Source organism: Dreissena polymorpha, chromosome 2 (assembly GCF_020536995.1).
Source record: "Dreissena polymorpha isolate Duluth1 chromosome 2, UMN_Dpol_1.0, whole genome shotgun sequence".
Classification (NCBI taxonomy): domain Eukaryota; kingdom Metazoa; phylum Mollusca; class Bivalvia; order Myida; family Dreissenidae; genus Dreissena; species Dreissena polymorpha.
In genome coordinates, this window is record NC_068356.1 from 72,544,309 (window position 1) to 72,679,347 (window position 135,039).

Consider the following 135,039-nt stretch of genomic DNA (forward strand, 5'->3'; position numbering starts at 1 on the left):
TTCACTAGCAGCGTTAACAATGTTATATAAGTTCATTTGGTATGATATCTGGCATACACATTTTCAACTTGGAGTTCGTTGATTTGAATCGTAATCCTAACATGTTATTTTACCTTGGTATACAATGTTGGTATGCATATTTACTTCTTTGATTTAATTGCAATACCACAGTTGTAAAAGTCGGTCGTGTGTCTTCGTGAACCGATACATTTCCGCATACAGTACACTTTGAACTTTAAAATAAGTATGCTACAAACTTGTAAAGAATTGCTCATGCCTAGGAATTTACAGGTGAACAAGTTAGCTGGCAAGGTCCCATGAGATTGAAACATAAAGCTATATATATATATATAAACCATTATGCTGCTTAGTTCTGATTGAAAAAAGTATACCGTTTTTTTTAAAGATTAATTTGCACTTTTGCCACTGACAAATGTATTGAAATTTAAACAACATGACCTTAGGTTCCGCGCCCGGGAGGATACATGTTTTAGAAATATATGTTTTTGATATTGTATCACTACCGGTACAGTTAGACTTAAAATGGATAGAAAATATTATGTTATAAAAACAACTTTCATTAAATTAAAAGTGAATAAAATATACTCGTTCCCATTAGAAAGTTCAAATGACCATGATTTGATTGCAATCATTATTTGAACTTAGCTTCTATAAGGTCTCCTTAAGTACTTTTTTACGAAAAGATATTAATTTAACAAAACACGTTCATGTCCGTAAATTCCCAAGCACAACGAACACAAAGACACACATTAACTTTACTGTGTAAACCATAAACCCACAGAGATTACGACAAATATGGATATAACACAAACATTGAATAATACGATTAATACGACGGAAATCTTAGGACAATACGTAAAAGTTGTGTATGGAAATTCTTCTTCATTTTTTACTAATCAGAATCTAAATTGTGATTAAGAAAACAGCCACGGGGCTACAAAAACTCGGCTATGTCAAGAACTGGGACATATAATGCAAAGCATTGTTTCCCCTCCCTTGAACAACCACAACATAATCAGCACAACGGAACTATCCAAAAATGTCAAATCAGTACCTATAAATAAATCAGTACATCGGCTCCGTTAAAACGACGGACATTAATAGTTTGAAAATCAATAGAAACCCATCGTATCCCAGACAGAAAAAATACTAACGAAATTAGAGCAAACAGTCAGAATGAAAATGCGATCACAAATGTTAAGTCCCTCCTAACTGACGTTAAAACGCTACGCGAAAAAATATTATATATGATCATTCAATTCAACAGTAAAGCGATATTTGTGAAGACATAACCGAAAACAACAACGACTTTGACAATCGCTTTTCTAACAAAGAATAATAAATTAACAGGTTGCATTGCGCACACGATGAAGTCACGACAAAACCTTAACATGCAGAAGAAAGTGTAACTGGCATGCGCGATAACCTCTTGTTCAGCGGAATCAAAGTCGCTTCTAACTACTCTACAGAAGGAGAAAAACTAGAAAAAGCTAACTAAAAGCTTCATCAACAAAGAATTGACAATTGAACATAAAAAATCAATCGATCGTGCCCGCATAATAAGAAGGTTCAGAAAAGACCGTATCTAATATCGACAAAATGTATTTAAATTTACCTACCGTAAGGAAAAAGAAAGATTAAGCAAACAGAACAGGAAGAACTCCATAATTCGGATTATTGGTCCAAAACTAATACCAATGGGCAATGGAGGATAAGCGACGTCCTCTAGTATAAGAAATCGCAGACGAATTAAGAAAAAAACACCCATGCCTTCGAAACTTGCTGGAGCAGGACATTCTGCCGCCGCCATAGCCAATAAACGCAAATAGCAAATACACACATTACAATACAATTCAAAATATGTACAATTCACTTAGCGTACCCGTTATCGGAAAGGCCTCATCACGCTTCTCGAAAAAGCGGTGGAAAAGAAGGCAACATCGCCACTTGATAGTGAGTTCCAATTAGAAAAATACTATTATGTCTAGAGTGATTGTGAAATTGGCAATCACTGTACAGAAAATAGTAATATAAAGCCATCACTAGAACCGATCTCCAGCAACATATACACAGAACCAATACAGCCCACAAACCAGACATCTGATCATACACCGGTACTTCTAAACCACAACGTAATTAAAGTCGATGAGACCAACAGTGATGCAAAACTTAAACTTCGTGACAATCAGAATAGTCTATAATAGGAAAACAAGGGAACACGGCAAAAATGATTGCATATAATATGCATAACAATAAGAAGCATATTCTACAAAATATTATAAGCTGGAATAATACGACTTTGCATGTTTTGTAATGGAATGTCAGTGAAATCATAACGTCTTTTTGAATTTGTATCATTTATTAATAACCAATATTTGACATAATTGGTCTTCAGGAGACAAAAACTGATATTTCCGAAAATATTTATGTACAAAGATTGAAAGAAAATAAATTCCATCGATAACACTTATCCAGATATAACTCAGGTGGAATAGCTAACCTTATCAAAGACCTTTTCGGGCCATTCATAAAATGTGATGACACAGGCGAATCTGACCTGATCAAATTATTCACAATCCCAGGTTAATTATACGGCAATCCCAAAAATACATGTGACCTAAAATGTGGTCTAGTCTACATTCACCATACATGTACAAGATTTTCTGTCGAAGACCCATACTTTTCCATTTAAAACGAAAGTGTTAGTTGCAATCTTGCAAAGTTGTTGTGATAGACTGCAGCGGTAGACTGAGTGTTTACTCTCTTACTTTTTTGAAACTGACTTATGTGAACTGGAACATATGGAAAATTCAAAACCTTTGATCTTTAAACCTTTGAATACTATCAAATACCTTCTAACAGAAAAAAAATGAAGACCTCAATACTAACAATTACGGCACTAAAATTATTAAATTCTGTGAAAATAGTAACTTTTTATAATAATTTGTAGAATTTGCTTTGATAGTAACACCCCAAGCGTAACCCGTATAAACTCCAGCACCGTTGATTATGCATCGCTCACAGTAAGTATATGAAAGGAAATAATTATTCTTTCAAAATCCTATACTTGTGTGCATATTACTCAGATGTTCACTAATAAGACTTGAAATTAAAATGAAAACTTACCATATGAGAAACTGCAATAGCACGTTAAATATGAACACAATACGAAAACAAAAACAAAATATGGGACAACCCCAAAGCAGATACATTTAGTGTAAACTTTGATACAGCTTTTAAAGAACAACCTCATAGAACAAAATAACATAAATAGTATCGTAATTGATATAAATCAACTATTCACTAAATGTTCACCCCAATAGTTCGAAACAATTGAACGTGAAAACAAAAATAACGAGACTTACAAGAAAATCACACTTTCAAACATTTAATTAACATCACATGTCTTCGTATAAGAAATGCCTACCACTTTGTCCAAAAATAACAAAACTAAACAAACTAAATTTATGTCGAAGGTCTTCAAATATACTTGAACATGTATCTACTTCTCTATGCGGACGATACGATAATATTAATTTAAATAAGACCCAAATAATGATAATTGGAAGAGGCAATTTAATGACAAATGTCAATGAAATGAATATAAATATCTAGTCATATACTTCACATACCCTGGTACATTTGTCAAAACAAAAACATATATATTTCCAAAAATGCCACCAAGACCATAGTTGCCCTGTTTCGAAAGATGAAAGCGCTATTATTGTATGACTAATGAAAAGATCTTTTAAAATTAAAAAAAAATCATAAAACAATTCTTCTTTTTGCAAGTGAAATTCGAGGAATGGGAAATATTGATGTCGCAAGAGTGCAGGTCCGCTTCTCCAAATATATATTTTACCTAAAAAGCTCAACAGTTCCACGCTGGAGAAACTGGTCTCAAACCTATTGCATTAAATATGCAAAAGATATCTAATGCATTCTGGACTCGCCTTTAAAACACATAATTGTCTGAAACATTAAAACGGCCCTTCAAGATGTATCACTTACTCGTTGACCTACACCCAAAAGCTTATTAACTTCTCATTGGATAGATAGTATCAAAAAAGTATGATGTAACCATGGTTATTCTGGAGTCTGGTAAAGCCAATCAGTAATTGCAAATGGCTTAACAAATCACGGGCCATGAAACTAACATAATATCCAGAACTTGAAGGCCGATTTAGACGCAATTTCAGACACAAATACCTTACAATTCTTAAAACGTAAATGCTAGGATTTAACAGCATATGAAACTCCTTTATTTCATTTTGTTATGGGATTTAAATAAATATGAGCATGTGTAAATAGACAATAACTCATCTTAACTTAAGGGAACTCTTCGTTTTAGGCTATTTCACTCGTCAACTAGATTTACAATGCGGACTGAAGGTTAGTTACAACGAAGTATGTGTTTTTTTTATAAATGTATAATGTAACCTCCAACAATATCCCTATAAAGTTACCTACGTCCAAGCAGTTGAATTTAATCCTTGAAATAACTATGATGGAGAGCCGTTGTTGCAGGTTTACTTAATTCATAACGTAGGAAAAATAGCCAATAGTATTGGCAGTCAATTTTTCCTCTGCACATAATACGCGCAATAAATCTAGTTTTTTACTAAAATGCTTTTAAAAAAAATCAAACCTCCACTGGCTCTTCATCTAATCACAGAATTTTGTGTGCGAAAAAAACGTTTCAACTTATTTTTGTCTATTTTTTTGCTTCCATGATGAGTTAAAAATCTGCACACGACACACAATATACATAACTTTGTTCATCGCCATCCGGTTGTTCACGCACTATCCAAATTTGTGCGCTGGTGCATGTAACTAGATAAAAACTCGCAGTCGGAAAAAACAAATTGTTACTATACTGTTTACTGCTTAAATTGTTTTTCCACGACACATATTACAAGACTCTGTACCTCGAGCATCATCTTAACGAGATTAATATCTGTTTAGTAATACAATGTTCAGGTTGTGTTTTCTGTTTCAGAAAAATTATATTAAAACAGACTGGTCCAAAGCCTGTACCTAATTCAACCCGTATTCAAATCGTTTGTCCAAATCATATAACATGCTTAGAACTAACATATTTAAACATTCAGTTGAATGAACAATTATGTTCTGAAAAAGTTATTTTATATGTATGTTAATTAAGATGAGCTTTACATGATTGCGTCAAAATAAACTATTCTGTTTTGTTCTGTTAGGTATACATTTGTATAATAAGTTCCTTAAGTCCTTCATGTTTGGTACATCGACGGTTCTAAATTCAGTCGTTACTTAAAATCGTATTCGTTACGTGACAGCATTTAATATATTGCTTACATTCGCAATAAAAAAAGCATTAGATTTATTTAAAAACTTCAAATAGTAAAGAAGGCGTTTTGAGCTGACTTGCGGAAATGGGCTCGGCAATGCATTGTGCCGCTATCATCATGTGAAATCCCAAAGGGACTTAGGCAATGCCGTAATGTTTAATCTTTAACTTAGCTCTTGAAAAAAATTGTGATGAATTTAACTTTTAAAAAGTGCAAAACAACTAATTAAGGACAAGATTTTAGTAACACAAAATGTAAAAGAAAACGGTCAAGTTATCTAGAATTTCTCAGAAAAGTAGCCGAATGCGAATAATTACATGTTTTTTATCAAGGTTTTTATGTAAATATACCGTTATCTCTGCAATTTTTATTATGATTAAACACATATGTATGTTGAAGCAATGTTCAAATGTTTCATAGTCATATGGCTTTTTTAATATATTGTATTATGTGTAGATATTAACTGACTGAAATAAAACTTGGTCAAACATTGATGTTGAACAGTAATGTTGGGTTGACACAAAAGTGCGGTGCAAGAAAGATGTTTGCGAAGTATTTATAAAGACATGATGGGTTTATTGCGATGTATATAGAACGTGCATGAATGGTATTCACACCAATATTTCAATAGCGCGTTACGTAATAAAATAAGTGTATCGTTTAACAAAAACACAATGTACATTATTGTATGAAGATTTTCGATAATTACAGATAATTAAACACATAATTCTATCCTTGATTGAGTTCCTAATGGAAATAATTGCTGTGCTGTTTTGTCATATATATATGTGTGTATATGTATATATGTATAAACTTCACTGGCTATCTGAGAAGACACTAAACGCGCATGCATAATTCCCAGAGCGGGAATCGATATCGCTATTGGATTCGAAAATGATCAAAACCATTCCACTACATTTTCATATATTCGCAATTTACCAATACATAAAAAATGTGTATAATCACAAGCTGTTTAAGCCTAAAATCTGTGTAATATACCTAATCATCAATTATAAAATTGATCCGTCAAAAACTTGATATTAATTAAGCTCCTAGTGCAATAAAATGCACAACCTTTGCATCGTTAGCGTGTATTTTCCAGTAGGTTCTATGCTATGATGCATATAACCTTTGTGTGTTTAAAATGCATGGATATGAGGAGAATAATTTCAATAAGATATTGCTAAGTCAGCTGATAGACAATAAATTTATGCAGAGAATTGCAATTAGCCATTAATAAGTTATGTGATAATCAATAGACACTACTTCAGATAATAATTGCAATCATACATTGCTTAGCTGTTAATCAATACATTGTATTTTATCAATACATCGCTGCGGGGAAAAATGCAATAAGCTATTTCTCAGTCAGTTAATTATAAATACACTAGTGTAGAGAATAAATCCAATTAGCCGTTGCTCGGTCAGTTGATAATCAGTACGCTACTGTAGAGAATATTAGCAATTAGCCATTTCTCCGTCAGTTGATAATCGATGCATTGCTTCGGAGAAAATGCAATTGGCGATTGCTTAGTCAGCTGGTTATCATTAGCTACTGTAGAGAATAGTATTTCCATAAGCCATAAATACACAGTTGTATAACATAATTGAAATTAGCCTTTACTCAATCTGCTGATAATAAATACATTTAATACTAAAGAGACTAATTTCAATAAGCAATTGCTTAGTCAGCTGTACATGTATATGATAAATTTCAATAATCCATGGATAAGTGAGTTCTGAATAAATATATATCCCGGGTGATAAATTGCATTTAGCCATTTAACAGTCAGCTGCGACTAACTTTGACAGAAATGAAAGATGAATTTATTATTGAAAAACTTGTGGAATACAATATAAGAGAAAAGTCACCGGCTTCGATACATTATGCATTAGGCTCGATTTAAGTTTAACTAAGTTTTAAATTTTAATCACCGTCAGCAAAAACACAATTTAGATTAGTTAACAATTATTAACAAATATATGCATATATTGATGACAAAAGGAAATGTTTGTCATACATTATTTTACGTCCAAACAAATGTCTAGATTAGAATAGTACATCTATTCCGTTAAAAATGGTTAGTGGGTACTGCTCACGTTAAGGTTAATTGACAAATATGAAAAAAAATGTTTCAGATTGGCAAATGTTCGTAGTATTTATGATATTTGCGAGGATACAGTAATACTGAACATTTACCATGCTCTACAATATCAATTATATGCATCTATTGACGATAAAAACACACTGAAAATTATAAAGCGTTACAAATGCGAAACGATTGTATAATTTGTAGAGATCTGTTGTTCTTGTAATATGTTGTGACATTACGAGGATTGATTATATAAAGTATGCAATATACAATACAATACTCCAAGTACTGTACCAAAAAGGATGGCCGAGTGGTTAAAGCGCTAGACTTTTACACCAAGGGTGATTTGAGCCCAGGTATGAAATACTTTTTTTTTCCTTTAATTTTATTCTTGTTTTATAGAGCTATTTACACTTATCAATTTAAAGTATTTAATGACAATCCTAAAAACTTGCCAAAATCTGTGAACAAGTCCCTGTTAATACTTAATATGTATTTAATTGTTGCAAAGCTCATTGTCCGCAACACTCCATTACGTCACATTGTTATGTGCTGGTGTTTGTGTTGTTGTTTACTAGTAAGAAGAATAACATTAAATTACGTAATTTCAGTATAATAGTTTATTTTCGTGGAATCATCCCGTTGTCTTTTATTTCAAATATATAGTGTTTTAATCAAAATAATAATCAGGTGACAATTTAACCTTATCGTTAGATTGTTGAAACGACAAAGCACTGTACTTAAGTTGAAGTTTGTTTCATCGTAGTTTGTTTGCATCACTTAACAGGTTTTCTTCTTTTGGCCTGGTAACTTCTCGCCGATCTCTGGAGACAGAGTTGTAAGATCTGCAAACATGTCGCTGGTCAGCGTGGTGGCATCATTTTCATTTGTTATTGTCATGTTATTTCACGATTTATGTGCGTCGGTTGACGTTTCATGAAACGTTGTGTTTTCATTTAAGTAGATATCAAGTACAGGTATAGAACTCTGCTCTTTAATATCTAGTTTGCCAGAAGCAGGAGTACCTAAATGATCGGTGGTATTAGCCTTTCTTAGACTGGTATCATCTTCATTACCGAAAGTCACGGATTTAGTGTTAATCAGCTGGTCGTGTTTGCTTGTAGATATAGGCTTGACTGTTGCAATTGATTCATTTGCATCACTGAATATCTGAGTTACTTGTGGTATTTGTAAAGCTGGGTCGTTAAATGCACGTGGTTTCGCAGCTGTAATATTCATTTCATTTGACTGGGAAGTGTTTACTAACGTTTGTAAATCTCTATTCGCAATATTTTCATATTTGGCTTCTGTGTCATGCGGCGAGACTGATTCATCCCTTGATGAGTTGTGTTTATTACCTACGCCTTGATTTTGAGATACATTGCTTTGAAACTTTGCATCGTCAATAGCATTTGTTGCTACTGGCGTATTTAATTTTGCAACCGATTCATTTCCGTTTCTGTTTATCAAAGGAATGGTGTTCATAATCGGTAAATTTGTGATCTCGACTTCGTGTTTGTTACTCGTATCTCCGTAGCTTGTAGACATATCGTGAGAAACAGTATTCGTAATTTGAACATCTGCACTCTCTTTATCACGCGTTATTGCTGTGCTACCACCATTTGTTTCACTTTGTCCATCACCAATTCCTTGGCCCTCCTCAAATTTTTTCGCAATGCCTAAATCCAAGCTCTCAAAACCACTTATGTTTACGGTTGTTTCACGAAACTCCACTCTTGGTATGCTTTGCTTATTGGTACTAACATGCGGGTAGACGGGTGACGAAGGTATCTGTTGTCGTGTAAGCAGTATTTCCGTTTTGACTGTGTGAGCAGGTAACTTGTATAATAAATATAATGTCACTAGTATAATTCCCGTGACCAATAACACACGCAACTGCTTCGCATATCTGAACATATTTCCTTCTGGTGCTATTTCCGAGAAATATTTTCAACAAACGTGTTCAGTTTGATTGAATAATAACTTTTATGTATTTTGCAGTATATAAATGTATCTAATAGCACATACTAAATTATGCACAAATGTTCCCTTGAATATATAGAGTTCATAAATAACTACCATATCACATGCTTTTTAGCTTGAAGCGGCAACGGGTTGTGAATTCATATGACACATGTTCCTTTAGGTTTTAAAATGTCGTGTTTGCAAACCAGGAAGCGTACAATAAAGCTGTCAATATCATTTTATAAATCGTTATTAATCGTTGTTACAGTTACACCGACTGTCAATGCTGAATATCCACTTAACAGTTGCATTTAATAATAAAATTATCTTACACAACACTTGTAGACAAGTAATTTTTTATTATTATTATTGTTAATTAATTTTAACTATACGAGAATAATAAATAAAACTTTGGTCATGATCGCGATGATACGTTAGATTGTGATGATAATTATAATGATAATTATGATGCTGATATGATTAAATTTATAATTAAAATTATAATTAAAATTATTTTTTTTTATTATTTTCATTATCATTGTTATTATAATTGTGTCATTATATTATTAGTTTTATTATTTTTATTATTTTTTTATTATTATTATTATTATTATTATTATTATTATTATTATTATTATTATTATTATTATTATTATTATTATTATTATAATCATTATCACTATTATTAGTATTATTATTATTATTAGTATTATAATTATTATTATTTTATTATAATTATTATTAGTAGTATTATTATTATTATTATCATTATTATTATTATTATTATTATTATTATTATTATTGTTATTATTATTATTATTATTATTATCATTATCATTATTAGCATTATCATTATTATTATTATTATTATTATTATTATTATTATTATTATTATTATTATTATTATTATTATAACATAATTGTTTTGTTTGGAAGATAATCAATGCCATTTTTTAAAGCTTTTCGTCTGATCAGAGTAGACAGAGTAGAACAAAGATGTGTCTAAAAATGTTATATATGTAACTTCTTACCTTTTAGGGAATGTGTTGTTGTTCAAACAAATAATAGAAAAACATGCACCATTTGTCCAATTTAAACTTATGTTCACTATACATGTAAGTATGTTAAACAAACGAGCCATATGTCAAATTGCATTGTTTAATTATAAATTTGTATCATTCTACTTGTTCTCAAAAGTAGACATTTAGGATAAATACATTTAATAAACATATTGTATCCTACAGCTAGATGATTTTAAAGAAGAAAACGCGAGGCTTTAAATCAACTTTAGGTTTTTTACAATAGCTTGTCTAAACACAACTATTTTATCGAGATATGGACTACTTTGTTGGCATTTTCTCCTCGTTTATGTTTTTTACATTTGGATTTACACATTTTTTGAATTTATAGCTTTCAAATCCATGTAACGAATATAAATAAAAGCCGTAAGTTAGCTAGCTTGCTAAGAAAACTTGAGCTCCAACGGGGATTGAACCAAGGTCTTCCGTGTTGTAACCAGAGACTCTAACCAGTGCGCTTTACACCTTTGACAATTGCCTTGCTGTTGAAAAAGATGTTATTTCATTACACTGTAAACGAAATCACTTGATTGCATTTTTTCAGGTGTGTTTTCAATTGATTATTATAATACAAAGTACATAACAATGTTGGAATATATTTCTTAAAAAAACCGGTCGAATGTACTCGAATAACGCGATGTGTTGTTGAACAATTGAAGGAATCAGAAGTGTCAGTGAATTGTTCTTTTTTTTGAGGAAAATCGACGTTGAATTAAAAGGGTAATTACTTTGATGAAAAAGTCGTTCGTGTGTCAGTCGATCAAAGAATGTCTATCCACAAAGAAATGCCCGCTTACATGTAGTGCTTTAAAATGGAAAAGATGGATGGCGATGCAGAAATGTATAGTCTATGTTTTGTGAAAATTTTTAACTCGTCAGCAAAGAAAACTTGACGAAAATAAACATGGTTAGTACACACTTTTGGTGAGTAGGACAGTAGATATTTGAAAACTTTTCTAAATTACCTTTTTGTGTTTGCCTATTTATTAGAGAAGAGCAAGTTGAAACTTCTATTTATATCATAATCGCAATAAAACACGAACATTATTAATAGACAGACGTGATGCGGAGAAAATATCAGTAAATACATGTCGAAAGTAACCTTCTAAACAGACTGTGATTCAAATGTCCATGTATGTAGCTTGGTGTTTATGTAAGCTCAATAACTAATTATGAGTAACTAAATAACTTTCTGTTAATGAATTAGCATATACAATACGTCAACCATTTATAATAAATAATTTCAGTATGAAAATACCGATTACATGTCTTTAGCTAAATTTTAACGGCCTACACACAAAACATTCACGTTATATTTTCCAAAGCTATGCAACAGTAAGTGGTATACATAATACCTTTTGGTAGGTTTAAATTCCATAATAGATATAAATGTGCGAATATAATTTCCCGCTGAATATAAATCTCGTATACATCTAGGTACAACGTCATCTTAGAAACGCAAAGGAGTCAGTAAATTGTACGAAGTTTCATGACAACAATCAATTGCACAAAAATGAAGTGTTTACGGAGGAATGTTCTAGTTTACTTTGCTATGTAAACGATAACCCCTAGATTTCATTACAGAAACGTATGTATCTTATCTCTGGAGAGTCACTGTGAACGCAAACACAGATATCGTTTTGATGTTTGACCTACTCTTAAAGAAGACACAAGACTGGTTTTTATTTAACGCAAACATAAAAGGTGACTGGTTAGGGTTATGTGGTCCTTAATTATGAATATCAATCGCTTTAAAGTTTTTGTGGAAATATTTATTTTCATAGGTAAGTTTTAAGGATACTTAATCTTCTAGTTGGGCTTTGTTTCTTGTAAAAATAAGTCCATATTATGAAATATTGTATTTGTGTCGGCGAAAGTTGGTTAAAGTGCATTTTTGTCTATCAGAGACAAAACCGTTGGCGAACCCTCAGACGATGGTATTTTGTCGAACACAAACAATGCCTTAAAAAGAATTGCCGTATTTGTGTTTTTAAAACCGAAAAACGGCTTCCTTTATGGAATTGCGTGTGATTTATATTCTAAGTATTATATTTGTTTAGTAGTAGTAGAGGTAGTAGCGGTATTAGTAGTAATGGTAGTAGTATAAGTAGTATTAACATTAAACTCGGAACTAAGTATATGTCGGTGGATATCAAAGCAGGTGAAGGGTTTAATTTTGATGTTTTAACAAATTGCCAATGCATCGTTGTTTATTATTCAAAGAACAACGATGTGCAGTGTGTTTCGGTTCTCATTAGAACACGAAAGTCCAGGTTGTTAATAAGAAAGTCTTTCCAACGAAATAGAAAACTTTTTTATGTAAATATACTCTGTATATTATTATTATTGACGGGAACGAACAGTTAATATCACAGTGCTGACACACATATAATATGTACTCTCTTAACCAAATCATTACATTCACATTTAAATTTAACAACAGAATGCGCAATTCTAAACATATATGTTATAGGCGAATATCAAAACTAGAATATCTGGTTCGTGCAGATAAGGATAAGGTTTATCCGGAGAGGATTATAAACTATAAATGGCATCTTACCGCCAAGCATTTATGACGGTCGATTTACTGCCTGTTTCGTAGATTAACTAAATCCTTGCTAAATTTTAGGTTTAAAGGTTTCACACTGTACACAAAAAGTCGAGGGCATACGTATGCTTGTTCATGAATGTGTTCAATATAATCAGACACATATTAAACATAGTTCGAGTCTGTTCACGCCATTTCCTTTAATGCGTCATTGCGCTGTAAATGAACAAATGCCAACACAAAGTAAACGAATGAGACATTTTATAAAATATTCCTCCAGCGTCCGATAAAACAACATCTCTCTACTGTTTTCGAAATGTTAATCCCACAAGAAGCCTTTTCAATTCGTGTTTCATGCAGAAAACTGTGGGCCTATACGTTTCTAAATAAGGCGTTACCAAAATGGCAACTGTTTTCGAAATCGCCAAAACTAGTCAGCACGTATGTTCAAACGCCGAACGTACTGTTTTTCAAACAAGTATCTGATCATGAAAATAGCTTTCCATAAATAATTAAGACAACTCCGCTTAAAATGGGATCGTAGTTTCTAAACAATAACGCATACGTGTACATTTTACAACGCAATGACAAACCAGTAATAAAAATGCAAATGTGCAAATGCGTCGCCAATGCTGAGTTTGTTTATTAAATTTCGAGGTTCAACATACATGACAAAACATCAAATTATAATAAAAACTTTGTAAACACTAAATTTAGCCACTATTCGGTGTTAACATTCGACCGAACACACGCCATTATAAATATGACACGTATAGTTGTAATCTTCATTTTGTTATTGAAAAGTATAGACATTTGATTCTCCCCATGATTAACGTACACCTTCGTTGGCTTTATCATTCAAACGTATGCAATACGTTGTATCACGGGTGCAGTATTTTCAATGAATGCAGCTACCATGACTGCTTGGAGAATTATTTATTTGTCAAATTATGTAACGTAGTTGTCCGGCGCGTAGGAATATACATTAAATGGATATCGCAAGTCACCTGATCAACACCCGGATATAAACAAGTTTATACGGTTACCGTTTCACTAAGTAAATGTTTACAATAACAGTTTTTTTACAATAATAGATGTTTGTATTACTTTACCAAAGAAAATATACAGGTTTCATATTATATGAATTTTAAGTGAAATGTTAAAATATGAGAACATTTATAAAACACATAATTCACCATTAAGTTCTTTGTTTCCTAGAGTTCTTCTTTAAACATTACAAAATATATTTACAATACGATCTTAAAAAATATTTTTTTACATAGAATAAAGGGGTTCGATACTCCGAAATGTATCTGACGTACACCAATAGGATATTCTAAGACAGTTGAAAACGCTAATTTAAAAAAAAATAAAAATAAGTTGTACCGGAAACATAAGTTGCAACCAAATACATTCATTATTTACACAACATTACACACGCAAAAGTCATATGAGTCCACACTGTACATGTTAGTTTTAATTTTTGCGAGCATTCACTAGTTTAATGATCACTTTGGTAAGACATCATTATGTTTTTGTTTAGTGACGGTTGCTTAGACTAATCATAAGCGTTGCTAATATAAAATCCTTAATTAAAAGCATAGTACATGAGCTTAACTTGGCGTTTGTGTTTCTTAGGTGTTCTGTTTGGAGAAGGCACTGCGTTCCTGCTTGGTTCCACGTGCGACTGTCCGACATCGTTCACCGGAAGCACACAAGGGTACAGTCAGACCTCCAATATCGGACCACTAAATTCCTGTAGTCCTATTTATTGTCAAAGTTAATTTTCCTTTAGTTTATCTCGAGCATGAATAGAAACATATTATTCTTGTCTTTTTACACGCGCTTACATTTTATTTATGAAGCTCTGGTATATTATATGGTAGCATTTTGGCAGCAATTAAACGCATTACCGAAACTGTTATCTAATAACCACCATCTTGTCATCATGGTTGTTCTCAAACGTCAGGCGCCGCGTTAAAATATGCTGCTATATTGTAAAAACAAAGTCAATAACTTACACCAAACAAGAACATTGCTTAAAACAATTTTGATATCACAGATAATTAACTTATCAACTTTAGAACCATTCATCACTAATAAACGATTCAAAGTTGTAACAAGGTTTACAAATTATGTATGTAGATATGACGTATCGTATATGGATTCACAATTAATTAGAAATAAACGAATTATAGATCAAACAAACAGTAAATACAACATTTTCTTAAATATCACCATGCTATCACCTTTCTGTTCATATATAATACTTAATTATGGCAGAATAATGGGCATGTATTTGCGTAGACAAACATCTCAACCATCAGTCTTTAGGGGCTGATTCCATACCAGAATCGGTATTCTACTGAATGGGATTTAGTTTAAAGACAAATATAAATTGAACAGATTAAACATAACATAACAACATCAAGAGACACTACAAGTTTAGAGAGCACATTTAAATCTAGTAATTTACTCAGCGTCGTATTTGTTGGCAGTTCATTTTCATATACAATTACATGAAGTATCAACTGTCATTTTTATTGATATTTATTACAAAAACACACTTATAAATATGACACTCTTTAAGTTACGTATGTTTTGGTCACATTCAAGACAGCTAAATATGGCGAAACGACTAATTTGATGGTTTAATACCATGTAGAGACAACCGCCTAAAATTCGCCGATATATTCTAGAATGAGCATCCGTCTGCAGTAAAGGAAATTTCTTGCAACGAGATAAACATTCCAAAGTGGGTTGATTATGCCTTTGTCATCTAGAACGCCGGTTACACATTGCCAATTTATGATTAAGTATTGAATATTTGAAAATCTAATGCAATGACGAATTTGTCTATGAAGTGAGTGTTTATTTTTGAGTCCTGCTTACCAAAAATAAAGTTCTTAACGGTGTGTTTACAGTCTGTCAAGCCCGTGTGTACATGTAAATCCCTGTGAGCCCCGTTGATCCTGCACCCTGAGATCGCATCAGTATAATTTTAACTATAAACTAGACCTGCGCGTGAGAAGGTAAAAATTGGATCCAAAATAGTAACGTTCATATTCATATGAACGTTATTCAACAAAACCTTGCTTGTTTTTTGTTCCATGATAGAACTACCGTTGTAGGTTCTACCTTTACATATATTATTTAAATCAAGGAACTAAACCAACTGATTTTCGAACCAATGCATCTTTAACTAAAAGTCGTTTCATCAAAAAAAAAGAAAATACGACTGGACAAATTATTTAACTGGTGCTTGTACGACAAATCAATAGGAAGCAAATACTACACGATATGTACAAATAAAACACAAGTCAATGGAATGGTTAAAGTTGCACAAGTGCAAATCTGCATATCAAAATGTTAACAAGAGAGTTTTAAAGCCTTATCGTTTCATATGTTTCATAGTCTGGGCTAAATGATCAGTTTATCGTTTCACTGGTATTCTCGTCCTGCCTACGATTATATAATTGCTATTCCTAGGACTGTTCCTGAACATGTTGTAATTTCTTACATATTACGTTTTTAATTCAGATTCGTAGAGAAAACTTCAAAACTTGGATCGAATGTGACCGTTGTGAATCCCGGCAGAGGTTTCTACAAACACGTTGAGACGCGAACCTCAAACTTTCATTCACTCACGGTATATTTTGTAACTTTTATAGCATCTTCTGATAATCATGATAAGTTTATTCATACAAGAATTATAATAATTATCGTCACCAGCAGCTACAGCAGCAGCATCATCATTATCATCATCATCATCATCATAATGAAGTCAATAATCATTTTGGATAACCGGTTATGTTGTGAATTATACAAGAAGTAACTTTAACAGAATGCTCAAAATAATGTTATGAGTCCAACACATTACATTTAGAAATGTTTGTGTTATTCTACTTGAGTGAGAGGAATATTTTGAGCCCACATAATTTATTTTTCCACATCGGGAATCAAAACCTCGATCGGCGGATGTAGATTTCAATGCTCAATCTTTATTCTTTTTATTTTTACAGTCTTGGTCAATGGGCCCACAAAACAATGTCGTATACAGGCAGTACTACCTTGACACCTACTTGAACTCTGACCTTCACGGACAAGGTCAAGGCCGATCTCAAGTTAATTCAAGGCCAAGGTTGGACGGTGATTCTCAGATTCGCCTATGACGACTGCTGTGTTCAACCGGTAAGCGTTTTAAGACACATTTCTGCTTAAAATTCACTTAATGCTTAGTTGCCAAATTTATGACAATACACATGTATGCGTCAACTTAGTGCTGCACGCATGGTTAGATTGAATATACATGTAAACATTGTATATCAAATGCTGAAGTATTCAATTGTATGTACAGGTATTGATTAAACAGTTTCAAGTTTATGAAATAACCGTGAAAATATAGAAAAGAGTAACATTTATTTTTTCAAGTGGATCAAATTGAAATCTAAGTAATTTTAAACCGGTAATGATACACGTGTTTAGGCTTTTTTTAAAGGGGCCTTTTCACATATTTTGAAGTTTGTCATTAAATGCTTTATACTGATAAATGTAAACATAGAATCTTAAAAGCTCCAGTAAAAAATTGAAAATAAAATTTAAAAAAGAAAAAAGTAGCAGGTACCGGGGCTCGAACCAGTGACCCCCGGAGTCCTGGAGCTAGTCTGAAGTAAAAACGCATAAGCCCTCTCGGCTATTCCGCCGGGTGTACACAGTTTGAGTATTTTATACATTATATAAGCAATCTTCGTAGTTTCGTTAATTTAAACGACAACAACGGAACTCTCCAAATTATTCAATCGTTTTGCGTTGCAACGCTTTATAATTTTTACTTGTTTAGGTTTTCAAATCGTCAAAAGATACATATAATGGCTATATTGGACTATGGTAAATGTTCAGTAATACTGTTTCCTCATAAATATCATAACTAAAACGAAAATTTGCGAATCTGAAACAACTTTTTTCAATTGTGTCAATTTACCAAACCGTGAAAAGATCCCTTTAATTGTACGATATGGTCTTATTCCAACATTATAGATCAGTTACATAAAGTTTTCTAGTTGTTCTCGCTACAGATTTTACGCATGCGTAAGGGTATACTCGTCTCAAGTTGGAACTGCTTTCGGTTATTATCTACCGATTAGGTATTAATCCATCGTCTCTCTGTCTTTTGGTATTAAGGTCTTTTTACAGTGGAATGAAAACAAATTACCAATTGTAGTATATATAAGCTTGCAATCCACGACATTATAATTATGATCATTTACAGGCTCTTAGTATGTTCATAGATTGTTTAAACAAATAGTTTTAATGAACTATTTTACATGTTTCATTATTCGTGTCTATCACTAATCGTTGCTCGTAAATTCGTAAATTAACATCAATACATTAAGACAATAGCAGCTTAAAGTAGGCCTGTATCGTCGCAATGTTTGATCTGCGTTATAGTAACATAACTATTCATAATCAACGAATATTTTGCAAAATATTTCGTAAAGTAAAGCTAACCTATACACAAAGCTGTATTCATTATAGCAAAAGCCAACATCTCAACGCTAGATGTGGTATGGTAACATAGTTTTAACGCGATAATCAATGCTCGTTGTTTATTCGACAAACTATAGTCCATGTTGATTTCCCGCCACGATATCAGAACATTTACGAATAAACGCGAGACTGGAATCGGGCAGCGTCGGAAGAGCGGCTTATTCATGAGAACTACGTCGTGCTCCCGAAGTTGCCCGAAGCCAATCTCGTTTAAAATATTCTTTGATTTCGAGTGTGTATTGGCTTTAAACACGGCCGTTAATCACGCGCGCCACCTCTTTTTTTAGATGCATTATTAAATGAGCCTATGCAACTTCCGAGATGGCGCTCAGGCCTGGATGTTTTGAAATTTCATGGATAATTTTACAAGGGGACTAGGTTTTATATGTTTTTCAACATATTTCGCATTGTATTTAAAATCGGGCGATGTGGTGCGCTTTCGCGAAGATTAGTTCATCAAAAAATGTACATAAACATACATTCTCAACCCATTTTAAAACATGAGAACCTTTATAAGTTGTGGCATGGCGGAGTTTAAAAAAGCATTTCGATGAGTTTTTCCTGTGTAACGAGAAAATTTCCACCAGAGTAAATCGCAAACTGCATCAAACGATTGCGAACAACATACATTAGATGCTGCATGCACAAAAATATTGGCTTCTTGCCGACGTAGTAGATAATTTTGCAATTTTCCAAAAGAGATGAGCCAATGCTTCGAAGATGGCATTGATAATTGATAGGAGGTGGTGCCAATGCAGGATGTATCAATTTTACAGTCGTATCGCAATGGCATTCTCAAATGAAGTAAATTTGATAGATATTGTTCTTTATTATATTTAATTTATTTTTCAACCTACATACGAAGGCCCAAATCTTTACAGAACATAAACACTTTCTATAATAAATAAGATTAAAATAAAAAAGTTAATATGTAAGTGATGAACTCGATTAAGAAGTTACCAACATAATAAAACATATTATACGATATATACCAAAAATTTGTAATGCTCAATGAAACCAACTTTTTGTTCAACATTATCAAAATGATTTATCGACAGAAATATTTGTAGACAGTATGATAATTCACGAAATAAATATAAGTTAATACTTCTTCTTGAAAAGATGATTTATGTCCCTTAATCCAATTGCTAAATTTACTTAAAGGCCAAGGCAAACGAATCTTTATTCGACTCATATATGTTGTTTTTCCCACTATCAACTCAAAAAAGATATAGCTCGGTCTTTTTCCTTTGATTTTTTTGTATAATACATGTCAAATGTTCATATCTTATAAAGACGAACGTTTAAATCCATCAAGACATTATTAGAAAATTACTTTTTCTAATAAAAAACGCACGCGACTCAAATGTGCTAGGTAGTCAACTTACAAAAAATAATGCAAGTCCTGTAAACCATAACATAAAATATTTCACTTTAAAATAGCTATAAATGTACATTAGCCCCACCTCCTAATCTGAGCGCCACCTCCCTGGCATTTGCTCCCTCTCTTTTTGAAAAATGCAAAATTTATCTATTAGATCGGCTAGAAGCCGATGTTTTTGTGCACGCATTAACTTGTACAAGCTCAAAGCAATCCTTTTGTGTAATGAGCGATTTAATTGGCAGGGAATTTGCTCGTCACACAGACAAAAAACATCGATTTGCTTTTACCAATTCTACCATGCCACAACTTATAAAGGTCCTCACGTTTCCAAATGGGTTGTGATTGTATGTTTCTGTACATCTTTGGATGAGTTTATAAACGCTGAAGCGCATTACATCGGCCGATTTTTAAACATAATGAAAATATGTTTAAAACATATAAAACCTAATTACTCTGTAAAATAACCGTTAAATTTTAAAACATACGGGCCATACCGCCACCTCGGAAGTGACTACAAGTAGCATTGGCTCATTTATTTATGCATCTCAACAAAGATGTGGCGCGCGAGAGTAAGGGCCGTGTTTAAGGTGTATCAACTGCGGTATGTTTGTCCGGTTGCATTCCGATTACTTTGTTACTTCAAAGCACAATATAAACCGGATCAAATTACACATGATCGACTTGTTTGAAACTGTACATGAAATATTTAATTTACGAGCATCTAACGAATTTATGACGTCATTCGAAGCCCTACCGCGACCCAAGCTACTCGCGCATGCTCTCTCACATCAAAAAGTTGGACCATGATAACGTGTTCCGGGAATATGAAGGAATCATTGTTGCGATCCAAGCGGGGTTTGTGGGCGTCTGGGGTAGGTAACGGGATCAGCTCACGTCTGGAGTAAGATGAGATGATTGTGAGCGCCTGTGGTAAGAACAGGAATGTGTATGCGTATGTTGTAATAGGTTGTATGTGAATAGAGATTTGTTAAATAATGGGGGTAACTGAGATCTAGGACCTGTCCCTATGTTTCATAATTGCTTAGTTTTGTTAAAATAATAATTGGCTTAATTGCATTATTTTCCCTTGATTGGTATTTGTTTTGTTATATAATTATGTTATACCAAATGTTTATGTCCATCAGTGCGACCAAAGTCCTTTAAAATTTACTTATGACGCAAAAACTTATTGCACAAAACAGAATATGATTGGACATGTCTGACACCCACAAGATGCTATCTACGATTTATTTGTAAACCTAAAGTAAATTCTTCTTACATTCGTATAGTTGGCAATATAGTGCAAACGCAGTAGCAGAATTCGAATTGTATTCACTCGGTTCTACTGGCGATTGAAATATTGTATTGGCTGTTGATTAAGATCAAAACAGGTAAAACTCTGGGCAAGACAGCTATGCAGTATGAACATGTTTAACACCAAGGCCATCAACTTCAGGACCAAAAAAAAAATTAACTTACTGCAAAATTACATGAGCTCACGAAAACGGTATGATTTTTTATATATTATTATATTAATAAAAATTTGATTTGACCAAATATATGCATTTTCTAAGGAGAGTGGCATTTCACGACCAGCGAATTTGGGATAACCGGAAGTTGTTCGAGTGCCAACCTCAGCTTCACCGACGCACAGTGGGCGCACAGGAAGGGAATCCTCCAGGCGCTCCTTGATGCGGCACCACCTTCAATGTAAGTCATGTGAACATGCCGTTCAACATGTGCACCGCATTTATTTACTGTAATATTGAAATCTTACTACATGAGCTTAACATGCACAATTGGTCACACTATTGACCGTACCAATATAATCAATGATCATAACATTCCGCAATGCGAAATGTTCCCAACAAAAAAGCAAACCTGGAAACCTTTTTGTATAAAAACACAAAATGTTTGTTTTTCTTTGTGTTACGTGTCGGTGATTATGGTTTAACGATTTGCAACATTAAATTTAAGTGCGTAATACATGCATGAACACTTCGTCGTCTTACCGAACTAAGATTGTTTGTAACAGGAATCGTATGCGTTTATTCTTTTTAGAGAGATATCGGTTCGAATCCCGGCATTCAAGTATCATGTATACGACAAAGTGCCGACAACTCTATCGGACGAGAAAACACGGACAGCCAAATCACGAATAGGTAGGCTACTAATTTATGGCTTAATGGTGTGTTGTTTTTTTTTGGTAACAACACGTCTTCAGTCACAAATATAGCTATGGGACGTATTTTGTAGGGAAAACTGAAGGACATTTCTTAAAGTTGTGCAACAATCATACAGTCCCTGCCTATTTCGTGCTAAGGTTATTCGTGTTAACATGTTTTAAACAAGTATATATCGCTTAAGTTAATCGTTTTTATCATTGTGCAAGCTAAGCAGTAAGCAATGCATTTCTAATCGAACTTTAGTTGAGATTTCCCAAAGTAGTTTTGTGAACACCAGCTCAGGAAGCCTTCCTCAGACATAATAAGATATACATTTCATTTTGATGAATATTTACATATTTTTCATTCAAAACTGAATTAATTCGATGTAGATATATATAAATCCTCCATGACAAGTGTTTACACATGAAGTAAGAACAACATATAGTCCGCAATAACTTGCGTACTCACTTTATATAGGTTTTTCATTACAAACACACAATTATTATTGATATAAAAACAAGTTGCACAAGACAAAGCATGCTGTTACTAGGTTTCTTTATCGACGCCTTTCTCTCGGACATGGACCAGAATATGGGCACGTTCAAATGTACCGGGGACCGGACGTACATGGCTGACGACAGCCGCTTCAACTACGTCACCGGTGAAACCAACGACGCCGACACACCAGCAGCGTAAGTAAATAAAGGACGGCAAGGTCAAGGTTAATGCCATAAAACTTTAAAGTCAACGTAAGTGATATCAAACGTAGACGTCAACTGAAATGGCATAGTACGTATAGCGAATAAGACGTTGACCACATTTTAATTGATATACTACGACTAATCGCAATGCAGTGGCCTACAACGTTGAGGTCAACGAAATAAATGCTGTCAATGAAAGAAGCATACTGATCGTGGCATCAAAAATGTAAGTAAATATGAGTGGTGTAAGGCGCAGCAGTAACTATAAGAGGAATACGTTGTCTAAGCCAGTGTAAGTCGCATATTTTTTGTTCGTTTATATAAATACTATGTATTTATTAATACCGTACAATATAGGATGCTTAACACACATGCTCATACATACTTGAACCAAGTTTATCTTGCCTACCTTTTCCATATTACAGATGGAGTTTTGCTAACGCTGTTAATGAACTTGCTAAATTCCACTACTCAAGTCTGAATACCGACTATTTGAAGGCGATAATAGATTCATGGAAACATCCTGGCTGCTATGGTGTCATATCTGCTCATCTTGGGTACAGGCTGTACTTGACAAAAGTAAGGAGAAATATGTCATGACTGTGTAATGCATTTATGCTTTATTTTTTATTTTAATTCAAATTTGTCAAAATGTATGCCTATGGACAATTCTTGTCATTATATAACCACCATTTTATGAAAAACTATGATGAGAAGAGAGATGCATTTAATAGTACCTGCATTGAAAATACTTACAGTCAAAAACAAATAAATCTGTCCATTTTACAAAAATTGCATGGATTCAGTCTCAAGATAAGAGAGTCTTGTCGTTGTAATGCTCGACGACATTGCTACCATCAGCAAAATGCTCCCCGATAGAATCGCAATATGAACAAAATACTTCTTCATTCCGTTCACCAAAACATGACATCATGTACCAGCAAGATAAAATACACGTCATCATACAGAAGGAAAAAGCAATGAACGTTCTTTAATACAATAAAAGTTGGCCTTGGTCTGTGAAAAGGGTGTTATATGCATGTGCGGAACGTGTTGTCCCAGATTAGCATGTGTAAGTCCAAATTCTAAAAATAAAGGGAGTACAAAACTATGTGCACGGTACGTGACATGTCCTAAAACCTTTCCTGTGCTTTTCTTTTAGGGATGTTGTAAATAAAACAGCCAACACGCGGACGATTTAAGACAATACATGAAATTGAAAGATGACTTGCGATCAACACCTTATTGAAGAAGTGTCTGCGCTTTTATTACAGAACTTATTTGAAATCGGCTTTGTTGCATCAAACACTCGTAAAGAGCCTTTAAGCCCGCTAATCCGATAAGAATAACATAACATAACATCATAATAATAATAATAATAATAATAATAATAATAATAATAATAATAATAATAATAATAATAATAATAATAATAATGTAGCACTTAATTGACATACAATACAAAAGGCGAGTAAATATCACTCCATATAAAAGACTTGTCAATTACTAATTAGTATGCGATAACAGACCCGATGCAAGTGATCCTGTGTCCTCACTGCGATTTAGAGCGGACAAATGGTTTTACAGCATGTCGTTCTAATTAAATGCATTATTTAGTGTCCTGCTATTGCATTTACTTACTTATTGGCTTTATTTTCTTAATCTAAAAAGCATACCGATTTTGGCTTTCCATAACAAGGTGTAAATGCAATGACTGGCGTGTGATGCTTGATCGATTGCATATAATAAAGCGTGTTCTTCCATTGATTTTACGTGTTATAGGAATTCTGTCTTCTTCTTGGGCCTGTGTGATACATGTTTAGTTAAAACATATAAGACTGTAGTGCGTTCAGTTACAGCGAACGTTCGCTATAGTTCGCGAACGGTCGCGAACGTTCGCTACTGAACGCTCGGTTCGCCGCGAACGTTCGCGAACCGAAGCGAACCCTCTTGGGAGGTAGTTCGCTATAGATCGCTAGCGAAACCAAGATGGCGGACAAATAAATATGTTGTATTTGTTCAGTGTAACTTCGATATTGTTTCCTTTTTTTTGTTGTAGTACAAAAATGAATTGAACAATAAACAAAGTGTATATGAGGTTATGGGGATTCCGATAATGACGTCGCGTTTGCGCATCCTCAAATTTTGGCCGTCAACACTGCGGCCATTCTGCTTTTGTTTGCGTTTGATGATCCGCATCGTGATAAGATTTCAATCATATTCGAAACCCTTTTAAGAACAACAAAATACTCAGAAATTGAAATTCTTTCAGATTAAATAGAATCCAATGAATGAACACAAATAAGGACGAAAACAAACAACAAATTGATTGATTTTATGTAATCAACATAAAGAAACTATTTGAACCTATATGTCCGTAAAAACTGAAGTTGTTGGAGATTAACTAAATCCTCTTGATACATGTAAATGTTTTTATTTAATTGTTCACACCAATTTTGACACTCCTTATTTCAGCATGTTTAACCACCCATTTAATAACTGCCCCTTCATCACAAACCGATTATCTCGATATGATCGGATACTGTCCAGACAATAACTAAGACAACAGGGTGTCATAAACCCAGGGACCTATATTTGTATGACTCAGTATGGGGTCTTTAACCACATGTGTCTGGTCATTAAACACAATTTATGATACCTCCGTGTCATCTCTTGGCATATTAAGCCAAACACTTAACAGTTGCTTTAATAAAACATTTGAACATATTTAAAAAATAGGCGTACATTTGTCCGAAATGGATTAACAGGAACAATTAAGTATGTATATTAACCAGTTTAAACATAACACTAAAGCGTTTTATAATGAAATACATTTAAAATATTGTAGAAATTTACTGCTACACAATTATCGTATTTAACGGGTACCTGCAAACGTAAACTCCGATGTTATAACGTGTAAAGATCGTGCGTTTTTGCAGTGTTCGAAACATCATCGTGAAAACAAGCAATCGCGTTTGATCATAATACGGATATAAAATACTTGGGTAAAATAAATGTATAGATTATGGTATAATAAAATGCCAGATTTGTATCCCTCATTATCACTACAATAAGTTTTCAATATAGATGTGCATTCAAAGACAGTTCAATTCGCAAAATATGCAGGTGTTTTTTTCCATTTGAATGCTAAAATTTATTAACATTTTCATTAAATGTAAACGAAACGAAAATTCATTCAATGTAAAAGAAAATAACAACTACATTTGAAGATTGTAATGTATTGCGCTATTTTAGGGCTTTGTTTTATAACTGATTCAATGTACCTCTTACACTAAATTTCGATCGCTAATGAAAAATAACACTATCGCATCCACACCACTTATAATTATAATCAAATTATTATAGGTTTTATTATTTTTGAAATATCTGTTAGATAAGTACTTTCCGTGTTATTAGCGATTTCCGCCATCAACACCGCAATCAATTTTCTGGGAGCCGCCATCTTGAAACGTTCGCGCCGAACTTATCGTTCAATAAGACCGAATCGCAAACGAACCATCATTGGCGAACGTTCGCTGTAACTGAACGCACTACTGGTATTTTCACACTCGAAAGGCACGCTCGTGCTTCATTGATTAAGCCAGGTCATGCGCCGATCGTGTATTATACCAAACAATAAACGGATTGTTACTCATTAAACGTCATATATTGTTTACTGCTGTAGGCTATTCTACCTTTGTCAGTCACAGCGGGCGGAGAGTTCTGTTACCACATCGAGATAAACAACGAAGGCTACGCTGCGCCGAATAAGGAAATGGAGGCGCATTTATTGCTTGAAAATACCGGAAACGGGTAACTGGCACATACAAAAGATAAATCCATACATATATATGATGTTTGTCAATGTAAACTTTATAAGTAGTCCGCTGACTTTGCTCATTCAAAGAAAAGTCCTCTGTCAACATTCACAATAAGTCATATGGTTCAAGTCAAATAGATGTCTTTGATTCTCCATTCTTAAAGTTGCCAGAATTCATATCGGAAAAGACGTTCATTCTAGGGCTAGTACAATAGTATCCATATTCCACGAGTTTCCTACAGGGAATATTTCAATTCAAAAAACATTTTATCATGTTCCAAATCTAAAGAATGACATGTCCACATTGATAAGAAAGCTCCAGTCCTAACTTAAACAGAACTTCTTTGTCCACATCCTTACAATATTCCGATTGTATATTGTAACAATAGCGGGTATCCCTTTTAAATGGTCTCTTGCTCTCCAACCCAAACAGTAGTTTACGTACAGGGAAAGCGCTAAATAACCAGACTCAATGAAAGGTTGCGAATTTTGACATTGATCTTGTAGGGTTTTATATTATTATTGTATCCGTTATGGATGATACTTATTGAATGCGTAAACTGGTCATTATATTTAAAATAATTTGTTTACAGCACCCTCTACTCAGTAATGGTACCCGGTGTGGAGGTGCGGAATTGGTTGCCTGGAAACACACAGACTCTGCATGGAACAGCGGGCGTCCCGGCCGCCTTGCCAATTGGGCAATATAAGGTTGATGTGAACATGTATTTTATCTGGGAACATGTATTTACGGGAAATATCCAATGTATTATTAAAATGTTTATGGAGTTCCACGCGTATTTGTTAAAGTAACATTAAACTAGGGTTTGCTCGACAACGAGACTGTTAAAGTAATCTTAAAATTGGGTTATTTACTGTTTCATGGCTTACAGTTCCAGAGTTCTGAATGCGAGCAAAGCTATATTGAAAGCACCGATGCAACTTTGGTCATTTTACAATACTTCAATTCATATAATTTAAGAAATCTTCAAATTAGACGGGATACGGAAAATTAAGCACTTTCAATTATTATATATGCATCAATTGTCTAAAAAATCATTGATTACTTGTTGAACCCATTTTTGTTCCAGGTACATTTAGTTATCCTAAACAAAGTGCTTGGAAAAACAACAAATATTTTGTTCTTATGGCAAATGCAAATGGCGTCCAAAACACAACAACGCGTATGAACAGCCTCTGTCACATTGTTGACTTCACATCCGGTCACTGCAACAGCCAATCAGCAACCATGTTACGTGCGTGGCAACACACTTGAAATGGCTCATCAAACGTTTGACTTAAACGATTTTGCATCTTTTGAAGTGTGTCATTATATGCTTGAAATAAAAAAATATAAACATCGAAATTAAAGAGATTCAGAATAAAACAAAAATAACATTAAAGAAAGAAAACGAAGTAATGCACACTTCGGCTCGAACCAATGACCCTCGGAGTAAAACATGCCGCCTGCTGAACGTTTTAAGTGTAACTGTTATTTTTTTTCAGATATACATATTTTCCGAAATACATCAAGAGCACTTACGTTTGTTGTGCATTCATAATATATTGAAATTATGGTAACTGCTCCTTTTTTAATTATTTATTGTTCCGAAAAGGCATCTTGGATTTTTTTTGTGTGTTTTTTTCTTTCAAATTGTATTATAATACTAATCAGAAAATTGGAATACTGGAAAATGTTTATCGTTTTATTGTTACAGGTTTTGCTTCTCCTTATCATTTTACAAAATGTCAGTTGTATACTTATTACAGTCCGAAAACGACATGTGTATGCTCTAGTTGAAGAATTTGGTAAAAAACATTACTTGAACCAATCAGGTTGTCTAATTATTTTACTATTGGATCTATGTAACCTAAATAAACACAGAAATGGAAATAACTAAACATGTATAAAAATGTAAGTTACTTGACTTATAACATTCTAAAGACGGTGTATTTTTTACTTTATTTAAGCAATGTTCGTTATGTCAACAGAACTTTCCAAATCATACGATCGTTTCGCGTTTGTAACGCTGTATAATGATTTAGGTTTTTAAATTTTCAAAAGATGCATAAACATGTAATGGGTATTTTAGAGCATGGAAAATGTTCAGTATTACTGTCCCCTTGCACAAAAACAGAACTGCAACGAACATTTGCAAATCTGAAACAATTTCTTTGAATTTTGTCGATTTATCGAATCGTGAAAAAGTCCCGTAAGTTGATAACACAAACGGAAATTGTTGAGAGGTGGTTATTCAAAAACTACAGCGACCATTGACGTTGCAAAAATTAGGAATTTCATCAAAAATGAAATAAAAATAGAATGAAATCAATAAAAGGACGATCATATACAGTAGTAGTAGTAATAGTAGTAGTTGGTGTTGTTGTTGCAGTCGTAAGTAGTAGTAGTAGAAGTAGTCGTAGTAGTAGTAGTAGTAGTAGTAGTAGTAGTAGTAGTAGCAGCAGCAGCAGTAGTAGTAGTAGTAGTAGTAGTAGTAGTAGTAGTAGTAGTAGCAGTAGCATAAGAATAAATATAGTTGTAATACTAGTAACAATCATATTAATAATTATAGTCAAAGCGGTTGTTGTCACATGTGCATTTTTCCCCCAAGTCAGACTTTCTTAGCATAATTCTCATACATTTTAAAAACAGATAATTTAATAATTAAGCACACTTCAAAGCTTTATCTTTTTTAGCAAGAACCAACCTTATAACAGCATGTGGTCGTATATTAATTACATGCTACAAATTGACACGCGGTGAGATGCAAAACAAATATATAAAACAAGTCAAACAAATACACAACAAACACACACAAGTAAATTAATCTTTACTCACCGCCACAAGTATTATTCAAATATCGTCTTTGATCCAAAGATGTACATACAGTACAGCTCACGCAGAAAAAGCAAATTCCGCGATCCTCGGAGTTTGGCGACATCGAGTGTACGCGGAGTCGACTCGGCATCAACCATCTTGCCGCCGAGTGGCCGCGTTTATTCGCGGAGTCACTCCGCATCTCGACTCCGCGAAACGCCTCGGCATGATGCCGAGGAAATTGGTGATATGACGCCGTAGAGTAACTACGTTCCGAAAAACATACACTACATAATACATTGAAAATGTTCGTTATTAAAATTTTCATCATATTTCCAAATTATCCGTATTCTTTACCGCATACATGCGACTTCTCACGTTTCTATCCATTACCCGATAACCCGTTTATGCGTCTTCCATTTGTAAAAGCAAATTCGGGTAAATAATGACGAAACTAATGCTTCATTTCATTTAAATTTCATTTACACAAATGCTCAACATTTGTCTAAAGTATCAAATGGATTTCGGCATAAGATTTTATTTAATGATTTGATGAAATAAATGCTCTATCAGGACAGGGGTATTCCAACTTGCGTAAGTCACCTGACGCGGTGTGCGCGCGTCGTGTACAGTTCATGTTCTATTACAAATTCTAGTCACAAATAAATATTGCACATCATTAAATGAATTATTTTGTCCGGATAAAAAGCGTGATAATTGGCGTATGTGTATTTATTTCTAAATAAAAACTTTGGAATGCAGACAGCAGTGGGATCTTTTAATTTCGATTCAGAGTTTCGTAGTGAATTTCAAATTACCGAAGCATCTCGCGAATTATTTGGCATTGACATTTACTCTAAATAAAATAAAATTCAAACACGCTGTTTCGTTAGCGTTACGCGCTTTTAGTTCCTTAATTATTGAAACAATTGTTGAAATGTACATGTATACTGATTGCACAAAAAAGCGTCGTCATATTCTTTTGAAACGACCAATTAACAACTTAATTTATCTTTAGATTGTATGCAACATCTACAAGTCATTTACTGGAAATCAGGAAAAAATGGAAGTAAATGTTTGAATGTAAATTGTCAAACTTATTTATATCTTGTGTCGTCTGTGTATATAGGTTTTGTTCTCATTTGTGTTTAGCAATTCTTATGAAAATTATTTTCAGTGTTTAAAGCAAGTCTTGTTTCCGATATAATATACATGTACGGGAATTAAGGTGTGCGGTAAAAATGCCAGAGGTAAAAATGCCATAGGTAAAAATGCAATAGGTAAAAATGCCAGCGGTAAAAATGCCAGAGGTAAAGTGGTAAAAATGCCATAGGTAAAAATGCCATAGGTAAAAATGCCAGACGTTATATAGTAAAACAGATTTTTGAGCAATATTTTTTAAGGATATTGAGTATTGTACGGAAACATTTTTTTTTTAATTGAACATGTTGTTAATGGTTGGGAATTTGTGTTTCTTTGATGAATCGGTCATTCAAGAAAACTTGTTAAATTCATTGTAAAAGGATATTGAGTATTGTACGGAAACATTTTTTTAATTAAACATGTTGTTTGAGAATAATGTGTCAGTAATACATGTATTCTAAAGATTCACATGCTTTTTTTTAAGAAATGAAAGATTCAAATGTGTCTTATTTATATTGTATCTGTGTCTTAAACGTGTCTTATTTATATGTGACTACGTGCTTATTTTTTGAAGAAATGAAAGATTCATATGTGTCATATTTGTATTTTATCCATGTCTTAAATGTGTCTTATTTAAGACTACATGCTATACCGCCAGTGCGATGCAATAGATCTTATTTCTTAATCTCCACTTTCACACTTAGCGCTGTCTTTAATAGGCTACCTCTATTTCAAGGACAGATTACTGAAAACTAAATAAAAAGTACAACGGTGATGTTGATCCATGTTGATGTTGATTCTAGCTCGATCATATTTAAGTAAATAATATTAGTTCGGAATTATACAATTGCGTATGATATGGTTAGAATATATAGACATTTATTAATATTTATTAACTGTACTGATATCCACATCAAATAATGATTTTACCTGTATTATTTGCCATTGAAAGCGTATTTAAATGGTATTTAATGGTAAATAAAACGGACGCTTGCAATAATTGTCATTAAATATTTCAAACGGTATAAATATAAGACAATGGTCGAGCGTTTACTTTTTATTGAAGTATTTAAGGTACACAACAATTTAGCAATAAATGAAATCAGTTATTTTGGCAGTAAATCCAATTTTTCCAGTACAGTAGCCGGGTGCCTGTGTATTGAGCTAATAAGAAAGCGGTTACTAGATTTACCGAAAGCGCGCGCTTTCGGTATCGGTAGATTATTTGTAGTATTTATCGAACTATTTTACAGTAACTGTTGCGCACTACGGTACGTTAAAACATGTTATTGGAAGCGTTTGAGATCGCAATACTTGTTAGCATCCGTAAAGGATTAATATGATGATACATTATTTGTTTTTCTTTTTTTCTCAAAAATATTTATTATTAATTTGCATGTGTATGTGTTTCAGGTGAAAGGAAATGAGCTTCCTGTTACCTATGCACTCCAACCACCCGACTTAAAAGCAGTACATCGAATAGCTAGTTTTTTTCAGTCTTTCAGTTAACGGATTAATTGAGTTGCGTTCTGAGAAAACTGGGCATATTGCATGTGCGTAAAGTGTCATACCAGATTAGCTTGTGCAGTCCGCACAGGCTAATCTGGGACGACACTTTCCGCACATGCAATATGCCCAGTTTTCTCAAAACGCGACTCAATTAATGGATGTCAAAAATTATTTAACCGGTTAATTGTTTACAAACATGTTGCATCCCTCACAGTAGTGATTGTTTAGTTATAAAAAGAGTATTTCTGCTATGAAATTAATAAAATAAATAAACGTGTGTTATTTTATTTGTCGTCACTCTTGTGCACAATAATACAAAGTCAACCATTCACTTGCATTGAATGAGATACTTAACACCTGAAAAAAAAAACCCAGCCCGAGCACACACTTTCTCAAGCACAAGAACATTTGACACATACAGTGTGTAATGCGCTAAAGAAATTATATTTCACATTCCACAAGTAATTAGCGCCGTCTTTAATAATCGAGACCTATATTTAAAAAGCAGATTACTGAGAACTTAATAAGAAAAAGCCGAATAATTAGAAGCATACGGTTATAGCACATATATATTGTTGTTTCCGAAAGCTCACAATTTGAAGCGGCAATGTGTTTCATTTTGATGTGACATTAAATCTCAAAGGAAACTCAAGATGACACATGTGTATAAGCAGGTTGCTAATACACTTTTTATCATATGGATTTCAATTGTCAAATACAAATTAATGGTATACGGTTTGAAAAGTAGCGCCGTTCACGATTTAACTGAATACGACACTGAAGTTATTTTATGGAAAAAAAACCCATCTCAAACACAGTGATCATTGATTTTCGACCATTTTATTCAACAAAAAATGTGTTTCCTTCACAGTTTATTTATGGAACGCTTGAAGGCGCTATTATTATTGCGGACGGTTAACAAATTCAGTTATCATGTAGTTATGAACGGCATAAGACACACATTTGTAATGAAGTACCTGAGGTTATACAAAATGCAATATACCGACTGTGGGTTATTTGCAATCGCATTTACAACTGCATTTTGCTTTCTTAAATGAGATATGTTTAGGACTCGTACTCAAAACGACGAAATTAAGCGTACACTTAATAAATTGTTTTGACACCGATGAACTGGTAGAATTTCCATGGACTAATAAAACAATCAACGGAAGACGGCAAAAACATTGTAGAAAGATTTTATTTATTGTATTTGAAATTAACTTGATTACATCGACAATATGGTTCAATGTGGCCAGAAATGATATTAAAGATAACTTAAAATATTGCATTGGTTTCGCTGTTATAGAAAATGTTAACTGCATAAAACTGTGAATGCAGTAGCATGATATAACACGATTTATAAATCAAAATAACTAGTTTGAATTTCAATAAACAAAAGTATATTTATCACAAACATATATATAAAAACATGTAAATACGTGACTGTAAACATTATTATAAACAAAATATAGCTAATGCAACTAATATTGTGTAGATAAAATATTTCAAGCGTCTCTTATGGACATGAATAATAATATTAACAGTTCAATTTTTAACACACACGCACATAAACACCATATGTCGACACGGAAAATTTCGCTAAATTTGAGCAACTTGCATATTCTCTGTTTATTCGACTGACAGATCCAAACAACTTCAATTGTGACATTCTCACATGTTAGTCGAATCACATAGATTGGGGTCCGTCATACTGACCCAACTGGTGTAAAATTTAAACGGGTAAGGCACCAGCCGTGTCAACAGTATTATTACCGTAAAGAAAACACCGGTCTCAAGCTGGAACTACACGTATATTAGAGAGTTCAACTTGACACGTCGATCCATTTATATAAGACCCGGAACTTTCTGTACTTGTATCGCGTTATGCGGTTCTTTGTATGTAGAGTAATCTATAATATTTCGAAACGGTTTGATTTAACGGTTCATATTGTTTCTAAACATGGTTCAATATCCTTGTAATGTGTGTTCAGAGCAGTGTTCGGATGGATCTATTCAGTGGCATTACTGTAAAAAAATGGTCGCATCGTCAGTGCTGTGACATGTCGACCACAGACCTAAAATCATGGTCTCCATCGTACCTTAAGTTTGTGTGTCAAAAGTGTGGATTTCGTAATGGAAAGTACGACGTCGAAGCTGCACTCAATAGGTATGTACACATCTATTAGACAAGTTTCTGATGTTGATCCATCTAAGCTAAAGCCAATTTGAATAAATTTTCTTTAGAACACCCTAAGTCCATAATATATTATACAATAAATAGTCGGCTATTCGGTAGTTGAGCAATATGAACTAATAAGATAGGGATCGCCCCAGCAGGTTGCTAATACACACTGTAGACTTCCCCTGTTTGATTATTGTATTTGTATAGTGTACTCATTCGGGTCTGCTGGCGTTATTATAAAGGCCATTTAATGCGAAAATAGGGTTTCTGACATAATTTCAATCGTTTTGTTGTATACACAATTTATGAAACAATGAATGTATTGGCGCGATGGAACAATCAAGCTGACAGAATAGTATCAGTTTTTAATTATGTTTAATTTAATTCGGATCTCTCGCTTCACTCAACGTTCAATGGCACTCACACTTAACACAATTATAAAACAATGTTTAATTCTATTTCTTTTTATAAATTATGTACAATTATACATGTTATACATTGTTGTTGTTTTTTACCCAACCAAAAAAATATTATTTGTTATATATAAAGCGCTTTACTTTTGCAAAATGCAACATTTAATAAAGAAATATCGTATTTTTTTGTTAAGTGGACGTGGTTGACATATTTATAAAAGAGCAGTTTTGTGTAATACGATCGGCCGCTGATTGGGTATTGTAATATATACTATTATGATAAGAAACAGTAGCAGGCTGATGTATTTATTGAACGTGAATAAAATCATCAACTAAAATGTTTTGAAATTATAAATTTGCCCAGAATAACTGCATAACATTATTCATCTAGCGGCCAAGTGCATGAATCTGCGCTCGACCGCTGTTGGGATAGCTTAAATACGATAGTTTAAATCGCATTTATTTAATCAAGTACACACATTTTATTTCGGAGCAATTGTGTAGTTGTTCTCCCCATTGAGACCGGGAGGTCGCGGGTTCAATTTTTGAGGAGCGTTTGTAAGATATTTGGTGTGGTGGTAGTGCTACATCAAACTGTATGTGAGTAAGAAACGTTTTTCTTGTAAATAAAATCAATTTAAACGGACTTGTTCACGGATTGTCGTATTTTGGAAACAATCTCACTAAATATAATAGCAACATAAGTTGAGTTGAATACACAACATTGTTGTTCACCGGATTCTAACCCGGCTCCTTTAGAAGCAAAATCTACCTCGCTTCCAAGCAGCCTTTCCAGATTATGTGGAAAGCATAACCGCTCTACTAACACGACGAATTTGCAACTTAGCATTATAAACGGATTATTATTCTACCGATTTCGAATGATGATTATCCGTTAATGAACCAATATTTTTAACCTTTTTTTTCTGAATTTCGCTTGTTTCAATATAATGCATACATTCTTTTTTGCATATATGATTATTATTTTGAAAATCGTCATTTTACCAAACAGTTTACACGTGTCCGGTTTTTGTTTTTTTTCGTAAATCGTTTCGTAAATTTCAATAACAAAACGTTATGTTCCAAGAATAGTAATGAAATGTAAAATGTGCAACTTTAATAAATCAAATCAGTGACAGTGAGAAACAGATACGCCCGACTACCGCACATCATTTGTCAGGCTTCCTACCACAAAACGAAACCATGAATGATTACTTAGACAATGTCGTAATCTTGTGCAGGCTTCTAACCTCAAAGCAAAACAACGAATGATAAATTAGGCAATGTCGTGCAGGATGCACGTTTTTGTTCAGCAGTTCGTTCTTCCCTGGTGCACTTGAAAATAGCTACGAAATTAAACATTTGTCCATAACAACCTGTTAAAAATAAAATTTGATTAATATGTTTTTGTGGTCTGTCTGTTTACATCTAAACGTTATTACAAAATATTTACCGCGAACCATGTTTTGCAAAGGGTGATGTTGATGCAAAGCGAATTTCTGCATTGTACATCAAGAAAAAAATATATATTGCAATTGAAGCGTGAAGCTTTCTTAGAAGCATGTTACGCGCTCTGTCAATATTGTAAACATCACGTTTATAGTTAGCGACGTAAATGCACTGGGACAAATAAGTAAATGATTGATGCAAAATTACTAAAACTTTAAGTGTGAATTTAAACATTTGTCATTATTTCGAAAGAGCGTTTTATTTTTAATTTGAAGTTTGGTAAACAAGGAGGACGTGGCTTTTCTTAGAAGACTTGACGCGATGCTAGTGTATTTTTGATACTTGCTTTGCAACTGAATATCATTGTTGGGTTATCAAGTGAAAAAAGGATGCAACTCTCGTTTGGTGATTGGATATCGGTTCTCGTCGTCACGATTCTGCGATGTCTAAAACGGAACGTCAATCAAATGGTACATCATAACGAAGAAGCGACAGATACACAGGTATGCTCTTTTATATTGAAATGAAACATTTAATTCGTCTTGTTCAAAATTAAGATCATCCCTATAATCTTAAATAAACTATGTTCTTATTAGAATTTTTGGTTTGTAGTAACTATTTGTGTATATCGACACAATCAGCTAATTTAGTTTGTTTATTCAAATTTAACAGTAGACTAATCAACACGAATGAAAGGCAGTCTTGTCATTAAATGTTTTCCATTTAACAATATAATTTTTATTCATTTTTATTAATTATTTATACATACAAGAATCAGTCAGGTTTCTTACCAGGTCATTCTACTGTTTACCAACTAATTGACATGTATAACCAAATATGTAAATCGTTTGATGAAAAACAATCTACCTGTATCGTTTATTGCGACATAAGTAAAGCTTTCGACAAGGTTCGGCACAAAGGTCTTATACATAAACTGAAAGAACTTGGGTTTCAGGAAATATTATTGCGTGGATATCCAGCTACATGTCCAAAAGATCTCAGAAAATTTCTATCGGCTCGTCGTTTTCTCGATCTTTTAATATCAATGCAGGCGTTCCACAAGGCTCTGTATTAGGGCCTCTTCTTTTTTAATTTATGTAAATGATATCTCTGAATCACTTCTTAGCATAATTCGCCTTTTTGCTGACGACTCTTCACTATCTGTTTCCTCAAATAACACCGCTATTATTAAGAGTGTTTTCAATCATGACCTTGACTGTATAAACCAATGGGCAAAGAAATGGCTCGTCGAGTTTAATCCCTTGAAAACGGAAGTAATGTTTTTCAGTCACAACAGACAAATTCCTTTCTTCTAACGTAATCGTGGCGGCTATGCAACAATTGCCCGCAGACTTGCGATTTACTCAAATTCAACTATTCCCACGTCTCTTAAATTATGGAACGACCTTGACATCGGAACAAGGTCTCTACCAACGCTTTCTAGTTTTAAAAGTGCAGTAAAGCGGAAGTGCAATCCTCCTACAGTTCCTTCGTTTTTCCTAGTTGGCGAACGAAAGCAACACATTCTACATGCTCGGCTAAGAAACCACTGTAGCGACTTAAATTCCGATTCACATTTAAACCACTTACGTGACAATCCAAAATGCGCTTGTAATAGTCATGTCGAGGACGTAGATCACTTCTTCTTCAAATGTCCTCTTTTCTCCGAGCAACGTATCGTGCTTTTTACCAAAATTCGTCCATACCACATTCTTAATGCAAACAAACTATTATATGGTATCCCAGAACTAACTGATAACCAAAACGATGTGTTATTTCTGGAAGTTCGAAATTATATTAAAGACAACTAAAAAATATTCAAAGCGTTTTCATTAAATACATAATTTCAACTGAAGTAAATAATAACATGATGGAACAAGATTTATAAATCAAATAACGTGTATGCATTTCAATAAATTTCAAATAAATAAACATTTAAATATGTGGCAAGAAACATTTTATATTAACAGTTTGTTCCTAATTCTCCTACTATTGTATAGGTAACGCATATATCCAATGCGCTTTCGGTAATGCCATTGCGCTTTCGGTATCCCGATACCGAAAGCGCGCGCTTTCGGTAAATTTAGTAACCCTATTTTATATTAACAGTTTGTTCCTAATTCTCCTACTATTGTATACGTAACGCATATATCCAATGCGCTTTCGGTAATGCCATTTCGCTTTCGGTATCCCGATACCGAAAGCGCGCGCTTTCGGTAAATCTAGTAACCCTAAGAAAGTGATCAACACAGCAGGTTGCTAATACACAGTGTAGACTTCCCCTGACTTTGATTCGAGCACAATAAATTCCAATATTACTAGACTTGCGACACCTTAAGGGTTTCGCGGGATGGAATGAGTGGGGAGATCATATTTTACAATTTTCAGCTTCCGGACGCAAGGACCCTCTGGACGTGAAACACCAGAACACATATGATTCCAGTTCCAAAGCACATATTGCTTAGTTTCAGGGATGAACATAAAACGGCTAGTCAAAATCTCTGAAAAAAAGGCTACAATTTTTTAGTCATTTTACAAATTTAATTGATTGATTCTAACTGATGATTGCATATTTAATTAAATCTGTGTTCTATGCATTTATTGTTGGATTACTTAAAAACTAAATGGATGCCCATTCTTAGTTTTGCTGTCTTAGCACGCTAAAATTATACATTTTTTAATTATGCATATTGAATTACACCAAACTGCCTCTTGTTAAATGCTGTCAATAATTGTTGTAAGTTAGAAACTTAAAGCAATATAAGATCATTTTTCTTAAAATAATACTTTTCAATGAATAACGGTTCCTACGCCGATTCTTCAAGGAAGGACGCAATCCCAAGGGCAAGTAAGAGGAATGCAATAAGACTAAAACCAATAAATATTTCAGTACTAAGATGTTTAGAGACTTGAACAAGTTCAAATAAAAAAATTGGTTCCGTACAATACTCATTATCCTTAAAAACATTGCTCAAAAATTTGTTTTACTATATAACGTCTGGCATTTTTACCTATGGCATTTTTACCACTTTACATCTGGCATTTTTACCTATGGCATTTTACCTATGGCATTTTTACCTCTGGCATTTTTACCTACATTCGGGAATTAACTGTGTGAGCTACTTCGATCTTTTACTGACCTCTATAATCATTGTTTTTGTAAGACGACACGTGCATATCTAAAGTTTGGGTTTCGTAATAAACAGGAGAACTTTTGTACTGACCACCATAATAATTAAGTGTACATGCTTATCTAACATTTAGCGCTCAAAAAGAGGGTCGTACCCACTTTGGCTTGTTTAAGCCATAAAAAACAATCCCGATGGTTATTTTCAGTAGCACATGTGATCGGAATCTAACAAGTTCGAGTAATAAGGCAAAGAGATAATGATCTGAAAACTGCAAGGAGTCTGAAATTAAACAAAATGCTGATGTAATGTAATTATATCGATGCTTTAACTGTCCATCGCCCATGAAGTCTGCGCATGTTCGTTCTAGTTTGTAACATTTTCCACCAATGCGTGGTTACATTACATTATGCTATAATAGCTTAAGACGACACCAAACTGGCTAAATATTATGTGAAACAATAAAAAAAATAAAAAAACTGGTTTGATATTCACTTCTTTGTTTGTAGAACAATTCGGGATTGCCAATATAAAATGAATGCTCCTTTTCCAAATGTCAACATGTATTTTACACCCATGCACAATGACAGGTTTTACCACTGGCTTTTAAGATGCCGAGGATAAAAGAAATCATGTTCGCACCCACAGGGTTCTTTAAAAAAAAAGCATGCTATATAACAGTATACTTTGTATATTTGTAATATGTAGAGAATTTTTATTAAATATCCCTGATTTTATTATGCTATTATCAGTTTGAAGCCACGACGAACCCATTATCGAGATATAACCTATCTAACACCATCGAAATTATAATCTGCATAAATATGCATGATCACATTTATGAAATGATTTTATTGAACAATTTAAGGGAAGAAATTTTAGGGACCAAAAGGATTGTCAATTATTTTATTATTAAATTGCATTCGTGGTGACGAGTTGACGAGTCACGTCACTCGCACCTGCAAAATAATGTGAATATTTAAGCGCGAGTAGAAACTGTACAACATTGTAGTTTAAACTCACAATAATCCCCATCATTAAATATTTTTTATCGATGTCTGAATAAGACATTTTTAATATTTAAAATGTATTTGAAACGTTAATGATGTTGTAACAAAGTGTTCAAGATTATGATGCGCTCGGTGTTTACACTTTTCAATATTTCGAGAGATCTTTCCAAAATATGTGCTACCATTTGTTGTACTTAGGGAAACGATTCGAAACGAACTTCGTTTAGAAATAGTGTTTAGTGCTCAAATAAGGATTAAATAAGGATTGAAATAAACATACATATATCGAACCCATGCACTCATCATACATGTATAAATTAAAGCTCGATTGGTCATTGTCGGCTCGGGTACTATTTACATGTACACCGGGAACTCTTAAGTATACTTACATGTACCCCGGGTACGGTAAATATACTAAAACGTACCCGGGAAATTTAAAGCTTAATCGTCGTTGTCGGCTATTTTTTTTAATTAAAATATTCACAGTTATGTCAATTTTCTGTAAAATGGCCTCTATATTATCGTTTTTTATTTGCCGACGGCATTAGATTGTGAAATTGTTTCTTTCTAATTTTTCTAAATGAAGATACAACTGTTTCAAAATCGAGACACCAATTTGAACATTACATGTACACTCTGGTGTTTAAATTACCCCTTTGTGAGCGTATACCATGTATCAAGTTATTCAGATGCAGTAAAGACATTTACATGTACCCGTACAGTGTACTAACTAACAAATGGTGTCATATATCACGGGTGGTAACATGTTTGTTCTGGACGTGGCAATATGCAGACAATTTATTAATAATGCATTGCCAAAAATACTAAATTAATTATACAGGTAAAAATCAAAGCCAAAACAGTATCATCATAAACTACATGTTGCATAAAGCCACAATGGCTTCAAAATTGTGAATTTCAGACTGATGAGAGTTATTTTCATCTATTGTTAGACGCATTTGAAACGTTTAAACCTTAAAATATTCCTTGATGCAGTAATTTATATTCATTCACCAATATATGTAGAAATGTATCCAAGAAAATGAGTATTCTTTGATTTATAGCGTGACATAAATATGTTACGACTCTGGTTGACTTTCGATACAGAGTTGCTTCAGAGTACAGGTATGTCAATACCATATAAATTGTATGCTGAAGTTTCTTTAGCTAATATTTTTCTAATGTTGACAGACCATTGACATTGCTGGGGTTTGTTGATTTAAAGACTTATTATCATCACGGGCAGAAAAACATTATAGACATTAACAGCGCGTCATTAAGAAGACAACAGCTGCACAACTGTATGGTAAAAGGTAAATATGTATCTTAATAATTATGTTGACAACTAGCTTACGTAGCAACGTCCGAAAATATGAAATATCCGACATGTATTTCAATATTTAAAATTCAAGATATAATGACGACTGAACTGTTTTACTTTAAGGAAAAAACGGTAAAACTATGTTGAAAATGAAACACAACAAACTAAATACTTATCTGTTACGGCTAAACGACTAATTATCCCAATATAACACTGTCATTGAATTGCACATTTCAATTATAATTATTCCCCTTGAAAGTTAATGCATATTGATATAACGAATTCATCAAACGTTATCAAACATTAGTAATTTGAATTGCATCGGATTCGCACAATATTATGTGGATGTAAATCCGATCCGGTTGTTTTTTATGTGTTAAGCTCATTTTGTCAGTGACTGAGTGAGATATAATAAATTTCTTCCGTAGTAAAATCTACTGTAAAGTACACAATGATACTTACGTAATTCTGTCGTATCCGTCTGAATAAACATCCGCTGCACAAAATATAGACATTTGTATTAATGATAATTAAACACAATCATATTTTCTGTCTTTATTGAATTAATAACACTGAGTTTCTTTGTCGCGTTACAAGATGGCGGATGTCTAACGCTGTTTGTGAAGTGACGTCACAATGTTTATCTGTGCGCGTGCCCTTTCCCATAAAAGTATTTAAACACAAAATACTCGAAAACTTGATTTTTCCCAGGTATAACGCCTACGCCAACAGGTAGATCGCATTCTTGTCCATATACATGTCAAATTTCAGCAAACGTGTTCGGCCAGTTTTCAAGGCGCCCAAATCGCGACTATATGCACCAACTTAACGAAACTTAGCCCCCTTTATCATTCGTTCGAATGAACGTCATCAATGATGACGTCCAATACATCACTCATTCCATATAAAATTAACAGAACAGAACAGCGAGTTTATTTGCGACATAAGCATATATAGCTAAACATCAAACAACCATAATAATAAATACACAATACACATGCATCAAAATAACACCAATAATATGTTTATGCATTTGCATATTACTTGTGAGAATGTATGATGTAAGAGAAAGCTCTTTCTGTTTTAACAAAGTTAAGTGAATTTTTAAAATCCGCAATTGATAAAGAAAAAAATACAGTTAGATGTTATGTACAAAATTTTAGTTGTGGGGGGAAAATTTACTCTCTAAAAATCTTTATATTATCGGCTCTAAGTTTAAATGCTGTAATTAGCAAGACGTATCAATACATGCCTCATTTAATAATCAATGTAAACATAATCACCATCAAAACCCTGCTTGTTTATTGCTTTAATAGTTTAATAATTTATTATCTTTAAAAATCTAAAGATTCCATTATATCAATAAAAATCCAATAGCTTTTACAATGAATTTAACAAGTTTCCTTTAATGACCGATTCATCAAAGAAACAAAAAATCCCAACCAATAAACAGAATGAATAAAGCACAAAACAACAAAATTACAGTCTAAATGTATTAGTAAGACACTTGAACAAGTTCAAATAAAAAATTGGTTCCGTACAATACTCATTATCCTTAAAAAACATTGCTCAAAAATTTGTTTTACTATATAACGTCTGGCATTTTACCTATGGCATTTTTACCACTTTACATCTGGCATTTTTACCTATGGCATTTTTACCTATGGCATTTTTACCTCTGGCATTTTTACCTACATTCGGGAATTAACTGTGTGAGCTACTTCGATCTGTTTACTGACCTCTATAAAATCATTGTTTTTGTAAGACGACACGTGCATATCTAAAGTTTGGGTTTCGTAATACACAGGAGAACTTTTGTACTGACCACCATAATAATTAAGTGTACATGCTTATCTAACATTTAGCGCTAAAAAAGACGGGTCGTACCCACTTTGTGCTTGTTTAAGCCATAAAACACAATCCCGATGGTTATTTTCAGTAGCACATGTGATCGGAATCTAACAAGTTCGAGTAATAAGGCACAGAGATAATGATCTGAAAACTGCAAGGAGTCTGAAATTAAACAAAATGCTGATGTAATGTAATTATATCGATGCTTTAACTGTCCATCGCCCATGAAGTCTGCGCATGTTCGTTCTAGTTTGTAACATTTTCCACTTATGCGTGGTGTACATGTACATTTCTATAATATTTTAAGACGACAGAAAAACACTAAATATTATGTGTAACAATAAAAAAAATAAAAAAAATGGTTTGATATTCACTTCTTTGTTTGTAGAACAATTCGGGATTGCCAATATAAAATGAATGTCTCCTTTTCCAAATGTCAACATGTATTTTACACCCATGCACATGACAGGTTTTACTCTGTCTTTTAAGACGCCGAGGATAAAAGAAATCATGTTCGCACCCACAGGGTTCTTTAAGAAAAAAAACATGCTATATAACAGTATACTTTGTATATTTGTAATATGTAGAGAATTTTTATTAAATATCCCTGTGTTATTAATGCTATTATCAGTTTGAAGCCACGACGAACCCATTATCGAGATATAACCTATCTAACACCATCGAAATTATAATCTGCATAAATATGCATGATCACATTTATGAAATGATTTTATTGAACAATTTAAGGGAAGAAATTTTAGGGACCAAAAGGATTGTCAATTATTTTATTATTAAATTGCATTCGTGGTGACGAGTTGACGAGTCACGTCACTCGCACCTGCAAAATAATGTGAATATTTAAGCGCGAGTAGAAACTGTACAACATTGTAGTTTAAACTCACAATAATCCCCATCATTAAATATTTTTTATCGATGTCTGAATAAGACATTTTTAATATTTAAAATGTATTTGAAACGTTAATGATGTTGTAACAAAGTGTTCAAGATTATGATGCGCTCGGTGTTTACACTTTTCAATATTTCGAGAGATCTTTCTAAAATATGTGCTACCATTTGTTGTACTTAGGGAAACGATTCGAAACGAACTTCGTTTAGAAATAGTGTTTAGTGCTCAAATAAGGATTAAATAAGGATTGAAATAAACAATACATATATCGAACCCATGCACTCATCATACATGTATTAAATTAAAGCTCGATTGGTCATTGTCGGCTCGGGTACTATTTACATGTACACCGGGAACTCTTAAGTATACTTACATGTACCCCGGGTACGGTAAATATACTAAAACGTACCCGGGAAATTTAAAGCTTAATCGGTCGTTGTCGGCTATTTTTTTTAATTAAATATATTCACATTTATGTCAATTTTCTGTAAAATGGCCTCTATATTATCGTCTTTTTTATTTGCCGACGGCATTAGATTGTGAAATTGTTTCTTTCTAATTTCTCTAAATGAAGATACAACTGTTTCAAGAATCGAGACACCATCATTTGAACATATACATGTACACTCCGGTGTTTAATTACCCCCTTTGTTGAGCGCAAACCGATTATCCCGTTATGATCAGATGCTGTAAAGACATTTACATGTACCCGGTACACCGTGTACTAACTAACAACATGGTGTCATATATCACGGGTGGTAGACATGTTTTGTTCTGGACGTGGCAATATGCAGACAATTTATTAAGTAATGCATTGCCAAAAATACTAAATTAATTAATACAGGTAAAAATCAAAAGCCAAAACAGATTATCATAAACTACATGTTGCATAGATTTTAGCCAGTTCAATCACACGTGTTTAATGTCTATATAAAAAGTGTGTATTATGTATTAAGCGGGTAAATTGAAACTCCATCGTTACATATTGAACATAAGTTGTCGTTTTTAATTGTTGATTTATTCCTTGTACAAGAAATAGTACGACTAATTTATATCTTTGCTTTGTTTGTTAAAAAAGGGAATTTGTTTTTTGTTACTTTTACCCTGATGCTAATTACACCATTTTTAGGAATAAAATAAAATTTATTTAGAAAATAGCGCCACTTGACATGGTATCTACAGAACATTATTTATGGGTTTTCATGTTTATTTCGGAGTCTCCCAACAATTTATTAACTAGCGCTCGGTTGGTCATTGTCGGCTCGGGTACTTCTTTAAAGTACCCTGAGTACACTTAAGTACATGAATACTTCAATGTACCCCGGGTACAGAAAATATAGTAAAAGATACTCGGGAATATTAACGCTAAATTGGTCGATGTCGGCTCATTTTTTCAGAATAATTGTGTAAATAATTTTCTATAAAATGGCCATTAATTATCGAAATTCATACTCAAAAACCATATTGAGACAGGTTTCAGGTTTTGTTAAAAAACGATTTTGTTTCGTAATTCGGATGTGCGTTTTTCGATTGTGATTGAATAAAACTCGGGTATAGTCGTATTTCCCGGACCAGAGGTATTGAGTATACCGGGGTACTTAAAGTAGTACCTGAGCCAATACGACCAATCGAGCTTAATTAGCCCGTATGCATAGTTTTACAATATTGACGTAAGGCGAATGTCCGGGTTGTCAAAATAACGAAGGGAAGATTGTCCCGATAACGAAAATTAGGCTTGCAAGAAAACTATGGAGTTAAGCGTTACAATTGGGAATTCATGATTGAGAACTTGAAATATATATAGACACAACACATTGTTAACATTTCAACATTACAAAGTAAAAATTGTAACCGGTATTGAATATCGTCTTAACTCCACATTTTAAATAGGCGGGCTCGCGAAATTCTGTTGATACATGTAGTTATAGCATGTATGTTAACTCTTGATTATTATTGATTATTGCGTTTTTTTTCCAAGTGCAACGAAATTAACAAAAAAATAACGATATCCATTTTATCCACGCTACATTGTTTTTATATTGCAATGTACATGTAAATGCTCACGCTTTACATGCGGACAACGTGATAACACTTTATAACTATCTTTATTTTCGCGCGATTTCTAGCAGAACCAAAGATTTACATGACACGCGAACTTTGTCAAAATAATAATAATTTGTGCGTCATTTGAACTATGTTATTTTGACTACCATATCCATGTCACTTTTAACGTCTTTATCTATTATCGATAATTCCGTTTATCACGACCTCCACGGCGGTATTCCCACTGAGCATGTGTATATCACCTGAAGTCTTTTTCAGAAAATCAGGACGAAGTGAAAGTAATTTATTTTGAAGTGATATTATGGGAATTGAGCTGAAAAAATTAACAGGTCAAAAGAGTAAGTTACATGTGATTTCTGACCAATTATCGGCAACTCATCTTGCTACAAGTTGTTTATAAAAATATATTCTATATTCGATAGTTTACGTGACTCACCCAGTCCTGTAAGCCGAAATGATCCGTAAAACAAAATTGTGTCTTTGTGTCGTATGAACGTATCTGCACTAGAACTAAAGTTAGGTTCACATTTTACATGCGTGATCAGTTGTCAAACGAAAGTACGGTTGATATTCAAATGCATTATTTTTCGCTTTCCAGGATACTGTTTTAGTATGTTGTTGCTGAATTAACAAATATAAGTGTATATGAAGTGAAAACACCAAAAATAAACAACGGTTGCGATAGACACCTATAAACTGTTAGATGCCCATACTATCATTTTAAATAAACCATCATTTTCATCAAATAGTCAACATTATTTAAATTTTGTGTCGTCTGTGTATGCTGGTTTGGTTCTCATATGCATTATAGCAAATCTTATGAAAATAAATAACGTTTCGACGTTTAAAGCTAGTATCGTTTCCGAAATCATCTACGGGATTTAACTGTGTTAACTTAAAGGGATCTTTTCACGCTTTGGTAAATTGACAAAATTGAAAAAAGTTGTTTCAGATTCGCAAATTTTCGTTTTAGTTATGATATTTGTGAGGAAACAGTAATACTGAACATTTACCATGGTCTAACATAGCCATTATATGCACCTTTTGACGATTTTAAAACCTAAAAATTATAAAGCGTTGCAACGCGAAACGATTGAATAATTTGGAGAGTTCTGTTTTTGTCGTTAAATTTTGTGAAACTACGAAGATTGCTTATATAAGGTATAAAATACGTCAATTAGTGTAATCGGCGGAATAGCTCAGTAGGCTAAAGCGTTTTTACTTCAGGACTCTGGCAGGACTCCAGGGGTCACTGGTTCGAAACCTGCTGCGGGCAATGTTCTTTTCCTTTTTTTAATTTTATTCTTGATTTTTTACTGAAGCCTTTACGATCCAATGTTTACATTTATCAATATAAAGCATTTAATGAATGAATTAAAAAATGCCAAAATCTGTGAAAAGGCCCCTTTAAACCTGATATAGATCCAGTTACTGACATCATTGTTTTGACAGATAACATCCGATGGCAATTTAATTAAATGTATGCAGATATTGAGAAATGTTAACAATCGCACAGAAGTAAACATACCAGCGTATTTTCGGCATGATGCCGAGGCACTCGCATGTACGCGGCGTGACTCCGCGAATTGATGCCGAGGCAGAAACAGACGCGGCGTCACTCCGCGAAATTTCGCCGAGTACCTCGGCATCATGCCGAGTTAATACGCGGCGAAAATACGTTAACAGAAGAATCTGTCAGCGGCGTAGACGCGGAATTTGTTGGTTTTGCGTGAGCTGTACTGTACATAGCCGCATAAAGACAAATATCAGACCATCGTCTTGCAATATTAGTATAGCCATACAAAGTGGTATCTAACCCCAATAATGATTATAATGAAGTTTCTGCTGCTGTGGCTACCACATTTGCTGCTGTCGCTGATAAGGACAATGACGATAATATACTTATTTATTAGGTTTACATTACATACATGTTTATATCACTTGATCGGTATGCCGCGCGATGTATACATCACTTGATCGGTATGCCGCGCGGTGTTTACATCACTTGATCGGTATGCCGCGTGGTGTTTACATCACTTGATCAGTATGCCGCGCGGTGTCCATCTCGTTTTTAAAATGACCATGTATCAGTGGAAATGGTAGATATCAGAAATGTCAATGTAGAAAGGTGCTACCTTTTCCGAATAAACATGTGTCATTTAAAAAAAATGTACCGGTTAATACTAAATCGAGTACATTGACATGTAAAAGGAGACATTTTACCCAATAAAAATAAATGTTTTTTATTATTTAAGTGATATTTTAGATCAAATTTAATATATTTTTCAAGGATGCACTCATTAACTATAACCCTTTTAACGTCATAGCTTTAAAGTCAGTACATTAAAATAAAACACTTTAAAATTAGTCAATATTAATTAACATCCCATACAAAAAATCTCCTGAAATTAAAGCCCCATTTATATTAACAATGTTTTAAATTTGATTGTTAAATACACCAGCAAGGCAAATGACTGATTTTTTGTAGGAATTCCTCGTTTGGTTTATTTCTCATCGTCATGGTTTATTTCTAATCGTCAGCTTAAATTAATTCCCGTACTTTGGATGTCATTTGAAAAAAGGAAATCGTATGCAAGTTTGATCAGAATTCACTGTTTTAACTGTTCACAACAATCACCATTCTACAGGACATGCAAATGCCATAAACTGATGAAATAGTAACTGTTATCACAATAAATTCAGTTAAGGTTTATAATAGTGCCTTATTTTGTATATTTGCGTGAGAACGAACGGTCTGCGAGTATATTCGTAAAACTAGGATATTTAGATTGAAATTAAAACAAGATAACAATTCCACTACTCAACGTTCATTATTGGTGTAGAAGTAATAAAAATTCTTTTGCATCGATAGGTACCTGATTCAATTACTAGGACAGCTAGGTGTTTCAATTAACTTGTTATTGTTTTGCTGTAATAAATAGGTAATGCTAGGCAAAATATTTAAGTGCTGATGATTAATACATTAACTGATATTTTCAACAGTCACATGTTTCACGTGTTTTTTTTTATAATATAGAAAACGTATCTTTAATTTCCAAGTTAGAGTAATGTCTTCCTGACTTGTGTAGGTACAATATTTACATAGTGTTCGTTACGAAATGAGTCGATTATGAACCACCCATCATTTCCACATAGTTAAACACACGTATACACACTTTAACTTCCTTTCATGGAAAGTAATTTATTTTGAATATCAATACACATGTGAGAAATGTAAACTGATCAATATTAATTTGTCCGGTCTAAATTGCCCTCGTTTACAAATGATGTTATTGTTACATGTAATTGATACTTGGATACTTGGCCGTTGCAGTTTGTGATATTTGTAGAGATATGCTTCATAGTTTTTCAACATTTTAAATTCTCACTCAAATCATGGCCATGATATGTTCATGTGTGCAAACGTTGCTATCTTTGCAAGTGAAGCTGATTTTTTACAATCGGTGCAGAGAAACTTGAATATTTATTAATTCTACCGAACATACATATATATAAAATTGATATGCTAAATATTTGTATTTTCCTTCTGTCGTTATTTTTAACAAATGTTTTAAATTGAATTGTGACTAGAGATTAGTATTTTGTATTGTTTTTTTTAAAGGAGATGCGATCTCTTTTCTGCTTATTTTCCTTATATTCCAGTATACCATCTCATTAACCACCATAAATGCAATTACCTGAAAAGAAATATCTCAAGAAATCTATGTCAAACGCCACCTAAGGTACGCCGATAAAAAGTTTTGTTTAAAGAAGTTTTATAACAAAGATCGCGGGGAGTATTCGCTAAACAATTTTTAGACTAACAACTTAGAATAAAGAGTATTCATTAAACGTATTTATTAAATAATTTTTGTAAGGTGAATCAATTTTATCATTTACCACATTAAATAACGTGTTTCTGTACTTATTACGTTTTCTTGCCGCAATAAGAAATATTGGTGAATTGTAATTTATAAAATCAGAAATATATTTTCTTGGGCCTTAGTCTATTCTCTATTCTTAAGTCTAAGCATGGTTTGATGAATATTGGCCTTGTGCAAAAACAATTGACTGCTTAAGGAGGAATGTTCCAGATAGCGTTGCTGGGTAAACGATGACCTTTAAATCTGCAAGTGCGGAAATACGTCAATCGCATTGACGTATGCTTCTTATCTCCAGACAGTCATTTTGAGCCATAACAAAAACTTCGTGTTGCTCTTAGACACTTATGTAAGTTGTGAGATTGTAAAGTTGCTTTTCTAGGACATAGGCCTGTATTAAAGAAAATAAAATGTTCCCTTCGATCGAACTAGATTTAGGTACCAGCCAGGCGAGTGAGGTCTATGACTTTTGTGGACATAGAGCATGGATACCTATCGAATGAAATATATTGTGGGGATCCTTAGTTGGACAGGTACATTTTGGGCAAGACAATATTTTACCCAGTGCATGTTTTTTGCTGGTAAAACTTAATTACATTATAATATATATATATATGTATGTGTGTGTGTGTGTGTGTGTGTGTGTGTGTGTGCGTGCGTGTGTGTGTGTGTGTGTGTGTGTGGTGTGTGTGTGTGTGTGTGTGTGTGTGTGTGTGTGTGTGTGTGTGTGTGTGTGTGTGTGTGTGTGTGTGTGTGTGTGTGTGTGTGTGTGTGTGTGTGTGTGTGTGTGTGTGTGTGTGTGTGTGTGTGTGTGTGTGTGTGTGTGTGTGTGTGTGTGTGTGTGTGTGTGTGTGTGTGTGTGTGTGTGTGTGTGTGTGTGTGTGTGTGTGTGTGTGTGTGTGTGTGTGTGTGTGTGTGTGTGTGTGTGTGTGTGTGTGTGTGTGTGTGTGTGGATTTGTTTGGGTAATACTCAATTATTTCGACCCGAACAAATAATGTTTGCGAAGCCGCGGACAACAGTTTTTGCGTCGATGTTTAACAAATTGATTAAATCCTCGACAAATAGTTGCAGAATCTTTTGTATTGTACCGAAACAACAGTATTCTTAATAGAAATGACATTTTCTAATGGGAAACCAATTTACGCTAAGTAAAGAACAAATTTCTGTCACCAAATAGCATTCGAATGAATTTGTCCTGGCTATCATATCATACACAACGATAGAAATTCTATGTTGACAGGTATTTTATTTAAAGTTTACGTAATGGCCGGTTGTAAAATATTCGATTAAAAAAAAAAAATAAAAAAAAAATGACCCATTAAATTGTTTTAAGCGTTAATAGAGCACAATGAGCTTTTTAAAGTTCAAATTGAAAAAGTACGTTAAATATATATAATTAACCATGTTGTTCTTGTATTTGGGAATTTCCACTATTGGCGATTGAACTGTACTAATATAATAGCTATGCAAAACATTTATTTTAAATGTCACAAACGATTTCGCATAATAAGGTTAAAAAAACAACACCATTTACTATTACTATCCATCAAGCCATAATTTGAACAAGTTTATATTGCATCGAAGGATTGTTGTCGCGATTTCAATTAGCTAAATGTATATAACACAGGGTCTAAGAAAGTGTAACTAAATTGGAAACAGGTAAAAGAGTTTAACTCAACTGGAGATACATGTATATATAATATACCAAATATATTTGACACAGATGAAACAGTTTATCTTAATTGCAAACATCGGAATAAAACGCATGATGCGGCGTCTCATCAGGGTCTGCGCTGTTTGCTTAAAGGAATTTCTGTAAGAAATATTCTAAATATAGAAATAAATATACTAGACATCCCTAATTTTGGAAATAAATTGGTCCAATGTAGAAGGATGGGAGAGTCCACTAGGCATAAATGGGTTAATGTCAAAGGCGATTAAAGATGGGTCTAGTATGATAATCAGACTATAAACACATGCATTCACCATTTGCGCTTTACTGTTTTATTTGGAAAGCATTCGCATTATTATTGCTATTCATTTAGATAAATAAACGTTATAGTTTCGAGATACTTTAAAGTGTTTTAAGGATACTAACCCGATGAAAAACAGTGTGACGTTAAAAATTGCATTTTCATATGTGCAGGTGTTCTGATGGGAGGAGCCACTGCGTTCCTGTTTACCGGCAGTTCCGATTGCGCCTGCCCGGCACATTTTGACGGAAGCACACGCGGGTTTTACTTAAAATTTATTTAATATATTTGTTATTTATTGTATAGTTGTGTTGTCTCACTTAATGATAACCAGACATGTACAATTCCACTGCATTTGCAAAGGACCTGTTTAACACGTGTTACATAATAATTAAAATAAACGTGAAATATAAAATTTATATTACATAATTGATTGTTTCTATACATAATGAAATTATTTCGAACAAATTAATTTTTAATTGTCAGGTTTGCTGAGAAAACGTATTCCCGACTTAGGCCTGATGAGAATGTTGTGAACCCAGGCCGAGGGTTCTACAAATCGGTTGAGGCTCACAGCTCCAGATTTGATCCAATCACGGTAGATTTTCTTACAATATATCGCCATACTAATATTTTGTTAATAATGTTGTAGTCATCAACACAAGTGTCATTATCTTGTTCATCACCAGCAGCTGCATAATCATCAGCAGCAGGAATAACAGAATAAACATAAGCATGTAAGTCAGCAAAATGAAGAGCCAATATAAATTATGATAATTATTTTTATCACTTTAATAATCTTCGTTAACCACCATGATCATCATTATCATGCTTAACATGATCATCGTGGTCATCGTGATGATGGTCATCATCATCATCGTCATCATCTTCATCGTCATCATCGCCGTCACAATCATTACCATCATCATCATCATCATCATCGCCGTCACAATCACCATCATCGTCATCATCATCATCATCATCATCATCATCATCATCATCATCATCATCATCATCATCATCATCATCATCATCATCATCATCATCATCATCATCATCATCATCATCATCATCATCATCATCATCGCCGTCACAATCATCATCATTGTCATCATCATCATCATCATCACCATCATCATCATCATCATCATCATCATCATCATCATCATCATCATCATCATCATCATCATCATCATCATCAGCAGCAGCAGCATCGTCATCGTCATCGCCATCGTCATCGTTCTCGTCATCATCATCATCATCATCATCATCATCATCATCATCATCATCATCATCATCATCATCATCATCATCATCATCATCATCATCATCATCATCATCATCATCATCATCATCATCGCCGTTACAATCAATTATTCTTCGTCCTTATCTTCCTATTATTTTACTTCAAGAACACACGCAATACCAACCACATTAGAAGCTTCATTGCAATAATTATCCTATCCAATTGAGTCATCATGTCCAATGATCTTTTTTGTTTGAAATAAAAGCAATTACTGTTACTGAAAATTCAGAAGTTAAATGTTATGGATCCGGACCAGGGTACACAACCGCTATCCGCGGACTTGTATTAAAGCGCTTACTTCATTTATTCTCGGACAGAGTTCGTCATTGGGCACACACAATAACGTAGTATTCCGGCACTACTACCTTAACACCTACTTGGACCAAGACCTCCCCACTACCTTCACGGAAAAGATCAAGGCCGATCTTAAGGTCATTCAAGGTAAAGGGTGGACGGTACTTCTCAGATTCTCCTATTCGGAATGCTGTGAACATCCAGTAAGTGTTAAAGACCTTTTTTTCTCTTGAGCTTTTTAAGATTATGATACTATGTAGTACAAGTATTGTTAAGGATTAATTACATGTAAACAGGTTTTACCATAATTATGTTTAGATATTCTTGTCAATGCTCACGTCATTATGTCACATAATAGAGTAGGAAGTTACATTTAAAGAATAGTAAAGAGGAACATTAATGTTATGATTTTTGTTACAAATATCGATAATTTGACGTGTTTCACTGTGAAAATAGCAACATTATTATTAGTCATTAAGTTTTATTGCAGCGAATTTGCCCCGGTTTTGGCCATTTAAATGGAAACAAACAGTCAAACAGAACAAAATACAAAAATGTTGATTTTTGTAGATAATTTATTTGTTTAAATTATCTTGAAAATAGAAAATAATATTTGTATCACTCGCGTCTTCAAAACCGAAAATCCACCAACATCAACAAATAACAAAAATAATTATTCTAAACCAGGGGTAAAATACTTTTATCAAAATAGTTTTCTTGTGTTTGGAAAAGTTTAAGATTAATGTCTGTTTAATTAAACGGTGAAGGTTCACAATACATTCATGTGTAAATCCCGGAAACGATATAGATGATACATATCCATTATGAAATGTTTTTAGTAATTATTTTAATGGAGACGGCAGTTCCAACATACATAGATATCTAACTTTTAGAATAAAACTTGTTTCTATCTGTTCACACATGTTTCTCTTATAATATTGATTTATTGGTGAAATCGTGAAGATGCATGTTAAAAGTGTTTATATAATCATTTCCATTATCGTATTACTACGGATTTCCCACTTACGCATAAGTTTCTCCGGGAAAACCTTTTTAGCTCGACTATTATATATGAAATATATATAGTGGAGCTATCCTACTCACCCCGGCGTCGGCGTTCCCGTTAGCCTTAGCGTTAGCGTTAGCGTGCAAATGTTAAAGTTTGCGTACTACCCCAAATTTTTCCTATGTCCTTTGACATATTGCTTTTATATTTTGCATAATTCTTTACCAACATGACCCCAATCCATAAACAAGAGCAGACAACTGTATCAAGCATTTTGACAAAATTATGGCCCATTTTATATTAAGATAATGAAACATTTGGTTAAGTTGTGTGTTTTGGTCCATTTTACTCCTGAAGTATCATAGCTATTGCTTTCAGACTTGGAAAACTCGCTAACTATCGTAAGGGGACTCAACAGTGCAAGTTGCATAACTCTGGTTGGCTTTTTAACGGAATTATGGCCTTTTTTTATCTTAGTAACTTGAAATAGTTTGTTAAATTTTGTGTTTACACCCACTTTACTTCTAAAGTATCAAGGCTATTGCTTTCAAACTTCAAATACTTTCTTACTATCATGATGGTAATGTACCTTGCAAGTTTAATTTGACCTTGACCTTTGAATGACCTTGACTCTCAATGTCAAATTAAAAAAAAATGTTTACATTGCAATAACTCCTTTATTTATGATCACATTTGATTCATACCTTGACTAAACAACACTTACCTGACATACCACAATGCACTCCTCTCCATGATGGCTTACGTTATACTGTCAATCACTCGAATAGTCGAGCGCACTGTCCTCTGACAGCTCTTGTTAAAGTATAAAATGCCTTATATTAATTGCATAAACACGCCACTTTTTCGCTGAGAAACCATTGCATAAATGAAAAGGATCTTTCTTCCGAAAATAGTATACTGTATAAGCAGTCGATATTCTCTTATTATTCAAACATAAGCAAACAAACGAACATCTTTTAAGAAGTCCCTTTCATAAAGATATAAATTTTGAAGGCTATTACTCTTAAACCAATCGAAATTCCATATCCATAAAATGTCTGCGCATCGTTATATACACTGATGTTTTATTTTGGGAATGTGTGACAACGGTCGATAACATGCTTATTCGCCAAACAATTAACTTTTAAAAGAGTTATGTGCCTACAAATCATTAAGACAAAACAGAAGATTTACTAACTTGAATAGCACACCTTTTTTCTAAAACTAGACCTTGAATTAAAACTAAAGCATATATGTCGTATTTGTGATGTAATTTGCAGCCCTACCCCGGCCCTAGCTACTCGCGCATGCTCTCTCACATCAAGAAGTTGGACAATGAACACGTGTTCCGGGACTATGAAGGAATCATTGTGGCGATCCAAGCGGGGTTCATAGGCGCCTGGGGTAAGACTCGGGGTGTGTGGGCGTCTGGGGTTAGACACGGGGTTTGTGAATGTCTGTGGTAAAACGCATGATTTGTGGATGTCTGGGGTAAAATGGATGATTTGTGGATGTGGTAAGAAGCGGAGTTTGTGAACATCTGTGGAAAGAAGCGGGGTTTGTAAACACCTTGCGTACGAAGTGGGATCTGTATTCGCTAGTTTAATTTTCGCGAGTAAAACAAAACAATAGCACCAATAACCAAAACGTACCCCCTGTTTGTAAACACAAAGGTACTGATTTATTGCTTCACTTCTTTGTTTTTTGACACGTGTTTTACCATTGATGTTGCGGCATGTCTTTTTAACTGGTCACCAGCGCAAGTTTGCAGTATGTCGCACGCAAAACGCAAAAATGGCACGAATTTTACCATGAAACAAAAACTAGTTTAAACAATCAAGTTAACCTTTTCCCGAAAATGTAACCGATTAACTGGTCGTTTCGGTAGGTTAACCGGTTAACCTCTTGCATCCCTAATATGTTAACATCTGGGTGAGCGTCTAAAGTAAGAAGTGGGATTTGCATGTTTCTTTGAAAAGAAATGGACTTTTTTGGCTTATTGCATTAGTACGATCAACGAAATGTTACATTATTGCTAAAGTCTATTTTATAAATTAATATTATTTGCTTAAGTCGCTTATTTTCTTGATTCGTGTAAATCTTTTAAAATCGATGGTGTTGTACATACTAGTATTTTAATTCGCGAGTCATCAGTTTGCCGTAGTTTATTTATGTCATTACAACAACCAGCATAAAACCGAATATGATTTGAAATGCCTGAAAACTACAAGATAAAAGACGATTTACCAAGAAATTCAAAGAAAAATACTCATCAAATGGAGTCATTAAGTATGACTTTCGGACTCCAGTAATACCGAAGTAAAGATTGCATATGCAAAACGCATGAAACGGTAGTGAACAGCACAATGATTCAACTACTATGTAAAAGGAAACCGTATGTAAGTTGAGAATTGGTTGCGTTTTTGTTTTCATATTATATTTTAAAAAATTAATCGCAGAATTTGATATTTAACAGGATTCATCAAACAGCAAAACTTATAGTTAAAAAAACCCACTTGTCTCGATGACAACTTTAATCCGAGGCTAAAAATAATAAAATAACAACGATGTTCTATTCGCTTTTCTGCTAATGCATCCGTTTATCTAGATCTAAATTGATTTTGCATCACACTTTTTAAACAATGTATCGCATGCTTACCGCTGTCAGAAAAACAAACACACGATTTGCGACATCCGATGACTTGTCGGAGCGATATCAATATTTTGTTTTCTTATCGAAGCTTCAAATTATGCATGACAAACACACCATCCGATATACGTTTTGGATTCCTTCGATGCTTAGAAAATATTTTACTGTTAAAAATAAAAGCCATCCGCGTCCGAATTATTGTCTTTTAAATCCAGACAGTTAACCTAATATTGCAGTGTTTCGTCACAGCACAGATATTACGTCCCTTGAGATACGTTATCAAGTGCATAATCATTGAATGACAATAAAAGTACGGAAAGCTGGTTACGAAATAAATTTGAGTGAAGGAACAAAATAGCATGACATGTCATAACAACGATAACATACGGCAGAGCTTTGCTGGACGTTTATAATCGGCCCTAGCCAAATATGTCGGCAGCGGACTGAGTAAAGAAGTCCCAAGCTCACTCTGGATCAGCAGACGATTTATTTCATAAATCAATCTCTGGGTTAATGGTCGCCATCTTTCGAACTACTTTAAAAAGTACAACAACAACAATAACAGTAGGAGACAAGTTTAATTGCGAAAAGTTGAAAAATTGAGTACATGTGTCACGGTTGTTGAGTGAAATAGTGTTATTTTCAACTGTGTATGAAGCATGTGAACTGGTAGTGGAATAACCGATTTGTTGGTGGAAATGGAATTTAGAAATATATCTAATAATTCATCATCGTGTAGAATTATCATCAGCATCATTTCTGTGGAACATTGCACTAATCAAAATACAAGTGTTTCATAGCTATGGTGCTTTTGACATAGTTCACTAACCATCAAGACTGAAATGATTCATGCACACAGGTAAAGTAAATAATTGAATGTGTGCAGAATGTTTATTTTTTACAAATTATTATTTAATTTGACCAATTTATTTTAGATTGATTGCACTGAAACTCAAAGTCTAAAGCTTAGTAAGACACTTAAGCCAGTTTTCTGAGAAGAAACAATACTTGTTCAGAGTATAGCAGGCACATGCGGCCTCTGGTTTATTTATTTGGCCTCGGCCTTTAACCTGGGACGCTTTGATTTCAGGTGTTTAGCCCCCATATCAACACGGCTCTTGACCCTATATGTAGTTATTCATATTGTTTAAAGATTTTGAGAACCCTCACTCGGTGCCAGTGGGGATAAAACAGGGACCTTCTTATAGCTAAATGAATGCATCAAATATGCCAGCAACACTTTATAATCAATAACTTTATAATTGATGATTCTGTTCTTTTAACTACATTACTAATTTACCAAAACAATGTGAAACACATTTTTATGCCCCCAAAGGAGGGCATATAGTGATCGCACTGTCCGTCTGTCTATCCGTCACACTTTGCATTTAGGTTTCGAAAAAATGCTCATAACTTCTATGTCGCTTCAGATGTAACATTCATATTTGGTATGCATGTGTATATGGACAAGGCCTTCCCATACACACACAAATTTTGACCCCTTTGACCTTGAACTAAGGGTCGGCTTTTAGGTTTTGAAAAATGCTCATAACTTTTATTAAAGCGTTTATCGGGGGCATATGTCATCCTACGAAGACAGCTCTTGTTTTTGCTACTGTCCTCTGCACAAACCATGATATATCTGCATATATGCATCCAACCAAACCAGTAAAACTATTTGTCACTTAATTACAGTAAACTTATTGCATGTTAACTTTTCAACAATATATATATATACATGTATATATAATTATACATAACAGATCTTGAAAAAAACACACATCAAACTTCAAATTGTTTTAGTAAATTATAGGCTTTAATTGGTATTGTGACATTGACACCACTCATGCATGCGACTAAACAATTATACAACTATGGAACACATTATTTATGAGAAATTCCAATACATCAACATATCGTCTCAGATTTAAGGCAGATAATCTAGTGCTTTTTTGCTGCCATTTTTACTATTACACATATTTTCATTTTATGTTATGATGCATTGATCTTGTTTCTAAATTAACCAAGCAATCATGTTAAACTTTTGAAGAAAGATGTTGTCTGATAAATATAGAAAATATAATCACTACAAAGTGAACAAAATTCAGTTGAATACTGTGACCAACAAAGATTTGCCAAAGAGCAATTCAGATCATGATTTAAATTAAATACAAGTAAGATGAAAGTCTGCCTATTGGATCCCAGTTAAGACTTATTTGTCAAATCTGCACATTAATTTTCCCTTAGCCATGTAGAATTGGGGACTAAATACCATCAAGTCATGTAAAAAGGAGCAGGGTATAGCACGCTGCTATTGATCTCTTGAGCTTTCACATGAATTTTACGGGCAATTTTCATACAACAAATGATATTATATAGTGTAATGATAAAGCATTATGAGCACAAATTATACCTCTTACTAGTGGTGCAAAAATCATTTAAGTGTCACATTTCAAAAGAAAATTTATATAAAAAGGTATTATTAATTGTTAAAACGTTATAAAAGGTTATTTCAATTCACTAAAGCATTTAATTACAAGAACAAGTGCATTTTATGTCCATTACAATACATGTAACAGTATTGGCATTGTATTTATCTGCATTTGATGTGCATTTAATACACTTAAAAATGCAGACAAGACACACTTCTAACAGAAACAAATGTATTTTTTTCTGCATTTTTCCAGCATTAATACTCTTCAAGTGTATCTTTTATCATCCCAAATACACTTTACCAGGAAAAAGGTATGTTAAAATGCATTTTTTGTTTGTTTTAAGTATATTTTCAAATGCATTAAGACACTCTTTTCTTTTGCAAAAAATGTTGAACAAAAACTTGAAAATATTTAATATACTAAAGTGTAGTAATAATTAAAGTTTTGTATGAGCATCAAAAACAGTGTCAAATTCATACCAGTGCCTATTTAGTAGCAGTAGGCCTTATATGGTCTACTTGTGGTAGAAATAATGCATTTTGTATAATACAACATACATAAATTAAAAAATATAGCTGCCCATACAGTTCAATACAATGTTCAATTAACTACACTATGCAAAGTTGAAATATGACATCAAGCTTGGAATAATCTTTTCAATAATGAATAATATGCTGTTTTAATTTATAAGTGAAATAGACACTTGCATATAAAAACTGATTTTACATCAAAACTAAATGTTTAATTTGATTTTTAGCTCCACTGGCCAAAGGTCCTGTGTCCATCGTGCATCCATGCATAAACTTTTCCTTTAAACATCTTCTCCTAAACTACTGGTCCAATTCTGATGAAATTTCTTAGGAATGTTCCTGGGGTGAACCTCTTTCAAATTTGTTCAAATTATGCCCCTGGGGTCAAATTTGACTCTGCCCTGGGGGTCACAAAATTGAAAATTTGCTTAAATAAGGCCTATTTTGTGAAAACTTTCAAAATCTCCCGTCCATAACCATTGGGCCTAGGGCTTTCAAATTTGGTATGTAGAGACATCTAATAGTCCTCTACCAAATTTGTTCAAATTATACCCTTGGGGTCAAATTTGACCCTGCCCCGGGGGTCACAAAATTGGGGTATATTTTGTGAAAACTTTACAAATCTTCTCGTCCATAACCATTGGGCCTAGGGCTACCAAATTTGGTATGTAGTGGCATCTTATAGTCCTCTACCAAGTTTGTTCAAATTATGCCCCTGGGGTCAAGTTTGACCCTGCCCCGAGGGTCACAAAATTGAACATATGCTTATATAAGGCCTTTTTTGTGAAAACTTCAAAAAAATTCTTGTCCATAACAATCCGGCCTAGGGCTATCAAATTTGGTATATAGTGACATCTAATAGTCCTCTACCAAATTTGTTCAAATTTAATCCCTTGGGTCAAATTTGACCCTGCCCCGGGGGTCACAAAATTGAACATATGCTTATATAATGCCTATTTTGTGATAACTTAAAAAAAAATCTTGTCCATAACCATTAGGCCTAGGTCTACACAATTTGGTATGTAGTGACATTGTATAGTCCTCTACTTAGTTTGTTCAAATTATGCCCCAGGGGTCAAATTTGACCCTGCCCCGGGGGCCACAAAATCAATTATATGCTTATATAGTGCCTATTTTGTGAAAATTTTAAAACTCTTCTTGTCCTTAACCATAAGGCATAGGGCTACCAAATTTGGTATGTAGTGACATCTAATAATAGTTCTCTACCAAGTTTGTTCAAATTATGCCCCTTGGGTCAAATTTGACCCTGCCCGGGGTCACAAAACTGAACATACACTTATATGGGGCCTATTTTGTGAAAACTTTAAAAATCTTGTTGTCCATAACCATTGGGCCTAGGGCTACCAAATTTGGTATGTAGTGACATCTAATAAACCTCTACCAAATTTGTTCAAATAATGCCTCTGGGGTCAACTTTGACCCTGCCCCGGGGGTCACACAATTGAATAAACGCTTTTAAAGCGCCTATTTTGTGAAATTTTTAAAAATCTTCTTGTCGAAAACCATTTGGACTATGGCTATCAAATTTGGTATGCAGTAACATCTTATAGTCCTCTACCAAGTTTGTTCAAATTATGCCCTTTGGGTCAAATTTGATCCTGACCCGCATGTCACAAAATTGAACATTATATACGCTTATATCTTGCTTATTTTGTGAAAACTTTAAAAATATTCTTGTCCTTAACTCTAGGACCTAGGGCTACCACATTTTGTATGTAGTGAGATAAAGTAGTCCTCTACAAAATTTGCTCAAATTATGCCCCTGGGGTTAAATTTAACCCAGCCCAGAAGGTCACAAAAGTGTACATGTGCTTAAATAGGGCCTATATTTAAGTATTTGCACATGCAGAGAAATTTGTTTCAGCCTTTTTCAGCAGTGGAGCGATACAGGGCCATCATGGCCCTCTTGTTTAAATACTCAAAAAATGAAACCGGTTTCATGCTTGCATGAACACAGTTTATAAATGCTGTCAGAATTATAAAATATGCAATTACTATAAATACAAATGCCAGGGAAAAGTGCTTTTTGTACTAAAAAATTCGAATGAATATTACAATAATACATTTTGAATACTTTAGTATGTAATTAACAGTTTTGTCTGAGAAAATCACTAAATTTTATATATTTATTCAAATTCACATAAATCATATTTCAAAAACACATAATTACTTCAAATCCTTTCACACAATACTGAAAAAAATGCACAGTTTCTGATTGTTATTGATTCTTTATTAATTTATACATGTACCATTTTTTAATCTTGATGCATCCTCAATTGTATAATGCACATCTTAATCTGTTTTAACAATTATAATATAAAGATTAAGGCTGACTCAGTAAAATAATAATCCATGATTTCTGCAGTACTTGCAGACAAACTAGGAATACTGCTGTGATATTATCTATCTATCTAATGGGATATAAATTTGGCTTCAATAGAAAAAAATCAAAGCATACACATGTATAAAATGTGTATGTATATATTAGTTAAACTTAAATTGATTGACCATCGATAAAAAGATATTATAATATATGTATATATATATAAATATATCCTTGTAAAACTAAAAATTAAATATGTATGTTTCTATTACATCATTTAGGACTTTTATTTTCAGACAAAGTAGAGTGAAGCTTAAAACAGTATCCAATTGTAACAGTCAATTTTGAGAAAATCAACCTTATAATTATTTTCTGTGTTGGTCAATGTCATAATTGGTATAAAATGTATATTGAACTGGAAGTTTTCTTTATTTTAAATGATAACATTTGCTTGGTCAGCCATAATTGTCACAATCAAGTGGGGTTTTTACACTGTAGTTTTCTCACTGACTATGGGTTTGTTCCGAGAATGAGCCACACAAAGTATCGTTGGGGAGATGAGTTGTCAATTGTATGTTTATCAGTCTTTCATAATCCAGTATACCTGTAAAAAGGGAATTTGTAACTAATAATCACACAATATACACAATTAAAATTGTATGCATTTAGATTTATTTAGTACTGCACATTAATCATTTTCCAAAAATATGTAGCAACATTACATTATATAATGCTGCAATACTAAAGTAATTTACTAATTAAAGGTCGCTGATGTGTAATGGATGTGGTGTCCACCTAATGATCTGGAGGTCACTGGTTTGATCCCCAGTGTGGGAGCATTCTTAAGAAATCTCCAAGAGACACCCAAGTACCGGTTCTAGGCCCAGGAAACGAACTCAAGAGCATTTCACATACATGTACGTAGTTAGTACTTTAAATTTAATCGAACTAAAAATGGGTTAAAACTAACAACTGAAACCCTTATTAATACATTTTATTTTGAATCAAGCAAATGTGCAAATTCATTAAAAACAATGAGTAAAATTTAAAAATTCTACTTTAAAGTAATCATGATAATTTAGATCATTTTCAGAATATTTAATGATGATAATGATACAATTATATATTCCCTAAATGATAAAAATAAAACACGTTAATTTATGAAAAAACGTTTTAATTTTATCAATATCATGTTAATTACAACTAGATACAGGCAATTAGATCAGAAACGTGCATTAATTATATTAACAACGTAGTGATTTATGGTCACTATTTGATTAACGTTCTATACATGACCTGTCATAAAAGGTATTTTTTAGCCAGTACTACAATCGGCAATGATAGTCTGTATTGCATACATATTCCAACGTCTATTATTGATTCGCTTCCTCAAACTGAACAAATATTTAATGTTGACATCGCGAAACGTAATGCATCCAGTTTCACTTTCGGTTTGGTTGGTTTTGTAAACACCGTAATTTCATCTTAAAAATTGGATGATAGGGTGATTAAATAATAATGGAAAAGTAAATCACTTGGATAATAGGTCAAAATGCAACACAAATGAACGTTAATAGTGCTATTTATATCAAAGTTTCGGTAAAAAGTTTGGCGCTAGTTCAACGCGCATCGTATACAGCCTCATAACAATAGACTGACAACCTTTTGGGTAGTAAAGTAGTAATACAAGGCAATATGGCGACCGTTAGCCACGAGGCCTATCTTACGGAGGAATCCGAGATAGCCGATGTATCACGATTGGTCCCAAGCTCTGCCGTGTTTTATTGTCTAAATATAATATGAATTTACGTAAGTTAATTTAGGAAGGAAACAACACGGAATAACAATAATAACATATTATAAAATCTATCAGTGCAAATAGTTCAATATAAAATTATTTGCTAATCGTTGAAAAACGCAATGCCACATTCGTATTATTTCATTTGACCATATTAGATTCAGTAGAAGAATTTTATTAGCTCGAGTCTACAGCCGGGGCATGTCTTTAACATTTTAATTGGATGTTGATTAAGGTCAATACACGTAAAATTCTCAAAAAGACAGCTACACAGAAAAAATACTTCCGACAAAAACGCCATCCAGATCAGAAAAATAAATAATATTTGAGCCTTGTTCTGTGAAAACTGGGCTTTATGCATGTGCGTAAAGTGTCATCTCAGATTAGCCTGTGCAATCCGCACAGGCTATTCAGGGACGACAATTTCCGCCTAAACTTGATTTTCGGTAGGGAGGGACTTTCTTGAAACTAAAATACCATAAAAGCGGAAAGTGTCGTCCCTGATTAGCTTGCGCGGACTGCTAGATACTTTACGCACATGCATTAAGCCCAGTTTTTCAGGACGCCACTCAATTGATGAGATCCTTTAAAAAAAACCTTAAGTAATCAATATGTTTACGAAAACTTTTAACCATATGATTTCAACACCATATGCTTATTTTCTAAGGCGAGTGGCACTACACGACCAACGAGTTCGGGATTCCAGGAAGTTGTACCAGTACCAGTGCCAAACTCGGCCTCAATGACAACCAGTGGGCGAACCGGCAGGGAATTATTCAAGCGCTCCTCGATGCGGCGCCACCTTCAATGTGAGTCACGTTTGGGTACAAAACAAATTTGGGTACGAAAATTTGTGTACGAAACAATTATGACCAAAAAAATTGGGTACGAAAAAAAAATTCGGTACGAAAACAAAATTGGGTAAGAAAAGAATTTGTTACGAAAAGTTTTGGGTACGAAAGAAAATCGGTGGTACTGGGAAGTTGTACCCGTGGGGAACTTGATATTTTCAGCGAAACTGGGAGGCGGGTTACATTCTCGATCAAATCTAAAAATAACTACATTTGGTGTTTCCCCAGCGTTACAGCGTTTGACATGCCACCTGGCAGTTTCGTGTCTGGTTCCTGTCCCGATCCTCTCGATGAATTTGAAAGAGGACTGGAACCAATCTGCATTTACCTTTATCAATGACAATCAGCGAGGTCTACCGATTGAGGAAAATTAGATAACTCAATCGGACTGGCTCGGTCTTTTACATAGGTCGCCATTGTGAAGAATTGTTTCATGGTATGATAACTTAAAATAAGCAAGCTGCGTCGCTGAAGTAGCATCCTCAAAAAGTGTTAAACCTGTTGCCAAAGTATTACTTTGTTGTTCTGTGTGTTACTTGTCGGGTATAGATAGTTTAACCCTCTTTAAAGGGCGGAACTGCTCGTGTCCGCAACATTCAATTGTGTTTTACTTTAAGTCTACCTACACATCTGATCTAATCGCGCATTACATGTATGAACATTCAAAGTTGACGTCTGCGAAATTAAAATGTTTTTTAATATAACCGCAATATCACGTTGTTTTTTATTGCAGAGAGATTTTGATTCGAATTCCGGCCTTCAAGTTCCATTACTACGGCAGGGGCGTTACAACTTTCTCAGATGAGCAAAATCATACCAACAAATCACGAATAGGTATGGTACACGTAATAAATGCATTTCTCGATGTTTCGTGATCGTAACAGCATGTCTGCACTATATAAAACAGGGAAACACGCAAGAAATATCATTAAAATCATTCAACAAGCATAATGTAAGTTAATATGTCTAAACATATTCATACTTTATTCGTTTGTATGCAATAAACATTACATATTGTATGAGTCGTGTTCTGAGCTGAACATAATTCATGTGCGTTAAGTGTCGTCACAGATAAGCCTGTGCAGTCCACACAGGCTAATCAGGGACGACACTTTCCGCCTAAATTGGATTTTTGCTGAGAAGAGACTTCTTTTAAACGCAAATTGTCATACAAGCGGAAAGTGTGTCCCTGATTAGCCTGTGCGGACTGCACAGGCTAATCTGGGACGACTTTTTACGCACATTCATCATGCCCAGTTTTCTCAGAACGCGGCTCATATAGATCTTTTGTAAAGATTTTCATTCGGATCTTCGTCGACACCGGGAGAGAAGCCTTCTCCCTTATGAGCCATTTCATTTTCATGAACATTTGAGCCGCGTTCTGAGAAAACTGGGCTTAATTTATGTGCGTTAAGTGTCGTCCCAGATTAATCTGGGACGACACTTTCCGCCTAAACTTGATTTTCGGTAAGGAGCGACTTCCATGAAACGTAAAAAAACCATAAAAGCGGAAATTGTCGTCCCTGATTAGCCTGTGCGGACTGCACAGGTGAATCTCGGACGACACTTTACGCACATTCATTAAGCCCAGTTTTCATAGAAAGCGGCTCATTTAAAAACATAATTAAAAATCTTGAGCTGGTTAATAATTGGAGACTCAAGAAAAACAAGTTTACATATGATTTTAGCGCAACTAAAATTCCATAAACAATATGTTAGCACTTAATAAAAACAATTCATTGCATGCAAAACAAATAACTGGAAATATGCGTTGCCCTAAAATTATCAAGGTGTTCACAGGATTTCATAACGATGCCTTTCTCTCGGACTTGGGCGAGAATCAAGGCACGTTCATATGTCCCGACGATCGGTCGTACATGGTCAACGAGAGCCTTTATAATTACGTCACTGGCGAAACTAACACCAACCAGACACCCACAGCGTAAGCAAATAAATTGTTTTAAAGTCAACGTTAGCGGTTTAAGACTTCCACGTTTACTTATTGTGACGTAAAACGTTATTTAAAGTCAATATAAATGACATAAAACGTTGAAGGCAAAATCAAAGAAATAGAACGTTGACGTTATTTATGTTGGCATACTACGTTTTAGATATGTTTAATTCCTCTTCATAAGTCATTGCATTCTATGAAGGTGGCATACGGAAATTCAAGTCAACGTGCATGGCATACGAAAAGTTATTGCACATTAGCGGCGTAAAAAAGTTGCAATTAAATTGAGTTGCGTGTACAAGTGTTTATCAATGTATGGGGCAAACGAATTTAAATGCAAGCTAATGAGTTATGACGTTTTCATGCCATACTGCGTTATTATAAGCACAATTGCACAAGACAAAGCAATATAGTAAGTGGTATCAGAGGTTCAAGATGATAGAAGTGGCATCAGACTGTTAGGTCAACGTAAGCATTAGTGACATTAAGTCGTTTATGTCAACGTTAGTGTAATCATAGGTTTAAGTCATTCTCAGTAGCATAAAACGTCTAGTAAGTCAACGTAAGTGATACAAATTAAAGGCAACGTGGGGCATCAAACGGAGCAGTCGATGTAAGATGAATACGCCGTTTAGGTCAACATCAGTGGCATACCACGTTGATACACTACGGTAATGGCAGTGCAATGAAAACGTAAAAGACAAACGTTTTAGTGTTATTCAACGTAGCAAGGTGTGTTAGACGTTTCGTCGAAATAATGAAACACTATGTTAAGTCAATGTAAGTGCCAGAAGACTAAGAAGTCAAGTGGTTGTCGACCGTATCTGGCAAACAACAAAGCACATAACATGAATAAAAAGCGACGTTGAAGCGAAGCGTATTTAGGAAGCTGACGTCAGTATCCATTTCATATTGTCGTTTAAGATAAGTCTGTTAAACCCCTCAATGAAAGTTGTTGCAAATATTGAATGCAAATATTGTATGAAAACACAAAGTAACTGGGAACTACTTGAAGAAATAATATCTTGCCCCCATTCTTCCTATCTTAGATGGACTTGCACAAATGCGAAAAAGGAGCTTTCTCTATTCCACTACTCGAGTCTGAATACGGACTATCTGCCGCAGATAATTGCTTCGTGGAAAGATAATGGCTGCTATGACGTCATATCCGCTCACCTTGGATACAGACTGTACTTGACGAAGGTAAGGAGAAACGTTCAAACATTTGTACTGTATTTCGAGTATTAGAATCCGAGTAAGTCACAAGCTATGCCTCAATCAAGTCAGTAAAGCACATGTTTTTTGAACAACAAAATCAAACAAAAATAACATTTGATTGAAAAACAGGATGTAGCTGTTTATGTTATCTGCACCAGAAGTCATTTAAAATGGCAAATTAAATATGTATGTTTTGTATTCCTCATTTCGATTATTTAATTCTCAACATAAGGGATATTGGTCGGCGTTGCACAACGTTCTCAAACATTCAATCTTCAACGGTATTGATACCAACAGCAAACGAGCTCGGTCATCATTGATTGTACCTGTAGTTCTGACACATACAATCACCCATGAGCTTCTATGTATAGTATTTCATCGCTTTTACCAAACTCATGACGTCATATTGCAGGTAGCACTTTTATAATAATAAGGGCACGCGAGGTCTCATATTACGGTGCGGGCCGGTTTTTGATTACTGTTTATATAGCAAATGTTTTTATTGAATCAAAGAGCTTAAAGCGCTGTAGGCACTGCAATCACTCGCTCTTTGAATGTACATTTTATTACAGTCATAGGAAATGCAGTTTGACTTGTTAACGTAGGCCAATATAACGACCATTATAAATACAAACAGATAACGTTAATTGTTTATAGTGGTGAGACATTGCTTCTACAAGGGTGAGATTTTCCAAAATCATCATGGAGGGAAATTAATTTGATTTACAATCTCTCAGGATTCACACAAGCCCCACGTGTGATTAAAAAGATGAAGCTGAGTTTTTTTAAAAATTAGTACAGCCATATGCAACGATAGGCCACTGTATAATTGCAACTGAAAGGTAGTGAATCTTAAAAGACAGGAAATAACACAGCTGTGTATAATAAGCTGGGTCAATCATGTAATCATGTAATGTTATGGTAATAAAGAAAGTAACACACTAGAAAACTATCTATTACACTTTATCTATTAATTGTTAAAGCATTCATGAAGGATCGAGCATTTATCAACAAAGACATAGGTCTAAATTGTGGATGGTTAAAACAAATTAACTTACAAAAACGCAAAAAAATGTATCTGACAAGAAAAATGTGATATCAACATACCCTTTTTGGTAACGATAATTGAAATGGCGCATTTGTATGACAGTACTGCTATTATTTCATTTCATTCTGAACGTTTACTTCTTATACCACTGCTTGCCTTACTGCCAATGAAATTTGATATATAGCATATGTTTTGCACATCAGATGTGTTACCTAATTTTTAATTTGTTCCACGTGGCTCAAAAGGTGGGCGCTAGCCCGAGTCCTGCCAGTAACATATCACAGGCCACACAGCCAAAAAGACGAATACAGGAGAAGTTGGTGTACATGATTGACCAACGTTTTCCTTCATTGTCCGCATGCTCTACGTGATCAATTTATGTGGGCTATTGTACCCTACCAGTTAAACCGGAGGGCACTAATGATTTGCCCTCTGTGTGTCCGTGAGTCTGTCAGTCAGTCAGTCAGTAAGTCAGTCAGTCAGTCAGTCTGTCACACTTTTCTGGATCTTGCGATAATTTTAAAAGTTCTACATATTTTTTAATGAAACTCGGAACATGGATAGATGGCAATATGGAGATTATGCACGTCTTTTCATTTTATTCCTACGTCAAGAATAATGGTTGCTATGGCAACAAATAAAAAAAAATACTGACAATGGTGGAGTTTCACCGGTAGGGGACCATATTGCTTTGCAATCTCTTGTTCTGAGATAATTTGTGATGCTAAACAAATCCCAGGTAAATTAACTCATTTAGGGCTTGTAAAGTATCCATTTGTTATCAATTTAATTTCGGACTTGCCCTCATTACAAGACGAGGTCAAAATGTAAATTGTAATGGTCCGAATTTGAAAAATGACTCCTGGTGTGACAAATGTTTATATCTTTTTAAATGACTGTACTTTTTATTGTTTTCTTTTTCATTTTATTGATAATTGCTTTAGTTTACTAGTAGTAATTTTCGTTCTGATTTTTGTCTTGGTTTTCCATCACTTAGTATTTATGTAACGATAAGCACAAGATGTTTTTATAAGAAGTTTCCATATCCCTTTATTAAGGAGTATCGGATCTCACTTTTGATTGAATAAGCCTTACACGTGTTATGAGAGAGATACTAGCTTCTTAATTAATCTGTATGGTGAAATGGATTTTAGGATATTAATACTTAATTTTTAAATAGACCTCCCGCGTATAAGATACTCGTTTTAATTGGTTGCTGCTCGCGTATTATGTCATACCACCAATAATAGTTCCTGATTGTTTCCTGCGATAGGCTATTATACCCTCGTCAGTGGCAGCGGGTGGGGAGTTCTGTTACCATATCGAGATAAACAACGAAGGCTACGCCGCGCCGAATAAGGAAATGGAGGCGCATATAGTTCTGGAGAACACCGGAAATCAGTAAGATTTACTTGATGAAGAAAATTGCATACATATTTTAAATTGTTCTCGATGTTAACAAAGTTGTCCCCTACTCTTGCGAATTCTAAAAAAATGGTTCCCTGTACACATTCTTAAAGTAGTCGCTTGTCCAAATAAGAAAAAGTATTCAGTTCACATTCAAATAAAGTATTATGTTTCAATTCAGACCGTTCTCTTGCTTTGAACTTTTAAAAAGTGGTGCGAATCCATATTGGAAAGTAAGTCCGTTGCCCAAATAGCAAAAGTAGTATAGATCCTAGATTTAACAGTAGTATTATTTTCGCATTCGAAAAATTCCTGTTCTACGTCGACTGAAGTGATATGTCCGCATTTACAAATACGTTCCAGGCCAAATGTTAACAGCATTTATTTGTCTTAAAGTATCCCCTTGTCGTATATGAATAATATCGGGTATCCTATCCTTATTTGAAAAGTCCCTTGCTCACACCCAAAAAATATTCATCCTAAAATGAAATTAAACGAATAATGAAAACGATAAATAATAATGAGATTATATGCAAAATCGCCACTGTATATATCTTAATAGACAGGTTGTTGGATGAACATTGTACGAGTTTATATTATTTGCTTATGATCCAGGAATAATGAAATTGAATGCGTAAGAACGGGCTATTTAATTAAAAATAATTTGTTGACAGCGCCCTCATCTCTGTGATGGTACCAGGAGTGGATGTGCGGAAATGGTTACCTAACAAAACGCAAACTCTACATGGAACCGCGGTCGTGCCGCCAATTGGGCATTACAAGGTTGATGTCAAAATTTAGTTACTTTGCGAAGTGCTCACATAAATGCACTATCATGCGCCGAAGGACTATATGATGGAAGAAAATATAGGCATTTATGTATTAATACCCACCGAATAAGTATTGTTGATGCAACTATGGTCGTGATAAAACCGCATTCTAGCATATATAAAATCAAACAATTTAAAACAATCCTCCCCTTCGATAGGATAATGCATAATGCGCATTTTCAATAAGTAAATATCCGTCAAGATCTAAGAAAATAGGGTTTACTTGTATAAACCATTTTTATTCCAGGTACATTTTGTTCTCCTTAACAAAGTGCTTGGAAAGAACTCCAAGTATTTTGTTCTTATGGCAAATGGAAATGGCGTCCAAAACAATGCAACGCGTATGAACAGCCTCGGGCTTAACGTTGACGTCATATCCGGTCAATGCAACAGCCAAACAGCAGCACCCGCGTTTCAGCCATGGCAACAAACTGGACATGGTAGATAATTTTGTTTTATTTTAAGTTTAATTGAGAACCAAAACGGATATGATATTGGAGCGAGTTGGCTTTTCAAAAAGGCAAGCCTGATCATCGACCATCGACGTTGAAAAAGATCAGCAATTTTATCCATGACAGATTATCGCGAGATGTCTAAAAGGTGCATGATATACACAGAAAAGAAACATTTGTTCCACACGATCACGAGAGAAGTCTTTCCCAAATTAAGCCATTGATTTGAATACTTCTGAAAAATGTGAGTTGTTTAAAAAATCATCATCATCATCATCATTCCCTTGACAGTTCTGCCGTTTTTTGCGAAATTAGGGACGACGACACTATTCCAAAGTCAGTCATATCTGGTTTGGGCTCCTCAGAGTAGCTCATCCATGTGAAAGGGCGTCCAGCCTTTCTGATAGTTTATCCAGCATTTCTTCATGTTGTCATGATCCCGAAAAAATAGTATGTTTAGTGCTCCATATGGGGGACGCGGAGCAGTATTTGGAGACACTTGTGTTTAAAGCCCTATATCATGCTTTCTGTGTCCGCGTGAAGCATAAAGGTCTCGCGGCAATATAGTTACCTACGGGCTTCAAATCCATCGAATGTATATGTAAATATATATAAGCATTGTAAATGCATTGTCAGGGCTTAGTATTTTGGTTATTTATTTAATATTTTCAAGTAAATATTTTACTTATTAAACATATAACAAGAAGATACACTATTTGCATACTGGATAGATTTATGTAAGGGCTCTGAGTCTGACTAGTTTAAACTTTTCACAGTTACCAATTACCAAGGTCCTATTCATATTTGTTCTAAGAAAGAAACATGATGTTTAGTCCTGGTTAGATATTTAAATGGATGCCCCAAAATAGTTGTTCTCTATTATTATTGCACTGCGCCTCTTTTTAATTTTGTTTAATTGTAATTTTGACAGGACATTACATACCCTTTCAGCGCATATATTGTATAATTGTCTATTTTAGTCAATAAGGAAATTGAAACATTCATTTCGTGTAGTACACATTTAAAGAAAATTTTAGTTTGTTTGTAACCGCGTTTCTAACTCAACGCAGTACATTTAGCCTCTTGTATTATTCTGACTATTTAAAACAATAAAGTATTTAATAATATGAATTTCTAACACCTCTCAGAGGTGCAAAGGTGGGTCACATTTTCTTTTAAATTTTAACTCGAAAACAGGTTAGTTTCGATGCAGTGGGCTATTATTTATTTAGGCTTGATTTGTCATTATCGGCTCAGGTACTTCTTTAAAGTGCACCGGGTACTCTTAAGTATACTATAAAGTACCTCATAGTATGGCCAAATGCCTTCAAGCCTTTTACCGTACCCGGGGTACATAATAGTATTCTTAAGAGTAGCCGGAGTACTTTTTAAGCAGTACCTTAGCCGACAACAACCAATTGAGCCTCATTTAGTCAAATTCACAATAACGTTTCCGTTTTGGTTACATTGCTGTTAGTGTACGAGTTAAATTTCGCAGAGATACTAATTCTCAAACCATTATTAGCATTTTTTAAAGAGAATCGAAGCATCAGATGGTGATTCACATCACCGCAAACATTGTTTGTTCTAATAATTAGCGTATTCCCCGTTTCCAATTACGATAATTTTATTGATGGGTTGTTAATGTAGAACAGCTAGGACATACAGACGACGAGTAAATGTATTATATCATGGACAATAATAAGAGGCATTCGAAATTGTATTGTTGTTTGTTAAAAAAAGTGCATTACCAGTACTAAGTTGTTTTTTAAAGACGGACACGACAACAAGATATTTCGATTAATCTTTGACTATTTACTTTAAAACCGTTCGAAATATTAATGAAAAACAGTGAAGGAAAGTTATGTCAGTTTTAAACATTATGTATCACATATAGACTCTAATATTTTAAAATATACTCACGATAAACCAAACCTCAACAGGTTGCGCGTACAAGATTGCAGACGGTTCGTTTGAAGGCCACGGCTGGTCCCCGTACAAAACTGGATATGTGACGAAAAACGATGGCGCCCAGAACGGGAACCATTACATCTCGGTAACCAACGGCGGGGCTTATCAGGACATAGTGTTCAACGGGTGAGCGGTGCGAGCTTGGTTACACAGGGATCCTTCGGGGGTTGTTCGGGTTCTATCTCAATTGAGCGAGATGTCTAATACATGTTGGTTGTTTCCACTCACATTTTAAACATGAAAAAGAGTGATAAGGTATGCAAAACATTATGTTAATTAAATAAGAGGCTTTCTTTTTTATAAAAGAGTTATTTTCAACTCCAATAAGGATATCCAATAACGGAATTCTTTCAAATCTCTATACAAACATCTTTCATTAAATGTAAATGATAATTTAGCGTTGATGATCGAGAGCAGTTAATATGATTGAAACTCAACCTGTACTAACCGGATATGATAACATTCCATTTATGCCCTTATGTTTCGTTGCCTCGCATGGTAAACTGCGTGTAAACGGATAGGATAAAATTCCATTTATGCCCTTTTTGTTTCTTAGCCTCACACGAAAAGCTGCGTGTGTTTCCAAATATCACCTTGTATCCTCAAAATACTTGCATCTGCTTTGTCTTTTATTGAAAACAAAAATAGTCTTACATCATTGTTGTGGACTCTGAACAGCATACAGGTGGATGTATAGTGAATGATGTAAAGTTGAACACAACGATGCATGAATCAAAGTGGAACATTTATTTTACTTCGTATATTTAAATATGATTTTAAACCAAGTGCGTTGAAATAAAAGTTATTAGAAACGTAATATGTCTGCGTAATTTTCTTAAAAGCTACATTCAAAAAGAATATTTTTTATTCAATTATACCGGTAATATAATATATTTTACGCTGTATGGTAAGCACTTAAAAAGTATATTGATAATTCATATGCTTATCATTCTAGTCTAACAAAAATGTCAATAAAATAATAGAATAGCAAATATGTATTTATTATCCAAATATTGACGAAGAGAGTATGTTACAGTCATGAAAATCAAACATCCACTTCAGATCTTCCGTGACCTCGTTCGAGCTGAGCGGATGGAGTCGCGCGCATTCAGCCTCGGTTTCGAATCCCGCCGACTACTCGATTTACTGTGACTTGACATACGCAGACGGCACGGCGGGGTACGGAAATACCGCGAATTATGACGTCAAACATACCACGTGGTACAAAGTTGTGCTCAGTGTTCACACAAAACAGGTTGTGTTTTAATTTGTTTTTAGGTTATGTGTTTCTTTGTAAAACGCATTAAATATTTTTTACCTTTGATTATGTTGTGCGTGTGGTTTTTGTTCAATGTTTATTTGTCATACATTTAAAAAAAGGTAATTGATAGGAAAGCGTCGGAATATGACGTCTCAAAACACAGCGTCGATCTTTAAATACAATTTATGTAACAGTGTTATTTGCACTTGGTATTTGATTTGTTTACTTGATTGACGTCACTAGTGCCTTCCGTGAGACATGTTGTGATCTCACCAGCAATTGTATTTCATTATGCGTTAGTTATCAAGTCCCTTATAAATTCGTGGTCTCAAACAATTTGATAAATTAGCATTGTTAATTATTATGTTCAATATATGTTATATATGTTTTATATGTTACTTTGATTTTTTCTTGCCAATGATTGCGTGTCGAAAAGGAAATATGTACAATCTACATTTTGTGTAGGTATGATAATATTTGAGTTTAATACTATACGTGTATGATTGCAGGCGATTCATAGCGCCAGATGTTACGCCATGTTTCGTTACGGCCACGGGACAGCCGATTTCGATAATTTCCGGTTGGAAACCTGTGCATAATGAACGATGGACCAGTCATGCGGTCGAATTTGATATGTCGAAATCAATTTAATGCTTTCTTTGTATAGAAATTTTGATAATTATTTGACAAGAATATGAGCCTTCAATGTTTTGACAATAATAAGATAGATCTATGTGTTGATGACCCAATGAATACTAGTAAAATTTGACCGTACGAAAGACCGAGTTTGTTGATATTTTAAAGTGTGTTAGCCTACAGAAGAGGTCAATCAATAATACATACCTTACTATATATAATAACAAATGTGTACCGTTTTTCATGCCATTATAACCATTGCGGGGTCATTATAATCCTTATCGTTATCATCATCAGCATGGACATTAGTGTCACCGTTAGCGTCTATCATCTTCATCATTGTAATGGCCGTAAAAAACATCATCGTCGTCGTAATCATCAATATAATTATCCTTACGGAACTAATTATTTTCATCAATATCATGAATGCCATCATAATCATTATCATAATTTTATTTCATCATAATAATCACCATCATCATAATCAATTACAACAACATCATCATCAACAACAACAACGTCATTGTCATTGTCTTACCCTCCTTCTCCTCCTACTCATCATCATAAGAATATCCATACTGCGTCATCGGAGCCAACCACTGCGAAATTGTTAGAATGCATTTCTCCAAGCGATTTAAAACGCAAAGGATATCAACTAGATGGGAATTAAATCAGTGAGCGATAGTAGTATTTCCCCTTATTTCCAACGGTGAGGCCGAATCACGGATACAGTCCAACTCTGATCTGTCATATGGCGACATCGAGAAGTCTCTCAGACAATTAAAATTCGTCTAGGACAAGCATGACAATGCGTTTTTCAAACCACTTATGAAAAAGCTGCATGATTTTAATCAATCGATACTATATGTCCTATATAGTCTGAGCCCGAATTTAATTTAGTATTCTGGAAATAATTATGATTTAATTATATATTACAAAATATGTTTAACTAATATATTGCTAATTTGTGAAAATTGGTTGGTCTGTAAAAGCTAACTCCTGAGCGTTAACAGAACAGAACAGAACAGAATAGTTTATTTTTGACTTAAGCATTTGAAGCTCATCGTCATTAACATACATATAAATAACAGCATGCGTTGAAGTACACACAAACACACACATCATTTTAAAGAATAAATAATCTAAATAAACACGAAATAAACATATTTCGAGAACATATTTCGTGAGAATGGTACATGGATGGGTTTAATACACAGTGGTCACACACTGATATGCATATAGATTTACAAATATAGGTATAATTACATATGTCTGACCTTACTTTTTTGTAAAAATGTTAACAGTTGACAGCAATATTTGACATTCTATTAGCTCGCGTTGTTTAGGTTTTTAGTCCTTCAAATTCTATTTTAACAGAACATGGGTTCAGTGTAGCGATTCAGGAATGTGGAAAATGTATGGTTTCACATTGGTAGACATTCCATCACGATTAATTTCGGTGTCCTTTTAGCAAAACATAAAACAAGTAATTATACCGACGGAAAGTGTATATTTAGAGAACTAGAAACACGTTACTTGTATATACGACATTATGTTCTCATGCATTAGCAGTCGATAGTAAACTCAGTCAGTGTATTTACCAGGATCCGTGTTTACAAAGCTTCTTAGGTTAATCTTAAGAACCGTGCATTCAAACAATTCCTTAAATATATGGCTCCTTCGTGTGTATATCCTTTAACATAATTTCAACATGAAATTATTAAGTGATTAAACAAGTATTATTATGTAAGCTGAGAAAATTCAATTTTTCGATAGAAAAACTGAACTGAAATATGCCTTTAAATACAACATAAATTAAGGTTTCCCTAAATAATATAAGGCCCGGAGACCGTTTCAACAATCGTAGGTTATTTAAAGCTTGTAAACACGTAGCAATACATTTTGTATTCACTGTAAGATGATAACTTATGCGAATCGCAACTAGTTCACGAGCCTTAAGTTACCTCAGCAGGATTATTAAAGCACACCATTCCATGACAGCCAATGCGTTTTAGGTCACACAATAAAATAGCTACTGAACAATACTTTGTAATTACATGTTTTGATAACGAACGGCATCGATATATAGAAATCATTATATAAAGGACTATGCCATTTTACGAAATAATGACGCCGTCATCAAAAGCAGAAATGAAACAACTTTCGTAATTCACAAACATCATAATGTAGAAATGTACAATGCATTAAGAAATGCTACAAAGGTCAAACCCTTTGCTTTAATACTTCTCAAAACAATAATATTTAATATTAGCATTGGCAATCCGCCATTCTGCATTTTGCCCAAAACATTATACAAACGAGAGATGACCAAGACAGAGAATAATACACATTACAACATAATATATTTACATTTAAATAAAAATGACAATATAAAATACGTTTCCATAATAGCAAATAACATGTAAGACTATGCAGTACATTTATTGTGTAAACATGCAATTACACAGCAGCTAAAAATTTTTTTCTTAGATCTAAGTTTTAAAAGATTCTACCAAATAATGTGAAATATAGTTAAGCTTTAGAAAATTTGTGCAAGACATCATTGATATGTTTTTACCTATTGTTAGCCAGGATGTCCTGATATTATATTGTATACGCAATTCGTTTCATACTCGAAAACAAAGTAAAACGTGAAATTCTGATTCACAAACATTTTGATTACAAAGTTTACACTTCCGGTCCTTTCTGGATACCCTGTTATATCTGCCAACTCCAATTTTATTACGATTGGAACTTAATCGAAATGTGTTCATATGGATTCTATAATTTTCATTGGATATACAGTCAACGTATGTTTCGTATTCGAAACATTTTTAAATATTTAAAAGAAGTCATGTTTTGGTCCGTGAAGCTGAAGTATCATTCCATTCTTGTACATATTGATCTTTCAGTCTTTGAGTCACCATGTATTCAATGTTGTCTGTTAATTCAGGAGTAGTAAGCATAAAGCCAAGGTTGTCTTAAATTATTTTTGAAGCCTGGCACCATAGATTTTTGTTCGTACAGTTTACATTGGTTAAAATATTAATCTAGTCCATAAACACTTGATATACTATTAAATTTTAATACTTAAATTTTTATCCAATAACGTCTTGCTTTTTGTTTGTATATAACGGCTTACGAGAATCTACATAATTCACTTAGCACATAATATTTAGAAGTAGATTGTTTAACACAGAAAATAGTTTTTCAAAATTTGTACTGCAATTTATGAACATAAGAGCTGTCATAAATGCCCCAAATGACAGAGCCATACGGTAAGATTGTTGCTACTAATGAATCAATCAGCGATGGTTTAGTTTTGACATCTACTTAGCAACACGCGCCAACGCCTCCTAACTTACTTACGTTGTTTATTCACAATGAAAGTGTATCGAACACTTATAACTTTAAAGAATGTACTCTGTAATATTACTTACTGTCCGATTGTTAAATGCCCAACCGCAATCTGCTGAATAGTATTAAACTAATTTTGCATAAGCACACGCGTCTTTCTAAACGAGGCAATGTATACTTGTTACTGTGCCCGGTCTCAAACGAGGTCGCAAGACCAATAAGTTAATAAGCACACTGGCGTAGCCATCTGTCGTTTGAATTATGTATCAAGTTATTTATTATGTGATGTTTTCCGACTGATTTACAATCTATGGCATATATATTAAGTTGTGTTCCAAAAGCTTTGCAAAAGATTGCACTTTGAAACACAGTACACGTTCTGCACTATTTGCTATCGCGTTTGTGAAAAATCACATGATTGTGTTGAGTTCAACCTACTCTAATTGTTGTAATATTTGCCTGATTTATGATCGCGAAAACAATTCCCTATGTCTGTGATGCTCAAGATTACTATAAATTACTATGAACATGTTTATGATGCATAAGAATACGGATATGACTATTATGATTTTGATAACGATCATAATGAGGATTGTGTATGTGATTCTGATGTGTATGAGTTATGCTTATCATTATATCTCGTATTCCAACAGCCATTTGATATTTAAATTTGGTTGTGACAACATGTGTTGATAAGGAAGTGATGATAATTTGCTAACTTTGCATGTCTAATCCAAAAAGAGATCATTGTTTGTTTAAATATAAATCTTTTAAGGTTAGCGGCCTAAATTCACCATAAATAAAGTTGATGCAGGTACAGTGGGGTTAGGGATTTTGTTCCGCAAATAAGGGGTTGCATAGGGATGAATATTTTTGGGGATAAATCTCTAACAATCCGTTTTTTTTAAGGATTAATCCCTAACAATCCCTACAAGGGTTTTTTAAGGGATTTTTTGGGATTATTAAGGATGCTAGCACTCTGCGCATGCGTACGGGTGAAAAGGTGGGGTTAAGAATGTAAGCTTTTGATAGTATTGCGCATGCTTAGGGCTGAAAAGGCGGAGTTATTATCGCTAGCATAGGTCGCGATAATGACTCCGCCTTTTCAGCCGTACGCATGCGCAGTACTATCAAAAGCTACAGTAAACGCGGCTATCTTAACCAGCCTGCCTAATAAGCTGCAAATTAAAGCAAACTGAAACCGATTTTGTTTTTGAAAATGCATGACACGCTCATAGGCGCTCGATGGCAATGTTTTTATTTATTTATTTATTTATTTTAATATTGTTTTAGTTACCCGTTTTTTATTATAATGCATACACATACTAAATCAATAAATATCTTCCGACAAAACGTCTTCTAAAAGAAAAGATAGTTCGACTATGAACATAGATATTGCTCAAAATGCATACTGTTTCCGTCAAATGTATATGTTTATACGGTAGACAATTGTGTGCTACCTTATATATAGGCATCCATTTTGCCTATTGAATTAAATTGATTATTTGTAAATTTACGTATTTTTTCGCTATTTCAATGGGTCAATACTATCTTTTTGTGTGCATTAATTCCGATGTAATTTTCTTTCATAAGTACTACATGTACTTAGTTGCACGTCTATATTTAGTTACGACACATGATCTGTATTAACACGCACGCTTTTTCTGCGTGGACTCGACTATGTTTCGCGCTCTTATTAAAACATGACTTTTACATGGCATTTATGTAAAGTGATTGGTGCAGATGCGTACAAAGGGACATAAAAAATATTAACACGTGGATGTAGAAAATTTATGTTATTCAGTTCGATAAATGGAAATATACTTGTACTGAAATTAAATTGTTACCGGATAAAATGTGTACGGGTATAACGTAAAATTACCCGTATGTATTGTTTTCACTACGTACTCGCCATAAGTAATTTATTGCTCACCATTTGCATTGAACTTCACAATAGAAACCATTGTTGTTTGAGTAGCTGTTTGCGGTAAAAAGGTGTGATGATGATGCCCGACGTTTCATGCTAATCGAAGTTGACACAGGGGGGCACTTATCCGCCCCTTGATTTATTGTGAGGGGGCAGATCTCCGCCTACTTAATTCTGACAGGGGGGCAGTTCTCCGCCCCTACAGATTTGATGGGAGGGCAGTTCTCAGGCGGGAGGGGGGCGCCTCTCCGGATACCGAAAACTCTCCCCAAACGTTTTCTTCTAAAATGCCTTACAGAACTCTGAGGTTTTTACTATCAAAAATAAAGAAGTTGTTTTCTGATGGATACAATTCAGTGGTGATTGCGAAGAGATTGAGATTGGAACATTCGTATTCAATTACGGACAGAGGAATAAGAAAAATAATCGCGAGACTGCGTTCGGAACAACAGCGCCCCACCCACCGAACAATTAAGGTGAAAAAGGAATATTATGAGTTTGAGAATTTTTTGTACACAAAAAATAACGAACTAACTGCCTCTGAGGTGAAAGACAAAATCTTCTACGTTTTCGGTGTAAGTTTGTCCATTGCAACGGTTAAAATAATACGGAAAAAACTTGGGTGGACCTACAAGCAAGCGTCTTATTGCCAACTGATAAGCGCCAAAAATTGTTCTGTGAGGAGGCATTTTGCATTAGAAATGTTGCGGACAAGAGAATAATTCCTAGATGTAATTTTTACAGGTATGTTTGTAATGATGACAATTTAAAACAATTTCTAGTGTGTATAGAAATTATTATACTAGGTCCCTTTGACATAATGTCATGATAGGGATAATATATTCCCACAACATCAATTGGTCTGGTTAAAATCTGGAAAAAGTATCTAAAAATTTACATCCGAAATCATGAAAAATTATGTTATAATATATACCTTAGGCATTATATACCTTAGGCATTAAATGTTCCCTTAGGCAATTTTTTTTAAACGGAACATACGATTTCACTCAATTGATTATATCGTTTGCTATGTTTTTGTTGTTTTGTGTGCATTTTTATCAGACATTGTTTTCATCGGTGTCAACTATTATCAATCTGTGTTAGTCGTTACTGATGTTTTTAATCGTTGTCGACGCAATAATAGCTTACAAACATGCACGGAATCAAACAAATGTCTGTATATCTGTAAACAACCATCGAAATTGGGCGTCACACATAAAAAACACTCTTGACGAGCTTGGGTTAAGCAATATATGGGCGGATCAAACAACTATCATAAATCAAACCGATCAAACATTCATCTACAATACAATTAAACAACGTTTATTAGATAATTACAAACAAATCTGGTATAGTGAAATAAATAATTCCCCTAGACTCATGAGCTATTGTAGATTTAAAAACACTTTTGAGTTAGAACCATATCGTGATTTTATAACAAATAAGAAATACAAAACATCACTTACACGATTTCGATTATCCTCACATAGATTAGAAATCGAAAGAGGTCGTTATAATAACATACTACGCGAAAATAGAAAATGTAAGTTTTGCAACGGACACGCTATAGAAAACGAGTATCACTTTCTACTTGTTTGTCCTTTATATAGAGAAAAATCATATTTTCAAAGGTGGCCAACGTTCAATAAATTTGACTTTCTAATGCAGTCGGCAAATAAAAGAGACATAATAAGCCTTGCTAAATATATTTTCAATGCTAATGAAATGCGTAATAATATAGACAATCAGTTATAATTGTTAACTTCTACAAGACATAGCCAGGTTATTTTTAATTTTATTTTTTTCATTGAATATGTTTGTATAATTAAAATAATTCTACATTTTCCTCGTATTACAGTTGATGATATAATTATATTGATTACTGCTGTATGTACTACTGTTTTTTTGTAAACTTCTCTTATTGAATATTGAATCAATGTATGTTTAACACACACACACTACGTAACTTTCTGTTTTGTGGCAAAAAAGCATTGAATTATGCTTATATGCTAATAAAGGTTGTTGTTGTTGTTGTTGTTGTATATCAAAGACCAATTATAAACCAGTGCGCGCAGTCACCTTAGCAGACAAAACAAAGAAACTGCTATAACATTGATAACACAATGGCACAGATAATCGATCTATATGTACATCATAGGCCTCAAGTCTCTTAAATTGTTATGCGATGTTTTCACTAACAGTTTGCAAAATTTTCGACCACCCTCATTAATTTCGGACGCGTCTTTAATCCGCAGTTAACAAGTGTTTGATTTTTGTGTGACGTGCAATAAACCGGTGCTGACTGCTTATGAGACTGCAGCGATTGGTTTATCACGCCTAATCAAGATAAGAATTAATTAGGGTATGTTAACATGTGCACTGTGTATTTAATTCGCAATCGTCCGATTTCATGACATGGGAATTTAAGCAACAGTCTCGGACCGACTGGTTGGGATTTTCAATCGGTCTTTCGTCATCCAGATCGGTCTAAGACCGACAAAACAGAAAAAAATGTGATCCCTGGTCATTAGTAGTACTTGGACTAAGTCAGTGCTAACTGGGCCTGAAAACAAACTGTTTGATCCTGATCAACCCAGTTACACAATCGGTCTAGTTAAATTACTTTGATATCATAAAGCATGTGGTCATTATTCGCAGAAAGTGATTAAAATAACTTGTTACTTTCATTGTAAATAATACTTACAAATGGACGCAGAAAAATAAGTTTAAAGTCTAATTGGAAACTTGTCATTCTCAATAAGCTGTTCAAGTCATTACTGTAATTTACGGTGAATAATTTATCTCCAGAATTGTGCCATTGACATGCGGTACATGACGATATATATATAACTATATTTAATTTAGTATTTAACAAGGTTGGGAAACTGCCCTTGTTATTCTACACTCTTCACACCAAACTCTTGCGGTTATCTCCCTAAAATGTTATTTTGATTTGATTATTCAGTATTGTTAAGGATCATATGGTACAGATAAAAATCAAACTGTCATTAATCTTCTAGATCAATGAATGCTGTTTTATAAATATTTACCAGCAGTATGTAAATGTAACTTAAAGTAATAATTAGTATTACCTGCAGGGATGGAAACTAACTTTTTACTGTTGGTTGTGACAGGAAACCATTTTGAGTACTGTATTTTGGCTGCCCACCTTAAAAAGTTGAGCCCAGAAATATGTATATGTCATGTCATATGTATCTAATATATTCTTCAAATAAAATAATAGAAAATTAAATAAAATACTGACATGACACACCTTGCCTGAACAATGAATATATTTTAACTCATTATTGATCCACGGTTGCCAATTTTTATTAAATTTTTATTGCAATGAATTGAAAAAAAAACAAGTTGCCCGGCTTGACAACCAACTTTTGAAATTGAGTTGCTCAGGCCAAAATCTACTTGCCCTGGGCTCACGGGCAAACACGATTTCCCATCCCTGACCTTTAAATGTTTGTACTAGCATTGAAGTTTTATCAAGATGAACTTGGTAACTTAAAAGAAGTAATGGCCCTGAATTGATTTAAATTATAAGGAATGTTATCTCTCCTGGGGATGCTGTTTTTTGTAACTATTGTAAGAAATTTCATTAAATTTAAGATATATGTGTATTATTTAACTGTAAAAGTGCTCTTAAGTTGTGTTGGGATTAAGTCTAGTAGCTCTAATTGACTTAAAATTTTGGGATTTTGTCTTTCTGAATCTGCTGTATAGAATCCTATTGTGTAGCTTAACTTTATGGACGTCACATTTGCATTATTGTAGTGGTTCTCTAACACGTTTCTTTGGGATGATTTGGTTTGTTTATATTTATACTTTTTTAAATGCCAGCAACTGGATGATTGAAGGAGTATTATATAAATTGAATTCTTTGCATACACATCATATAAATGTCAATTTGCTGACCTAATGGTACATGTATCATAAATATAGGTTTTATTATGTATCTCTGAAATTGAATATTTATTACAGATGAGACATCAATAGAAATGTCAGCAAGCGGCTCTTTCCAGTTCTATAAGAGAAGTTCGTCATTGGCCAGTCTTCCAAGGAAGTGTCCAAAGCCAAAGCATGACTTGAAGGTTTGTGATATTTTTTTACCTGCTGTTTTATTAAATGGTCTTTTAGGTCTTTGAGAGGGTGATTAATTCAATTTTGAAACCTGTGTACTACAATACATGTGAAAGTTTTGGTGCAGGACTGACAAAAGACCAAAGCATGTCACTTTTTTGTCATTCTGATTGACTGACAAGAAATTCAGTTGCTAATGTATTAGATGTTAAAGAAATAGAGAATACTAGGTTAGCGTTGAATACAGAGAAGTTTATGTTGCGAGGTTTAGAACGCCGGAAGCGCGAGCCTTGGCGAGCGCTTTCGGTGTTCGAGCCGAGCAACATAAACTTCTCTGTATTCAACGCTAATCCAAGTATTCTATTTATCCCATTTGATTTTTCAACGTGACATTTAACATAAATAGATCTAATAACCTTAACAATAATTTTAATTCAGTCATAAAAGCTCTAAAATCTAACAAATGTAACCATGCGTAGTGATATACATGTATTTGTTCTGGTACGCAAAATAGTCTTTAAAAATTCACACACAAACTGTAAAACAAGTAAAAATATCACCCTATGCCTACATTCAATTTAACGCAGTATGCGAATTTTAACACATTACGACCGCGAAAAGAAGATTTTACTTTACTATAATTCATTTCATTTTCGAAAGAAAATGATCAAAATCCAATATGGCGGCGATTGCTCCTGACAAAATGCTGTCGTTGTCAACATACATGTACACCATCGACGACCTAGTTCTGGCTACCATAACTTTAAATGTCGCTTTTTGATTTTTGACTGGCGCGACTTTGTACGGGTCTGTCAATACTAAATAAACTGTACGCTGAAGTTTCTTTAGCTATCGAAGACCTTGACAATTTTGACGAGTAAACAGACAATTGCAGCGACTGACACTTTATTTTACAAAATATACAGGGCAATACGTTTTCCGACTTCGGACGACGAATTAAAGGACGCGCAGAACGTGTTTTTTATATAATGTTATGGGTATGCCGTGTGTGATCCGATGCATCAATGGCGCCCATGTTAAAATCATTTCCCCGAGAACAGGGAACGACAAAAGTACAAACAAAAATCAAAACACGTAAGAACTAGTATCTTACCTTTAATTATCCTTTAAAAATCCATTTAACTCAATAATTGACGATTTTGCATCTAGGGTCTTTAATAATTATTTTAGCATAGTTAAATAAAGGCCCTTATGCCATTCTATCACTTTATTCAAATGAGTTTATGAACGCGATAAACTTTCTTCTTCGTCACACGCTACGTCATGTACTCTACATTACTGCTGTTCAAATGAACCGGAGCAGTTTATCTAATAATAGCCGTTGGTAAACTCGGATGCATTTGCAGATTTCTGCATACAAACATAATTATGTTTAAACTTGCACAATGTTTTATTTATCTATGGTAAATGCCCTTATTGTACGACAAAATTATTTAATATAAAAATACACAAAGAATGTAAAACATTCCAGTACACAACAGATAAATGAGTAGAAAATACCCGTGTACAAAATGGGACGTTCCCAATTCCTGTGTGGTGCTATTTTTACCATCTTATACTTTAGCTTTATGCCTAACGTGAATTAAATAGGAAAGCAAACATAGCAGATTATTCATGAACTGTGCGATATGTGTATGGCTTGTTGTACATTCTTAATATTTAAGTTAAATGTCAAAAGTATATGCTTTGGTTATAAACAATGCACATTACACGAAATAAGGAAAATGTGATCAATTGACAATTCAGATATGTCGACATACAGTACATGTAGAAAAAATGTGAAATAAGTCGCGTTTATAATAAATCGTCATAAAAATGGGGAAAATGACGCAATAAGTATGTCATTTTATGACGCCATCAATCAGCTGATTCATTATACGGATGGCGAAAAATTATGTCATATGACTAGATTTAAAGGTTGAAGGTCGTATAATTTTGAAGCTTAAGTTTTGTCGACTTTGTTATAAATAAAAATAACAAAACAAAAATCGTGTAATTTCATATTTTATTTCAACATTTCTTTTGGTGAATGTGTCATAAATATGTTTTCCTGCAAAATATGCACGTTTTCTTCTAATGGGTGACCTTAAAATTCGATCAATGAACCAAACAATATCGACCTAATTTTAGCGCATATCGCATGACGTCATTTAAAAAGTAGTCCGTGCACGCGACAGGTATATTCTACAGTGTTGAATACACGCAAGTATATTCCACAACGTGTTATACCGTCAATGTCGCGGTGAAAATGGGATAAAATAGAACATAGTCTTCATGCTAAGATGCATAAAACACATAATACATTATGCAATATAATTAAAAATAATAACTAAAACAATTCCTTCTTACTAAAGTATCGAACATTTATTTGCTTTAACAGACTGACAGGAATTTGTTCGGACCGACACATTATTAAATTTAAAGTCTGTCAGATTGAATGATTGATATGTACATGTATTTACATGTACATATGTCCTTTGCAGGCACTTTTTGCTTATCAATAATAAATACACAACTTAATTAGGTATACATGTGACATTCTGAAAATATGTTTGGTTTGTTGTATCATGATACATACACTAACACTGCACCATTCTTTTATTGAACACCTCAAATGTTCCATGTCAGTTGTGGTCGCATATGTTTTCTGAAAATGGTTAAGTACTTATTGTTGCAAAAACATATCTTCAATAAAAACAAAATTCCTTGTTTTTATGAGATTTTCGGTATTTTGATGTATAAAAATCATCTATAATTCTTTTGATTAGCTATTTCTTTATTTGCAAACTGTTTTTGTCGAGCTCGCTTGAGGTGAACTCAACAGAATTCAATTTATGGTCACAATTGTATTTTGGTATATGTGCGTCCGTCCTATGGTTTGTCTTCCATCCAGATTATGTTTATCTGGAGTGTTACTCTGTCATTAATTTGAAATGGGTTCGTTCGCAATCATGAGATGGCATGTCATGCGAAAGAATTGATTGGCTATGTCGAATGTCATAGATTGTGATTTCAAAAATTGGGTATTATTTTCTTGTCCAGCTTGTAACTTTGTCATTCATTGGTTAATTTTGAAATAACTTGACACACATGATATTCACCAAAATGAGGCAATGTGTCATGAGCAAGATGATATACTGTCTTTAATCTCAAGGTTTAACACTTGTCGGTTGAAAAAAGGGTATTATTTTCTTGTCCAGCTTATTAATCTGTCGTTAGCAAGCTGAATGTCAATTAACTTACCATAAATGTTCACAATCATAAAACAATGTGTCATGCCCAAGAGGTGAGTGGTTATAACAAAGGTCAATGTCACACTGAGGTCGAAGGAAACAATAGTATATTATCTTATGGTGATGCTCGTAACTTTGTCATGACACAGCGACTTGATATAAGTTCACTTCTTTCTCTTTACCTTTTGCACAATAAATCATAGTTTTTAAAGCCAACATGCTCATGGTCCCATGCTGAATTTCAGGTTCACATTTGGGGAGGCATCAGTTTTCAGGGACCAATAGCTGCGCTGATTATTGAAAAAATCGTTCACTTAGTGATGCAAGCATGAAACTTGGCATACATTACCTTTAGGTACCCCTTTCTTCAAAAAGCACATTAGCCACTTGAAAAATCAAAATGGCGGCATTTTTTCAAGATGGCCGCCAATACTCTGTTTTTAGCAAGAAGTACTAGTACGGTCAATATATGAAATAATACCTTCATCCACCAAAAAATTGCTACAAAGGGTATTTTAACTGATCCTGGTAGAGTAGAAGGTCTTTTTAACACATATCAAAAGTTTACTACAATCAGACCTCCGGAAAGTTATTTTTTTCAAGATGGCCGCCAATTACCTATAAATGATAATAACTATGTAACTATACAATCAAATTTGATGAATGTGTTGTCTATACCTAAGTTTCAAGGGGCAAAGAACACATAAAGATCATCAGACATTGTTTAAGTTTACAATAGTACACACAAATCAAACATGGCGTCCAACATGGCCGCCAAGATGGCCACCAAAACCTTAAAATGATCATGACTATGTAAATATCCACTCAAATTTGATTATTTTGGTGGCTATACATAGGTTTAAAGGGGCAAAAACACATTAAGATCATCATACATTGTTTAAGTTTATTATATTACACACAAATCCAACATGGCGTCCAAAATGGCCGCCAAGATGGCCACCAAAACATATTAATGATCATAACTATCTAACTATCCACCCAAATTTGATGAATTTGGTGTCTATAACTAGGTTTTAAGGGCAAAGAACACATAAAGATTATCAGACATTGTTTAAGTTTACAACAGTACACACAAATCCAAAATGGCGTCTAAAATGGCCGCCAAGATGGCCGCAAAACCCTATTAATGATCATAACTATGTAAATATCCACTCAAATTTGATTATTTTGGTGGCGTTACATAGGTTTCAAGGGGCAAAGAACACATTAGAGATCATCAGACATAGTTTAAGTTTATTATATTAAACACAAATCCAACATGGCGTCCAAAATGGCCTCCAATATGGCCACCTGAATCTATTTATGATCATACCTTTGTAACTTTCACAATTGATGATTTAGGTGTCTATACCGAAGTTTCGAGGGGCAAAGAACACATTACGATTGTCAGACATAGTTTAAGTGTATTTTGTTACACTGAAATCTCACATGGCGTCAAACGACACAATACGAAGGACCACAAGTCCATTACTTTTGACGTGATGCTTGTTATGTGAAACGCCATAGTTTGGACCTGCCGTGATTTTTGGATTTTGACAAGAGGATCGATATTTTTCAGCTTCTGGCAACACTGAATTTGCAGGGAATGATGCGTATCTTGCATCAGAAAATACAGTACTCAGGGCTGCAATTGTCATTCAAATTCTTGCCTATGATTAATATGTGCAATTGGGACAAAGCGTGCATTCTGTCAACATAAGCCTTAGTTTGCAACCTTGCCACAACCTTCACAACATTGTTGTAACGTTTGACCAACCCTTGTATTGGAAGGCTGCCGAATTGTCACTGATGCGCCACAAAGTAGTTTAAAGTGTTGATTAAAATTTGGGATGTTTCATAAACGTATGAACTTGCGGGGGGGGGGGTCAAAGGATCCCTCATGGCAGAAACCGCTCTCAAAAACATACTGGTGGCAGTCTATAGAGAAAATGCGCAAATTGTGCACATTGTGACAGGAAAAATTGTCCAAACCATCTTCTTGTTGAAAGGGCATACACAGCCAGCTTACAGCCGAAATGACCCAGGAAGCATAAAAGCATATCGTACTGAGTGTTGGCTGATGCATAAGCAGGCAGTGCCGGATTTGCTATCCATCCTTGCTGCAAATAAGCGACCTAGAGGAAACACACCCAGACGTTTATCAAAAGTTCGGTATTGGTTTTCACATTGTTCGTAGGAGCCATTAATGCTATGCTGGGCTAGGACGTGATCTTGTCATTGAGCACACATTGATGATGTGTTTATAGAGCACATGTGGTCTAACTCGCGGCAGTGAAATTGCCGAGGAAATGAAACACCCTTGGACCCTATCTTCATCATCCGAGCACAACAGTGGGATGCAGGATTTCACAGATCTGACAAATACTTCAATTCCACAACACAAAGATTCAAATGAGGCGTGCATCAAAGGGGATTCTTTTGATCTAGAGAAAATGCAGACACAGATTACAACCTGCTCTCCATACAGAGCTAATCCTACTCTGAGAAACATGGTCAATAAGATAGTGGCTGGGTCAGATGTGAATGTTCATGCAGTTGAGACGTTTGGGAAAACGATCATAAGAGATATCATAGGAAACTCGGTATTAGCTTATACATTCACGAGAAAATACAGAGCCAAAGCTCTTGGGAATAGCTTGGCTGTTAAGATCGCTTCTTACCGTGCTTTTTATCCTGCTTTTCTGTTCCAGCGTTTTCTGGTGGTGTAAAAATCTCGAGATCCTTCCCTTGCAGTCGTATCGTCTTTTGAACTGAGCTCCCTTCCTGCTGCCTTCTTTGAAACCAAGAACATACTGTGTACAGCAGATAAGCCTAAGATCGCTCAGGCAAGTTGAGAGTATGCTATAGACAAATAATGTGAGGCTGAGATGAACTGTATTCATGAAACAGATGCATGATTGTGGCACTTTGCTGAATCCTTGACCATGGAGAAGGGCGACTTATATAACGCAATAGCCGAGTCTTATGTAGATTTATAGAAAATGCATTACGTACAAGCGACTGTTCGATGGCTACGAAGACGGTCATTATAACAAAGACAACACGCACCGGAGACATTGAAACAATTGTGAATTAAGGCAAAGAAACATAATGCTCATGAACAAAAGGAAGACTTTTTGTCTCGTGACAGAAACACGGCCGGCATGATTGCTCTGATCAGCACAACTCTGCCTTAAATGGGATGCTATTTTGTTCTGTCTTCAGCGGATGCAGACGTTGAAATTGTTAAAGAAACAGTATAACGATCCCGTCGTAGCACCACACAGTTGGTGGGCGAGGATACAGATTTGCTCATCTAGATCCTGCATTACTCCGAAAGGGACAATAAGACCATCTACTTCTGCTTTGATGTAAATAAATTGTCAAAGGAACACAAAGTGTATAATGTTAATCTTTTGGAAGAACTCATGCTTATTCAGGCTGTAATTAATATTCAATGATTGTCAGCAATGGTAAGAATGAAGTCTACAGAAGTAAAACCTGATCCTATTTTGAAGTCATGTGCTAGTTCATTCTCTCTTCCAAATGTCAGAAATTGGAGTTTATGATTATTCAACTGCTTAATGATAACCTCATATCGATTAAAGTGGTCCTTGTCTCTTTAACTATGGCGTTTTACATAACAACCATAACTTTTATGTAACAAGTTATGGACCTGTAGTCCTTCGTATTGTGTTAATGGCCATTTTGGTCGCCGTGTTGGATGTTTGTGTAACATAATTAGCTTACATTTTGTATGATGATATAAATGTGATATTTATGTGTTCTTTTCTCCATGAAACCTGGGTATAGACACCAAATAAATCAAATTTGACAGTTACATAGTCGTATTTTATTATCATAAATAGGTTTTTGACCACCGTCTTGGTGGCCATTTCGGATTTGAGTGATATATAATAAACTTATAAAAAATGTCTGATGACGTTAATGTGTTCTTTGCCCACTGAAACCTATCTATAGACACCAAAATGTAGATCTAAAATTGAGTGGAAAGTAACATAGTTATGATCATTAATATGTTTTGGCGGCCATCTTGGCAGCCATTTTTGACACCATGTTGGATTTCTGTGTGGCATTATTAACTTACACTTTGTCTGACGAAATAAATGTTTTCTTTGCCCCCTGAAACCTGGGTATAGGCACCGAATTCATCAAATTTGAATGGATAGTTACATAGCTATGATCATAAATAGGTTTTTGCGGCCATCTTAGCGGCCATTTTTGAAGCCATGTTGGATTTGTGTGTACTATATTAAACTTAAACAATGTCTGAATTTAAATTCAAACTAGTCAAATTGTTGTGTACGAAATCAAAATCAAGTAATATTCACAGCAGTAAAACGTTTCAGAGAATTTGTTTCTTTTTTTTCATTTTTCAATCCTGACGGCGGCCATCTTGAAAACGGACGCCATTTTGAAATTGTGTAGTGGCTAACGTGTTTTATCAAATCTATAGTGACTGAAGAGTATATGTGCCAAATTTGGTGCTTGCATCACAAACTGAACGATTTCTTGATATATAGACTTAATCTGCTGAGCTACAACACGCTGTTGTGTTTTCACTGGCATAATGGACTCCGTTTCATACCAGCAAATCTTGAAATCAAGTCTCGTGCCATTTGCCAACAGAAAATATCCAAATGGATTTCGACTTTATCAGGTATATAGTTTTCCCATCAATAATCAATTAATAATGTAACAGAATTGCATTGTTATATTATATGGATTATATGTATGTACTGTAAAAATATTTTAGATATATAATAATTGATGTATCGTCACATGATTTTTATACTGTTTTGGAGGGATAAAATATCTGACCATTTCCTTAAGCCAACTGTGACTTGTTTTCAATTTTTAATAAGTTTGAAATCATATTAACAACATATTGAAATTGAGTAATAATACACCCATTATCATTGGTAATGGGGACTATATAAGAGTGACTTTGTTGGTTGGTCGGTGTGTCCAGGAAACGTCATCTGATCTTCACCAAACTTGGTCATAAGTTGTATCTAGATGATGTCTAGGTCAGATTTGAATATGGGTCATGCCAGGTCAAAAACTAGGGCACAGGGTCACTTAGTGCGTTTTAAACCAAAAATTTGTCCGGACCATTACTATGTCATTTATTTTTAGTTTTTAAAATGACTTAAACATTTGTTTACCATCATTGGCAGTTATCATGCGAAAGGAGTGCATCGATATCTCCAAGTCACAGTCACACTTTGAGTTAAAAGGTCAAAAATGGCCATAAATAAGCTTGTCCGGGCCATAACTATGTCATACAGTGTGATTTTAAAATACTCGGTACATTTTTTCACAATATTGGACAGTGTGTCATGCAAAAGATTAACATCGATATCATCAAGGTCACACTTTGAGTTCAAAGGTCAAAAACGGTCATAAATGATCTTGTCTGGGCCATAACTATGTCATTCATTGTGAGATTTGAAAATGACTCAGTACATTAATTTTGGTTACAGTCATTGGATGGTGTGTCATGCAAAAGAATTCATGAGCTCAATGGTCAAAATGGCCATAAATGATTATGGCATAATAATTCTTAAACATAACTTAGCTTCTTTTGTTTCGTGAAGACAGAGCATTCAAAATAGTATGTTTCAGTGCAGCGTGTGGGAGTTTATGTCTCGTCTGTGACAAAGCTCCAGTATTTTCTGCCATGAGCTGTTTCTGTATAACTATTGTATGAAATGTAATAAAATTTAATAATATTTTTAGTATCATTTTGTGTTGATACACTTGAAAGTTTTGTTGATTCAGCTCTAGTTTTATGACCATTAAATTGATTGAAATTGAGAATGTTGTTTGTCTGCGCTGTTTAATGGAATTTAATGTGATTACAATTAAATGTGTATCATCATTCTTCAGTGGTTCTTGCATAAGTTTCGTAAGGATGATTTGGTTTGTTCAGAGTTGTACCCTTTAATTGATTGCAACTAAAGGATTTATTTTCATTTGGTGGGGAAAATTCTTCAAATTTGCTGGTGTTTGTGGAGTTCCATTTTTTGCCCCATTAACCTAAAATATATGAATACATGGGACAATAAGTTTGTTATAAATAATATTTAATGTTTTTGAGTCAAATGTGTATCTAATGATTTTATTTAACCCGATATCCAAAGCAATTAGTCCTAGGGATACAGTAGAACATTTCTTCCGTGTATAACTGAGTATTGTTAGGCTAACATTCCTGTCCATGTGCGGTATAAGTCATGTATGCAAATGGTATGGTTGACTTCATAAAATAGATATAATGTTTATTTTTTAGGATAATGACGCCAAACACACCAGTCGATCAACTTTGCAGTGGTTGAATGATAACAGAGTGAAGACCATGCCTGCACCGGCATCGAGTCCGGACCTGAATCCAATAGAGAATGTTTGGGCAACATTGAAGGATTATTTAAAGCGACAAGTGAAGCCCAGAACAAAGGCTAAACTTGTCCATGGAATTACAGAGTTTTGGACAAACCTAACAACGGAAGACTGTGCAAAATACATAGACCATATTCATAGAGTCTTACCACATGTTGTTCTAAATGACGGTGGGCCATCAGGATTTTAGTGAGGTGGATCATTCAAAAATCAAGGACTCCAACAAAATGCATATACAGTGTATCTATGACCAATGTTGTAGTGAATAGTTTACTGACATTTAGGTTAGCTTTAATATATCCTTGTAAATATTGAAACTTGTTATTTATACCAGAGTTTGTCTGTCAGGGAAGACTGTTTTGAGAATGATGAAACTTAAAGAATGATTAAACTATTTACTGAGATTTGATCTACATTTTGTTGGAATGAACGAACGCCAGACATAAACTAGCGTGTAAAAGATTAAAAAATTAACAAATATTCAGGTATTTTTTTGCTTTTGCAAAATACATGTAACACATTTATTTTTTCCAATTTTATGAATAAAAATAAACAAATAATTGATTAACAAATAATAATGCATGAAACACATGGCATATACTGTTCAAATGGCTTTGTGTCTAAACGATTATAGTAAATGTGTTACAAATTTGAATAAAAACATTTATAATTGAAAGCAAATATTTCTAATGCCTTTGTTTTCATTCAAATCAGATAACAAAGGGAGTTAATTGAGAATGGTAAATTAAAGCTGTTGCTAAAGCCCTTCTGAAAAAGTGTTCCGCTGTTGGAAATGCCCCCAGAACATGCCCTTGACCTAGTGACCTAAAAATCAGTAGGGGTCATAGGCCAGCCATGATCAATGTACCTATGAAGTTTCATGATCCTGGGCCTAAGCGTTCTTGAGTTATCATCCTGAAACCATTTGGTGGACGGACCGACCGACCAACATGTGCAACATTCAACATTCAGGGCTCAATATTTACCTAAAATTCGTTGTCTTTCTGTGCTGCAAGTTATTTCTTATTACATTGCTGAATGACAAACATAGAGACTTGACACACCTTTCATTGCACAATCAATTAAAGCCACACACCTTGAAATGCAATACTTGGAATAGTAAATTAAAGTATAAATAAGAAACATATTTTATCTATGCCAATTAGAATATATTTGGTGTTTACAAGATAGAAATCTGTCTCTTTTATGCTTTAAAACTTAAAAATAATCGCGTTTGTGGAAATGGACGTATACATCTAGAAATCTTTCTTTCGGTTTTAAATGCGTTACCGTTTAAAAAATAATACATTACTTGCTTACTAGGCTATAAATTAATTTTATCAATCTAAATTAGAATATGTGGTGGTAGAAATCCGTCTTTTTTGCGCTTAAACTTAAAAATAATCGCCTTTGTCGAAATGTATGCATATATAAAGAAATCCTACTTTCGGTTTAAAAAAACAACAAAACTTGCTAACTAGGCTAAAGATTTAATGACAATTTTGCAAACTTTCAAATTGCATCTTTATGTTTTGATTAATGTGTACTTCATTTCAAAGTGAGTGGCTTTAACATCTTAGTGTGAACTATCTGTCATTGTCAGTGGACAATTTAAACAAATGCTGCATTTAGTTCATAGTTTAGAATGCCTTTTCGAAAACCCCCAATGAAATATCTTTTTAGTAGAAGATAATTATGCCTCACAAGATACAGAAAAGTACAATTTCCAAAACATGTCGATTAACGTGATCGTTTCTTTTTACTATATATCATAAAAGACAAGTTATCTAAGCGTATTGCATATTTATTTCTCTGGTTTCGAATCTATCAATAACAAACAAATGAAGCATAATATCGCATGCACAACATAGACATAAGAGAACAAATGGAAAAAGGTTCATATGCATATGTATGTTATTTAGCATTGCACTAACATGCCACAAAGGTTTCAGTGTAATTTGACTAAACTTTGGTCTTGATCTAACTTTGGTCTAGATCTATAATAAATTAATAAAACAAACATAAAACCAGGATACAAGACAGACCATTATTTGATTGAAATAATCAATTACTATAATACAACACAAAGGACCTGGTTATTTTAAACTTAACAATCTTTTAAATGAAGAGTATCAAAATCAAATTAAAGCCCCATAAATACTCATCAATCAACAATTTCATAAAATAAAGTTAACCCATTATTAATCAGAGTTCCTAATAGCACTATCAAAAATTTCAACTCTACATGTTGTCTGGTAACATAAATGTTTGTAGATACAAAATGCTAGTTTTTTTTTAATTTCCCGCAAATGCATCTATTTACGACACACGAACACTAACATGGTACCATGTAAGTGTACCATATATATATATATATATATATTATAAAAAGTATAGATGAGAAAATAAATGACATGTTAGTAAGAGCAAGAGCTATACCCATTGAACATAATGGGAAAAATACCGAATACTTTGCAAATCTTGAAAAAAACACAATACCAAAGTAAAACCAACAGTTATCAATACATAACATAGAAGTAACATACATAAAGCCTATAATAAACATACAAAGACACTTTTACTTAAACCTTTATAGCAAGAAAATAGATAATGACCAAATACTCTAAAAAATTCACATTTCTTTAACTTAAATATAAAAAGACTCATAGAAAATGAAAAAACAAACGTGACGGATTGCTTCCAGAATACGAGTGTTTAAACACATTGAAAGAGTTAACAATAAAAATCCCGGTTCAAACAGTTTGTTTGCAGAATTTTACAAAATATTTTGGTGTGTTAGACTTATATGGAATGATGGAATGCTTATTTCGTTCACAGAACTGATAAACAAAACTATTGCACTGGTACAAATAACTTAACACATATTGTTTAAGAATAGTTAGATTCTCATTGAATCGCTCTTTTCATTATATTAACTGGTAATGAGTTCCCATAGTTTCTTCTTTACTTCTTTTTCTGATAGTTTCTTTTATTTTTTAATCCACTGTTGATAGCTGCGGCAATATACCTGACGCATTTTCCAACTCCAGGAAACGCCTGTTGTGCTCCATTTAGTATCAGCAATTTTCTCCTTGGCGACAATGCTTTTCGTGTACTTTTTCTATTAAATGAGCTATCAATCATTTCTTTATTTGAATCTTGAAACATTCCCGTCATGTTCTACCTACAACTCCACCTCCTGCAGACAAACCATCTCTACCTACAACTCCACCTCCTGCAGACAAACCATTTCTACCTACAACTCCACCTCCTGCAGAAAAACCATCTCTACCTACAACTCCACCTCCTGCAGACAAACCTTTTCTACCTTTTCTACCTACAACTCCCCTTCCTGTAGACAAATCATCTCTACCTACAACTCCACCTCCTGCAGAAAAACCATCTCTACCTACAACTCCCCTTCCTGTAGACAAACCATCTCTACCTACAACTCCACCTCTTGGAGAAAAACCATCTCTACCTACAACTCCACCTCCTGCAGACAAACCATCTCTACCTACAACTCCACCTCCTGCAGACAAACCATTTCTACCTACAACTCCACCTCCTGCAGACAAACCATTTCTACCTACAACTCAACCTCCTTCAGACAAACCATCTCTACCTACAACTCCACCTCCTGCAGACAAACTAATTCTACCTACAACTCCACCTCCTGCAGACAAAATATCTCTACCTACAACTCCACTTCCTGCACACAAACCAATTCTACCTACAACTCCACCTCCTGCAGACAAAATATCTCTACCTACAACTCCACCTCCTGCAGACAAACCAATTCTACCTACAACTCCACCTCCTGCAGACAAAATATCTCTACCTACAACTCCACTTTCTGCAGACAAACCATGTCTACCTACAACTGCACTTCCTGTAGACAAACCATTTCTACCTACAACTGCACCTTCTGCAGACAAAACATTTCTACCTACAACTGCACCTCTGCAGACAAACCATTTCTACCTACAACACCACATCCTACAGAAAAAACACCTGTACCTACAACAACACCTTCTATGGACATACCATCGCGACCTACAACACCACCTCCTACAGAAAAAACACCTGTACCTACAACACGTCCTTCTATGGACATACCATCTCGAACTACAACACCACCTTCTATGGACAAACCATCTCGACCTTCAACCGCACCTTCTACAGAAAATCTATCACGACCAGCTTACCCACCTTCTACAGACAAACTATAAAGATCTACAACCCCACCTGCTATGGACAAACCATCACGACTTGCAACCCCACCCGCTACAGACATACTATCACTACCTGCAAACCCACCTGCTAGAAGAGACAAACTATCACATCATGCAACCCAACCTTCTACAGAAAAACTACTATGACCTTCAACCCACCTGCCTCAGACACGCTTTCATAACCTACAATACTGCAAGCAATAGATGCATCTTGATTTGCTCTACAACTAGTTTCACACCCAGCTACAGTGAGTATTTCATTACTAACATCATTGCCACCAGACAAAGAAATACTGTAATGCCCAATAGACACATCATGACCAACAGCATCACTCACAGACACAACAGCAATATCATGTACGTCACATTAAGACACAGAACTGACAGATCCATTATTGACATCAAACACATCAGGACCAGTTACATCAACAATAGGAACAGCGTTAGAAAACTAACCTCACGGGACACCAATATATGTAACTGTGTCTCAACACTGCGTATTACACTCTCAAATGAGTCAAGTTTCTTTTTAAAAACATCCAGTTTTTTTACTCACACGATTGATGCAAACAAATCCTGCAATCTCTTCTGCTGTAAGAAAAGTCATTGCTGGCTCAGTCATCGTTGCTTTGTGGTCATGTTGGATATAAATATGACTTGCCAAAAGATCTTGTTGGTCCTGGCTCAAGTCAGCCACATGGACAGGAGCTCTTTTTGGTTTAGCTCCTGGGCCATTGTAGACGTCTGTTTGACACAGGACGTTCAACTGCCTCCAATTGGAGCCCTGAAATCAAACATGTATATCTTAAGCTTTGATTTACACTGTTTAACAACTTGCATTTTAATTAGTTAAAAAGATGCCCCTGACGGTCCTTGGCCAATAACCTTTATTTTAATTAAAATCTAACACTACTAGTATATTTTTTCATGATAATATGAACAGCAAAACCATAAGGAAGTGTGCCCTTATTATCCTTGCCAAAATATTTATTCTCCAGGCCTTGTACTTGAAATGTATATATAAAAGAAAAAACAAGTGGGCAGGGCTAATTTTGACAACAAAGACATAACATGTACAATCTTGGTTACAGTTCACCAGACAATGTTTCATGCACAATATTTATTCTCTAGCCCTTGTGGTTTATGACAATTTTTTACAGTCTGGTTGAGACCAACTTTAACAACATTGTGCATATTAATCTTGGAGTCCATATTCTTAGGAACATTCAACCTCGAACAAACAATATAAGACAAAACAAGGATAAATTATTGGTCAATAAGTAATGGTATGCAACATTTTGAGATTGATTTCTTTTTCCGAACAATTAGTATAAAACTAGACATACTGATAACAATAACTGTGTGCTCATGTTCACCAAAAGGTAAACATAAAGGTGAATATTAATCTTTAATATCTTATATATGATGCCACCCCCCCCCCCCCACACACACACACACTTTACCATATGCTTGCACTTACCAATAATATTGTCGCCTCTTTTAGAGTTGAGGCATCTTGTGGATGTGATGCCCTTTTTAGAGTTGACTTTGGAGTCGATGCACCTTTTGGTTTAGGGGTCACTTTCTTGGTTCTTGTGTTCGGGATTTTTTTATTCTATAAGAAACATTTAAACATATAAAATGAAAATGATTTATATCAAATTCCTTGAATATGATAATACACATTTAATTTGTAATTTTTTAAATTCAATTCAACAGCGCAGACAGAAAAATTTCAATGAATAAAACTGATCCCAACAAACAGTTAACCAACACAAAATGATATTAATCATTTATGTTAAATTGTATACAATACTTATTTTTAATTTCATGGCAGAAAATTACTCAATTTCAAACGATTAAGGGGGTATAACCCTTGAAATACCAAGTTGATCCTTACATAATTGTGCGTGCACAACATAGTATGATGATACATATTTATTTCTTGTTTCATGAAATTCCATGCAATAGAAACAGCTATGAACAGACAAATTTCATTGCATTTCAATAAAGGAGGCATAACTCTAAAGCAACCAAAGCTGACCAAACATAATTGGAGTGTGCACCACACATGAATCATACTTATTATATGTGTCATGCACTTCCAGGAGACGCAGCAAAAAATGTCAATACAAAAAGGACATAACTCTGGAGTAACCAAGGCTATTGAACAGAATTTACACTTGCATCTTCGCAGTTTAATAAATTAAACATTTCTTATAAGTTCCATGCAATAGTTAATTAGAAACAGCTCAAGACATAGAAAAAATAAAAAAAATAATTACTTTTAATCAATATACATAACTGGAGTTACCAGCTCGAACCCAATAATTGTACGCGTGCATCTCCGCAATATAGTTACTGAGAACAGACAGATGGCTGTTAAATGGATAATGGCAAAACAATATCCCTCCACATTTGGCGATAGGAAAAAAGGCCAGATATTTAGAGAAACAAACATGTACATACCTTTAGTTTTCTGTTTTGTTGTTTTGGAGATGACTTCTTGCATTTTCCAGAGTTTTTGGGAACAGCTGAGTCGGTAACAGTTACTGGGTCAAACAGAACAAATGGTTGAAGACTCTGAACAACCGAACATAATGTATAACGAAAGGCCATCATAGACAAGTTATGTCTCCCAGAATGAGCGGTTCACATATTTGACACACAAAAGTACATGTAGCATGACAATATTAAACTGACACTGACCAATATTCATGAAGAAATTTAAAATTTAATTTTACACACTATTTGATATGCACAGTTATAACTACACGGCTTTTCGATTAACCATTGTTTTGGCCCCAAAGCGACGTTAATTTGTTAGAATTGTTTGGTAAAAACCAATTATGTGGATGTCAAGATGATAACAAGCAAATGCAATGAATTGAAATCCACTGCCGAATGAAAATATCCTTCAGGTTGTATCAAGGGTACAACTCTAAACTGACCAAGACATCCATATTAATCTAATGTAAAAAACTGCAAATACGCATTTGCTTTGAACTTCCACTCAATGATATCTTTCAGCTTATGACGTTTCAGTAAATAAGTTGTGGTCATTCGAAAGTTTGGACAAGGACGCAGGAAACACATATGACAGGGGTATTTCTTATTGCTCCATCACCATTTTTGGTTAATGGTGATGCATAAAACATACACATAAATATCATTTTTCTGACCAAAAGCTGCATTGTAATACAAATGATAACATAATGTACCTGCTGGTCAAGAAATCCACTTGTTTCACCCCTGTCCCTCTTTTGGTCGATCATCTTGCTTCTTGATGTTGTTGACCACACTCGCTCCCATTGGTCTAGTTCATCCTTTGTGTCTGAAATAAAATGATTATTGTTTACGCCATGCTTTGAATGATGATTGGTGATTAATGTGATAATGTTAACAGTAATGAACATGAAAAACATGGATAAATTATCATTTATCTTCACATTTATGGTTTTATGAATCTATCAGCAAGGCTTAAGTTTGTTTATTGAAAATAGCCAACCCTTTCAGTTAATATTTTATACTTAGTTGATTTTTTTTCCCAATTCTTAAAGAAACCAATAATTTGTTTCCAAGACTTAATTCAAATTCTGTGAAAAACCACACAAAACAAACTAATACATTGTTAAAACTGAGTCCCACTCGCCTGTTTTTTTAATTTGCAAGTTTTGCAAATTTGCAAAATACATTTCCGCTAAACAGAACGATAACTACCATCAATTATAGAACATATTGAAGCATCAGAATAAATGCCTTAATGGAAGTATGCATCGCTATGTATAAATTGTGCAACTTCACTCCTGAATAAATGACAATTAAGCAGGGACTAAGGACCTACCTGCAAGATGTAAGATTTCACAAAGGTGGTTCCCAGCTGCTTTCAGATGAAATTGCTGCCCCACAGTCGCATCTTCTTTTAGTTGACGCCTTGGAATAACGGCCGTTGTTCCATCACAGTCAAAGAGGACTAAACCGTATGACATCCTGGAAGGAAAATAAGACTTATTCACAGTTTGTTTTTAAAGTTTATTTGTCGATTTAAACTGCAAAATGAATGCCCATTATCGAGGGGAATGACGGTCGTTTTAATACAATAATTTCCCAATTGTCTACATGTAAGTACTGTTGATTATTGTCAGTGAGCATCTAATAATGGGATACTCTTGCACATTTCATTCATAAATATTTCTACTGCTACTAAGTTTTTCTCACGCCAGCAAGTCAACTTTTTGTAATTATTACAACATTTTTTGCAGAATATTTTAAACAACAAGCTGTGTGTATTACGAACTCAAGTTCTTTTCTTGTATAAACAATTTCATATAATAAAATAGCACACTAGCCATTGATATGCTCCTTAAACCTGTTTTGAAGTTAATTCTATCTCTTAAAAATCAGATTCAGCAGATGGTTTCAAACGTGTATCCTCTATGGTCTTTAAATTACATTAAAGTATGTTTCTTTAATAATAGCTAGATAATGATAATTTGTTGATTGCATAGATTTGATAGATATTATTAGACATCACGCTTTTGTAATTGATGTGTACCTTTCACATATAAAAAAAGTTATATGCAAAATGTTTCATCAGTTTGGACCAATATAATAGTCAATGAGAATCTTTGTGACAACTTTATTACCACCTGCCATCCAATGTGGAAATTAACTGCAGGAAATTAAATATGAAACATGATTCTCTTTGTAATTGCAATTTCAACCTTAAACTAATATAAGAAATATTAAATATAAAGTGAGTAAAAATAAATCACTGGCCTTTAATAAGTTTTTTACCATATTCATGCAATATGGATGTCAAAATTAATTCTGTGTGAAATGTACCACTGTATTATCTCGATGTAATTTGAAGATTAATTTTACGTTTACAATATTGGTTTCAAAGAAGTTAGCCCATTTTACTCTGTGAATGTCAAATGAAAATAATAGTTGATGGAGGGTCAGTCTATAGACCAATATTAATATGTGTTATAATAAAGTCAAATATCATGTTTTACAGGAGTGCAAAAACTGAAAACTGTTCTTTATACAAACAAATAAGCCCTTAGTTTTAAATGAATCGAAAATAACATAAACACAAATACAAACTTGGAATTTCAAAAGGCGTAAGCCTTAATATCTTAGATATTTGCTATTAATAAGACAATTAAATGTTGTATGCAATTTTGCACCAGTTTTAAGTATTTTAAATCTATTGCAATAACTTAAATAATATCATAATACTTTTAAACATAGCTTTTCCGTAATATGTCAAATATCTAATGTCATTGATATCATCTTCATGAGCAAAACTTTCGTTCAATTTAACCGACGGACGGATCGACGTGTGCAAAACAAAATACCCCCTCTTCTTTGAAGCAGGGCATACATATAAATTTGATTTAATGATGTATTGCTTAAAATTTACAAGGAAGAAAAATGATTATGAACATTACTGGTTTTGCTACAATATAAGTTTTATTTCATACACATGTACATATTTTTTTTATTTAATACCAGCATAATCTTCAATCAATGACAAACAGGAACATTTTTTGTTTTATACACTTAACATGTCTTATTATAAATGCAGCCTTTTGAATTCCACCACCCATTTCAGCCTCTATTTCAGAAATTAATTCAGCAGTTATTATGCTTTTCAGTTTTAACATAAATAGCATGTTTAGTTTTAAATATAATAATTAAACTCAGTTTAATACATCAATAACTCAACATTAACACTTATGTGTGTGTGTGTGTTTGTAGCTGATAATGTTGTCCCCCAAAGTGTGAAATGAGAGTTGTTTCCGAGTAATGATAATTGGCATGGTGTGGTGAGGGTGAGGAGTTGATGGAACCCTGAACAGAATCCACTTCTCCTTTAAGTTGCCACAAAATACATGTACATCTAAGATCTATCAAGCAAATGAACATTTTCTCTTATGTTCTATTGGCATGGTGTAGAGGTACTCAAAATTTAGAAACCAAAATAAACTGTACAACCATTTTATGGAACAATTATAAGTAGCATATCTTAACATGTTTGAACATTATTGCTGCTAAATGATTTCATTTTGTTTTGTGAACTAATCCATATATTGTATAAATTGTATGTCCTCAAAAAGAGGGCAAACTTCTATATTCTTGCAGGACCCAACATAAAAAAACTTATGTTAACATCAATGTTTAACAAACAAATGGCAAGTATTCAGAATAAATAATATTTAATGATTTAAAATACCGACAGATATTTCAAAGGTTCAAAATGATGGTCAAATTAAAAAGCATTACAAATATCATGAAATCCATGTACATAATTTAATTTCATGCACAACATAGAGTAAAGATACTTCAATAAGAAACTTTTTAAATAGTGAAGAAACTCTATTGTTAAGAAAAGAACAGTTTGTGCTCTAGTTTGTATTGTGCTGGACATGCATAAAAGATTTCTATCCTGACCAAGAATATTTTTTCTGAAGCTCCTGTTGGACTAAATATCAACCCATTCCCAAATCAAAATATGATTTCCAATTAACTAAAATTTTCCCAATCTTCGAAATACAGTTGAAATTCAATGTAGTGTCAACAGCAATTATCTTCTTAAATACATTCTCTTTCTAACCCAGGGAGCTTCAAAACACAGATAACGCCTGATATTCATTTAAATTTTAATGGATTAAGTAAAATTAAAATATATAGAATAACCTAGATGAGTCTGCAATGATATACACCCACCGGTATACTAAAGCCCGAAAGAGGTATTTGGTTGTAAAATTTGTTCTGTGAAGACTGATGGAAGAAACTGTTTTATTTACTTTCAGAACTTCAAGCACACAAACCTAAGACATGCAGACGATGATGGTTTATTTAATCTGGTGCTTTTTAAATAATAAAAAAGCTTAAACACTATTATCATTCTAAATGTGCACATAATTCACAAAATACCATTTTTGCTTAATCGTTTTCCCAAATTGATGGATCTCATGACTTAATTTTGTTTAATTATTATTGGGTCAGGTACCTATTCCCAAAATACCTACAAAAAGGCCTGAGTATTATTCTACATCCAATTAGGTACATTCAGAAACTTTTTAGGCAAACTGAAAGTTTTAAAATAAATTGCATGTTGTAGCTATAGAATATAATAGACTTAATTCACATTGTCATCCAAAGCGATAATCACAACTCAATAATTGATCTGCAGGACAGGGTTCTGCTTTTGTAAATGAATTGATATTAATTGCTTGTACACCATTCTTAAGATGTTTCTTGATTCTAAATCGTTTGTAATAATGATTGATTGATTTTTATTCAGGTTTAAAACACATAATATACCAGTTATAATTCAAATTTACATAACAATTACTTTCTAAAAGTCTAACAATTATTACTAAAAGTATTTGTGAGATTGCTGCTGAACAAAACCTATGGTCTATAAACTATTATGGATTAAGATATGACAATAAAATGGAGCACAGAAGTGCAGCAACATAAAAGGTCTTAATAATGGGTAACAACTCAGACTAGTTTTAAAGGGGACAGATCAGCAACTACCTCACACTTAAAGTATGGTTAAATGTTACTCAATTGTATTTAGTATATTGCTTAAATATCACAGATAGTTTAATACCCCTGCGAAAAATTCAAGAACTGTTCTTGATTAAGTTCTTGAACATGTTCCAGAACAGTTCAAAGAACATTAAATGGCCATTCTTGAACTAGGATTTCCAGAACTAAGTTCAAGAACTTGTTCTAGAACAGAATTTATTCTGGAACGAGTTCTTGAACATGTTCCAGAACACATTCCAGAAAAGTTCAAGAACCAATTCCAGAACTTATAATTTTTGAACTTCGTTCAAGAACTTGTTCTAGAACAGAAATAAAAAAACCTCAGCGAGCTCAAATTTCTTAATCAATAATCAATTAGTTAGTTCTTGAATTTGTTTCAGACCAGTTCTGGAACATTTAATTGAACTTCTTTGGTTCATTTTTTTTAACTATAGCCCATATAAAAAACACTGCTTTTCTAGTGAAAACCTTAAATCACCTTTGACCCAAAATGGATGTGGCAGGTAGAATTCATATACATATGAATTTTGTCGGTTAGCATTTTCATTGAAGAGCAAATGTATTACAGTAAGTTAAAGACAGCAAGCAGGCTATTATTTTAATTTTAGATCCAAGTTAAAAATTATGACAGATGGACAGAATGACAAACCAAATCCAATGATTTTTCATATGTTGCTTTATTCAAAAGGCTTATAGGTCAAGTCAGACTGCTCCATTTTTCTCCCTTCTAAGAACTTTCTGTAAGTTTTCAAATTTTTTTTGGAAAGTTGGCTTATCATATGAAGTGTATTTTAATACTAATATTTCCAGTTCCTTAAATTTGGTGTGATCTAACTGGGGTTTCACATTGTCCATACATTTGATAGTTCGCTTCCCTGTACGGGTGCAAGACACCAATTCTTCCTGGGTGAACTTATATAGGCATAAATTTTTGAATTTGTTCTGATCCCCAATAGCCTTGCCTACAATGGCTTCAACATCTTGTTCACAGATTGCCTGGCACGGCTTAGTTTCAAGTATGGAATCAGCCTCCTTTTTTGACACACTTTCCTGTCCCTCTTTCTGCTTTGCCAACTGCCCCGTCCTGTCCGCTTTTTCCACCACTTGTTCTGTCTTAGAGTTAGATGCTTTATCTTTCTCCAACTCTGAGACCCTATCCTCGAGTTTCCTTAATTTTCTTCGAAGGCTACGAACATCTTCCTCCAGTCGTTTTATTTTATTTCTGAAAACATAAATTATTATCTGCAACAAGGGCTGTTTGTAAAACATGCATGCCCCCCATATGGGCTCTTCGTTGTAGTGGCAGCCATTGTGTGAATATGTTTTTTGTCACTGTGACCTTGACCTTTGACCTAGTGACCTGAAAATCAATAGGGGATCAATGTACCTATGAAGTTTCATGATCCTAGCCATAAGCGTTCTTGAGTTATCATCCGGAAACCATTTTACTATTTCGGGTCACCCTAACCTTGACCTTTGACCTAGTGACCTGAAAATCAATAGGGGTCATCTGCCAGCCATTATCAATCTACCTACGAAGTTTCATGACCCTAGGCCTAAGCATTCTTGAGTTATCATCCGGAAACCATTTTACTATTTCCGGTCACTGTGACCTTGACCTTTGACCTAGTGACCTGAAAATTAATAGGGATTATCTGTGAGTCATGATAAATCTACCTATCAAGTTTCATGATCCTAGGCCTAAGCGTTCTTGAGTTATCATCCGGAAACCATTTTACTATTTCAGATCACTGTGACCTTGACCTTTGACCTAGTGACCTGAAAATCAATAGGGGTCATCTGCGAGTCATGATCATCTACCTATCAAGTTTCATGATCCTAGGCCTAAGCGGTCTTGAGTTGTCATCCAGAAACCATTTTAATATTTCGGGTCACCGTTACCTTGACCCTTGACCTCAAAATCAATAGGGGTCACCTGCGAGTCATGATCAATGTACCTATGAAGTTTCATGATCCTATCCCCAAGCGTTTTTGAGTTATCATCCGGAAACCACCTGGTGGACGGACCGACTGACATGTGCAAAGCAATATACCCCCTCTTCTTCGAAGGGGGGCATAACAAGTTTGGTTTTAATGATTTTATTCCTTACTTACTCAATAATGTAAGTTGCGTATGTGTTTGGTCAAAATCAGTACAAGTGCTGTCAATAAGGCTCGGTGGGTCATTGTCGGCTCGGGTACTACTTACATGTCCACTGAGTACTCTTAAGTATACTTACATGTACCCCGGGTATGGTAAATATACTTAAACGTACCCGGGAAATGTAATGCTGAATAGGTTGTTGTTGGCTATTTTGTTGAATTAATAATATTCACATTTATGTCCATTTTCTGTGAAATGACCTCTATATTATCGAAACTCGCACTCAAAAAGCATCTTGATGCAGTTTTTTTTTAAAGAGAAGTTTTAGATAATCGGTAGCGCGTTTTACGAAAAAGGATTTTGGGCGGGAATACAGCTCGGGCACAGTCTATTATCGACCGGGTACGATTAAGTATATTTACCGTACCAGGGGTACATGCAAGTATACTTAAGAGTATCTGGAGTACATGAAAGTAGTATCCGAGCCGACAATTACCAATCGAGCGTCAATAAGACATTTTTCCCAGCTTTTTTTTACAGACGGACGATGTTGAAGTGATCCCAGAAGGTTGCAACTACCTTGTAAAAGGAGACATAAAAAGAAAAAACATGATTAAGTTTCTTTACATATCTTTAAAAGAAATGTTTTTGCTGCTGAATAAATGGATTTAGATCACAGGGGTGACATAATGTGTGGGTTTCTAACCAGAACACTCAATATACTTGGTAGAAACTGGCAACTACTTGACTTGAAACAAAGAGTCAGAACTGGTGCAGCTGATTTTGCTTAAACATTTAAGCCTGAGAGAAGCTTTCAAACCAGACATATATATTGTGATGAAATAAAACCGTACCCAGATGCATCTTTTCTGTTTGAACCAACCCTACTGATTAAATACTGGCTGCTTCCTGGAGTCTCTGTACAGATAAAGCAAACAAAGTTTGTGCAAGAAGTATTTTTAAGGCTTGATAAAACACATTACCAGCAGTGAATTTATACTCTCCCCCCTCCTTGACAAATAATGGTTATTTCTAACTACAGTAACTGTACAGAAAATACTGCACTTCAGGGTTCGACACTAAGGCACGTCCGACAGACATTGTCTTGTAAGATCGGTGGTTTGGCTAGTAAAACTGCGGGCTAGCTTGTCCGACTGGTAGTACATAAATTAAAAATCTATACTGATTCATATAACTATAAATAACTGCTGTGAAAACCTTTACTTTTAATGTGTAAAATTACTCTTGTATCCTTTATTTACATTAAAACAAAACTTAGTATATTTAAATAAACGCGGAGCGTTCACATGATTCATCGCTATTTTTAGACGCAAAGCAGAGCTTCCTGCAGAAATTGCTTGTTTCACTTGGTCAAGTTGTCATGAATATTAATAATTTTCTGCAGTGTCATAAAACTGTAGAGCATGATTTTATGACTTCTATCGAAAATCGGTATTCACAATGTAAACATTTTTGCGTAGCAGACAAGATAATGTAATTTAAAATGTCGAACCCTGCACTTAAATAAATCATGGTATATATATTGACATAGCAAAAAAATAAAACATCGAATAGGAAAGAAAACTTCACCAAATTTTGGCTTGATAGCATAAAATGTATCAAGCAAGTCCACAGTAAATCAGCCAATGTTCACAGCTAAGCTATAACAATTAATGTTATATATTATGATATTAGCTAAGATACTTTTTGAGATAAGCTTCACACTAACTTTTTAGACAGACATATGGGTAAAGGTGAATCTAAAAGTCTGACCCCCCATCAATTTTTGGGGGCACAAATATGCCAATATATTTTTAGATTACCTTCAAGCTTCAAAACTTTCCTTGCTGAGTGAGGCACGATTGGTGAACCCTCTGACCTTTCCCAATGCCTTTTCTTAGGAGTCACTGCAAAGAAGAGAACAAACATGATCAAATGTTTACAATATACAAAGCATGTGCAGCCTTCGAGTTAGCCTATAAGCCCGAGTCGATTCTTGGGCCGGTCGGTCGATCCTAAATGCTTATAAATAGCCCGACTGGTCGATTTAATATTTGAGCGTAAAATTGTAAACAAACTGAAAAACTGTAACTACTATTATATCAATTACCTGATACATACGCGTTTTTAAGTCACAATTTAATTCGCTATAATTATCGGGTAAATGCCTAAAATGACGTAAGTTTTAAAGAATTGCATGAACACATGCGACCACCATACCGATATTTTTTAAACATGATAATAATTGAATATGCATTAAAATAAAACCAAACATTGGTAAAACGGATTAACCCTTTGCATGCTGGGTAATTTGTTGTCTGCTAAAATGTTGTCTGCTGAATGTCTAAAATTAGCATTTTATTTAAAAAAAAATCAAAGGATACTATCAGAATAGCAAACAGTTTGAATCCTGATGAGACGCCACGTTCTGTGGCGTCTCATCTGGATCCAAACTGTTTGCAAAAGCCTTCGAAATTCCGTTCCAGCGCTTATAGGGTTAATGGAATCATTTAATGAGAACATGTGTGATAATAAAGTTACAACAAACAGCATAATTATCTGGTGCATTTTGTATATTAAAAAACATTTCAAAAGGAAACAGAATACCCTTTATTACTGTAATCACATGCATCTGTTTTTACTAATGGAAGTAGATTTTCTGATTGTTAATAACTATTTTGGTGTTCATGGCCAAAAAAGTCAACAAATTTATATTGACCTCTTCAGGCTATTGAACATGTCTTCTGGCTATTCAAAATTCCATCTGATTAGCCCGATGGGCTATTGGGCTAAAATATTTAGTGTGAAGACTGCATGTGTTTTAAAATTCATTAAAAATTAAATTGTATCAGTTTGAAATGCTTAAATTTGTATATGTTTGACATAAGATTGTCATGTACATTTGAATTTAGGTTTCATGATGTTAAACATACTTGGAATGATAACTGTAATAAAATATGAATAATTTACCATCAGATGTCACAGATTTCCGTGGGGAGCGCCTCAGAGGCACTTCAGATTTGTCTGTATTGCCTTCCAGCGATTGTTTTCCTTCTTCATAAAGATCAGTCTGTACTAAAAAAATCTTATTTATTTTAACATGGTTATCTCACATTTTCTTTGTTTTAACCCTTTCAGTGCGGGAACCGAATTTTGAAGGCCTTTGCAAACAGTTTGGATCCAGATGAGACGCCACAGAACGTGGCGTCTCATCAGGATCCAAGCTGTTTGCTATTCTTGTAGTATTCTTTGAAAAAAAACGATGAAAATGCTAATTTTAGAAATTCAGCAGACGACATTTTAGCAGACGACAAATTTCCCAGCATGCAATGGGTTAGGGAAACTTAGCGCAGCTAATTTAAACTGTTGTCAATACAGTTTAAATAATCATCAGTCAAACTCAAATTGTTCAATCAACACAAATACACTTTGTAAACCATATCCAGCAATATCTGGCTATAAGCTTACTTATCTCTTCAAGTTCACAAAATTTGTCCGTGGGATCTGCAGTTAATGGCAGGATTTCACTCTTTAACCATTCTGTCATTTCCTTTTTGCATGAAATGTGATCAAAAAAATGTGGGTCGGTAGGTAGGCTTTTTTCCTTATTTTCACAATACTTAATTGAATATTTAACTCAATGAGAACGTTATTTTCAGGTATCAGCAGTGTGAAAGGCATAACTTTCAGATATAGTTCTTAACAAGAAGATGTTTGATCCAGATTGTCTTTATCTGTAAATTACTGTACAAATAACTATTCTTTGAAAACTAAAGACTGCATTTTGAATAAAGCATTTATTGACTAGAATGAATGTAAATAAAACAAAACATTTACAAAACTAACAGTTCTGAACGATTCAGACGCTTACCGCAGTTGCGTAAATTTTGGACATAAAATTCGGATGCGGATTTTGTAACAAAAATACTTTTGTCTTTATCTGTAAATTACTGTACAAATAAATATTCTTTGAAAACCAAAGACTGCATTTGGAATAAAGCATTTATTTACTAGAATAAATGTAATTGAAACAAAACATTAAGTAACAAAAATAACAGTTATGAACGATTTAGACGCTTTCCGCAGTTGCGTAAATTTCGGACATAAAATTCGGATGCGGATTTGTAACAGAAGAAACTTTTGAGTCGGCGATTTAAAAACAGGGTCGGTCGGGTAACCGGAAACAAGACTTCTTTTTTTAAGCCAAATTAACTTACCTCCAACGTTCAATATGCGGAATTTCCAAAGGCCTGGAAACCCAAAGAAAACAGATAGCCCACACATTCCAGGTTTGTACTCTTCTTTTGGCAGTTTTGGCTCAGTAACATACATCAAGTTGTGTACAGATAGCCTGTTTCCGTCAGTTAACCATCTCATCACCGCAAACTTCTTGTTTTCTTTCAACTTGTTCGCCATTTTTTCGTACTTTCTTTGTGGTTGCAGACGACAATTGTTTCTTTGCGCCAAAATAACGATTCAGCATCAGCAAATTTCATTGGGCGGATAATATCGAACAGCCAATCATGCGAGGTCTTGTTTCGCTGTGACATTAAGTAAATAACCTAAACGCTGACTGGTTTTGTGTGGGAATCGATTGACCAATAGAATGGCCGTTTACGTAAATGCTTTGGCAGATATTTAAATATGGCTGCCAAACAGGAAAACTTCCAGAAAGTTATTGATGGCGAAAATTTAAAATACAAGTGTTCATTGTGCTCACGCCAGTTAAGCTCGAAACAGAATATATTGCATCATTTGCACAAAACACACGGTCTGTGTAAGCTATTATTATTTTTTTCCTCTATTGAAAGTAAAACTTGATAGGATTTTTGGTTTCTGGTCAACTCGTTCCCTAACTCGTCATCGATTTGGTCAAAGGTACTTGAAACAATTTTTTGGTCCTTATATATATAATAAGAGTAAAGGCACCCAACGATGATTTCACAGGTGTATTGAATAACACAATGCAACAGCATAATAGATCAAACAATGCACACATATGTTGTTGTGGTTGCCAGCAGGAAGCGTCCATCTATGATAAAATAACTTTTATTTGATGAAAATCGTCCAAGTATGTCCAAAACAGCCAAAAGTTTCACAAATAGCACCCCAAAATCAAAGTGTGTAATTCCTGACGTCCAGCTGTCAGTAATGAATGAAGGCGATTTTCGGTCGATTGTTCACAATTAAACAAGAACTTTGCTATATCTTGATCATGTACTCATAATTTTCGTGTGCTTTTGTCGGGAAATATACATGATGACTGTATATTGGAAGCATTTGTACACGTCATGTTAACATTAAAAATCGTAGTGTGTTTCGGATTACTATTTATTATTCTCATTTGGAAATTTTACGGAAAATTTATTCTTGTGTTATATGTGTTATGATTTAAATATTAATTTGTCAAAACGCTTAACATGTCGTATATTCATTCATATTGTAGACGTACCTGTGAATTAAAAAACATAATTTTTATAGAATCTACGTATTAATTTTGATATCTTTATTCTTATAGGCCACAGTATTTAAACAATTTTTAATAACAATGTTTTTATTTTTTGGCATGTCCAGTAGCAGTAGCGTTGCGCGGTGGTCACTGATAAGAACGGAAATTGTCTGCATTTACCGACTAGGCTAAAGTAATACACGCTGCGTGAATTAGCGAACGCGGCGTAACGCCGAGCGTTTTATCAAGTTCACCTCGCTCTCCAACGCGGGGTGAACACTCGCTAGCAGAAAAAAAAACCGCGGGGGGAGTGCGTTTTTTTGGGAAAACGCGTGGAGTGTACTGTACAATGATAAATATTTTGATGAAATGAAAGCAGTATTTTAGCCTAATACTATCAATGAAAACTAAATATTTTGCCTGCCCTTGGGTATATTATTCAGCAAATTAAAATTCCAACATTCTCTGCTTGGAATCTTTGAACTTACATACACATTATATTTACAGCCCCTGTAAAACGGCAGAAGAAATTGTATCTAGATAATAAAGATTTGGATATTCCTCAACGTACATTACGAAGATGGAAAAGACAGAAAATCCAGACAGCAATCCACAGTAACGAACAAGATCTGCTTCTGCTCAAAGCAAATATAAATTTTGAAAGTCAAGGTAAGGAAATTAAATTGTAAAATTTTTACTTTATGTTTTATTGGGCTCTTCATTCTTTGTTGTTTTTTTTGGGGCTCTTCAGTCGTTTTACGTCACTTGTCATGCTGCGGTGGTAAGCTTTTGTTATCATCTGACCATCCAGAGATAAGTACTTTTACTAACCTGTCCTTATAAACGGATTGGGCCATTTATTGCCAATTTTAATAGGAATATTTATTTGATTAAGCATTACCAAAGTTGTTAAAAGAATTTTGATCTATATGAAGTCCAGTGGATATCTTGGTATGCTAATTTGTTGAAAAAGATGACAACTTAGAGTCTTCCTTCTAAGTAACATAGATAAATATAAACTAAACATTAAACACTTCTAAAAGTTTTGTTATTTTAGGTTTGATTTGGATCCCTGAAATTCTTCTTGTTTATCATAGTGTCAAATTCTTTTACTGAATATTTCTAATTTTAGGTGTGGAAACACAAAAGTGTGATTCAGAAGCTTCTTCCCAGGAGTGTAATGTAGAAACTTCCTCCCAGGAGCGTGATGTAGAAACTTCTTCTCAGGTGTCTAATGTTGAAACTTTTTCTCAGGTTTCTGATGTAGAAACTTCTGTAGCAAGATCTGACAGAGATACTGATATTGACATTGACAGTGTCGTTAGTGATACAGATAGCGATTTACTATTCAGTAATAGTAGTGGGTGCTTATCCGAATTGTCAGATGCTGGATCTAATTCTTCAAATTCAGAATATATGTCAGATTTCTTCCATACAGATGAAGAAATATCAGATATAAATACTGTTTCAGCTTCCAACTCTGACAGCGATTTATCTTCTGATACAGAGTCGCAATATTCATCATTCTCCGACACTGCTAATGTTCTTTCAAAACATCAGAATGACATGTTGTCAAATGAACTAGAGGCATTAACAATAGTGTCTTGTTTTCGTCGTCACAACCTGACCACCAGTGCTTGCAAGGACATAATGAACACAGTGAAATCAGTTTGTAATGATTCAAAGAATGCTCACATGCTCAACTACGATTACTTAATGACCTTTTTTGACTCAAACCCACTGAATGAAGTTCATTATAGTGAAGTATGCTGTGCCGTGTTTCCAAAGGACCTAGATATATTTCAATGCTGCACTATAAACTGCGAGGGTTTGCGTTACAAAGGCCCAAGATCGAAACAGAACAACAAGGATAGACAGGCTAGAAAATGCTTTATCATTGCTGACATGAAAAATCAGCTTAGAGATCTTCTTCAGTCACCAGGTAAATTTTAGCTGGATTTTGTCAGTCACCATGGATTGTTAAATCATGACAAGTTTAGCTATTGTGATCGCCGTGTCCATCATCTGTCATGAATAACACTTTTGAAATGACATCTCATGAAACCCTGGTTCACTTAAAAAAAATCAATGCAAATGTTTCTTTGGTGACTATCTAATAACAATTACTAAAACCGCTCTGCTCCACTGATTAATATGGCTGCCAGAGTTAAAACTGAAAGACAACATCTCCAATTATGTTCCACTAGTCCCATTTGTCATCATTTCACATGAATGTTCATTTGGTGGCCCTCTACCAAAGCAGCTCAGATCATTCCATTAGACAAAATGGTAACCATAAATGTAGCTAAAAGTAAAAAAAGGTTTCAGCAACATCTGTCTAACCACTAGTTCAATTTGAAATAATTACTTAAATTTGTCTGCACAAGATGGCTGCCAGAGCCAAAAATAAAAACTTTTTTACAAAATGTCGTAAACACAAGTTAGTCTGATTTAGAAATGATTTCTCATGAATGTCCCTGCACACACACAAAAAATTGCTCAAATTGTTATGCTCAACTGAACAGAGTCAAACTGGCCCTGCCCTGGGGATTATCAGTTTGATACATAGATACAACATTGAAAATCTTCTTAAGAACCATAGGACCTAGAGCTTTTATATTTTGTACAAAGCATCGGCTGAGTTCGACCAAGTTTGTTCAAATCATGACCCCCAGACAGGCCTGTGATTTCAGGGCTGGTCCTAATTTTATAGAAATATGTAGTAGAAACACATTGAAAATCTTTTTCAGTACCATATGACCAAGAGCTTAGATATTTTGTAAGTAGTATTGCATAACAAACAAATCTCAGAAACCATTATTACATATTGAGCTAAGATGTTTGACTTGTAAATCATCAAGCAGTATTGATCTTTGCATTGATCATGAGTCTTGACCTTTTAACCTATTTCTCAGGTGAACGACACAGGGCCCTCTTGTTGCAAATTACTGGTCTTGTTGACACATAAAAATTGTCTATTAATTAAAAACTGTCTTACTTAAAAGTAACTTTATATTTCAGGTGTTATGGATGATATCAGATCACAGAAAGCTGCAGCACGTTCTCAAATGGACCAGGATACTGTAACAGATATCATTGATGGTAAAGCTTATAGGAAAATGCTGACTGGTGATGGATTTCTGAATAATGCAGATTACAATTTAACTGCTATAATCAATACAGATGGCGTCAATCTGTACTCCTCTTCAAAGGTTGAACTGTGGCCAGTCTTCCTGGTAATAAATGAACTCAGTCCAAAGGTCAAATTTTCTCGAAACAAAGTTCTGTTGGTTGGACTCTGGCAAGGAAAAGGCAAACCCCCATTTAGACCATATATAGAAAGTATAGCACCTCACCTAAATGAACTGTATATGGAAGGGATTGACCTAGTTTTGAATGGTGATAAAATAAATGTAAAAGTCAAAACTGTGTGTGGTGTGTTTGACTTGCCAGCAAAAGCAGGCATTCTGAATATGGCCTACTATAATGGAGAAAATGCATGCATTTCATGTGAAGAACCTGGCCTAAGAGTAAAACAAGGAAAAGGATCTGCTAGGTCTTATCCTTACAGAAATGGTCTCTATACATTCAGAAAGCATGAAAATGTTCTGAATTGTATGCATTTAGCCACTGACAAACAAAGGATAAAGGGCTTTAAAGGTGTATCTGGACTAAACTCTATTGAATCTTTTGATCTTGTAGATGGTATAGTTCCAGACTACATGCACGGAGTTCTGCTTGGAATCACAAATGTACTTATGTCTAAGTGGTTCTCACCAACAGAAAGCAACAAGGCCTACTTTGTTGGAAAACATCTGAAAAAAATTTCCTCCCGTCTACAGAATATACAGCCTCCAACAAGCATTGAAAGACTACCGCGCGACTTAGAAAAGAATTACAAAAATGTGAAGGCTACTGAATTACAGGCATGGTTACTTTTCTATGCAGTGCCATGTTTAGTTGGAATTTTGCCTGAGGTTTATCTAGCCCACTTCTCATGTCTTTCTGAGGCAGTGTACATTCTCCTTGGAGATCATATAATGCCATCAAGCTTACAGAGAGCAGAACGCCTATTGGACCAGTTTTACTCATCATTTTCAAAATTGTATGGGGAAGGATGCTGTGGACTAAATGTCCACAACACATGTGTTCATTTAGTTAGTTATGTGAAACTGTGGGGCCCACTCTGGGCCTGGAGTTGTTTTGGCTTTGAAGACAATAATGCTATGCTTTTGCAGGCTGTACATGGAACAGGTGTAGTTACAAAACAAATAATGTGGTACAAACAAGTAGAAGCTACACTACGCAGAAAATCTCTTCATGAAGTTAAACAAAAAATCTGGAAAAAAACATACAAAGCGGAAAACTGTGATGTTTCTGGGAAAATGACAGCAATTGGAAATGATGGAACTGAGAATTTACTTGTAAAACTGGGTGTTGATAGTGATAGGAATGTGAAATTAATTTCAAGGATAAGTATCAATGGGCGTAATTTCTGTTCATTGAATTACACACGAATGAAGAAGCGAGCCTGTAGCTATGTTTTATATGAAGATACGAATGTGGGATGTGTTGAGTTTTTTGTTATCAATACAGATTCAGGTGTAGTTTATGCAGTTCTTGAAAAGTATGACTCTTGTGAAGATGTACAACTTTCTCAGTTACCTGCTGGAAAATATCTTGTCCCTATAACAGCCACTGGTATCAAATATGTGATTCCTGCTGACAGTTTAATTGATACGCTTGTGTACATTAAAGTCTGTCCTGAAGTTAGTGCATGTATTTCACTAATGCCCAGCACTCATGGACATGCCATCTTTAAATGAAATTTTGCATCACCTGCATTGTGGTTATCATACGAAATGTCAAATAGTTTGTACAAGCTTAAGCATAAACCTTTACCTTTTAATATTAGAAAAACTGATCGACTTGGGATTAAAAAACACTGAGAGTCACAGTATTTGTCTTAAAAATATCCTTAATTATTGAGGGGAGTTTTGAGTAAAAGACCCAGATCTGAAAATGTACATCTTTTTGTTTTCAATGTCCTGTTTCAGCAGAAACAAAGTAATGTACACCAACAAATTAATATTTACATAAATATTCAACACAATGGTTCTTTAGCGAAATATTCAACACAATGGTTCTTGAGTCTCATGGTCACAACCTAAAGATGAAAGAATCTGTAGTTCCAGAATTTATCCTGAAAATTTCTAGAAGAAATATTTGACAATGATAATAACAGTTCTAGAACTAATAGCAGTTCTTGAACCAAATTCTTACAACTTGATGAAAGAAAAAATCTTTGTTCTTGAACAGTTCAAGAACTATATCTGTTGTTAAATTACTGTTCAAGAAATAATAGCAGTTCTTGAACCATGTTCAAGAACATTAATTCCTGTTCAAGAACAGTATTGTTAGTTCAAGAACTACATAAGTTCTTGAACATACTCTTCAAGAACTAATACAAGTTCTTGAACCATGTTCAAGAACATGAATCTTTGTTCAAGAACAGTGTCGTTAGTTCTAGAACAGTTCTAGAATGTTCAAGAACGGACTGTTTGTTCTTGAACATTTTTCGCTGGGGGATACTACTTAAATATCACAGTTACACATGTATGCCACATAAAATTACTATCACATACTTTAGTATATTCCTGGTAATAAGATATATTATAGAAACAAGTTCACAACTTTGGGAAACTAAGTCTGTAAAATGAAATAACTTGGATAATATAGTGTAAAAACCTAGGATTGCCCATGAAAGCCCGAAAGCTTTTTTCCAATGGGGTCCTGTTTAGGTTATGCTTACTATAATATGATCCTATAGGAAGTTACACAAAATGAACAATAAGTCCCTGATAATTATTGAGTATACATGTAAGTTGTTACAATCATGCTTCTATAATATATTTTCCTTGATGACTAGATTAAACATATTCTAATTGTTACAATTAAGGTGTTTTAGCTAGGCACAATATATGGTTCTTAACAGCTAATTTGAACTTATGTTTATTAGCAATTTTCTTATTGTATCTGGCAAAGCATTCCAATCACTAATTGCACTATAGTAAAAGGTAACGTTTCCTTTACCATAGCATTTGGGCACTCTACAATTGTATGAATTTGCCCTTGTTGCATATGAATGAGTATCTTTAACATGGATAAAATTGTCTTTCAAGTATGATGGACACTTGTCTTTAACAATTTCAAATACATGGTTCAGTCTTAATTGCTTATTTCTATTTCTATTAATACTAGTATTTAGCAATGACATATCGGACAAGTTACATAGATTAATACTATCTCTAGGTCCCATTCCATAAATGAATCTAACAATTTTATTTTTACATATAAACAGACCGGAACCATTTTTGAACTCAACAAACATATCATTTAGACAATTATTTTGACAAAGTTACATGAAGATTGGGCATCAAATGTGACTTCTACAGTGTTCACAAGGTTTTTCTTTTTTTGGCCTAGTGACCTACTGTTTGACCCAGCATGACCCAGTTTCGAACTCAGTCGAGGTATCAATGGGACAAATGTTCTGACCAAATTTCATGAAGATCAGACAATAAATGTGGCCTCTAGAGTGTTCACAAGGCAAAATGTTGACGACGGACGACGCACGACGGACAAAAGGTGATCACAAAAGCTCACCATGAGCCGTTGTGCTCAGGTGAGCTAAAAATAGAAGAGGTCCAAGAATACTACCTTAGGGTACGCCACAAGTAACAGGTTCGAATTCAGAAAATATATTGTTTACACATACAGTTTGCCTTCTTCCGGATAAATAAGACATGAACCAATCTGTATTGTTAATACCTATTATCTTTAATTTACCACATAAAATGTTGTAGTTTACTGTAGCGAAGGCGTTCTGTAGGTCTAACATAACCATTCCTGCATAAAGTCCTTTAGCATTATTATTTCTAATGTGGTCCATTAAATGAACAAGGCATGTATTGCATGACAATGCTTAAAATGCTAACTGGTCTATAATTTCCAACATCAAGATTTCTATCTTTTTTTAAACAAAGGTTTCACTCTTGCTTCCTGCTTATTATTAATTTACGTAGACAATTTTCAGAAATAGACATATTAAATTTACAATAAAAGTTACAGGTGTTTACATTAAACTAGCAGAATCCTTTACAAATCTGGCAGGAACTTCATCTAGGCCAGTGCTTTTAGAAGTTTTAAGGTTTTTAAGTTCTTTAAAAATAAAAGACTCAGAAGCATGTTTTAAGGCAAATTGGCTATTACTAACATTACTATTTCTGTAAAAGTCTAACAAAGCACGAGAGTCTAAATCAAACAATTGAGTAGGATTAGGTAACTTTTCAACAAGCTTTGATGCAACTGTAGTAAAGAAATTGTTAAAATGAGAGGCTACCTTTTAAGGACTGTGGCAGTTTTGGTTTCCGGACGTTTCCCCCCCCCCCCCCCCCCAAAGACGTTTCCTCCCCAAGACGTTTCCCCCCATTTTAGTTTTAGTGCAGACATTCCCCCCCCCAAATAAATGTATAATTGTTTGGTTGAAGTATAACCTTGATTTATTATCAAAACGATTATTTTCTTTAGTCTTTAATTTACTTTATCTATTAAGCAGCTTGTTTTTTTTTTTTTTGTTTTAGAATTCATTTTTGGGGTTTAACTGTGTAAAATACAAGAATGTGTAATCCCATTTTGAATAAACAATTAAAACCTTATTTCAGATTGAGTAGACCTGGGCAGGGTTGTGGAACTGTAGTTGTTTGTTTTTAATACAATTAAATAGGGTCAATTGGTGAATTGAAAAATGGTAATATCACATTTATATTAATTTCAAAACTGTTTTCCTTGTAACAGTTAAATGTGGTAAATAAATACACCATGTAACTGTCAACAATTTTATTTGTTTCATCCATTCATACGTATATAATTAAATTATTGGATGTCAATGATATTTTAATTTTTAATAATAACTAATTTAGACTAATTAAAACATAATTGTACTTTCCTTGAACATTATTTCATTGTTATAATATAATAAGCCAATGTAATCAAAACTTATAATAACTTTGCCTGTAATTTGTAGATTTTTAAACATATTATACGCTGGGTAGCTCATACATGTATATGACTGATCTATTTTCTTTTTAAAGTGAATTTTTTTTAATACAACAGAAGCATCTATGACTACCATATATAAAACTATAAATTAAGTCAATTCAAATCAATTCATAAATAATAATTAATAAAGTGATAAACTATTTAAATGTTTTTTGTATTATACTTAATGTGCTAATCTTATCTTATAAATGTCTATTCCCCTTTACAGATGTCACATAATCTCAACATTGCTGATTAAAGGGTCAATATATTGCACCACAATAGCTGTTATCTTGCTAATCTAATCAACACTTGTAGATTGCACCATCAGTGCCTGATATCTTGTTGAATAGTTGTATTGTTAGTTACTTAATATTAGCGAAAAAACATGAAAATGCTGTCACATTTTTTTGGATACAGATTAAATTAATTTTTAAATTGGGATGGTAAATTGTAATAGTACATATTCTGCATAACTAAACATTTTTGTCAAACTTTTTATTATACCATAATCTTGCATGACAGACTGAATCAATATGTAAAAAATTCAAGGAAAACAATTATTTATGAAGTGATATATAGACATCAATATGAAATTGGGAAAATGGGCATGGTCAACTGTTTACCTAATTAATAGAATATTGAAAAATATTTCAAACTCTCATAACTTTCTTATTTTTTGCCTGGTTTTGAAAATATTTTCATCCTTGTGTTTCCTTTAATTTTTAAAGAGTAAGTATTTTTTTAGAGGTAACACCTGAATTTGTTTGCAGCAAAATGAATTCATTAATTCAATAATTATAGTTGTTTACTTTGTAACATATTAGTCCACTTGAAATTATCATCAAAGAACATCAAAGGTGTGCTTTTACTCAATTAATTAATACAATGGTTATAATTGTTTAATTTGTAACATACTATTCCACTTAAAATGACCATCAAAGAACATCAAAGCGGTGCTTTTACTCAATTTTTAAATGATCTCAATTTATGGAAGAAAAATTTCAGGCACTTATAAAAACAATTGTAATAAGATCTTTTTTAATTGGTAAAATTGTTAGATGCTATTAACCTAAAAACAACCATCAACAAGGGACAAAACTGTCACAAAACCAGGTTTTCAATGTGAAAAAAGTCAGATAAAGGGAGACAACTAAAACTGAACTGATTTAATCTAGGGACCTATTGTTTGTATAGGACCCTGTTTAATCACAATAAAATAATTCACTTTGTGCTCTAAAACACAACAAAATGTGTATTTTAAATCATGGCAGCAATTATGCACAGTGATACATTGTATTAATAAGAACTAGCCTTATCACTTGTATAAAACTGGGTATACTTCTTTTGCTATGAAAAAAGATGATAATATTTGCACCAAATGTTAATTTTAAACATTAGATGAAGTACCATTCATTATGTTCCTGTGAACAACACGATTATGCAAACGCGAATAATTGTATGGCAATATTGACTGCAGTAGTACACAGCTTCTGTGTAAATGCTACACTTTTATTACTTTTCTAAATAATAATAAATAATATGTAAAGATAAAAATGAAATAAAAAAGTTTCCTGAGGCATGTCTGATTATTGAACATCATACAGTAATTTCGGCCCCAAATAAGCCCTTAGAAAAATCTCTAATTTACTTTTATTAATAGTGTGCAAATGGATGGGACTAATTTGCACAAAGTTGAAAGAGATTGTAAGTCGCCCAATGTTTATTTCTTAGAATGTTTCATTTAATTCTCACCAGTGGTTAAAGAAAAGAACATAATGATGTACTGTAAGAAATTAGAAACAAGAGCTGTAACCATAGGATGACATATGCCTCCTATAGGTTTCTATATCGCATTTTACAGACTGAAACCGGTAATATAGATATGGAAGGACCAATATCCCTGAGGTGTAATATTGATTATTATGTCTTAATTTTATGTTTAATTTCCATCTAACTAATTATAACTATAATTAATTTCATTTTGTTCATCTAATTTTAATTATAATAAAGAGCTACCGGCATATGCACTGTTTGCTCGACAACATTTCCAATCCCGAAATTTCATTTTTTCCCAAAATGGTCAGGAAAAGGCCTGTATGATGATGTATATATATATGTGATTTGAATTGATTGACTGATCACATTGCACAATGCAGTGAATGCCAGAAAATTAACATATAACTAATTCTTGTGTCAGCATTTAAAAGCGTTTTTTTTCAGAAATTTTACTTTGTTTACAATTATGAGGCAGAGTCAGAGTTGGTATTCCCTGAGGCTGTGCCTCATTGTTTGACACTGGAAATGTATTTTTGCTTGACAAATAAAAATGGATTTTCCATTAAAAGAATGTTCACATATTGTAATTAATTTCAAATCATAGTTTGTGAACATTAAAGCTAGTTGTTCCATGGGAAATTAAAAGGGAATACAAAAGCTGACCAATACCAGCTTTATAAGACCATTTTTAGAGAGATTAAACAGATCATTGCTGAAGCTTAATATACACAGATTGTGTTGTTGATTTGTTGCTTGGGGCCAGCAATTCAGTTATTTTGGACCACAGCAAGGCACAGTAGGGTGCCAAATAAAATGCTGAAATGAACTACTTGTGATTTACCCTCGGGACTTCGGTTAGAAACCATTGCCAAAGCACACTGCTTAACATAAAACTCTGCGTAAAAAAGCCGAAAACGGCCATAATATGGACAGCCCGATTTTACTGGGCTGTACCATTTATAATATAAAATACTTTGCAGTGTGGATGCAGTGCTTTGATAAAAATCTAGTAGTTTAAAAATAGCTTTACTTATAATAAAATTAGATGGGATATAAACGCAATACTCAATATAAACTTCATATTCTCTGAGCCTAACGCTTTTAAAAAGCGGCGTTTCTATTGGTTGAAAGGCTTATATAACGATGGCGCTGATTTGCCGAAATTTCTTATTAAAACTTACAAGTAGGTCAATCTGTTTTAAAATAGCAAAATTTCTCAGCGGATGACCTTGACATTGAGTGCAACTTTACAGATTGTACACAATAAGAATTTCTGTGCAGGAAATATATGAGTTGAAAGAAAAAGGATAATTATATCCAATAGAACTTGAATTTTAATGAAATACATGAATTGTTTTATAGTAATAAATTACTATGTTGATGTTATATTGTTATTCTTCTTATTATTATTGTTATTAATATGATATTGTAATTGGATGTTTTTAAAAGGAAAGAGAAAGAGAGAGAATAGCCCAATTTTTTATAAGTAAAGATGGTGAAAACACATACTGTTGTATGTGTCATCATCATTACTTTACCTACTGTTCAGTATATACTGCAATGGGTTTGTTGGAGTCTTTAGTCTTTGTGATCTGTGTTTTAAATTGTAAAATTAATATGGAATTACTTTAATTTTATGTTTCTATGAAAGAAAAGAAATACACGGAAGTGTAATATGTTGGAAATAAGCAAAAAGTATTAATATTTTAGGATTGTACAGATCACAAAGTGGTTTAACATTGCCACTATGTATTAAATCTATGGATAGATGGGAATTTGTTGTTAGAGTTATATGTTATACAAAGAACTCTTAGCAATGGGAAGATATAAAGATTAATAAACATTAATTAATAGGAAAAAAAGAGCCTGATTTAATAGCTCTAATAAGAAAAGGGGGATTTGTATGTAAACATCCAATTATATAGAAATATAACAAAAAATTGTATTTGGATAATTGTAATTTAGTTTTAAATTATATTTTGTATTGTAAATGGTATGTATACGTAAATGTGGCACAATGTTGAACACTTGCAGACAGGAAATATAGCCGTAATGCTCCAACATAAGACCCTGTCTGTATGGAAACTCATGAGAATTGGGCTATGAAGAAGAGAGGACCCCCCAGAGTGGCGTTAAGACAATATTTAAAAGGGTTATTAGTAATAACCCTTGTAAAATAAGGGTAATGACTTACGTGTCGCCAAACGGTCACCTTTATAGGGCCACATCAGTGATTTTTTTTGCTCAAATTTACAGCCGATTTTCGGCTACTTCCCAATCGCAAAAATACAGGTTTTTTCCCAAAAATCTGACCAAAATTTCCCAAAAAAAGCCCAACTTCCAAAAAAAAAAATTTTTTTATTTTTTTTTATTTTCTTTAGAAAGAAGTCTCATATAACTTAATTATGATTTCTTAAATCTAGGTTTCAACTTTATTTTTTAAACAACTTACAAAATATATATCTTGAATTTAGTCATTTTTGTCCATAAATCATTCCCAAACTTGCCACTTTTATTGATTAAAAAAAATCCCAATTTGACCAGACTCCTTTTCTAGGAAACTCCCTCAACATGCACTTAAAAACAATATCACTTCTGTTACTTATAATCCTATTTATAATGCTTAATTTTTCCCAATTTCATGGTTTATCGCGCCAGTTTTCCCAATTTCACGGTTTATCGGGCTAATTTTCCCAATTCAAATCGCACAGGCTGTAACAAATTAAAGCAAAACAATCACTGCACATAAAAATTATAAGTAAAACAATGAACTTTACAGTTAACAATGAGAAAGAACAGATAAATTTATACATAAAAGTAGATTATTTACATTATGTACAGTACTATATGCATTTATTTATATAAAATACAAGTTGCCACCCTGGAGGGTTTAAAAGAAGGAGAGATTTGGAAGTGTAGGCTGGTGTGGGCGAGAAATAAACCAGCAGGGGCATTACCACTAGGTTGGATTAAGGGAGGTAAGTGTGGAGGTGGAGTCTACGACGGTTGTTTCCCATGGACCAGAGGGAGTGCACGGTAGATGAAGAATAGTATGAATACAATTGAAGGAAATTACATCAGTGTGATATAAAATTGGTAAAAAGACCAATTAATACCTCAATGCAGGTAAAAACATGTCTTGCACGTTATTTACACTATATAGTATACTAGTTATCGCCAACAAAGTGCATTAACAAATTCTAGCCCAGTCTTGCTCAAATATTAGTTGCAATAATCCAACTCCCAGCTATATTGACCCTTGGGTCACTGGGAGTTGCAACCTCTAGCACAATTTACCATAGAAAGTTCAGCGCCCTGAATCCAGGCCAGGGTTTTTTTTGGTTCCCAATCCCAAAAAGTATACTTTTTTCCCAAACTGTGGCAAAAAATTCCCAAATTCCCCCCCCCCTTTTTAAAGAAGTGTCTAATGCGTATTTTATCTCAATTTTATTTCAATTACATCTTACAAAGTATTACATGATTTTGTTCTTTTAATTTGAATGATTTTAAAGAGTCATGTCAAATTTAGTATTTCCCATATCAGTGGACTTTTCGTGTGGAAAAAAAAGGCTAATGAAAATATTTTCCCAATTTCATGAAAATGTCGATAAAATTCCCAATTCAAAAGCGGGAAAAAAACCTGCAGGCGGCACTTTAATCGGTTAAATTAGCAACATAAACTATTTTCCGGCATAAATAACCACAAACATATCATAAATATATCACTAATAAGCAATTTAAAACAACTCACGTGATATGGTGTGCTTACATAATAATATTAATCCAAAGTTTAAGAAGTAAAGTGGATCTAAACACAAAATTTAACAAAATTTTCAAAGTTACTAAGACAAAAAAGGGTCATAATTCCGTTGAAGGCCAACCAGAGTTATGCAACTTGCCCTGTACAGTCCCCTTACGATAGTTAGCGTGTTTTCCAAGTCTGAAAGCAACAGCTATGATACTTTAGGAGTAAAATACACCAAAGCACAAAACTTAAACAAATATTAAATTATCTAAGATTAAAGTATAAAAGGGGCCATAATTCTGTCAAAATGCCAGTCAGAGTTACATAACTTTGCCTGCACAGTTCCCTTATGATAGTTTGTAAGTGTTGCAAGTATGAAAGCAATAGCGTTGACACTTAGGAATAAAGTGAACCTAAACACAAAACTAAACCAAAATTTGAATTTTCTAAGTTTAAAAAAGGGAACATAATTCTTAGAAAATGCTTGATACAGTTGTCTGCTCTTGTCTATAGATTGTGGTCATGTTAGTAATGTGGTCATGTTAGTAAAGAAGTATGCAAAATATGATAGCAATATGTCAAGAGACATAGAAAACATTTGAGGTGGTACGCAAACCTATATATAAGGATTTAATAATTTGCATATTCTAAGTGGAAAAAGGGTCATAAATTTTACAAAATGCTTGTTACAGTTGTCTGCTCCTGTTTATAGATTGGGGTCTTGTTGGTTAAGAAGTATGCAAAATATGAAAGCAATATGTCAAGTGACATAGAAAATATTTGAGGTCGTACGCAAACTTTAACATAGATTTATCAATAAGATGCATATTCTAAGTGAACAAAGGGCCACAATTCTTACAAAATGCTTGAAACAGTTGTCTGCTCTTGTTAATAGGTTGGGATCATGTTGGTAATGAAGTATGCAAAATATAAAAGCAATATGTCAAGGGACATAGGAAATATTTGAGGTGGTAGGAAAACTAACATTAAAACGCTTACGGGAACGCCGACGCCGGGTTGAGTAGGATAGCTCCACTATATATATTTCATAATAATAGTAGAGCTAAAAATGGATGAGAAATGTAATTAATTTCTAGCCAAACTTTTTTTCCTTACATTATAAACAAATGGAAATAGCTCTAGTGGTCATATCCAGTAAATTTGGACTGATCCAGGGTTTTTTTTTAGAAAAAGGGGAAGACGCTGGACGCTGGGTAAAAGGGGGAAATGGAGCGCGAAAGAAACATATTTGGGGGAAAAAAAAAACCCTGTTGATTTCAATGTCTATAACTCACCTACAAACTTCAGGGGGTTTTTTTTTAGAAAAAGAGGCATGTCTCTGACCTTTTTGTTCTTAAACACATGAACAAGTATGATATTAAAGCCAAAGTCCTAAATAAAGTTGCAGGTGTAGATCTAATAATGGGAAATGTTTTCAACTGGGGCCGGGGAACGATGTCAATATTATGATTTCAATTTCATGATGAATGGGTTGACGATCTAGATCTGCTACAGTATTGGAAGGGAAAGGTGCGGCAGCTGCCGATTGTCTACTTTCACTTTCACAATAATCCGACAGTATTAATCGATGTTGATTACATGTACCTTTCGAATCCTGCTGGGTTTCAACGTTTTTTGATGATTCATTCTTAAAAAAATGCGTCAACGCAATTAATATTTTCTGAGTCCGAACGTTTTATTTGTTCGTGTATGAATGCCAATTGTGAGACTTTTTTCTGTTTTGACGTTTATATTTTGGCTTTCACATAACCCGGATGAAAATTCGACTGGTTTCCGGTAATTAATTGACGAAACACCCTTCTCGCGCAAGACCGGAATCCAGTAAAATAGTCACATGATTAATACGATTAGTTGTCCGGTTTCCATGACGTAATTTAAGAGCTATATATAGAACCACTGGGATTCCCAGATTTGAGCGTTCGTCGGGAGAGAGAGAGAGAGAGCGAGATCGTTGTACATGGTACAACTTGGATAAGTGTCGACTTCCCAAAAGAAAAAAAAAAACATCTTTTTGAGGGTAAAATATTATATTTTGGTGAAAAATTATATTTTTGGAGGGGAAATTGTATTTTTAGGGGAAAATTTCTGGTAGGGGAAGACGCCGAACATCGGCGTCACTTTCTTAGTAAAAAAAAAACCTGCTGATCACTAGTGTACAAATAAAGTAGACCCTAATTGATTTACAATTATATTTTAATACCTGAGCATATTATTAAAGACAGTGGCTAGTCGTACAGCCCCGTAAGACTAGCCAATAGGCTAGCCGCAGTGGCGTATTTAGGTGGGGGGCTTGGGGGCTAAAGCCCCCCCAGCTTGCTGGCTAGATACGATTTAAAAAGAAATGATCCCCTTCAAGTATCAAACATATCCACTTGTGTATTTCCTGCCATATGCCCATAATTAAGCCATAAACAGCTGGCGATTTGTGTGATTAGCCCCCAGGCATTTGTACTGACGATCTAACCTACGCCAGCTAAACTGCACGCTTCATTGACTGTAAGTGATAAACTGCGCTATTTGATTGGCTGAATGAGATACATTCAACTAATGAAATTTATCGATGCATTTAGCTATAGGTAAATGTTTACAAATGGCTGCCGCATAGGACTTGTGAAAAACAATATTTCAATTTGTAGCAATTAAAGCGTTGAGACGAACGCACATTTCATATAGGGACTGTCTAGTCGTACAGCTGTTATAACAAAAAATATACCGATTATTTATTGATCTATGTGCAGATTTCTATTCTACATGTCATTAGAAAACATGCTAATGCATGTACTTTAAATTGTGTGCTACCACGCAGGCTGATTAGATCACATTAGATCACAGGCAGCAGTATCATAAATTTGCCCCACCCCCCCGGAACCCTACCCCTTCCCCCCCCCCCGAGCTTACCCCAGGGGTTCCAGATTGTTAAATGTACACCTATTGTGTATGGTTTGACTTTTCAACAACGGATATTGACAAAAATTCATGGTTTGATAAAATAACCCTCGTATAGGTATTATATATACTCAAGGTATGAAACGCACTATATGCCTATTGCTGAAAGATTGTGGAACACTGGACGTGACCTTTTTCATCGAAAACACACATGTTCCAATGCAGTTGCCGACAAAATGCAACTGGATTCGTTAAAAGACAGTTAAAGCAACGTGATAACACAACTAACCGATCTCCTGCTCGGCTCATAACTTTAATATTCAATTAAATTTGACTTTCTCGCTATATGTCATTCGGTGTTTCATCTACACATGTACACCATTTTAATTTTATAACGCGTCATCTGGTTAGTTGTTCTCATTGTGTTGGCAAATGATATGGCGTTTTAGAACCGAGCATTCGATCGACAAAATATGACAGCAAAACACAGACATGTAGCGAAACTTAACACAGTTGTGTATTTTGACAATGATCGGGCTCTCGTCTTTGTTTTTTTTAATGGTTTTGAATTAATGAAGAAATTATCAGAAATAATGTGAAAATACTGAGCTCAAGCCGGGGATTGAACCCACGACCTCCAGAGTTGTAGTCCGACACTTTAACCACGTCGCTAAAGAGCTAGCCCAACAGCAAGGCTGTTGGAAGTGACCTTATTTCACTACACTCCTCCCCCTTTTAATGTTTCAAGGCCCAGACATGCCCGCTACAGCATGTCTTGCATCCGCATTGCCCTCCCAGAAACTATTAAACAGCTCAGACCCATTCCCGCATTCACAGAACTTTTTTGCCTCGTCGCCATTAATGTGAAAATACTGAGCTCAAGCCGGGGATTGAACCGACGACCTCCAGAGTTGTAGTCCGACACTTTAACCACGTCGCTAAAGAGCTAGCCCAACAGCAAGGCTGTTGGAAGTGACCTTATTTCACTACAGAAACGTACCTGAAGCGATGGTTTGTTGACATCCGATTGTCCCACACATAGCCGAAAAAGTCACTTGGTAACAGGCACCTTGTAAATGGAAATTCGCAACGAAGCTTTTACAATGTTGTCTGCTCTTCGCAGTTTTGTGTGTATAAATGAATACACCCATGCCTATTTTCGCGCGCTTTTTGTGAAGACAAATACTGGACACGAAAATCTCATGTATTTATTTGTGGCTACAATTTGTAACAGAACACGAACTGTACACTATGCGCGCACACCACATTAAGTTATTTACGCACGTTGGCCCGATTGGATGCCTATTTCATCAAGTCTTTAAATAGAATCATATGCTGAAATTCATCTGATACTTTCCAAAATTGCCAACGTTTGTGGAGTTGACATTCTTGTCAATATTATCGTCTTTATTACACACCCATATTAAATTTGCTTTTAAAAATGAAAATCGGGCATATAGAGATCTATGGGATTATCGAGTAATGGATAAAGATGGGAGAAGTTGCATGCATGCGATTGAGACAGTTGACATGTAATGAATCGGGGAATCAAGAGACTCTGGATAATACGATTACTACAATCAGTTATGAGTTCTCCATGGCTTCAAACTGTGAATTGCATACTCAAACACGCAATTATCACTCTTCCAGGTGCGGTTTCATACAGCTAGGTGCGAACACGGTTTTCTTTTATACGCGGCGTTTAAAGAGACAGAAAACACTGTCATGCATTCTATACATAGATGGTAACGTCACTTCGTTATTGTCAGTAAGACCGGTGTGTACACAATGCACTGTCATGAGCATGGGTGTGAGATACATTATTCATTATCACGTTTGAATGAAAGGGATCAATACAATACTTTTATGTTCTATTATTATTTTGAGCGGACACGATGGACACCCCGGTAGATATTATGGGTCTGCGGTGATTCGCGTTGTTCGCCTTATCGAAAACAGCCCCCGCGACATTTGATCTGAACACCCATCGCGGGGGTTCATATTGGTAAGCGAACACAGTGAAATGAACACCGTGGCGAGTGGCGTTTGTTTAAGTTCACGGTGCCTGTACTGTATATAAATACACACTGTACATGCACATATCTGTAATCAAATGCATAAATTAAATATATAGTAATTAATCTTAACTAAGTCAATGAAAATTGCGGCATCACAATCAGAAAAGTTTATAACAAAATAAATAAAAGGAAACTTTACGTGAAAAGACGCTGATTTGACAGTGTAAATACACAGGCTTATCCCTGTCTTCGTTTTTTGCATGTATGACACATGAAGTTGCTCATATCTTAAAGGGGCCTTTTCACAGATTTTGGCATTTTTTTAACTTATTCATTAAATGCTTTATATTGATAAATGTAAACATTGGATCGTAAAAGCTCCAGTAAAAAATCAAGAAAAAAAATAAAAAAAGGAAAAGAACGTTGCCCGGAACAGGTTTCGAACCTGTGACCCCTGGAGTCCTGCCAGAGTCCTGAAGTAAAAACGCTTTAGCCAACTGAGCTATTCCGCCGAGTACACATTCATGATGTATTTTATACCTTATATAAGCAATCTTCGTAGTTTCACAAAATTTAACGACAAAAACAGAACTCTCCAAATTATTCAATCGTTTCGCGTTGCAACGCTTTATAATTTTTAGGTTTTAAAATCGTCAAAAGATGCATATAATGGCTATATTAGAGCATGGTTAATGTTCAGTATTACTGTTTCCTCACAAATATCATAACTGAAACGAAAACTTACGAATCTGAAACAATTTTTTTCAATTTTGTCAATTTACCAAAGCGTGAAAAGATCCCTTTAATTAAATCATGTAACTGAAAAGAACCACTATGCGCGATGCACGAGAAATTATACAAACTTCACTGTATTACCCGCCTCATTTATACATCTACGCACTTTATTGCTCATGTTGAAAATGATTATCCGTTCTACCTTCTATATGTGTTGACGCTACTAGAAATATGTTATCTATATTGTATAATCATGAAAGAATATGTAATACAACGCTACTTGAAATATGTATGAAACCATCTATTAATCAATTGTCTAACAGTCTAAACGATAATTAAATTATTTGTGTAACTCAATTTCTAAGACCTCGCTTTGACGGCTGCCGTCATTGAATTTCATAATATCAATTTTGCAACTCTTTAAAACAGTTTTTCATTCCCTACTTAGGAATGTCGACTAATAAAAGAATCAAATTAGAAACCGTATTTCATGAAAGGAAGCTGAAACAGATGAGGATTTTGTGTACTTTTATGAGCTTAAACAAACTTATTACTGATTAACAGCACTGAATGACAATTCTATACTTTATTAAGAAGTACGGCTAGACACCCTTGTCAATTTAAAACGCACTTTTTACCAAAACACACATTTAGCGCACTTAAAAGTGCGTTTTCAGTGTTCAAAAGTGCATTTTGTGGGTTTTTACTTTTCAAGTGCGTTATTTAAGTGAAACAGTTTTTTTTGTGTGTGTTTTCTTCATGTGTAAGTGCGCTTTTGAGTGTAGATGTGAGCAAAATGTGTGGTTTTTATCTAAGAAGTGCGTTTTTTATCTAGGAAGTGCGTCTTTTATCTAAGAAGTGTGTTTTAAGATTTACAGATGTGGTTTTTTTCTCACAAAAGTGCGTTTTTCTTTTTTGATGTGCGTCTTTTTTAAGCATAAGTTAGTCTTTTATTTCATAAGTGCGTTTTTATCATATGATCTGTTTTTAACGGATGTATCTAAAAAGACACATGTTTAACACACTTCTTAAAAAGTGCGTCTTTAACAACCGTTAA

General features: G+C 34.1%; 4 protein-coding genes across 6 annotated transcripts; 2 read left to right on the top strand and 2 right to left on the bottom strand.

Annotated features, from left to right (window-relative positions):
* The first annotated feature begins 12,094 nt into the window (after positions 1-12,094).
* On the top strand, positions 12,095-28,256 carry LOC127870309 (uncharacterized). 3 transcript variants are annotated; one of them, XM_052412942.1, is made up of 12 exons: positions 12,131-12,269; positions 14,672-14,753; positions 15,958-16,065; positions 16,574-16,682; positions 17,056-17,224; positions 21,539-21,674; positions 22,026-22,126; positions 22,683-22,824; positions 23,259-23,412; positions 26,519-26,646; positions 27,247-27,364; positions 27,745-28,256. In XM_052412942.1, exons 8-12 carry the CDS (start codon positions 22,712-22,714, stop codon positions 27,841-27,843), a joined length of 612 nt encoding a protein of 203 aa, XP_052268902.1. In that variant the 5' UTR covers positions 12,131-12,269; positions 14,672-14,753; positions 15,958-16,065; positions 16,574-16,682; positions 17,056-17,224; positions 21,539-21,674; positions 22,026-22,126; positions 22,683-22,711; the 3' UTR covers positions 27,844-28,256. The 3 variants fall into 3 exon arrangements, with proteins under 3 accessions (XP_052268904.1, XP_052268902.1, XP_052268903.1); XM_052412944.1 differs by lacking the exon at positions 15,958-16,065 and having other exon boundaries at positions 12,095-12,189; XM_052412943.1 differs by lacking the exon at positions 15,958-16,065.
* A 22,439-nt stretch (positions 28,257-50,695) lies between these two features.
* On the top strand, positions 50,696-76,434 carry LOC127867586 (uncharacterized). Its single transcript, XM_052408861.1, has 15 exons — positions 50,696-50,862; positions 52,477-52,564; positions 52,790-52,901; positions 53,927-54,106; positions 56,190-56,313; positions 65,334-65,475; positions 66,251-66,351; positions 67,318-67,459; positions 68,518-68,671; positions 71,008-71,135; positions 71,816-71,924; positions 72,219-72,411; positions 74,367-74,520; positions 75,457-75,649; positions 76,165-76,434. Exons 1-15 carry the CDS (start codon positions 50,814-50,816, stop codon positions 76,252-76,254), a joined length of 1,959 nt encoding a protein of 652 aa, XP_052264821.1. The 5' UTR covers positions 50,696-50,813; the 3' UTR covers positions 76,255-76,434.
* Positions 76,435-95,968: 19,534 nt separating this feature from the next.
* Positions 95,969-103,565, bottom strand: LOC127870310 (uncharacterized). The gene is made up of 5 exons (XM_052412945.1): positions 103,421-103,565; positions 102,798-102,910; positions 102,046-102,159; positions 101,057-101,191; positions 95,969-100,360 (listed from the first exon to the last, which is right to left on the bottom strand). The coding sequence occupies exons 1-5, from the start codon at positions 103,563-103,565 to the stop codon at positions 100,106-100,108; spliced, it is 762 nt and encodes a 253-aa protein (XP_052268905.1). The 3' UTR covers positions 95,969-100,105.
* Positions 103,566-107,847: 4,282 nt separating this feature from the next.
* Positions 107,848-111,199, bottom strand: LOC127869809 (uncharacterized). Its single transcript, XM_052412468.1, has 3 exons — positions 111,073-111,199; positions 110,104-110,167; positions 107,848-108,367 (listed from the first exon to the last, which is right to left on the bottom strand). Exons 1-3 carry the CDS (start codon positions 111,176-111,178, stop codon positions 107,848-107,850), a joined length of 690 nt encoding a protein of 229 aa, XP_052268428.1. The 5' UTR covers positions 111,179-111,199.
* Positions 111,200-135,039: the final 23,840 nt, after the last annotated feature.

Coding starts and splice junctions, on each gene's coding strand:
- LOC127870310 (XM_052412945.1), bottom strand. CDS start 103,565: ATGTCATACGGTTTAGTCCTCTTTGACTGTGATGGAACAACGGCCGTT. Junction 101,192..102,045: donor AACAAAACAGAAAACTAAAG/GTATGTACATGT, acceptor TGTTTCTTATAG/AATAAAAAAATCCCGAACAC. Junction 100,361..101,056: donor AAGAGGCGACAATATTATTG/GTAAGTGCAAGC, acceptor GTTTGATTTCAG/GGCTCCAATTGGAGGCAGTT.
- LOC127870309 (XM_052412944.1), top strand. CDS start 22,712: ATGGACCAGAATATGGGCACGTTCAAATGTACCGGGGACCGGACGTAC. Junction 22,825..23,258: donor GACGCCGACACACCAGCAGC/GTAAGTAAATAA, acceptor TCCATATTACAG/ATGGAGTTTTGCTAACGCTG. Junction 27,365..27,744: donor TGCCAATTGGGCAATATAAG/GTTGATGTGAAC, acceptor TTTTTGTTCCAG/GTACATTTAGTTATCCTAAA.
- LOC127867586 (XM_052408861.1), top strand. CDS start 50,814: ATGGATACCTATCGAATGAAATATATTGTGGGGATCCTTAGTTGGACA. Junction 54,107..56,189: donor CGGAATGCTGTGAACATCCA/GTAAGTGTTAAA, acceptor TGTAATTTGCAG/CCCTACCCCGGCCCTAGCTA. Junction 72,412..74,366: donor ATGGCAACAAACTGGACATG/GTAGATAATTTT, acceptor AAACCTCAACAG/GTTGCGCGTACAAGATTGCA.
- LOC127869809 (XM_052412468.1), bottom strand. CDS start 111,178: ATGTTTGTTCTCTTCTTTGCAGTGACTCCTAAGAAAAGGCATTGGGAA. Junction 110,168..111,072: donor GAAAGTTTTGAAGCTTGAAG/GTAATCTAAAAA, acceptor TTATCTGTACAG/AGACTCCAGGAAGCAGCCAG. Junction 108,368..110,103: donor AACAGAAAAGATGCATCTGG/GTACGGTTTTAT, acceptor TTATGTTTTCAG/AAATAAAATAAAACGACTGG.